This window comes from Limanda limanda, chromosome 5 (assembly GCF_963576545.1).
Source record: "Limanda limanda chromosome 5, fLimLim1.1, whole genome shotgun sequence".
Lineage (NCBI taxonomy): Eukaryota > Metazoa > Chordata > Actinopteri > Pleuronectiformes > Pleuronectidae > Limanda > Limanda limanda.
The window spans coordinates 15,680,737-15,803,386 of record NC_083640.1 but is presented as its reverse complement, the minus strand read 5'-3'; the positions used below and the strand labels follow the sequence as shown (position 1 = coordinate 15,803,386).

General features: G+C 41.9%; 5 protein-coding genes across 5 annotated transcripts; 2 read left to right on the top strand and 3 right to left on the bottom strand.

Annotated features, from left to right (window-relative positions):
* The first annotated feature begins 2,469 nt into the window (after window positions 1-2,469).
* On the top strand, window positions 2,470-18,055 carry LOC133002013 (guanine nucleotide-binding protein G(q) subunit alpha). Its single transcript, XM_061071742.1, has 7 exons — window positions 2,470-3,517; window positions 10,498-10,682; window positions 13,401-13,555; window positions 13,749-13,877; window positions 14,968-15,097; window positions 15,967-16,120; window positions 16,709-18,055. The coding sequence occupies exons 1-7, from the start codon at window positions 3,382-3,384 to the stop codon at window positions 16,897-16,899; spliced, it is 1,080 nt and encodes a 359-aa protein (XP_060927725.1). The 5' UTR covers window positions 2,470-3,381; the 3' UTR covers window positions 16,900-18,055.
* Window positions 18,056-21,502: 3,447 nt separating this feature from the next.
* On the top strand, window positions 21,503-29,030 carry gna14a (guanine nucleotide binding protein (G protein), alpha 14a). The gene is made up of 7 exons (XM_061071237.1): window positions 21,503-21,629; window positions 26,517-26,701; window positions 26,844-26,998; window positions 27,660-27,788; window positions 27,868-27,997; window positions 28,094-28,247; window positions 28,840-29,030. Exons 1-7 carry the CDS (start codon window positions 21,509-21,511, stop codon window positions 29,028-29,030), a joined length of 1,065 nt encoding a protein of 354 aa, XP_060927220.1. The 5' UTR covers window positions 21,503-21,508.
* A 1,101-nt stretch (window positions 29,031-30,131) lies between these two features.
* Window positions 30,132-70,278, bottom strand: vps13a (vacuolar protein sorting 13 homolog A). The gene is made up of 75 exons (XM_061072377.1): window positions 70,137-70,278; window positions 68,803-68,846; window positions 68,673-68,715; window positions 68,494-68,589; window positions 67,992-68,093; window positions 66,435-66,544; window positions 66,232-66,291; window positions 66,037-66,096; window positions 65,613-65,693; window positions 65,308-65,365; window positions 64,740-64,867; window positions 64,398-64,504; window positions 64,127-64,298; window positions 63,355-63,417; window positions 62,943-63,075; window positions 62,711-62,805; window positions 62,445-62,587; window positions 61,482-61,683; window positions 61,283-61,397; window positions 60,833-60,969; window positions 60,513-60,645; window positions 60,209-60,326; window positions 59,853-59,997; window positions 59,483-59,594; window positions 59,192-59,367; window positions 58,808-58,964; window positions 58,591-58,670; window positions 58,414-58,473; window positions 58,000-58,186; window positions 57,777-57,893; window positions 57,482-57,585; window positions 57,122-57,289; window positions 56,599-56,906; window positions 56,347-56,494; window positions 55,214-55,385; window positions 54,996-55,120; window positions 54,666-54,835; window positions 54,240-54,496; window positions 53,942-54,117; window positions 53,586-53,729; window positions 53,235-53,444; window positions 52,916-53,059; window positions 52,683-52,784; window positions 52,424-52,573; window positions 52,083-52,341; window positions 45,739-45,899; window positions 45,283-45,386; window positions 44,850-45,162; window positions 43,953-44,089; window positions 42,973-43,267; window positions 42,345-42,449; window positions 42,026-42,172; window positions 41,641-41,772; window positions 41,388-41,521; window positions 39,153-39,285; window positions 38,766-38,823; window positions 38,443-38,614; window positions 38,024-38,177; window positions 37,700-37,846; window positions 37,482-37,563; window positions 37,320-37,389; window positions 36,805-36,919; window positions 36,594-36,707; window positions 36,324-36,469; window positions 36,116-36,197; window positions 35,897-36,010; window positions 35,668-35,743; window positions 35,277-35,440; window positions 35,029-35,074; window positions 34,650-34,773; window positions 34,388-34,502; window positions 32,168-32,253; window positions 31,855-31,978; window positions 31,509-31,583; window positions 30,132-31,394 (listed from the first exon to the last, which is right to left on the bottom strand). Exons 1-75 carry the CDS (start codon window positions 70,234-70,236, stop codon window positions 31,344-31,346), a joined length of 9,747 nt encoding a protein of 3,248 aa, XP_060928360.1. The 5' UTR covers window positions 70,237-70,278; the 3' UTR covers window positions 30,132-31,343.
* Window positions 70,279-72,658: 2,380 nt separating this feature from the next.
* On the bottom strand, window positions 72,659-73,921 carry LOC133001316 (C2 calcium-dependent domain-containing protein 4C). The gene has a single exon (XM_061070862.1). It carries the CDS (start codon window positions 73,919-73,921, stop codon window positions 72,659-72,661), a length of 1,263 nt encoding a protein of 420 aa, XP_060926845.1.
* Window positions 73,922-84,039: 10,118 nt separating this feature from the next.
* Window positions 84,040-85,002, bottom strand: foxb2 (forkhead box B2). Its single transcript, XM_061072314.1, has one exon. The coding sequence runs from the start codon at window positions 85,000-85,002 to the stop codon at window positions 84,040-84,042; it is 963 nt and encodes a 320-aa protein (XP_060928297.1).
* Window positions 85,003-122,650: the final 37,648 nt, after the last annotated feature.

Here is a 122,650-nt window from a genome sequence, read left to right as displayed (position 1 = left end):
CCTCTCCCCTACCCACATTTTACCTGGCTCTGTACTAAATTGCCCACACTCATAAATAAAAGTCCCCTAAACATGCCTTTATATTAGTTTCCTGAGAAATATACAAGAATGTTGAAAAACACCCTGTTTCCCAATGTTAGAGAAAGTAAAAAACACAACGTTTTAGTGGGTTGTTCCTAGACTCATGGACTAACCCTCTACAAAATTACATGGAAATCCATTGAGAAGATTGTGTGTATTTCTGCCAGGAAACAAACAAACAGATGGAAACATTACATAAGGTAATAATTAAGTCACACATAGTTTTTTGAGAGGGACCATCTTCAAATCAGGGCCTCTAGATCCCTTACTGTCATCAGTAGATATTATGCATTAGTAAAACAAATCCCCACATTCTTAAAAGAAAAATCAGAAGCAATAAAATAACCACAATCCTGTTACTTTTGCTTTCTGTGGACCCTTGGGGGCTTTTATGTTCTTTTCTTTGGTCAAAATTTCAGTCTAAAATAAAGATGTTATACAGTACAAGAGCAGCACATTTAACAGGCATGATACATTTTTCCTGAGCCACCAACAAAATATAACATTATTAAAAATGTGCATGTTTTGCGTAGATGGGAAATAAAGTGTGATAGTTTTGTGATATGTTATTCGTTTAACCCTACACAAAGAAACATTTGGTCAGAGCAAGGGTCAAAGGGGGGAAACTCTACTTGAAACCAGATTAAACACCATCAATTGACAGGTTAACATGTTACCAACTTGTGGCTGTGTGTCTCTATAGAGAACTAATGAATTTGCCCTTCATCACAGGCACAGGTTGAATGGCTCCCCAAGCTACTAAACTGGGACGAGTCAGGCAGGTCCCTGGACAGCTAACATTAATTCTGCTGGAGCAATTTACAGTTTTTCTTTCGATGACACATTTTCATGCACTTCATCATAGCTCTGATTTATTAATTTATTTGCCTGTTTGGTAGCTCAGAAAAGATGAGACGAGACTTCACAGGCTGAATTTAAACAAACATATAAAATACAATTAAGCACAGATTCACTAGCATGTCCCCATTTAAACGGCCTAAGTGGACCACTTAGTTAGGTTTCAATCGACACTGCTCAATACCCAGTGATGTGACCTTGATTCTTTTTTTTTTGTTTGCAGCAAATAGATTAATTGAGTTTCGCTATGAGACTATCTGGGTGGGGTTTAAAGACACTGCCTTTGTACAGACAGAGGATTTGTGAGTTATGACATCCATAGAAAATAGTTTGAGACGACTTTCATGCTTCAGTTACTTTCAATGCTTCGGGAAAACTGTGAGTTTAGCAACTTCTTAATCCCTGAAAAAGGCCTGTTTTCTAAGAAATGTATATGATGATCCTTATTGTTTTAACCTTGGGATAGTTAATGCATCACTTAAGTTCATTTTGGGCTTTCACTGGACTTAAAACTTTTGATAAATGCTGCATTTGTAAAATATATTTGTTTTGACTCTCTTTTTATTCATGGGTGGTTAAGGAAAGCCAGGGGTTTTTGTTTGGGAAAGACAGCACAAAGCAAAAATCACTCATAATACTAATGGCACAGGAATGAACAGTGGGGATGATCATAATGGATCAACTGTGGACACGTGATCCAGCCTCTAAAATCCATCCACTTATCATTTCATCAGTCCACAAGTGTGTGGGCATGTTGTAAGATTAATTGTGACCAACAACTGATGTATAACTCTCCGGTTTGTTGAAGGCAAATGGCACAAATGATGAACATGCAACAATTACAATTTGACCCCGGATGGCGTACGGATGTGGGCCACTTCAGGGCAGTGATGCAGCACTTATGGCCTTTTTGGGGCCTACACAAAATGGATTGTGAGCCTGAAGTTGCCCACTTGTGAAAGAGCAAATGTGGCCAGAATATCCAAAACAAACAGGACTCTTTTTGGCAAAGTGTTGCTATGGCTCACTTAAGGCCCAGATCTGGCAAACAGAGCGGGCTTCATTCCATGCTGTATGTGATTAGTGGCATGTGGACCAGATCTGGGTCAAAACTATCTAGCCATTGATATGTATAAGATGTTTGTTAAATCGCTATCGATGAAATTCACACAGTGATAATTATTGATATTCTGTTATTGTCCCTGATAAAAACCTCAAAACAAGTTTGAACCCGCTCTATTCTGGCTGTATGAACACAGATCTGGTCTTTCCGGTGTGTTTACATGGGCAGAATCGAAAGTATGTGCAGTGTCATTTTTTAAATCACACCACAGCCACTGAAGCCAGTAGTCAGAATTCAAACAAATCCCACTGCCCACGCAGATACGAGTTCAGTCCATTCAGGCACATTTTCTATTCCACAGGTTGGGGCTGGAATACTTTGAGGCGTTTGCTTTGACGTGACACTCCCCCCACACCCACCCTGGTCGACGGGAGGCCGACGTCAGCCCCAGAGGAGTGGATGGCCCGTGTGATAAAAATACATGAAGAGAATTGAGGAAAAGGAGAAGATTGTCCGGAGAGAGAGAGAGAGAGAGAGAGAGCGAGAGAGAGAGAGAGTAAGCAGCAGCAGCAGCAGCACGGGGTCTCTGGATCTCCTTCCTCCCCCTGAACCGCGGACGTCAACGCCTCTCGTTGTTTGTTCAACATTCGTGGCGATGTGGGATCTGTTCCGCCGCCGTGTCGACAGGCTCCGGCAGAGAGAGATAACCGTTTAACAGCCTGCAGCGGATCGGAGTGAGAGTCCGCCATATTCTGCCTCACCACGCCCGGGAGTGGAGGGGACATGAGCGGACTGTTTTCTGGACGCGACCCCGCTCCTCCGCGACGGTAACTCGGACACAGCGCGGGGGGATCGTCGCCCCTGGAAGAGAAACATTACACCGACATTGTGGGACTTTGTTTTTTTAGGGAGCAGGTTCTGGTGCTGGTTCCCCTAACGAGATCCCACGGAGGATGCGTCTCACTGGGATCTGTTGATCATATCGAGAAGGAAAAGCAGATCACCACCAATTAAGATCCGACAGATATTCGGCTCACACCGCCCCTCGTCGGGAGGAGGAGGCCCCGGGAAGCGAATCTGGTGGAGTGGGTTTCGATCATAGCAATTCATCAAACATCATCTTTTTTTTTTTTAGCCCACAATCTGTGCTGGGACCGGGCTCCTTTACGAGTGATCGTCCTCGCGTCGTTCCATCAGACGCAGGCCTGTATGTGTGCACGTTCTCCGGCAGCATCCACAGGCCTCCTGGGTGTGTGTGTTTGTGTGTGTGTGTGTGTGTGTGTGTGTCTGTGTAAAGAGATCTGGATGAATCAGTGATCCAACAAGCGCAAAGGACGTGTTTCTAAAGAGCAGGGGGGGAAAGAGAAGGAGAGGAGAGGATGACCCTGGAGTCCATCATGGCGTGCTGCCTCAGCGAGGAGGCGAAGGAAGCACGGAGGATCAACGACGAGATCGAGAGGCAGCTCCGCCGGGACAAGAGGGACTCGCGTCGGGAGCTGAAGCTGTTGCTGCTCGGTAAGCTCCGCACGGAGGAACCACCCGGGGGAGGGGGGGGGGGAGAGAGAGCCCACATTCCTCCCGGGGAAAGAATGCCTTTTCACGGGCAGGGGTGGGGGTATACGGAGGGGGTTTCCCACCTGTGTGAAGTTTGGGAGTGGAGGGCTGGTGTGTTTTGAAGTGTGTGTGTTGTGTGTGTTGTGTGCGTGCGTGCGTGTGTGTGTGTGTGAACCACTTGCTTTGAATAACTGGTCAGTGTCGAGGTAAACAAATGCTGGTCAGTCCCTGGGCCTCCTCCCTTTACTTGTCCCCCCCCCCATGCTTCCACTGGCCTGACTCAGCCTGCTCGGGCCCATCCAGATGTTGTTCTCAGGAGTGGGTCATGTATTGACCGGGCCAAAGTCTAGTAACCCTGCTGTAGGTTAACCCTAGACTGATACTCTATATTTACTCTATAGCAGCACATCCTCAATTTTGCCCCCCCCCCCCCCCCCCCCAAGATAGAAAGTCACCCCCCCCCCCCCTCATATACGTCCCTTGGGATAATTAGACAGAGTCCCTTTTTTAAACACTTCGTCTTATGTGTGGTGTAAGTGTCTTAGAAAGATATTGAAAATATTCACTCCAAGTCAAAACAGACTACCTATATATCATTGTAACTGAGGTCCTCTCTACCACTTCCTTATTGGCAAAGTATATTTGCACAGTTTTTCCCTATGTTGCACAGTAAAGCATTCATTTTCATCGTAAAATAATTGCACACGATTGAGAATGACGACAAGTAATTGACGCCTTATTTAAAACCTGTGGAGAGCAGTTTTTAGAATGATCATGTCTACTGGTTAATGTAGTTTGTTTTCCGGATGCCACTCACAACGTCCGGACAAAGTATAAGTATTAGTCACGCTAGAGAAATATGAGGAAAACAACTCACCATCCCATTTTTAATTCGATTTCCACGGCCCATTAGATGTGATGACCGTGGTGGCGGTGGTGGTGGAGGAGGAGAGTGGGGCCAGAAACTGCTCCTCCGATCCAGTGGTCGCCTCAGTCACTTCCTTAGGAAATGCATAAAAGAGAAGGAGTCTGGAAACTTAACATATTTAGATCCCACTTTTGCCTTCTAAGGGAGGTTTAATGAGGAAGCCTTCCCCCCCTTTGCGCTAAATGTTGAAATGAATCCCCCTTAATAGGATTTGAAGGAGCTGACAGCCACCTCGCCTGTTAAATACGGACAAATAATCGCGTCGTTGTTGCCCCTTAATCTCTTCTAATACCCAACAGTTTGCTCGTTATGCTAACACAAACAGCCAGTGACCCAAAAAGTGAGTGATCCTGTGTAAGATTGTATTTCTCATGGGACATTATGTTGTTTTGATTCACTTATTCGTCAGCACTCTTGTGTCATACACAACAACCAACTAAACAGAACCAAATAATATATGGTTATCATTCACACTCAACGTTTATTTCTGTTTTGCAGCAGCAGCCTGTCAGTACAGGCTATTCCATTTCACAGTGGTTTGTTAGCATGTGTACAGTTAAGATTCAAGATTCAGTTATGGAATTGTAGTGAAGTTACAGTCAGATCTTTAGAGTGAAGAGTTTCCTTCTGTGTTAAATGCTGCACAGTGTTCATGACTAAAGGTTTTTGACAGAGGTATAGATGGTTGTCTACAGTGGGGTGGGTTTAATGGGAGGCATAGGGAGGTTGACTGGAGAATATATAGGATCATTATATACTCAGGGCTGTTAATTCACAGGGAAATTGTGTGTTTCTCTTTAGTGAGCCTGTTACACACCAACGGCACCACTCCCACTACTGGTGGTCGAGTGGACCAGAGGAAGTTGTGTGGGCTCTGTGTGGCTCCATTATGCACAGGTAGATCCTCCAGACATGTGAACATGTCTGGAGGAGACATGTTCACATGTCTCCTCCAGCAACATGTGAACATAAACTCATTCATTGAAAATTAAATCACTGTCATAATCCATTAGAACAGCTCCCACTTCGTTGTCCAGTTGGTAAGAAAAGCTGTGTCTTCATCCTCATTTACAACTTCAGATAAGAACTTAGTTTATGGCTGGTGTGGGTGTGGCCATGGAAAATTTACAATTCGACTGTTTGCTCTCTTTTTTCATACAAGATATAAAGGTGGTGTCTTGGTCATTGCTCAGTAATGAGATCCTGACGATGTGCTGCTGACAGCGTCGTCACTTTCTAACGCAGGTAGTTTCTGCTGCGGTCGGTGCTGCTGCTTGCAGTTCTCTGCAGGCGGATAGAACTCAACGGACACCTGACACCGGAGCTGTGAATGTTAGAGTGGCCTCCGGAATCAAACTGGACTCTGCTTATGAAATAGAAACTGTTAGCCCTTCCCACCAAATCCTTTTCAGATCAACCGCCAGTAGGCGAACTCAACTGTTATTGTTGTATAGTGTCGCAAAAAAACAAAACCATCTTTCATATAATTAGTTCCACTATTGGTTTTCTGTCTTTGACAAGTTTGAATGTCATTAAGGAAAAATAAAACAGGATGGAATAGAATCATGATGCAAGGTGGCAAGATTTAGGTTAGCAAGATGTTTTCTCAAAGTTGTATTCATCAGGAGGACATTTAACTGGGCCTCACTGAGGCCAAACCTGCTCTGGCAGAGCAATAGAGATACAGAGAAAGAAGAGCAGAGTTTGTTGTCTTTACACTTGAGTCCAGCTTCTGAACTGTGATGATTTGATGCCTCTTTGTCATATATGATAGTAAACTGAAGATATTGGGGGTTTAGACTGTTGGTTGGTCAAAAGAAGAAATAAATAACTGCCATGTGCAGGATATAGTAAAAATGAGGTATATGCTGCATATTTCATTCTGCGGACAGCCAAAAGGGTTAAACATTAATAATAATTATCAAGTTCGTCTTCATCTGCAAAATTCATTTAAAATTGTCCAATTACAAAAGTGGCACAGCCCAGCTCCAGTCCCCAAGAGACCATTGGACCTAGTTTATGATGCCTGTCCCCTTTAACTCACGCACACGCAAAACATCAGACAATCAGACTGACGGAAACTTTTTTCAACAACAATGATTTTTGCATTGCAACACATTTATTTTGCATTTTTAACACCAACATTTTTTACAAATCCTCTTTTGAAAACATTTGTGAAAGTGTTGATCTTTCCCGTCACTGTCGGCTGCTTTTATCAGTCGAATGAAAAGCTGAGAACTCTGTCAAGGCTACGACTGAACAAAGTCCACCTGAACCTTTAACAAGCACTCAACAAACACATGGTTGTAATTGTGAGAGGAAACACTGAAGGTGTCATATGATTCTTGTATGAATGCAGCCAAGTTAACACTGCAGCATAGACATGTTTTATTAGTTTATCACTTTAAGTAAGTGATTTAATTTCAACAATTTGCAAGCTATAATTCATTTAAATACAGATAATTCTTGACATAAACTCCTCAAATCGTGTCCATAACAGGCGGGGAGATGTAGATGGCATCTTTTTCATACTTTCCACTTTGCATCTAGTTTTCCTGAACGAGAATAACACACACAATGTAAATGCATGTAAATATTCAAACCGAATGCAGTATTTATTTGACTAAATTCATGACTCAGCCTTCTGCGCTGCCTTGAGATTTGCTGGTTCTGGCTGAAGGCTGCCTGTCAGTAACACTGAAAGATTTGACACCTACAGGACTGACTTTCCTGATGAAAGTGAGAAACGAAACCAGCTCCACAAACGTCATCAAACAGTTTCAGCTGCTCAGTAAAATACCATGTTCGGTTTCATTCTACAGAGTTCACTATCATTCATTTGAGTATGTCTAACATGGGTTAATCCTCGAGATTGCCGGGTTGGGCATCGGCGGGTACGCATATTTACAAACTCATCCCATAGTTCACCCAGATAGAACTAGAATTTTCTTTTTTTGGAAATCCCTCTCTCTTTGACACTTAAAGTAAGTAAAGTAAAAAACCTTTCGGTAAAAACTCGAAATCCAGATTTTAAGGCTGACAGCTCGAGGTGATCCCATTATAATCCCATAGTTCTCCCTTTAAAATCCGAACAAGGCCGAGTCAAACCCTTGTCAAATACTAGTAAGAAGCAGGGCTGTAAATTAACTAATGTTTCGACTGCACAGGCAACATATTGCAGTTCACCCTTAAGCCTTTGTAAAAGTGAATATGGTTGAATACAGCCCCATGTTAATACACTGTGGCACAGTTAATTCATTCTCCATTCTTCACTCATGCATTTTTCATAATGATGTTCAAGCATCACATCAGCATTTCTGCTTCCTCTTATCCCATTTGTTTTAAACAGCCGGCTGCAGGCGTCTCTGTGCAGATCTGACACTAATGCAGTGGTGCTTCAGGGGCTGTGGAGATGCCAAACTTCCAGGACTTCATGGATAAAGCTACCAAATCCTTTTGATTAAAATATGATGTATTGTCTGTTTGACCACTCTACATATGTGACAGTATAGGGTTTTAATATTTGGCTGCTCACTGTAAAGTTTCAAATGTTCAGACGTAGCACACCAGGAATTGAAAGCCCCACACTCTGACAGAGCAGCCTGTTTTCTTTTTTTTTCTCGACCCTCTTTGGTCAGATTTGGAATCCTGGGGCTTAGCTTCCAGAGAGGAAGCCAGACCAGACGTACCCCACATCAGATGTAATGTTGATGCAGTAACTTCAAACTCGGGTTAATCCAGGTTCACTGCCTGGGCTAGAAAAGTGACTAAGCAGCTTCTAATGGGCCTTTTGGGCCAATTTCTCTTTTTATACATACAGCTGTTGGTTGGTACAATGCTGTATAACCCCCTTGTTTTTCTATAACCTTAGTTAACCGGCAGTAGCTTTCAAATTACGGTTGTCATGTGAGTGAATGTGAATATTCACTCATTGATTCCAGTTTTGTAACATGAAACTAAACAGTAGCATCTCAGCCATAGTTTATCCTAAAAAACAACTTTAAATTAAAGGTTTCTCTGTCGGAGATTTATGTGAATTTTACCTCCCGATCCCCCTTTTTTTTAACCATCAGGTTTTCTCCAGTTTACTGTGTTTGAACAGCTATGAGGAGAAATAAATGTGCCACACAAGATCAGCCCAGATCCAAAACCCACAGGCACAGTTAATCTACATTTTTTCAGATTACTCACTGATCCAGTTTGTCTGTTCAAAAAATAGAATGCGTGTATTTTTAGGATGTCTGACTCGAGGCATTTTAGAACAATACTACTTTGTTATTGAGGTTAATGAAGTAGTTAATTATATTGGGACTCTGTGTGAATATAAAAATCTATTTCCACATTTTGATATATGTACGTGTGGGGGTGACACAAATCTTTTATACATTGTTGTTTCTGTTTCTGCCAAAAACAAACAAACAGCAATTGAAACAATAACCTCTGTGATGTTGGTGAAGACTACATGTATTCGGATGCTTCTGTGTACAGCATTTCCTCATGGCTTCTTGCTCTTCTAACAAAAATAATTGTCCAAGTTAGAGTTCAAGGATTAAGTGTTTGGCTCAAGAGCACTTCAAGGGTAATTGTGCTACTTCCGGTTTTGTCATTTCAACCCTCCCTGCTCATTTCAGGTTTCTGATCTGGCAGCCCCACAATAGAAAATCTGTTTCCCCTAGAGGTGATAGTGTTTCAGCACCAGTTTAGTCTGCAGCTTGGTTTTGCAAAGTGCACGGGCTGTGTTCTGAACCCACAGTCGAGAGGCTCTTTGGGCTAAAATAGAGTTTATTTTATACAGCGCTCTTATGGCTCCTATAACTTGCACTGGAATGCAGCCCACGCCTCCTGGTCTTTTAGACACAAAACGCACACACATACACAATCCTTTCTGCTAGAGTCTTTCAAGAGTTAGTGGTGAGGTACAGTTAAACCGTTCAGTCGCTCTGCCAAGATTCTCAATGAACCAAAGACAGAGTACAGCCCCAGCTATTAACACCCAAATAGTTCCTGTCATCACTGAGAGCAGAGAGATGTTGTTCTTGGTCGGCCACTCATGCTGAGACGAAAGTAGCCAGCACTTATTATCATGCGTGTGACTGATTCAGTGATCACGTGTTGTGAATGTGTCTGAGCGGAGAATCTCCCGCTGCGTGGTTCATGTGTGAAAGTCCAGCTTCAGAAAAAGTGTAGGGTTAGATGATATATCTGCATAAATGTGCCGGTTAAAAGACTCAATGCGGTTTTGCAAAAAGCGATTGATTCCTCTTCCGTCACTCAAGGGACTTCCACATGTACATTTACATTTTTTTTAATGTTTGTAGAACAACCAAAAACGTGTTTTCTGAGGTCATAGTGACATTAACCTGAATGAATCTAGTGAATGTTAATGCCAAAAGTGAAGAAATCCCCTCCACGCATTAGAATGGAACGGATTGACAACCTGAACACATTATTCATCAGGATCCGGCTGTCATCAGGGCAGAGGCATAATAAATGCTATTGTTGCTCTCTGTCTGCTGCTTGTGTGAATAGCCAAATGTTTGCTGATACATTAATGCATTTCATATCCTCATAATAACTATCAGATTCTTATGGGGAGTGTTGGAAATGTTCCAACGGCACATTCACTCTAATGCACAGTCGATTGCTCTATAGTGCAATTCAATCTGACTGGTTACACAGAGGAAGAGGAGGCATCGCTGACAAATAATAAAGACCATGTTCTGTTTCTGTGTCAGACTGACCAACTGTGGAACTAGATCTGTGAAGGACCATTAACGGCAGCGATACGAGCATGTTTGAAGATTTTTATGGCTGTCGTGTCGCTGCTCAACTCTTATTTGTCTTTTCTTGTATTGCCGCAGTTCCCTTGTTGGTCCATAAAGGTCAAGGAAAATGATAAATGACTAAATGTCCTTTTAAGGAGTGTGGCTCGCTGACAAAGGAGATCAAAGGTCTGTCTCACAAACCTACGAAATAAACTATGTTCCCTTTTCCTGTCTACTTCCTTCCTCAGGCACCGGGGAGAGTGGGAAGAGTACCTTCATCAAACAGATGAGGATTATCCACGGCACAGGTTACTCCGATGAGGACAAAAGAGGTTTTACCAAACTGGTGTATCAGAACATCTTCACGTCCATGCAGGCCATGATCCGAGCCTCAGAGACGCTCAAGGTCCCCTACAAATATGAGCACAACAAGGTAAATTACATCTGCGCTTTTTCAAATTCCCTCCAACTGAAGTGACAACTGTGGTGAAGGGTGATGAATAATTGGAGAAAAAGCGACGGAGAAGCTGCAAAGTGGTCACAGCATGCTTGTATATTTTTAGAGCGCTGTCTATCTCATTTGGAACAGCCATCCATAATCGTTTCCTGTCCTTTTCGGCACTTCCTGTGTCCTCAAAGTGCTCCAGCACTCCATCCCACTCTGTGTATTTGTCTTTGCCTGTGTGTTTCCCTGCACTCAAACCCATATATTCACAGAAATACATACATTCACACTCGCTCGTATTTGAGCTCACTTTCCCTAACTGTCACTAAGGAAGGAGTTACCCTCGTAGTCGCAGATTTGGGTGATGTCATGATGACCTCGTGGTTCGCTCCTTGTGCGAGTGACAAATGAAAAGAAGTGTTACGTCAATCGCCTCGGCAACGCTTTTTTATCAATCAGACCATTTCAGGTGACATCTGACTAGTGCTGCTGCAGCTCCTCCCATCCTGTCCTGTCAGAGAAGCTTTCACTCTGTAGAGTTTTGGGGAGGAACAGTTTGTAGATTTTTGTACCTGGAAGTCAGATCATAATGTTCACATGTTAGAAGACGCTCCATGATTGCATACCTCTGCCAAGGTATATCGATTGTACACTTTATTTCTTGAGAAAATTACGTAAATGTTGAAAGACGCTATTTTAAAGAAAGTTAAAAAAAATGTCTCCATCTGTTTATTCTGATCCATGTTCCTTTGAGCATTAGTGAGAAGGTGGAATTCTCCCTGTCAGCCCTGAGTTTATTAAAGACACAACTTAACAACATTAACCTTCATTAGGCATTAAATATAAAGAACTCGTCTTAATACTTGAGACACAGGCAGTTACAACTAAGAAGAGCCAAACCTCCAAGATCTGTTGAACGAAAACTCTGAGATTTAAAATGGCACACCAGCTTGGATTAATCTTACTCCTCTAATCTTGTTGCAGTGGATCATTGCAACGTTTGCTTTCGCTTCCCGTCCAACGTGTGTATGTCCACGTAGAATGAAACTGAATCTGCTGTCTCAGCCCAGCTATTTCACCATGGTTCGACCCATTCTAAACACAAGAAAAACCAAGAAGATTCCTTTGAAATATGCTTAGTAAAAATGTTACTGCAATCCTTTTTATTTATTTCCCGGTAGGGGTTTTCCTATCCTTACACGTCACTGCACACTAATGCCAGAAGGATCTGTTAGTCTATCTGCTTCAGATATGTGCGTGTACAGCAGCACTACTGACTACTTTGTACCCTTTGCTATCATATAAATGGGAAGTAGAGGTTTAAACAATGGACCTCACTAAGGAAGTGAAAATGAAACCTGTCTTTACAAAACCACTATCACAGGCTAGAAAGCTTATCAAGCCCTCCCAATAAACCCTGACACCATATCTGCCTTTATACCAGATACCTGTTTCACTGTTTTTCATTCTCAGATCTTTTGTCCCTTCATTCGTCCCCAGACCCAAACCATCACATTGTGTCCTTCATGTCTAAATCATGTTCAGACCACGTAATTGGTTCGGCAGACGCCTCATTCCTATGCAGCTCATGCAGTCCCTCAATACGTGGTCGACGCTGAGAATAGAAATGTTTTTGTCATTTTTTGATGTTGGGCTTTAAATCAAATGGGTTTCTTTTTCATATAGGTCATGTTAACTGCAGTTCTAACAGACTATGCAACTGTCCTGTGTAGTTTAATGAAAGCCTACTGGGTAAGAGGTATATAGGGGTTCTATAGATTATATCTGTCATGTATAATTAATTCTAATAAACCTTCATGCTGTTGTAACTGCTTTCCATTTTATAAAAGCCTGTCCACAGTGAATGGCCTGTAATCATCTGCTACTGTGCATGTGGGATCTGTTTCTAAATTAAATCTATAACTCACATTGAAAATCTAATTTAATCTAAATAAAAAAATGCATCATGCAGTGAGATGTTACAAAAGCCGATATAAATCTGACAGAGAAGAGTTGGTTACTTTGCAGAAATCATTTGGAGGAACGTGACAAACACTTAGTTCACACTCTGCATCGTGAGGAGTTCACACTACATGACAGAGGGCGACACACAACACCACCTTCCACCAACTCTGTGTGTCGGGCCTGTAGTTGTTGCTGATTCATTTATCTATTTGTCGGCTTCCAGACAGATAAGGTGATGGGATGACGAGCCTCTCAAAACGCTTCTTTTGAGGGTTCACACATGGTGAATGATGCAGGCGGATCGAGAGCAGAGTGGAAATCTGGCTTAAAATCGCGTAGTATGAAAGAGGCATTAGTGTCATAGATGAAATCAGGTCTGTTGAGCTTGTTCACCATGCTACCATCAAGAATGTCAGTGTGACATGTGAAACTGTGTCGACGTTCAGGCGCATGTCGGTCTATTGTCTTGGGACACCGGAAAGTTTTAATGAGACTGTGGGCCGTGAAAACTTTCCCCTTTTAAAAGGCCCGGCGGGATTTGAGCTTCAGATTTGAGGTCCGTGCTGAGCCTGGGGCACAAACACATTTCTGGATATAGAGTTACAGAATTAAGCCGTGATAATTAGGACTGTTCAACCTGCATTTGAATAGTTTCAAAGATCCAGAAACTGAAAATGTTTGAGGATTCTCCTGTTGTCGCAGTAAAAAACTGAACTTTTCCTCTGGGTGTTTCTCAACCAGGGTAACGCCAACATCGTGAGGGAGGTGGACGTAGAAAAGATCAACAGGCTGGAGAATCCTTACGTAGATGCAATCAAGAGCTTATGGAATGACCCGGGCATCCAGGAGTGTTATGATCGCAGGAGGGAATACCAGCTCTCAGACTCCACTAAGTAGTGAGTAGATATAACAGTGGATCCAGATGTCAACATCACTCTTCTGAGCGCTGTATGAATTGAACCCATGTTTATAAATGAGGGAAACTTAAAGCAAAACATGAAAGTAACAGCTAAAGAACAACTGAAGTTTTATTTCACAGGGTTCCTGATGACAAACAGTCGTCCTAAATCATTTTCTCTGCCTGTGTAGTTACCTGAACCAGTTGGACCGAATCGCAGTGCCATCCTATCTTCCCACTCAGCAGGACGTGCTGAGGGTTCGAGTCCCGACCACGGGCATCATCGAATACCCGTTTGACCTGCAGAGCGTCATATTCAGGTAAGATCTGATCGGATCTAAAATAAAATTGCACTGTTGTAGAACCTGCAGTTCAGTGAAGGTACAGAACATGTGAAAAAGTGAAATGTGAAAAGGAACTACCATTTATATCCTAATATAAGATAAAATATGAACAACATTCTTGAACTACAGCTGTTGATGGAAAGGAAAAAGTTTTTATATGGTCACACAACAGCTTGCCTGTGTAAGTAATTAAGTACAATCAGTCATTCGCAGATATTTTTATTTTGGGAGCTACAAATTTTATTTCAGTAGCTTTTGAAAAGGAAATGTTGTACTTCTCAGTCACCTGCATTCATCTTATGGTTGTTCTTACAAGTGACATCATGGATGAATATTTTATATGCAAAAAGTAGAGTAAGCCAATAGAAGATAAATAAAATATGATGCTTTGTTAAGGTCGGGTTTCCATCTGTAGAATTATGAAAGCGCTGCTTAATATTTAATGGAACCTTTTTTGGTTTTTAGGTGTAGCATCACTGCTTTTACTCATGTAACAGAGTATTTTTCTGATTTACACTCAAGTAGTAAAGTTATGTTTATAACAATGAGAAGTCCTCTAAACGTCTTCATCATAGCATGAAAAAAAGCTCCACAACGAACCTGCAGTTTTACTTATGAATATTCTACTGCAAATTCCCCTTCTCTCAATGGTCACTTATGACAAACACACGAGAATTTTCATATCGGAACCGATTTAAAAAATGTTGGAGATCAAAGACAACAGTCAGATTTCTCCGATGTTTAATAATTTAATCATAACGGGACACGAGACGAAGAGAATAACACGGCAGACTCGTCCCAGAAACCTGGGGCCTCACATATCAAGTCATCAAATCAGATTATTTGTTCGTACCTTCAACGTCCCCGTAACTGTCAGGAGGGACGAGTCTGCCGTGTTATTCTCTATTCTCTGATTATCAGACTAACTTCAAAGTCAGATTCAAATGATCAGCAGCGTCATCACGTTTGACTCACGTTTGGCTCCTCAGGATGTGCATAATATATCTGGTGATGCAACTTTTTATCAGTGCCTCTAACGACTGCCCTTCTCTCTCCCGGCTGACAGGATGGTGGATGTGGGAGGTCAGAGGTCGGAGAGAAGGAAGTGGATCCACTGCTTTGAGAACGTCACATCCATCATGTTCCTGGTGGCGCTCAGCGAGTACGACCAAGTTTTGGTGGAATCAGACAACGAGGTGATTTATTTATATATTTAAGACATGCAGACTGGGGTTCGGTGAATTGAAGACTCTAAATTGTCCGGTGTTGTGAGGGTAAACGGCCGTTTGTTGGCCCCGTGATGGCGATCTGTCCAGGATGTACCCTGCTTCTTGCCACACGTCAGCTGGGATTGGCTCCAGACCCCTAAAGGAGAAGGAGGTTCGGGTCATGGATGGATATTTCATGTGAAAGACGAGTTGCGTCCGAAGGAGAAGAGCGACCCCTGATGTAAAACGATGAAAATGAGATTCCCCTCCTGCCAGGAAGAGCCCCGCCCCTTGTTGCTTTGTAAATCATTTGTAAATGATCAGCCAGCTGTTTTGAATAGTGCCTCAGGCCACATCTCCTTGAGAGGATACAGCCCCAGTGTCGGTTTGTGTGTATTAATGAGCAGGTGTGTGCTCATATGTTTGTCGGTCTGGTTTTGTGTCCACTTGTTTCCCTTCATATGTTTCTGACCATCTGCGCCTCCTGTCTAAACTACCACACAGTGGTTTTTTGGGGAATGAAATACAGGAGAGTTTCACACTGCGGCGCTGGTGATGTGGTATCCAGAGCTTCCTTTAAAATGGTTGCTTTGTTCAATTAAACTCTGAAATCAAGTGCAAGGCAGAGATTAAACCCTTGAAGGCGACATGGCCGCCATTCTCTCTCATCCGTGCTGCTCTCCCTCTGGTGTGCTTAAACGTTTATTAGAAAAATCTGTACTTCATGACGGTGGTTTAATTCAATGATTAACTCCATCTCTCTCCTTCTCTCCGCTCTCTCTCTGTACGTTTTTCTCCTCGCTCTATCGCCCCTCCCTCCTCTCACACACACACATTCACACTCTCTCTCTCTGTAGAACCGGATGGAGGAGAGTAAAGCTCTGTTTAGGACAATAATCACGTACCCCTGGTTCCAGAACTCCTCCGTCATCCTGTTCCTCAACAAGAAGGACCTGCTGGAGGAGAAGATCATGTACTCTCATCTGGTCGACTACTTCCCAGAATATGATGGTGAGTGACGGCAGCACAGCGTCAAACCCAAACATCAACATTTGAACCAAGCACTGGGGACAGCTTTTTCTCGTTAAGCTGCAAGTTTACACACCAGGACGAAGGTGACCTGTTTGCACAGAGAATACCATTATTCACTACATGCCCCCAACAATATGTATCTTTATTTTGAGGCTGTGTGTTCATACCACCAGATTCAACCATTATGGTAAAAGTTCTCATTAATGATCATCAAGCTGAATCTGATCTGCGTCCAAATTTGATGTTCTATTTTGCGAAAGAGAATTTTATGCGCACAATTATTCTACTAAGTATTTTTCTGTCAGATAAATCGTCTCTAAAGCATTTATTATCAGCTTATTAACCAATTATTCAAAAGTGTAATTAATGTAACGATTTAAAATGTTATCAGGCTGATATCAAACATCTCTTCGGTGTGTTTTGAGATTTGAAACAACTAAAATCACGGTTAATTGCATGTGTGTAAGCCTTGAAATGTCTTGAATGGATTGTGGTCAAACTTCACGATAGGTGCTCATGGCGTTCTACAGCACGTGCATTGACGGAGCATCGTTTCCTCCTCCTCAGGTCCGCAGAGGGACGCCCCAGCAGGCCGCGAGTTCATCCTTAAGATGTTCGTGGACCTGAATCCAGACAGCGACAAGATCATCTACTCCCACTTCACCTGTGCCACTGACACGGAGAACATCCGCTTTGTCTTCGCCGCCGTCAAAGACACCATCCTGCAGCTCAACCTGAAGGAGTACAACCTGGTGTAGAGTGGGGGCCCTCAACACACACGGACTGATGCAATCTGTGAAAAGAGAAATCGCACACACACACACATTCTGAAAAAAGAAAATCCCAGAAAAAAAATCGAATGCATAATACTAATTTATTTGCCATACGTTGATCTCTTGGTCGCCAAGGGGTGAGCAAAGTAAATGTTCTCTTGCTATTTAGGGAGTTGATGAAATCTAGGGGAGGGAGGGGGTCGGTTTTGTGGAATAGTTGGGAGGGACTTGCTATCGAACATGTGCAGCAATGATCCTCGTTTTTTAGGCTTTTGCGCATTACGTTTTTTTCTTGTTGTTTTTTTGACTGAAAGAAAGGAACTACTTTGTTTCCTGGAGGTGTGGGGGGGGGGGGGTGTTGTCCGTCAGTCTGAGACGTCAGAACAGGAATACAATGTGCCCCCTCCCTCCTGCCTTTTTATAAACAAGAATAAAAAAAAAGCTTTTCATTCTTTTTCTTTTTTTTTTACCCTCCGTCCTTACCTGTGGATACGTTCTGAATCTCTCTCACAGGCGTTTACTTGTTGGCCCAACAGGAAGTGATGTAACGCATCTCCAATCGACAGCTTCCTTTCTCCTGCAAAGGATCCATGGGCAAGTGTGTTGATGAGTTTGGCATAAACTGTGATTTTTAAATTATTTCATATTGATTTGATATTGATTGACTTCAATCATCATTACTAATGTTATTATCATTATCAAATTGACCTTGGTACCAGGCGATGAGTTAGGGCAGGTGTTGCCACCGTGGAAGCACATTGACGTGTTGAGCGACGTTTCAGAGGCGTGAGGGAAACTGGCTTTAAAGATGCTTTGGAAGCTTTGGGCGACGAGGTGAGGAGGCACATGGAGACCTCCGCTCCGATGAACCAAGATGGCGACGGCCGCTTTACACGGACTGAAGGGAGCGGAGGAGGAGGGGATAATTTATAAGACATTGTTGTTAAATGATTATGTTCCACTGTGCCACATTAGTGCTTTTTTGTTATGCTAGTATGTTTATTTATTTGTCAATACCAAAACAACTCACGGCTCCACGTCGCACTGTTTACTACTTTTGATGGAAGGAAAAGTGTTGAGAAAAGGAGAGAGCAGGGCTGACCGACGAATTGATCAACTGATTCCTGCACACACACACACACACACACACACACACACACACACACACACACACACACACACACACACACACACACACACACACACACACACACAAGCAACCACAGCTTGGGCTTGAGGCAGCCTCCCTCCTGACCTGCAGACTTGTCCGGTCACATTTTAGGCGTGTCCTTATATCTGTCCAATCAAAGCCCTGCTGTCTGGACTGTTTTCGTACAATAGCAGTGGAGAACACATTTGGCTCATTCCCATGTCAAAGGGCAGAGTGTTGATATTCAGTTTGTACCAAAGTAAAGCCCTTCTCGTTTCTGATTTACCATTTCCTAATTCCCAAGTTACTTTGGAGTATTTTTTTGTAAGAATTCTATAGAACACAAGCCTGTAATTCACATTTATTGAGGCATAGTGCAATTATGAATGCTATAATCATTGTACATACATCCCTCTATATATATACATGGCAGCATCTTTGTTGGCTTTGTAATCATTACTTTATTTTGGCAGATTGAATGTGCAGTATTGAAAATATGTATCTATGTAATTGTATTGTATGTCTAATGGAAAATTCATTTTTTTGGAAGAAAAAAAGATGTTATTTACATGTTTGGTTTGGTTTCCTTTTTCAAAGAGGAGAATGTAAAACATACCAGTTTTCATTGTTCAATTTCAGAAGTGCAAAACGAGGATTATAATTCATTATATTATCCAACAACACATTAAGCTGGTTATCAACAGTAGCTGTTTTTGTTAAATTTCCATTTTATATGAAGAGACTTCAGATTGAATCCAACATACAGGGCTAATTTTAATTGTTTAGTGGCTTCAGGAACAGAGCACTTATAACATAGGTGTGATCCAATCACATTGATTTTCCTTTTAATCTTTTTATTTCTATTTTCTCTAAACTTGGTCCCGTAGCTCATCGAGTACTGATTAACTTTGAGATTTATTAGTCGACCCCCAAACAGTGTTATCGTGAGTCCTCAGCCCCACCACTTTCCTTTTTTAAGGCAAACATGTTTTATTTAACAAAAGCGATCGACCAGCCCGCCTTTGGAAAAGGGAAAGTGTTGCTTTGGCTCAGATTTGATAAAAATCTTTTTCAGAAAGATGTAATTATCTTGTTGTAATATGGAAACACCATCGCCCCTTACACCCCCTCTAATGAACCTATAGAGTATGTCAGGGTCATTGACCAGTGCACACAAACACTTAACATGATTAGGACGATTCATTTAATTTATTTATTTTTTTACTTCACATCCATCTCGTCTGCCAACACCTCATGAGGATGTATATTATTAGTTTAGACTTAGTGAGACAACAACAAAGGAGTAGACACAAGATAGTTCACCTGTAGATAAACGGCCTTATTGATTAAGCTGTGCCTCTGATGTTCAATGCAAGGTAGCTGCGTTTTTCACGAGAAGTGAAAGCTGATTTTGCAGATATTGTCCCATCATGCAGCTGGAGGGTTGTTTGGGGTCAGGTGGCCTCTCTGTGCTCGCAGTTTTGAAGCGTAGCTCATATAGCTAATTCCACATAATTACAGGACGTTATAAGAACATAGTGAGTGAACTGTAATCAGAACACATAATATTAGATTCACATCTTCACATCCATAATGCATTGATTGATTAAGCAGCCGTGCTCCTGCAGCCAGGTCGGAATGTGTTTTGCACAGTGTTACGACGAGTTCTCTAAATCTAACAGCAGCCACCTGCAGAGTGGAGTTTTTTTCCTGCCATATTTGGTTTTGGTTTGGCATCGAGCAGCCAAGTTGGCAGGGAACCAGCCCTCAGTCTGAGCCCCTGTTGTTTTTCAGATATTTCAGCTGGCTGGTGCTTTCACACTGATGGTTGGTTTAGGTGGACGACAGCCACTTGGACAAGTTAACCTCCAGTCAAACTGAAAGTGGAGTCGAAGCAAATGAAGATCTGACTTTAACCCCTCATCGACAGCAGGGCCTATCACAGGAGAAACTGCTGGACGAGCTCGAAACACATGCTCACTGAACCGCCTGTTCTTCTGCAACATGTGAGGTGAAGTTTCCCCTTAGAGGTTATTTTAATCCCCTTTAAGGACATTTGTGTTATTAACATGGAAAAAGACGTCATTCAAAAAACAAAACAGAGAAACAACAGAAAACCTATATGGAGATGTGAAAAAAGGAGTTTACTCCATGGTTGAAAACTCCTAACATTATGAATAAATCGTATGTGGTTATGAGATAAAACAACTTTTTATGGTACAGTAAATCAAGGCAGGAAAATGCACCATTGGTTTTACTTGAAGGATTCATGTACATGTGTTGAATGATCTGTGTAAGAGATCCCGGGACAGAAGGTACTGAGGAATCATTAGAGCCTCACTTGAAATGAGAGTTGAGGTATTTTATTCTTAAGCAGAGAAAATCTTCCGGTTGTTATGACATGAAAACAGCAGCCGACACATCCTCCCTGATCGAACATGTTCTGTATGTGTCGAGAAATGTGTTCAACACAGGACAAAAGAGTGGATAAACAGAAAACTGCACCGAGACTGCTTGTGGTTATTTTGTCACAGTTATACACAAACTCTTTAGTAAGTGTTAGTGTTAGTCGGTTGGGCCTTTACGGAGATGTGTGCTCTGCAGAGTGCTATTCTAAGGACTGGTTAAAGAACACGCATCCACATATACTGTTGGATGATTTGCTCGTTCATAAATTCTGCTGTTACTCCATGGAATTTGCTTCTGGTCTCTAGATGACTGAAAAGGGCAGAAGATGTTAAGTTGCACATGAGCCCAGGAAACAACCTCTATTCACTCACTCAAGTTTGGCCCTCACGACCCCTAGTGGCCGCCAAGAGTCACCGCAGTGTCAGAGGATGTGCCACACCGTGATGTCACTCTAAAATATGTGTGACGTGATGCTATGAAAACATAGAGAGATGAATAACTGACAACCATGTTACCGGTTCAGATACATGACACCTTTGGCTCCTTCTTATTTTTTACATTTGCGTAAATTTATATATTCTATTCATATTTGACCCCTGTATTCATCTTGTCCCTGTTGCATGGAGACAACACAGTGCACCGGCTGCTGATGTTCACTTCCCATTTGATCCCTGCTTCGATTTGCAACTGTTGCCACGCCCTAACGAGTCGCCTGAATAAAGTTCAACGAGTGACCTCCAGCTTCAGATCAACCGCAGCTCTGGTTCCTAAAAAGTATTTCTCCTCTACACGGATTCAACCACTGACCAGTCATTTAAAACCTTCAAAGTCACCTCCTCCTCCTCCAACTCTTCTTCACTCAACTCATCCTTTCATTGGGATTCGAGTGGGGGAAAAAAGAAGGAATTCATTTGAAAGATGATCTGCATCCTCTTCCTCGTCCTTCGTGAGGTGTGAGAGGGAAGAAGCAGCCTGTGTTCATTGTGAGAGCGGAGGATCATTGGAGAGCAGACAGGTCCGTGTCTAGGGGAAGTGATGGCTGGATGTTGTGCGTCGGCGGACAATAAGGAGAACCAGAGGATCAACGAGGAGATCGAGAAGCAGCTGCGCAGAGACAAGAAGGACTCGCGCCGGGAGCTGAAGCTGCTGCTGTTAGGTGAGCACCAGTCACACCAGCAAGAGTGGAGTGGAACTGGGTTTAGACACAGCTGCACACTGGATCTAATGGTCAGTGTCACACAAAACATATCCAAACGGAAGTAAGGGACACTAGGGATTTGGTCTAAATGAATGAAACTTGGTGCGTAAAGATTGTGCCATAATAGGATCTTGGGTTTTGAAAGGTAGTTTTTATGTCACAATCTTTACGCACCGATAGTTTCATCCCAAAGTAAGTGAGGGACACGGGTGAAATGAGGACGTGGTCTTGGGGATGAAACTTTTAGTGCGTAAAATTATCTTTCAAAGCTCTTGATTAAATAATAACTTATTCTGTTTTGATACTTGGGTTTACACCGTATAGTGGCAATTAGTAAAAAATGCTTTCGATTTGCTGTGACTGTTTCCTGACCACACCTGGACACACATCACGGCAGGTGCAGCAGCACCCAGCAGCATGGCGATTTCCTGTATTTTATTATAGGGAATGGAATGGCTACAATGCTCATACATGTCATGAATAGTGAGGACGCCCAAGTTTCATATCTAACTGTTCTTGACGTTTCCTTCCTCCTCATGCCTCACGTCTTGTCTCCGGATGTGGTGCACTGGCACTGGCTTCTTCCCACAAACATTCAGTGTGTGCGCTCTGCTGCGCTCCGTGGCCGTGCCATACATTTTACCCACCGAACATTTCATCCCTGAGCAAGATGTCTGCAGGGGTTTCTCGACCCCTGTTGTCATAATCTCCAACTTAATGTGAGTTTAGCCAGGACCACAAAAACTACTATAAAAAGCAAATTAGGAAAACTATGATAGTATTGATAGACAGGGTCATTAATCCTATTGAGTGATTGTATTTGTCCTTGTCCTTTGTTCTGGTGTGTGGTCTTTTTTAAATGTGAAGATTCGGAAGATATAGAAACTGCTCAGTTCCTTGAGCTCAATGACCTCCAGCAGGGTCAGGCGTTATATATATATATAAATATAAATATATAAAGTACTCTATATAGAATACATAGGAACATTGACCATCCAAAGCACCTCATTCTGGGTTCCGGCCCTTCTTGTATCAACATTTTTCACCAGTGGCGGAGGAAGAATACTTGTGTCAAGTAAAAGTTCCACATAAGTTTTCTACCAAAGTAAAAGTAAGTCAATACTTGCTTTTTAATTCACTTAAAGTATTTGAAGTAAAAGTACAAGCTGAGTGTAGCCTATTACCTAATGCAAAGGTCTATTACATCATTGTGATTGAGTCTTGGCCTCCTCTGAATCCATGTCAGGAGTTTCTTCACCAAAAGTTTTAATGTTACCTGCCTGCTCTGTTTGGATTACTGAACCCATCCCCCTCTCCTCATTGATTACTTTTAAAAACGAATGTAGCTTTGGGAACAACGAGCAGAGCACCTGAAAGAGGAAACTGAGTTTTTGCCACATGGCATCAAGAGAGCGTCTATCAGAGTTTCTGCCACACCCATTTAAATGTATGCGTTTGGGAGCACTTCAGTGAACTGAGTCACTGTCGAGGCCTCGGTCAGACAGAAGTAGCTGCTGCACGCACCTCATGCAAACATCATGCAAAACCATCCCTGAGCAGGACGCCAGCCGGAGCTTTTCCTCCGCCGCTCTCCAAGAGGGGGGTTTTCACAAAAGAGTACATCTGGTTCCTGCCCATGAATGCTAAAGCAACATTTACTTTAAATCCAATTTAATTTGTTCTGATAATTAATTTTCTTGCTGGCTGTAAAGTAGATTCTGGTAAAGTGTGATAAAATAAAGCAGGAGTAACAGGTTACCAGAAAGAAAAAAAAGGACTTGTACTTCTCAGCAGTAAATAAATGATCTCTGTCTTGAACTGAATAATATCTGGTTTCACTTTTTATGCTATTCTGTCTTTCCCATTCTTGTAAAGACGATACATCATGATAAAAGTGTTCATATGTAAAAAGAGGTTGTTAACGGCTGCTGTGTCCACCAGGAATTCAGAAAAAAAAGATGACTGTGTTCAAAACTCACTCACAAAGAATTAGAAAGTGTAACTTGAACAAAATTATAAACCTCCACGGGGATATTAGCAATAGTTCTGTTCACATAACACAGTGAATATCTTGAATCTTCCCCTCTAGTTACATGTAAGATAAGCAGGTCATCTTTTGAGCGTTCATTTAGGAGTCAGAGTGACTCAGAGCTCTCAGTGGATTTCATTATAATGGTCACAGTCAGACCCCCAGAGAGGAAGAGCTCTGTGCCTCAGTGGTTTAAGGACAACACGGACGTGTCAGCACTGATCTGGACCATCAGGTTTTCAAAGTGTGAGCTGGGCATCAGTGACTGGAAGTGAAGAAATATTACATTACTCACAGATCACAGCTTAAATACGTGTGATTCGGTTAAAGATGTAGTTCGGAGATACAGTAGTTTGGAGGGATTTAACCGTCTTTCTCTGATTAGGTAAGGAAACTAAGGGGGGGGGGGGTTCTGCTGAGTCTGCTGAGAGAACCACAGTTCCTGTTTATGTTTTGAAGAAAGAAATAATCTGAAACTGCTGAGAAACAGGCAGTATTAAACAAAATTAAGTCTATTTATAGTTTATTATTTTGAAACCACCTGATGCCTCTGCAGGAACTTGTATGACATGTTTGAAATATTTGTTAAACTGTCACAGAATAACATTTGTCTGCCAACGTGGATCACTGTAAACAGCTACACTGATATATTTGTACAGTGTAAATTATAATAATAATACAAATAATAATACTGTTTATACATGAAAATAATTTGTGTAGTTCTTATCTCAGAGATAAACACTCTGCATCAAGCAGCCGACATCACCTCATGACCTGACTCACACCCACACTAGGTGTGTGTGTGTGTGTGTGTGTGTGTGTGTGTGTGTGTGTGTGTGTGTGTGTGTGCGTGTGTGTGTGTGTGTGTGTGTGTGTGTGTGTGTGTGTGTGTGTGTGTGTGTGTGTGTGCGTGTGTGTGTGTGTGTGTGTGTGTGTGTCTGTGCGTGTATGTGTGGTGACATCTGTGGTCAGTACTCACCACACCTAGCAAAACAGTAAATCACCACATTGTTCGACTCAGACACACACGCACACTCAGATGTGCACAAAGACACAAATGTAGGCAAATAAACATTCATGTTCATATGCAAAATTCACCATTTATTCATTTGATAACATTACATATTTAGCTACAATATCTTATTCAGTGATTTATGGTTATGATAATATATTTACATGTACCCACCTGGGACAAATTCTGTCATATTATACGAAGCAGACAGTAATCTATAGGGTGGTTCACTGACAGAGCTATTAAGTTATCAGTTAATTACTTTGAGGATTAAGATGAACACTGAGTTTATTAGAGGCAAACTCTCTCTGAACAAGCAAAACATAGCAGACATGCATGATCACCCCCCCCCCCCCCCCCACCCACCCCATTTCCAAGAAACTTGACTTGTAAACAAGGTGCATTCAAATGCAGACGATTTGTCTAAGCCTTATTTACCAAGATGTAAAGATTCTTGAACTTCATGATGTCATGCAAAGCATCAAGGAAACCAGAAAACACACTCACTCACACACACACACACACACACACACACACACACACACACACACACACACACACACACACACACACACACACACACACACACACACACACACACACACACACACACACACACACACACACACACACACACACACACACACACACACTGGATTCATGGGTCATGTATGATAATGGCTTTAGAGAGAGGGAGAAATGATTATAAAACAGCCGTAGAACATGTGGCTCAGTGCATTTAGAATCAATGCATTTGGAATGGATAGTATTGTAGGGATTGTACAGAGTGTGGTATCTCCAATTTAACAATTCAGTCATGGTGTTCCACAAGGGTCAATCCTGGGTCCTTTGTTATTCTCCACGTATATGCTGCCCTAAGGTTATATTATCAGTAGCCCCAACACAGCACTTTAAACAACTCTCAGCATTATGCTATTTGGTGTTAAGACCACTTTTCCTAAAAGCTCCAGCTGAAGCTGAAACCATAGATATAAAACTGTTGTACTGTCAGTTACTGTGGTTGTGGTGGTCACTCCCAGCTCACTTATAGTAAAGCACTGGTTTATTTCAACATAACCAAGGAGGTGCTTCATATCTACAATACAACCAATTTGCTTTTAACGCCTTCAGTAATGTATTACCTATAATCTCCTTGTGTTCTCAACTTCTGGAACCAAATGTTTTCATCTCAGTTTGATTTAAGTTCAAATGCACGTGGAGAGGACGTCTCTCGCCTGCAGCACCCACACGTTCACAGATGTCCTTTTGGCAGTCAAATATAAATTCAAATCCTTCAGTTTGCCTGTTTATCTAACTAATCAGTGGTTGTTACAGCTTGTTTAGTATTTATTCCAACTTGACTCCAAGCAACGAGTTTCCCAGCGACAGATAGGAGACTTTTGTAGGGAAGCTGTCAGATCACAGTGTATGTTGAAGAGTGCTGGCATACGAATACATCTATTCAAGTACTTCACAATCTACACTTTTCTCCACAGCTTTGAGGTACTTGTACCGGAATATTTACATTGCTGGAGTAATTTAATGGAAATAAGCTACATCTTTATCCTGATACAGTACTTCAATATAGATTGCATGTGTATATTATACATAAAAAACCCATACATTCCAAAATTGAATCTCTTGTACTTCTCAGCAGTAAATAAATGATCTCAGTCTTGAACTGAATGATATCTGGTTTCACTCTTTATGCTCGTCTGTCTTTCCCATTCTTGAAAAGACGATAAATCATGATAAAAGTGCTCATATGTAAAAAGAGGTTATTAACGGTTGCTGTGTCCATCAGGTACTGGAGAGAGTGGAAAGAGCACCTTCATCAAACAGATGAGGATTATACACGGAGGAGGATTCACAGCTGAGGACAAGAAGAACTACATCAAACTGGTTTACCAGAACATCTACACGTCCATGCAGACGATGATCCGAGCCATGGAGACACTCCAAATACCCTTCGCTGATCCCCAGAACAAGGTAGGCCAACTCAAAAGCCCTGGTTTACTTTGGTTAATATTTGTCTTTCCTTTATATTTGATCCTTTGTCAAATTGGAATTTGGGGAAATCCACTGTATATTTGTCTTATTAGTCTCTGTGTCCGTCTGTGTGTGTTTACAGGGCCCTGCAAACTCCATCCTGGAGTTGGAGGTGGACAAGGTGGAGGATTTGGATGAAGCAATGGCGACGGCCATCAAGAATCTGTGGACCGATAAAGGAATACAGGATTGCTACGACCGCCGCAGAGAGTACCAGCTGTCAGACTCCACCAAATAGTGAGAGTTACACATTCAGTTAGTTATCTGATAACATCCACCCTGCTCTCTCCAGCTCTGCCACATGGTCATCACAGATTTGATAGAAACTAGACAAATCAACAGGGACACACACACTGTGTAATGCAAGCAATGCTTCAGCGTCACAGAACAAGGCCTAAAAATATTAATGACAGTCTCAATTAACATGATATGCTTCAAGTACAAGGTGTGAACACAAGAAAGAAGTAATGCAGAATAAATACATGCATTAAATAAGAAAAATGCATGGATACAAACACGAGGCACACGTCCAAGGTGAGACTGCCAGTGTGAAGAAAAGGGTTTTGAGTTGAGGCTGTAAGAAGAGTATTGCATAGTGTTGGGCCACAACTTTAAAAGCAGCATCACTTCAGTTGAACTACTGTTTGGACGGAGCTGGTCAGCGATGGAAGAAACTCAAAAGTTCCAATCCACAGTTCAGTAAATTGGAACTTATTAACTCCTAGACCTCAGCTAACCGGTTCCTGTGTTTGTTATAAATTAAGTCATGTTGCTTATATTCTCTTAAATTCGGTTAGAATATCTTCTGCCCAAACAGCCACAAAATCCAGAATATTCAATTTCTTTTTTTTCACTTCTTTTTTTCCTCCTCTACTTATTTTCTGCTCATGTTTTCCAGCTATCTCACCGACCTGGATCGAATCTCTCAGCCGTCCTACGTGCCCGACCTTCAGGACATCCTCAGAGTCCGAGTGCCGACCACAGGTATCATCGAATACCCGTTTGACATGGAGAACGTCATTTTCAGGTAAGACCCGACATAAAAACGTTGTCTTGTTTTACATTGGACCTGATTTGACGTGGATCTTTGGCTGTTGTCGTGGTAGGATGGTGGATGTGGGGGGTCAGAGGTCAGAGCGGAGAAAGTGGATCCACTGCTTTGAGAACGTCACCTCCATCATCTTCCTGGTGGCGCTCAGCGAGTACGACCAGGTCCTGGTGGAGTGTGACAACGAGGTGAGAGTTCACAGAGCGATCGTGCACCAGACTTCTGATTCTTTCGAATGTGTCGTCACTACCTGACTCTTTATGCTCTGAAATGTTTTCTTTCAGAACCGGATGGAGGAGAGCAAGGCCCTGTTCAAAACCATCATCACCTACCCATGGTTCCAGCGCTCCTCCATCATACTTTTCCTGAACAAGACTGACATCCTGAAGGAGAAGATCATTCACTCTCACTTATCCACTTACTTCCCTGAATTCACAGGTTCGTTAGGTCGCTTCTAAAATCATCCTGACGTGTTAGAATCTTGTTTAGTGCAAAATGATCTCTTTGGTTTCAGACACATTGATATCTAACTAAGGTTTGTGTGACACCCTTATTCAAATACCCTACATACGTATGTTATTGCCACGAAAAGCAGAGGCCAGTGGTTTCATGCACAGACCCAGTGATAAACTTGTGGTATATGTGGTACATCAAGTGTAAATGGTGATATATACCATGTTGAAAAACAGACCAGACACAAGGAGAAACAAGGACAAGCTGTAGCCGGTGGGTGATCTGTAGGTGCATGAGGGAGGATCCCAGTCAGATTCACCACCAGCAGCACTGGGAGAAATTCTACTGTTGTCCATCAAAACATCCATAAAGATGTTACTGTCTGGAGACACACTCTCCAGTAATACTCACACTGACTACTACTACTTGCCCAGAGGCAGTATTGGTTTCTCATTATAGTTTAAAATATCTAAAGAACAGGCTAGATCGTTTTCCTTTTCTTTATCTAATTACACAAATGATTTATATGTTGAATTTTCTAAAGCCACATTGAAATAACGTCGACCCTGAATTGCAGGACCTCAGCAGGATATTGGAGCAGCTCAAGATTTCATCCTGAAGATGTACCAAGAACAAAACCCGGACAAGGACAAGACTCTGTACCCTCACTTCACCTGCGCCACAGACACAGAAAACATCCGCTTCGTCTTCGTCGCCGTCAAAGACACCATCCTCAGACACAACCTGAAGGAGTTCAACCTGGTGTAAAGAGGAAGAGAAGGAGGAGGAGGAGCAGGAGGAGGAGCAGTAGGAGAGCAGCAGAGGAGACAAAGGGCTTCAGGAGGAAAGAGACATGACGAGAGGCTGAATAAGATTGAATTACATCAAAACAAAAGGATAACCTTTAAGAATGAAATAAGATTTTATTTTCATGTCCAAATCCAGCCAAAGAGAATAAGAACATGTTGTAACAGATATATCGGACCTTTACTGTATATCTGCTGTGATGTGTTTCCTGAAGAAGTGAGAATGTGAAAATTTGCGGAAAGTTAGATGACTTGTTACTTCATAGATTTAATTCCTGTTTATAGATAGTGTGTTTTAATTGATATTTAGTGAAAGAGTTAGTATAGTTCAGCCTTGGGATTTAAAGCAACACTATGCAGCTTTTTCGCCTCATAATAGCAGCTTCAAAATATGTTTGATGGTTCACTGATTTAGAAAAGGGAGAATGGTGACACTCACTCCCACTCCTCATCCTAAATGTCTGTTCCTGCTCTGAGTGAGACCGATTGTTGCAGCTTAAATGGTCAGAATCAGGCCCAACAAGTTCAAGAGAAATGCTGAAATGTTTAAGTTAAAAATAATTAAAAGTCTTCAACTTTTGAGAGTTTGTTGTATTTGTTACAGCAGGAGCTCTTGTGGTTTAGGAAGCCGAGAATCATGGGTAATAACAACTGTTCTGTTGTGCTTCCACTCAGCTCCAGTCGACAGAGTGATAGGTTTGTTTTTTCTCTTAGCAAGAGCACTTTCGGACATTGAGTCGAACAGAATGAATCATGTGTGGCTGCAGGAGGCGCTCTTGCTCAGTAGAAAATGACAGTGTTGCTAAAATATTGTGTAGAAATATTTTTTTCCTTACTCGCCTGTCTGTTCTTTGGCTTATTTACCCATGAAAGTCACTGAGCTGATCACGTTTGAAATGTAAATAGACAGAGTTGTGCTTTGAAAAAACTGTTTTGTCTCAGGAGAGATGGAAATTATATTTATGTAGCGTAATTAAAAACAAGCAATTATATTTATGTAATAAAGTGTGCAACTAACATGTTTGAGATTTTCAGAGTACATGAAATAAAAAGATAAAGAGCATTGAAATTCGAAACACGTACTTTATTATTTTTCTGGACAAAAGCAAGAAAAAGAGATAAGTCACTGCAGTGAACAGTTTTGATCCTCTGAAACATAAATAACAAAATTATTGGCAAGAGAAATATTTAGTCGTATTAAACTGCGATGCACCCGAAACCAAAAGCAAACCTTTAAAATATATGTCAGCGTAAACAGCAGCTGATAATAACTAGCATCCATTTCTTTTTAAATCCTCCACATAGTTGACATCGCATACGTGTGGTATAAAAACATAAGTCGTAAAATTACAATTTGCAATGCCATAAATCGGACTATTGTGTTAGGATGTTTATATACAGATAGAATATTATACGAGATCAATACACAGCAGCCTCATACATGTGAGTATAAAAATAGCATGCGTCTCTAAATCACACACGGAAGAGTCTTTATCTTGAGAAATGTATAAAAAAGGAGGAACAATATTGAGAAATGAAAAGAAAACACATTTTCATGATGCATATAAATTAGCTTCCCTCTTGAACAATCCAGTCAAATGAACAGTGCATATTAAATGTGCTACAACAATTATAGATTATTTGGCCTTCCCATGATTTGAGCTGTTTTCTAACGCTTGTCATCGGGCCCGGATCTAGAACTATGCAAGGGCAACTTTCCAATTGCCCACCTGATCTGAGCAGTCTAGATCCGGGCCTGCTTGTTATAGCAGTGTTACATTTCCACAGTGAAATGAAACCTGAAATATGTTCAGTCAAAGCAGATGAAATAAGTAACTAAGTGAGGATTTGAGTTTGGCAAGAAGGGCTATGGAGAACAGCAAATCCAAATGTCACCAGCAGACTGAACCAGGTAAACCCAAGACTCAAGCAGTAGTTTTAATGACATAATTAATTAGATATCCCTAGATGTGTGCGCAAAAGAACAAGTGCAAGAAGAGCGAAGAAAGTGATGCGTGTCTGTGGTGAATGAATGCTTTTCATTTGTAGCACTACCGTTGGCATGCACAGACCAACTACTCCCTCAGTCTCTCAAGCCCAACACACAACAACAGTCAACATACAGTGTGGTTTGTGTGTTTTTTTAGCACTGCTCACACATGGAGGTAAACAAAACGAGCATGCAGTTAAGAACCAAGGCACTGACACACACAGACCGCGTCCGTATACGTTTTCTTCCTTTTGATTTTCATGTTCTCGCTCCCCTCTCGATGATTCAGTAATGTGGTAAACTGTCTCGTGCGTCCTCCAGTTTGGTTAGAACCCACTGAAGTAAAACAATCAAAATCAGAATCAGAATCAAAGTTACCTTATAAGGAAAACTGGGATGCATCTTAAACACGAAAATAGGAGCATGTTATAGTTAAAATCATGAACTCACCGTGGCTATCTCAGGAGTTCTGAAGTTTATGATCTTCCCAAACTCTTTGGCATGGAAGACGGATTTTACTCTCTCCTGCAGAACAAAAAACAAGGAACCATCTGCTGAATTACTGTCGAACATCTGTGGCATTCAAGTGTTTACGGTGACCTTTGACCTCTGAAATCGAATCATCTCTGAGTCCAATGGAACATTTGTACCAAATTTAAAGAAATACCCTAAAGGTTGGGGAATGTCGGACAACCCAAAAAACAGGATATGTCCATCACCTGGATGTCGCTGGCACAGAGGCATGAAAACACTCCTCAGGGTAAAAAGCTTCTTATTTGGATTTAACTCTTTATACCTTGGCTTCAATGCGTAGTCGTCGGTCCTCTACTATCGTCGGGTCCTTGGTGAACTCTTCAAACAGATACTGCCATTCACAGGTCAGCTGACCAAATGTGCCTTTGGTCACAAAGAATATTCCCCTGCAGCAAAAATCACAAAGTTAAAATGGGATGAAAGATTAAGTATAATCTTAACTCCCATCACTGGTATGGATACTGATTTAACAACTTTTAATAAAGAGCACAAACATGATAAAATGTCCATTTTAGCAATAACATTTCAACAATAACACAGTGAAATGTTCTCTTCAGATGATGAATAAACCTCACCTCTTGGTGATCATGAGGAAATCACAATCATTGACCTTGGCATGAGCAAAGTATCTGTACTTGGCAAAACGTCCGTTCTCAATTTTCTGAAAGAAGACAGAAAGAGGATGAGAACACAACCCAGAAAGAAACTAAAATATGTCTATACCAAGTTGTACACGTCAACGTTCTTACTGGAAATAAGCGTAAGCTACTCATGATCCTCCGTGTAAAACTTAACTCGAATGGAAGTGAAAAATGTTGAGGGGTGGTGAGGAAAGATGGGATGAAACAAATGGAAGGTGGAGGTTTGTAAACATTTTATTAAGAACAAAAATGCAATGAAATGAAACAAATATTTTAAAGAGAAAACAGACATTTGAAAAAAATAATGATAATGAGGAAATAATGGACGACAAACAAACAATGACAAGGTTTCTTTTGTTGGAAATGATGAGGGGGGGAGGGGGTCTAAGGTAATGACAGAAAAAAATAAAGAAAACTACAAATATAAAATGAAACACACTTTGTATACTACTCAAAAGGCCTTTCTCTAGTTTAAATGTAACAAATGTAACTACACACTACAGCTTCTAGTCTATCTCCTCATCACTCTCATCCTCTGAGCCACTCCATTCAGGGAAGACCAATCTCATCTGTGGACACGACAAGAGAGAAGAGGCAGCGTCAGAGCAGAGGGAGACGCAGCCGGTTTCTATAAAGACTCGACTGGACTGTGAGGATCATCTCCACTGTCTCTCTGGCCCTGTGAGGATTGTTTCTACCGTTCGTCCTGAGAGACACGATCACAAGTGCCAATCGTGCGTGTGTGTTTGTGTGTTTGTGTGAGTGTGTCAGCGTTGATATTGTGGCCACAATAGTTTAGGTTTAGGTTTAGGTTTACAAGACCAGGAACACACAACTACGCACAAACTGTGGCTTTCACTGTGATTTGTAGTGGATCTGTTGTTATTTAGCGGTAGAAGAACAATGAGTTACTGGCACATTGAAAGAGACACACACGGTATGAAGCTGTTGACACAGATGAGTGACAAATAAGAGAGTAAAAGAAAAAAAGTAAAATGAGGAGAAACATGACAAATGAAGTGAGTCAGTTTTTGCAGAATCTCTCTGGTAGAGATTTCTCACAAAGGAGCAGTGAAGCTGTCGCTCCAAACTTTACGTTATGTAAATTAAATGTCTGGTTATTTACACCATGTTGTTCAGAGTAAAAGAGAGCAAACAGGGAGTAAATAGTGTTGTAATGTGTAAATAAAAAGCTACCAGGATAGCTCATCTCCAAATGGCTGTAGCACTTTAATTTGTCACATATCTGTAAATTTAAAGGCATAATCCTACACACAGAGTATCCATCTAAATACTAAAGCTCTGACCTGCCACTCGACTGCAGACACTTCAACCCACTCCATCCAGCAGGACTGTTAGACAATGTCAGCACAACAAAGTGACCCACAGCGTAAAGCTTGTCGTTTAAATGATAGCAGGATCAGAGCACTTCACTAAAATCGACAGGGAGACTCGTGGAACTGGCTTTGAAAGACACTCAAGTTAAAGTGTTGATCAACAACACGTTATTAATTCTTCCGTCTAAAACCTTGAGGACAGCACGTTCATCCAGATGAAGCTCAATAAGCAAAAACGATCGACAGAGGAAGACAGCGAGGTGGCACAGCACAGTAGATCTGCTCCAGTTAAATACACAACATGTTTCTACCTTTGAGTGAAAACACAAAATATCTCAGTAAACCTTGCTATGGAACTGAGTGAGTTATCACATTTCTCTCTACTTCCGCTTACTCGCATTAGTTTCAAATGTGTAATTTAACTTTTGTATAATACAAACACCCACAGGAGTGTATTAATAGCAGAAAGGAGAGCTGACTGGCTTTCTAGTGATGTTAACAGGACGATAAAAATCTCTTCAGCACGTAGAACACTTAAGGATAATTAAAAGAAAGCAGGCCGAAGGGAGGACGGTTTAAAAATAACGAAATTAAAAGCTGAACACAGAACTCCAGCAGCAAATTTGAACACGGTCACATATGGGTTGGTGTCCTTGTTGTCACAGAAATAATAAATATGAATACATAATAAATAATGATAAATTCAGCTGCACTGCAGCAAGTCCTAAAGTTAAATCTTAAAAAACAAACTAATGACCGACTCTTGTTGCCTGAGTCCGACAAAAGAGAGATGGGAATGAAGAGATTTCAATCTTACCTGGAGCATCTGACTGCCGAGGCCTTCCCTCTCCTTATATGGGCGTATGACACCATCTTCGTGGATGAAGCGAGGAGGACGCAGAGACTGAATGTCTTGTGAGGTCTCTGCCGCCCTAAAAACACGACAAGATGCAAAGATGTCACAAAGATCCTCATGCGTGCAATCAGACGACAGGGATGCATACATACATAGACACTGGTTCACTAAATCACACACACACACGTGGGAGTACACACTGCACACACAGAAGCAACCATACCTCTTGATCCCTTGAAACGTGCTGCTGGCCATGTCGATAATGCCTCCTGTGGGTCTGGCTACTGCGCCGACCAGACCTTTCCCAACACCTTTAAAGAAGCCGGCTGCACCCTCCTTCTGAGCTCCTGCACCACATCATCATCATCATCATCATCATCCTCCTCCTCCTCCTCCTCCTCCTCCTCCTCCTCCTCCTCCTCCTCCTCCTCCTCCTCCTCCTCCTCCTCCTCCTCCTCCTCCTCCTCCTCCTCCTCATCCTCATCCTCATGGAAATAACATGGATACTAGTAGTCGAAGAGCATTTATCTAATCTTCTATAATAATTGATAGCATGTGATTTCTTCATATTACGATAATCATTTTGTCAAAGGTCAACATACCTTTAATTGGTTTGGTAACGATTCCTGTGATCCCACTCAAAAACCCCTGAAATGAAAAAAATCAACTTTACCAAATAGTTTCAAATCACTTATTATGGCAAAATCCTCCATGGTCAGTTTCAGGCTAAATTACAGGATCGCTAATATAAATCATTTTAATTTCACAATTTCAGCAGCCAGTGTCAAAGGTGTGTCTTTTTCTGATATGCAATTCCTTTTTATGCAAATAATAAAAACATTGTACATACAGACACCAGTCCTTTTCCCCCCCGGGTCAGCCCTTCTCTCAGGCCACTGGGTTGTTTGTTCATAGCTTCTCGTCTCTTCTGCTGGTAGTCCTCATCCATCGTTATGGCGGCGACGCCCTTTGCCATTGCACCTGTTATCCTGGAGGCTGCCCCTGCTATACCCCCTGCACGGCAGATATGAATGGGTACAAGTTACTATACTGTATGAAATGGCTAGTTTGTTTAGCTGGAGAACTGTCACTATGTCTCACTTTATTCCATTTTACTGTATACAGTATGTAAGAATACATTATAATAGAATAGAACATATTCTACCCTTTTCTATATTCTATTTAATTGGATCATGTTTTATTGAACAGACATATCATATATAGATTAATTTGGTGCTTACCTACGGCTCCTCCCACCAGAGCCTTCACCCCAAGAGCCATTCCTTCAACAAACTCTTCTGGCCCCTGGATGGCTCCCTGGAAAACCCCAGACAAAACATTCAATAGGCTTTCAATAGCTTCTCACACACTTTAGATTCCTTTAGACTTGCTGAAGGTTTTATTATGATGTATAAATCCAACACTGATATAACATTTTACTGATGGTCCACTGTTGCATCACATTATTACCTGATAGGGCTCGTAGAAGAAGGCCTCCACTCCCTCTGACAGTCCTCTGATCAGTCCAAAGGGGTTTCCAAGCACATCCAGGCCCAGTACTAACACATACATCTGTTTAATAGCCTGAAATACAGCAAATAGAACCCTGCGAGTCAGCGCCTGGTTTGCTCAGTTTTTAAACTGTACAGCCTCAAGAAAAAAAACTTGCATGCGGTCCGTGTGTGTTACCTGCTTGGAATAATGCCTGATGACCTCCCACTGTAGCTGCTGAGTGGTGCAAAACTGGAAGGTCAACTCAAAGAAGGCCAGCCTGAAATAAATGACATACATCAGACGAGTAGCATCATACTCCACCCGCAGCGATCACACAAAAATAAACAAACACCACTGTGCACAATTCATGTGTTGTTTATTGGGCCTTCGGGTGTGTTCATACTTGAAGACCACATCTTGCACGTCGGTGAGCGTTGCTCCGATGCTCTTCAGCAGCAGGTTGAGGGACTGGACCGGGATTATTTCTGTATCTCTCTTCAACTTCATCCCGTCGTCTCCTCCTGTGCTCAGAGAGATACTCAGGTGCAGCTGCAAACACAAACACATCAGTTATCATGACTCTTATATACCCTGCACCCGCGTCTTAAAACTAGATTATTGTGGTGTTTTATCCATGCTTTCATTTGTTTTTCTTTTGAGAGAAGGCACATACCTTGATGGGGGAAATGTGGAAGTACTCGTAGAGGCTGATGGCAGAAGTGTCTGCAGCAGACACATTGTTCAGATCTGTCTTGATATACTCTATGTCCTTCTCAAACAGCTCCACCTGGAGGAATAAAACAAGAACAAATAAATAGGATCATGAATCTGAACCAAAGACCAAAGCAACAGTAACTCTGAGGGTGTGAATGTGTGTATCTGACCTCTTGTTGTAAGGTCATGGGGGCGGCGTCCTCCGGGGTGAACATGTCCAGGATGGCATACAGGAAGCCCAGATCGAGCTTCAGATCCATCTCTTGAATCAGCACCTTGAAATACCTTTGGTGAGCAGACATTTGAATCAGCACTTAGGAGCCAAACTGAGAAAACATTCAAGCTTTTCATATTTAATTAAAGGCTGAGTGTTTAGAATTAAGTGACATTAAGTGGTAAAGTTGCATGTTGCAGCTGAATTCCCCTCACGTCCCCCTCCCCTTCCAAACATGAAAGACAACCTGTGGTATTCTTCAGTTGTCATAGAAACTCAAAAGGTGTTTAGTTTGTCCAGTTTGGAAGACTGTGAAAAACATGGTGGCCTTTGTAGAGAGGACCAGACTTGTGATGTAAATATAAAGTATTTAAATACAAAGGGCCTATTCTCGGGTAAAGAAAACAACAATTCATGGGAAAAGTGCATCATGAGGAGGGATGAGAAAAGAATCAAGAAGTAAACTTTTACTTGATTCGAGAGATGTCCGAGTGTCCTGCTGTTCTGGTTACAATGCTGATATCAGTCAGAGGTTTGGGCTCTGTAAGAAAAAATAGAAATGAAATCACACTACAGACCAAAACACTGAAGCACATGTAAACCCAACTAAACATACAAGACGGATTAACAGACCTGCGTCCATGGTGACAGACTTCGGCAGCTTAACAGGGTAGAAAACGTAGGGGAAGATGGCTCCTGGCAGCTGATTCTGAATCTGTACGAGGAAAGGACGCACATGTAAAACGGTTGTATGGAAGGAATGAAGAGCAGGCAATGATATGGTTGATCTTAGTGGAGGTAACAAATAAATTTAAGGCAAAAAAAGGAAAAGAAAGTGTACTCGTCTTCACCTGTATGCGGTGGATTTGGACTCGGTAGGCACTCTGTCGTGGCGAGACGCTGTACTCCACCTTCACCCCGGGCAGGAAGTGCCTCCTGAGGGGAGCGTCACACGGCTGCAGCATCCGCATGTCCATGCCATTGGGAGTCAAGGACACCTGGAAGTTACAAACACCACAAACATTAACCATTAGGCTGCAATAAAATATTATTTTCATTATAAATTCAAACCTACACGGGTTACATTAAATTTGTTTCAGAAAATGTCCAAATTTAATCTGTTTGTTTACTACATCAACTCAGGTATATTTGATAAGGAGTATTTCGGGAGTAACCTGGAAGTTGTTTGGCAGGTCGACGATGGCATGGTCTACAGGAGCAGATTCAATGTAATCTTTGAACTTGTCCTCCAACATCTCAGCTTCTTTAGTGCTTAGAGTCTTCCAACGACTTTTTTTCTTTGGCTTCATCTCCCACACAACGTCAGAGCTACGATGAGAGACAAGAAAGAGCAAAAAATCATGCAAGTAGCCTACTATGTTTAAAAAGTTAGTATTATATTTGTTTACTACAGGTAATAAGTTGATATGATGGAATTCTACGGCAACAATCATTTCACACAACAGCCTCCCCTAATATCAGTAGTTCTTCAAATTATATGAGCTTTAATTAAAATTTTGTTATTCCTGTATACATTAAGATAAAACTTATATTCTGTATTTTGCACAAGCAGAATTCTGTACAAGTTCTGTACCTCGTGATCCCAATAAAGGAGATCTCCTGGCTGCTGCTGTTGTTGACCAGAGACACGCCCATGTTCTTCAGCGACAGGATGATCTCCTGTTCGGCCAGCTGCGCCTTCTCACTCTCACAGAGCAGCTTGAAGATGCGTCGTTCCTCCGTGAACAGCATAACACGCTGGAGACCTTTGGATCAACAACAATCACAAACCATACGGATTTAACACTTTATTTTTCTCAAAAGGAAAATCCTTGCCGTTATAAGATTGTGTGAAGCTAATTTACAGAATGCATGTATGAGGCCTGGGAATGTAATTTCAAGCTTCGTGTACTTTACCTTCATAGAAGGAGATCACAAACAGTTTCCCATCGTTGTTCATGTCCTCACGCAGATCCTACAGGAGCAAGAAAAACAGAATAAACAACACACTGTTTAAACAATCATCTCAGTTAATAACAGTTAAGTAATAATTAACTCAGTTAAGTTAATTTTCAGTGTTTGTTTACATCTGAAAGTGAGCTTGGCTTTTATTAGGCAAAGGATTAGCATTGGATCCGAAAATTGGATGCAAATACTTCAAATGAGTACAAAATGTTTCAACGCTAAAAGCTGACTGATTCCTGCAGACAGAGACCAGAGTAGCTCTAGTTTTGACCATGTACGATTTTTATACATCTTGAATGTAACTGCGGCACAAACATTCTTGTGGCTCAGGTATTGTACCTCCTCACTCTTCAGCTTCCCAGTGTAGGTGCCACACTTCCAGCAAAGCTCTCGGGACCCGGTAGGTTCGGCCCAGGTGTAGTGCACAGCTGTCCCAGGCTCCAGCTCCTCTGGTTCTGTCTTTTTCTGAGAGCTGCATTCACATGAAACCCACCCAGACACACATAGAATAAATTCCAGCACAGATGTTGTAAAAAAGTACTGTATTCCATAGATTTGAAATGGCAGACAGCAAATATTGAGAAACTGACAATGGGAATGATCAACAGTAAAACAGGTAGAACAGAGCCCAGCCACCGAGAATCTACCACCACAACAACCAACCAATCCAAAGTACCCGTCTGACAGAGCGCACAAACAAATTCCATGAACAGACGGAAGCATGAGAGAGTATTACAGCACAACGGCCAGACACCCCAAAGTCCCCAATACCTCTCCTGAGGAGATAAGGTCGGATTAAGCACCTTCGCAAGGTTTCTGAACTCTTCGGACGAGACAGTCCAGAAATGAGAGAATGAAATACATAACAAAGGAGGAAGCCGTAACCTAAAGATGGAGATGGAAAATCTGACAATAATAGTCCACACCACAGAACTACTGGAAGAGGCAGGAGTTGTAATTCCTGTTGCAGAATCCCATCCAGTCAGCAGCTTTCAAAACTAGTATGTCTACAAGAACACTTGATAAAGAGACTGAAGGAACAGAATAATAAATGAGTAAACGTCTAACCTGCTCCTTTTCTTCTACTCCAATGATACATAAACATTTTAGGTCAAAATAAAAAGTGTATAAACAGTAAAACAAATTTGAAAACATATAAAAATGCAATATTGACATCACAAAATAATGTGAGGCAGACACAATACTTATTTCTCATTGGCAAGGCGAGGAGCAGATTACACAAAACCCAATCAGAACAGAAGTAGTCTTCTTCTTCTAATCTTTACCTGCGCTCTAGTGACCACATTCTGCACTCAAGTGACTGTGATTAGCCTTTTAATAATAATAATTATAATAATAACTCCACTATGTATGTGCTACACCGAGTGTGCGCTCTGCTCTTGCTGTTGAGCAGCGTTGTTCATGCTACTCTTCCTTCTTCCACCTGGTGTCATCCTCGGCTTCATCACTCATTTTGAAAAAGCTCATCCATCGTTCTATATAACTTCATGTATTGTTGTGTATTCTAATGTCTTTACATTTACTCTACATTTGATAGATTCATTTCTTGCTGACTTTTATGGATTATCCTCTTTTTCTGATATGTAATTACTATCATTTTATCTAACTTTTTGCTTCCAGTAACAATCTGTTTCCGTCTTTAACCTATAATTACAAGTCTAAATCCTTCCAATTACAGTCTTAAATCATTCTGCAGCTTCAGAAAGTGCAACAGCAATAATTGGAAGATTTGTGCAACACTTCTAGTCTCTTTCTTTATCCTATCGTATTCCTATTTCCTGTCTTCCATCTCTTGAGTTCAGATTGCGTCAGAAGAGCTTTTCCCCCCCTTTCACTTTTTTCTACCTGTCCTCCTCCATTGAGAAGGAGAGATCTAGCAACTCGTCAGCCACCCAGTTGATTTCTGTCTCGTAGCTGCATAACCAACAACACACAAAGATTAATCTCCATCAGCAAGAACAAACACGGTTGGCTCTTAACTGAAAAGGCCGCTGCAACAAGAGAGAAGAGTAATTTTCAAATATGCAAAATATACCTCACTAAAATGGAACTTTTAAAATGCTGTTAACTTGAATTATATGAAAAGTAAACTTTATTTAGACACGACAACTGCAAAGAAATTAAAAATGAGCTGAAAACAAATACAAAATATTTCACAGAAACTGAATGAATGTCTGCAGCACAGTGAGCAAAACATCAGACTTCAAATTTTCATAGATTTTCTTTTCTTTTTCATCTTAAGGTGAGTATGACATATTGACAACACATATCAAAAGAAACCTGGACCACTTTGAAAGCACATTTACAGACAAAATGTCCACGGCAGAGACCTGGTAAAATGATGATATAAAGCAATAAGAAATGTTGAGCAAAGACTGTATTAGACTTACTTCAACCAAAGGCGATAGCAAACGTTCCCATGGTTTTTGTATCTATATAGCTTTACCAAACTAAAAATATATGTTATCAATCCGTCATGGTGTGCGCCCTAACTATTTATGACCCTTCTACTCTTTCTGCTCCTTGGGACTGTCCCCCTTGCTGTTCACTCACCTCTGATGAAACTGAAGAGTCTGGTCTGTGGTGTGGTTGATGATGAGGAAGGGGGCCGCGCCATCGTGATACTCCGAGAATCGGATTATGGCTGCGTGGTCTGATAGGTTCACATCAACAATGATCCCACCCATCTATAGAACAGGAAGCAACATTATACATTCACATTTTTTTGTTAAATAGTACATCCTGTAAAAAAAAATACATGATGCACACACGCACATTATCCCTGTGCACGTGTGTTTCTACTTACTGAGTTGTCCAGGTGCAGCAGGAGACAGTTCTCTGGTCGTGTGAAGTCAATCGTCCGAGGAGGCAATAAACAACCTTCTACTTTGATCTTCACCAGCTTGGTGTCGTTCTCCGGCCAGAAAGGAATGGCTGACTAAATGTAGCATAAAAAATTGTGTGTCATATATTTCACATATTTTTCTCAGATGTATATTTTTAGTTAAATTGTAATATTTAATATATGTGACAGGACCAAATGTCATGTTGTGGTAATAATTTTCTGCTGCCAGGATGAATTTATACTTTATCTCAGTCTAGTATAATTTACTGAGCTGTAAAACCTCTGGTAAGAAAAGAAAAAATACAGTTACAAGGTAAAACATGTAAATATTTGGTTTAGTTCTGACCTGCTCTGGTTGAGCCTCAGTCCAGTTGTCCTGCCCATCTTCACATACGAAGACGGTGTGCTTGGTCCTGTTGACCAGCATGTAGAAGGGCACAAAGCTCACGATGCGTGTGAGACTGAAACTGTTCGCTTCAATCTTCACACCAACCTGAGGTCAGACAAACAACACACAAATTCAACAGAGGACAATCGTGAGCTTCTTCAGCAACACATCATGTCGTAGTTACACACTAAAGTCCGACCAATGGCTCTTTAAGTTATGGAAAAGTTATTGCAAAAGAGTTTATCCTTGAATGTTGACGTCTTTGGGAAAATCTTACCAGGTAATCTTTGTATCTGCCTTTACATTTCACATCTCCATGGCTACCAACTGTATCCAGGGAGAAATCGTCAGACGCGTCGCTGTCTGAGATCATAAGGCGGATCTGAGGAATGAAAAGAATCACAGTCATGTATGGTCAAAAATTACATACGTATTCCACTGACTTCAAGTTTGCTTCAATCTAATATAACTAGAGCTGTCCTTGATTTGAGTATTTTTCTGACTGAATAATGATGCTTAGAAAAGAGAGATTTGCAAAACCCTGATAACAATATAAATCACTGAGCAAATCTGAGATGTGGGTCGTTATTCAAAGGTTAGAATTAGGCTAGACCTGGAGCCCCACCCCCATAAAAAGGCAATAAATAAGAAAAGAAATTCAAGAATCTGTGTTTTAAGGCGATTAATCAAAAAAGTGCAACTCCATGCACAACAGCAGCAGTTTTAAGTGTTTATCTGGGTCTTGTTAAAATATAAAACAAATACAAAGTTTGAAGATTAAGAAATCTAGGGCCAGTTTGACACCTTAAGCTAGAAAGTGTATTGAAAATGGGACCAATTATACATTAACCAAATGTATCCCTTTTAATAACTAAGACTTGAGGTAAAACATAATTTCTCTTTACCTTATTGTTTTTCAGGAAGTACCGAGGCTTGAATGAGAAGAGCAGGGGCATGTCGTAGTCCAGGGGGTGTTTACGGTGGATGTCATCAGCCTTGTACTGCAGTAACCTTCCCGTATTGTTCACCATCCAATACGGTGAGTGGATGGCAATCACTGTCTGTCCCAGGTCATATTTAACATGCACGGCTATGTCTAACTCCGCCCTCTTCTTCTCGCTCCCTTCACCATAATCATCGTCATCCTCTCGTAGCGACTGGAACACGATGAAGGTGATCTCCTCCTGGTCACTTTTGAGACTGTATAACAGGAAAGATTGCGTAGTTAGGAAATGTGTCGAAGATGGTAAACAAAGAAGGGTGATTTCATATCTATTCTCTGTATGAGGATGAAATAAAAACCCTATCTGGGAACTATGACCGCCTCCAGTAAAGTGTGTTAATTACGAGCAGGAGTTACATTTCAGTCAGGTCCACTTCCTACAAAATGTATTTGATTGCAATAATTGCGGTAAATGTAATTGCTCTGTGGCTCTGATCTGGAGCCTCGTCCATAGAACGTGGGGCAAGGAGAGCAGCAGCTGTACGACCCTAGGGCTGTCACTTTTTCTAAAAATCAAGCTGGAACAAATTTGACATGACACACAAGTCAGATGAGGATGATCACTTGACGTTGCTCCTCTTGTCTGTGGTGCCTCCTCTGCTGCCTCACTTGAGTGGAAAGCAAGCAGGTGAGCCCATAGGTTGCAGGGGGCGAAGTCGGCAAACAGCCTTATCCTGTTTGTCCCATTGCTGTCGACAGTAAAAAACCCTAAACACTTCCACAAGCTGCTTCTTAGATGCTTGGGTGTCATGAAACCAGTTGCTGTCAGCGGACGTACTTGATTGTGAGTGCCCTTGACGTCGTGACCTGCCTGAACTAACGCTTTGCTCAATTAATGATCAGAAAGTAAAATAGTCATCTGGAATGAGACTGAAGACAGACCTGTACTCAGAGGACCAATCCTGAGCAAAGTAGTTCAGCAGGCGGAGACTGAGTTTGGAGCGGTTGATGACGGCGGTGTGAAGCTGGGCAGAGTAGCCTGGGTCCAGAGTGGCTTCAGGAGCAGAATCGCCACTGTCCTGTTGAGCAGCCAGAGAGGGTAACTGAGTGCAACACTGAATCTGTGCTTTTTTTTATTTTAATATTAGATATTAATCTTTTTTTTTGACCACACACATTAACAACCACCATAATAATATGTATAATATACTGTCGACTCATCTACATAAACTGAGCACTGTTTGGACATTTAAACTTTTGCAAGTTTTAACTGTTTCATAAGCATAAGTGTTGACCATTTTTCAAAGTATGTCTTATTTCTAAACTACATTTCCATATGAGAGCTGCTCAGTAAGGCAGCTTTGACCAGGCATTTTAAAGATGCTACAGCAGATACTGAATGATCTAACAGCCATTATCTGACGGAGATCTTCTTAACAGCTCTGCTTTCACCACTTGTGTTGTTGAAAATATATGTTTGAAGATCAACACTAAGCAAATGTTGATGCTGTGAAATTGATTTAGTCGGGAATATGTTGCTGTAGGTCAGCCAGTAAAAGGATAACGATCCCAATTTCAAATTCATAACTTCCACTGGGATGAAATACTTACTCTTAACCAACTTGAATATAGCAAATTGACCAGTCTCTGACATTAGATTTATATACTGTTAATTAATTATAGTATAATAAACCACTGCCTGAACACGTTGGAGAACAGCACTTGAGTTGGTGCAACTTAGGCACAACAGAACTTATAAATACTTAACGACACATAGGGATGGTGTGGGTAAATAGGTCATTGTAAAGAACTTGAATGCAAATATCAGTCTGTTCCTACCAGCAGGTCGTAGGCAAGGGGATACGGCAGCAGGTTGTGCAGGAGGATGGAAGGCCACAGGTGGAGCACGAAGGGCACGTCGAAGTTCTCCCCGATACTACCTGTGTGTTTGAATGTCACAGCATCCTTTAATGGCACAATGTTGATCGTCATCACACCATCCTGGTTTCCACGCAGACGGCAGGTCTGCTGGATGCGTGACTCAGGCTGCTGGTTGCTGACATCCTCATAACTGAAGCCCTCTGAGCACTCATACTGCGCAACCTGATCTTCAGTGTCGTCCTCCGTTATCGGCTGAAGGCTCAGCTCGGACCTGAGGGGGGCAGCAAAGACTTAATATGAGTGGAGGAGGGTGTAGTAGAGGTACAAATATATATATATATATATGTGTGTGTGTCGGTGTTCAGGCTTGTTTATGTGTGTTTGCCCTCACCTATACGAGTCCAGAGGCACACAGAACTCTACAGTAGGCAGAGAAGTACCCAGACACGTTGATCCTTCAAACACTTTGAATGGTATCGTGAAATGATTGATAATCTGCAGGACAGGAAAGAAAATCACTTAAGAAATCCCACCTCATCTGTAATCCTTCTATATTTTAAAACACAAAGAAATGCATCTTGGGGCTACTGCTAATTTCCATTTCTTTTTAATTGAAACTGGAAGGAAGTAACAGTAATTTTGATAGACAGTGATTGCAGCCTCTTATAACCTTATAGGAACCGCTTGATAAACTGACCCGGGTGAATATTTAATAAGCAATATTCGCGGGAGACCCAATCACAGCCTTGAACAAAGAGGCTTCTTTAAACTATTTCAACCATCCAAATATTTACAAGATAAATAAAAAATAAATAATTAAATGGGTACAAGATAATGAGTAACGTACCAGGAAAGGCGAACGGATCTTTATATACTTGCTTCCCTCCACGGAGTAAATTTGACAGACCAGGAAACGAGTGACTCCAGAATCTCTGTGCATTACACTGTACATTCCTCTGCCCACTTTGATCAGGGGGATCACACTGGCTGAGGTGTGGCCCACTGGAGCTGGAGTAAGAAAAGAAAATAAGAGCAATTAGCACATACATTTTATTCGTTACATTAGATGAACATCAAGAAGAACTAGGGCTACGTTGTAGCACTAACGGGCCCGAGCACACGCGCGTTTCAAGTCTGTCGCGGTCGGGGAAGACACAGCGTTCAATGACCAAGCGCTCGTCTCCGCGTTGCATGCGTTTTTTGAACTGTGGCAAGGATAAACGCTTCACTTCCTGTAGCCAGCAGGTGGTGCTGTGATTTTAAGTCATGGTGTCTCTGTAGATGTCATCAGGTCGTGACTCTTGTCTTACATGTGTAGTTTGGACCTGATTGAACCAAATATGCCTGAGATACAGAAGCTTGTGTTTCGATGGCGTGTAATCAAAGTCTGTCGCCAGGCCACGGTCACACACTGTAACGTACATGTTAAATATACTATTTTTACCCTCAATTATGAACTAAAGTTATCTATCAACATTAATTGTCAAACATCTGTAAGTGTAGCTGAGTTTCCAACACATTAAAACTGTTTGAAAGAACTCCTATGACCTGTGAAAGAAAATGTGGTCCTTGGTCAATTCATGGTCTTATACTGCCATCTACTGTCTAAACATTGCCAGGTCAGCTTATTTGACTCAAATATGAGTCAATGTGTTTCCTTCAGACTTTGTTGAAAGCCACGATCACACGGTGTGATAAAAAAATTATCTTTTGATAACTTTACACTTTCAGATTGTTGTGATGGCACTCATTTAAATTTTAAGTTGATCTGATGAAAGGCCTACGACAAGTACATCAAAGTAAAAACGTGAAATATGGCCAAAATGGCCACTAAATCCAAAATGGCGGACTTCCTGTTGAGTTTTGCATAATGCACTGATATACTTTTTTGTGCGTCTGGTCACGATACACAACTGGGTATTTTTTTCGTGAGGATCGGTGAATGCTAAATGAGGGGCTTTTCTGTAGGTGGCGCTGTTGAGCTATTTTGCCACGCCCATTTCCAAATCCTCAAGAATACGTAAATTTTCACCGCCTCCTAATTTACTGCAAAGTTTAAAACATTTTTGAACACGTTAAAGCCCTCAAAAAGCCAATCACTTTGTATGAAGAAAAATAATAATAAAAATAATAATAATAATCTTTTCAATTTCAATAGGGCCTCCCACCGGAGGCGCTCGGGCCCTAACTAGGGCTACGTTGTAGCACTAACGGGCCCGAGCACACGCGCGTTTCAAGTCTGTTGCGGTCGGGGAAGAGACAGCGTTCAATGACCAAGCGGCCGTCTCCGCGTTGCATGGGTTTTTTGCACTGCGGCAAGGATAAACGCTTCACTTCCTGTAGCCAGCAGGTGGCGCTGTGATTTTAAGTCATGGTGTCTCTGTAGATGTCATCAGGTCGTGACCCTTGTCTTACATGTCTAGTTTGGTCTTGATTGAACCAAATATGCCTGAGATACAGGAGCTCGTGTTTTGATGGCGTGTAATCAAACTTTGACGCCTGGCCACGGTTACACGCTGTAACCTATAGTTGATGTTTTGATAACTTTAGTACTTCATCGTCTTGTGAAGACACTCATCTAAATTTTAAGTTGATCTGATGAAAGCTGTACGACAAGTATATTAAAGTAAATATGCAGAATATGGCCAAAATGGCCACCAAATCCAAAATGGCCGGCTTCCTGTTTACTCTAGCATATCTATCCAAGAGACTTATTTCTTTGTCATGAAAAGACACATGTCCCCGTCGATTTTCGTAGCTTTATGCCAATCGTAGTGCCGGGGCTGCCCTTTAGGGGGTGCTAGTCAGTTATATTGCCACGCCCATTCCTTAAACCCATCTGACAGCTTTCAGGGGGGGGCTGTTGACACACACATGTAGTTTGAGGGAGATTGAACCTTGAACACCGAAGTTATAGCAATTTCGTGTGTCATGGCGAATTGATGAACTTTGATGCCACGCCATTAATATGGCGTTTGACGAGAAGTCACAGTAATCTTATGTCTTCATTATCAATGTCTTGAGACCCATTTGACATAGTTTCACATGGTTGTGCAAAGGGGATGAGGAGAAATACTTCCAAGTGTGAGACGTACCAAAAACAAGACATTTCCTGCTGCCACTAGGGGGCGCTGTGATTTAAAGTCACGATTTCTGTGTTGATGTCTTCAGGTCGCGACTCTTATCTTATGTGTGTAGTTTGGACTTGATTGGACCAAATATGTCCGAGATACAGCCGCCCGTGTTTTGATGGCGTTTAATCAAACTTTGACGCCACGCCACGGTCACAGGCTCTGACGAAAAGTTGATTTTTTTGATAACTTTAGTATTCCATATTGTTGTGACGACACTCGTCTAAATTTTAAGTTGATCCGATGAAAGCTGTACGACAAGTACATCAAAGTAAAAACGTGGAATATCGCCAAAATGGCGACTAAATCCAAAATGGCGGGCTTCCTGTTGCTTTTTTCATAACGCACTGAGAGGCTTTTTTGTGCGTCTGGTCACGATACACAACTGGGTATTTTTTTTGTGAGGATCGGTGAATGCTAAATGAGGGGCTTATCCGTAGGTGGCGCTATTGAGCTATTTTGCCACGCCTATTTCCAAATCCTACAGAATATGGCCATTTTCACACATTTCTAACTTACTACAAAGTTTAGAAACTTTTTGAGCATGGGAAAGCCCTCAAAAAGCCAATTTAACTTGGCGGAGAATAATAATAATAATCTTATCAATTTCAATAGGGCCTCCCACCGGAGGTGCTCGGGCCCTAATAATAAATAATAATAATCTTTTCAATTTCAATAGGGCCTCCCACCGGAGGTGCTCGGGCCCTAATAATAATAATCATTTCAATTTCAATTGGGCCTCCCACCGGAGGTGCTCGGGCCCTAATAAGAATAATCTTTTCAATTTCAATAGGGCCTCCCACCGGAGGTGCTCGGGCCCTAATTAAAACTGTGTGAATGAATTCCTATGAAAGAAAATGTGGTCCTTGGTCAACACACTGTAACGTACATGTTAAATATACTATTTTTACCCTCAATCATGTACTAAAGTTATCTATCAACATTAATTGTCAAACATATGTAAGTGTAGCTGAGTTTCCAACACATTAAAACTGTTTGAAAGAACTCCTATGACCTGTGAAAGAAAATATGGTCCTTGGTCAATTCATGGTCTTATACTGCCATCTTGTGTCTAAACATTGCCAGTCCAGCTTATTTGACTCAAATATGAGTCAATGTGTTTCCTTCAGACTTTGTTGAACGCCACGATCACACGGTGTGATAAAAAAATTATCTTTTGATAACTTTACATTTGCAGATTGTTGTGATGGCACTCATCTAAATTTGAAGTTGATCCGATGAAAGCCCTTCGACAAGTACATCAAAGTAAAAACGTGAAATATGGCCAAAATGGCGACTAAATCCAAAATGGCGGGCTTCCTGTTGCTTTTTTCATAATGCTCCTTGAGGCTTTTTTGTATGATTAGTCACGATACACCTTTTCCCCGATTTTGGTGAAGATCGGCCATGGGGAAACCTAGGGGCTGCGTTCCAGTTGGCGCTGTGGAGCCATTTTGCCACGCCCGTTTCCAAATACTCCAGAATACGTAATTTTCCACCACATTCTAATTTACTGAAAAGTTTAGCAACTTTTTGAGCATGGGAAAGTCCTCAAAAAGCCCATTCATTTGGATGAATAATAATAATAATAATAATAATAATAATAATAATCATTTCAATTTCAATAGGGCCTCCCACCGGAGGTGCTCGGGCCCTAACTAGGGCTACGTTGTAGCACTTGCGGGCCCGAGCACCTGCACGTTGAAGCCTGTTGCAGTCGGGGGAGAGAGCGGTCGATGACCAAGCGCACGTCTCCGCGTTGGATGCGTTTTCCTCTCTGTGGCAAGGATAAAAGCTTCACTTCCTGTAGCCACCAGGGGGCGCTGTGATTTTAAGTCATGATTTCTGTGTAGATGTCATCAGGTCGCGACTCTTGTCTTATGTTTGGACTCAATTAGACAATAAACGCTTCACTTCCTGTAGCCACCAAGGGGCGCTGTGATTTTAAGTCATGATTTCTGTGTAGATGTCATCAGGTCGCAACTCTTGTCCTATGTGTCGAGTTTGGACTCAATTGGACAATAAAAGCTTCGCTTCCTGTAGCCACCAGGGGGCTCTGTGATTTAAAGTCATGATTTCTGTGTAGATGTCATCAGGCCGGGACTCTTGTCTTACATGTCTAGTTTGGACTCAATTGGACAATAAACGCTTCACTTCCTGTAGCCACCAGGGGGCGCTGTGATTCAAAGTCATGATTTCTGTGTAGATGTCATCAGGCTTGGACTCTAGTCTTACATGTCTAGTTTGGAGTTGATTGGACAATAAACGCTTCACTTCCTGTAGCCACCAGGGGGCGCTGTGATTTAAAGTCATGATTTCTGTGTAGATGTCATCCGGCTGGGACTCTAGTCTTACATGTCTAGTTTGGACTCAATTGGACAATATATGTCAGAGATACAGAACCTCGTGTTTTGATGGCGTTTAATCAAACTTCGACGCCACGGTCACACGGCCTTAAAACCATATGAAGATCTTCAGGGGGGGGGCTGTTGATACACACATGTAGTTTGAGTGAGATAGAACCATGAACACTGAAGTTACAGCATTTCGTGTTTCACGGCGAGTTGATGAACTTTGACGCAACGCCACGGTCACACGGTGTGACAAAAAAACAATCCCTAAATCATTTTTTATCTCCATCTTGTTGTGATGACACTCATCTGAATTTAAAGATGAACTGATTAAAGCCCTGGGACAAGTATGTCAAAGTAAAAATGTGGAATATGGTCAAAATGGCCACTAAATCCAAAATGGCGGACTTCCTGTTTGGTCTAACATATCGATCCAAGAGACTTATTTGTTTGTTATGAAAAGACACATGCCATAATCAATTTTTGTACATGTCAACCAATCGTAGTGCCAGGGCTGCCCTTTAGGGGGCGCTAGTCAGTTTTTTTGCCACGCTCATTTCTTAAAACCATATGAATATCTTAAGGGGGGGGATGTTAACACACACGTGTAGTTTGAGTGAGATGGAACCATGAACACGGAAGTTACAGCAATTTCGTGTGTCATGGCGAGTTGATGAACTTTGATGCCACGCCATTAGTATGGCGTTTGACGAAAAGTCACAGTAATCTTATATCTTCATTATCAATGTCTTGAGACCCATTTGATACAGTTTGACATGGTTGAGGTCAGTGGATGAGGAGAAATACATCCAAGTGTAAGACATGCAAAAAAACATACATTTCCTGATGCCACCAGGGGGCGCTGTGATATTAAGTCATGATTTCAGTGCAGATGTCATCAGGCCGGGTCTCTTGTCTTATGTGTCTAGTTTGGACTCGATTGGATTGTGTTTGTCCGAGATACAGAACCTCGTGTTTTTATGGCGTTTAATCAAACTTTGATGCCACGCCAAGGTCACACGGTGAGACGAAAAGTTGATTTTTTAAGTCAACTTTTTTCTCCATCTTGTTGTGATGACACTCATCTGAATTTGAAGTTGATCTGATGAAAGCCCTGGGACAAGTACATTAAAGTAAAAATCGCCAAAATGGCCAAAATGGCCACTAAATCCAAAATGGCGGGCTTCCTGTTGCGTTTTTCATAATACCCTTTGTGACTTTTTTTCATGATTAGTCACGATACACCTCTTGCCCGATTTTGGTGAAAATCGGTTATGTGGAAACCTAGGGGCTGGGTTCCAGGGGGCGCTGTTGAGCCATTTTGCCACGCCCATTTCCAAATACTCCAGAATACGTAAATTTTCACCACTTACTAATTTACTGCAAAGTTTGGTAAGAAGTTCAGCATGTTAAAGCTCTCAAAAAGCCAATTCACTTTAGTCACAATAATAATAATAATAATAAGAATAATCCTTACAATTTCAATAGGGCCTCTCACCATTCGGTGCTCGGGCCCTAAATAGAGAAGAGAGGGTTAAGTCAAATTGACAGCCCAGGTTTATTGGTTTAAGAGAGTATGATCTCCATTAACAGATTCTACATGAAAATTTGAAGAATTTGTAGGCAAATCTGGGGACTCGATAACAGAAACTAGTCACTAATCTAAAACTTTTCTAATTCAGTATACCGGTGTACAAAGTTTCACTTACTAGGTTGTATGAAATAGTCCTTTTCACTCAGGGAGGTCATGGCAGAGAACTGGTCACCGTCTGTTGTGGTTGAATAGTCCATCCCAAGTGTTTGCCCATCCTGCAGCTCCACTGTGCAGTCATCACCCTGCACGCCGATGGGGCGAAACATCTCACTGTGGCAGAGTGACACCGGCAGGCCCAGGCGGTTTTTTACCACAAACGGGGCTTCATCCTTCTGGAAGCACTCATCTGTCTGTTTGGCAGCTTCTGCAAATGCCTGAAGAAAGACAAGAATGTGAAAATTATGGATGGCCACGCTCACCCTTAAGATCTTCTGTCTAAATGAGCCCTGTTCTTACCATTCCCAGGTTGCTCAGCATTGCCAGTCCACACTTAGTGAGCGTGATGTTGAGTTGGTCTTTACTACTGATGGTGATGACTGTCTTATAGTCTGGAACATTGTAATCCACTTCATCTGAAAGTGTGTACTTCACTGGCTTCTTCTTCATCTGGTGGAAGGATAAGACAGAAACACTTAGTAACACTGTGTGTGTGTGTTTGTTTGTTTGTTTGTTTGTTTGTTTGTGCGTGCGTGCGTGTGCACACGTATCTCAGTACCTTCAGTTCAAGTCTCCATGATCTGAATCCATCTCTTGTCTCATCTTCTAAAGGCTCCAGTAGCGGTTCCCACACTCCCACCACTTCATTGAAATAGTGAATCTAAAGCAAAAAACAATATAATAATTAACATAAATATATATAAATCTAAGAAGCGGTGTATATTTCGGAGTGTAGGATCATGGTTGGAGTAAATTCTCTACTGTATACAGGTCTTTGTTTGTGTGTATTACCTCCATGTTAAGCGCGCTGTGCAGGTTAATGAGAGTGGACCAGTTGGTAACGTCTCCATTGAAGGATGACTTAGCCAGGAGCATGGGGATGGTGCGATGTCCCACGCCAGCTTCCAGAGTGAGACAGATGGATTCGATGGACACCTACAGGGATGGATAACCAATGAAATGACACACCCTATTCTGCTAAATCAAAATGAACCAAACTAAATAGGGATTGTGATATAAAAAGGGACCAACCTTAATAAACGAAAACTAAATTAATCTTAACTGACTGTCAGTGCAGTGTCATCTGTACAGCCGCAATGCACCTAAATACCTTTAATGACTCTCCCTGAGGTACCAGTGGGACCAGTGACCTTGTGTCTTCGTCCCCCTCCTCGTCTAGGAACCAGAGCTTGAGCTCCTTCCAGCCTCGTTTCACCCACAGGTCAACAGGAACAGGACTATCCAGCTCCACAGGGGCTTCCACTGTGGGAGTCAGTGCTGTCTGGATGGTAATTACTGTGTTGATGATGATGGGAGAGACCTGTGCAGATGGAAACATAATTAACCTTTAAGGCGATTTACATAGCTACATTTCTATGCCTATTTATATAAATTTGAAACAACATAAATGATACAACATAATCTCTCATTTCACTGATTTTAGTATTAATACAACACCTACCTTCAGTGTGAGAGCATTGATGGAGACCTCCATCACCTGAGGGCCAGTTGGAGACTGAGAACTATTATATAAAACTTGGCACGGGTGCAGAACTGTTGTCATATTGTTCACCCTCTTCTCAGCCTTGAAGGGACATGCCACCACCTACAATAACAACCAGAAACAAAGCTTTTTATACTGTAATATTGTTGCATGCAAGATCATATTTTAACTCTTTCAATAGTCAGTCAAAGCAAATAAAGTTGATTTGTAGAGCAATGTCTCAGAGACAATTCCTACTGCTTTGCAGAATGATAAAAACATAAAATACTGAATCTCTGTTTTTTTCCAAGCTAGATTCAAAGGACCATACAAACCTTGAGGTCCTTGATGATAGCAGTCATATTGGATCCCTCTGCACCACTTTTCATTACTAGTTCGCACTCCGTGGTCATGACCAGGGCGGGGCCGTCAGCACGCGTCAGGTCAGCCACAAACACAATCTCCGGGTTTCTCACCAGAACGTTCATCTCTGTCTTTGAGACCACGGCAGCTGACAGCGGCAGAGTGTCAGAATAGAAAGTCAGTTCAGGTTTTATGACATCAGTGTGCAACATTTATACATTTTTAAAACAGTTCACACCCCATTACGCTGAAACTATTAATGTAACTCACGTGTCTCTTTAGAAGTGACAGCAGGGTTAGTATTCTTTTTATCTCCTGCTCCAGAGCTCATCATGTGTTGGGGCACTTCAGCAAAACCCTGCTGGCTGGCCTTGAGAAAGATATCTGCCACAGTGAGCAGGAACTCCATGCTGGCACACAAGTACACGTCCTGCACCAACGTGTCCAATATGGTGCCTTCACGGCCTTGACGATAGTTCACCTCCACCATCATGTTCTGTTCTGCACCCGGACGCATCGCCATCATTCTGAGAGAGAATAGAGAAGTGCTGTTAGTGAAGAATAATCATCTCCTCTTACATTGTGTAGATCAGCGGAGCAACAGCACCCTCTGCTAAAAACACCAACCTTCCAAATATTACAATTCAAATTAAAAAATAAAAGCAAGTAAAGTAAAGCAAGGTGGATATTAAGTACCTTGAAGTAACCATCTTGATTTGGGGTCTCTTGTCATCAAGAAGGCAAGCAGCGAGACGGACTGAGGCTTTCATGGAGCTGTCAGAGAACATGTGAACGGAGGTAGAGATGGTGTCCAGGCTAAATTCTGCCAGCTTCAGCTCGTCATCGTGCGAGTCCAACAGCTGTAACTACAGAACGTCACAGAGTCTCGGAAAATGAAGGTGGTAAAGTCTCATTTCATACAACTGCTATCAGTTGTTCCTGCATTTCTGTGTGTCTTAGTGTGTGTGTGTGTGTGTGTGAGAGAGTGTGAGTGTGAGTCTGAGTGTGTGTGTGCTGTTGCATTACCTCATTCCCATTAGGGCTGAACACCACCAGTGTCATGGAGTCAAACTTGAAGTCTAACTTGAGTGTGCTCTTCAGCTTGCTGTTTTTCTGGGTCTCCACAACAGCGGCTGTCACCACCATGTTATCTGCAGTGAAGTTGCACAGAGAATAGGCTCAAAAATTTACAATAGTTTAATAATATTTCTAGACCAGTTTCACAATCCTGCACAACTCCTTACTGCCGGCTTGTCCAGTGGTGCCAGAGCACTGGGACCCTTTGTTGGATGTAGAATCGGAGAGGGTGTCAGTGGTGGGTGGAGAGATCGATGTTGGAACAGCATCTGACTTCTCTGACAGATTCTCACTCAGAGTCCTTAGGACCACGGTCATGTCATCCTGGCTGAGGATCAGCTGTTGGGAGAAGAACACAAAATAAGATACAAATACACTTGATTTAGTTTCTCACTGACAGCCTCTCCCTACTTTTGTGCCCAACTTTCTGAAAACAAATAGTCTATTACTGATAAAGCCCATCTGTGCATTACCATGGAGGTTATGTTTTCGCCTCAGTCTGTGGGTTTGTTTTGTTTGATTTTTTTTTTTTTTTTTTTGCATGATAACATAAAAATGACTGAACAGATTACCAAGAAATTTGGTGGAAAAATGAAATTTTGGCATGAATCCAGGTTAATTTCTTTTTCCAATTTCTTTAACATGCAGGTATTTTTTGTGACATCATCACCTGTTTCCCAGGAAATAATTTATGGTTCTTTATGAAAAAAAAAAACTTAAGGGATATGTAAGGGACGGATATCTACAGCCCCATTTCCACTGGTCAATAACCCCACCAACATCCACTGACATCTGGCTTCTGTCTGCAATTGGAATTGATTAATTGCATGCACTCCCAGGTCTAATTAATCTTTAGTACACACAGGCTTTAATCAACTCTGACTCCAAACAGCAGTGATGGAAAAGTACCACTCAGCTGAAAGAGATCCTTTTGAAAGACATGGGATGAGAGATCAACCTCAATTTTTGGTGTGTTCATGACATTGAACACTTTGCACCAGGGGAGAAGAAATTGAAAGGCAAACTCCTCTACTGGCAATTGGAAAGCAGTCAATCGCCTTTTCAGCATTGTGTACCCATGTTTAAGAAACCTGTGTAAATGCACTAATTTTGGTCGAAGTAAGGTACATGAAAGATTGAATTTAAGGTAAATGTCAGGCCTTGGTGGTGGAATTATTTAAATAAGGAGTTACCAAATAAACTTACACCAATCCAAAAAATGACATCAGATAAAAATATAACTTATAAACACCAGCACAGATGTGATAAACCCCTCATTCTACCATTTAGACCTACTTACACTCATGGGCTTTAGATGAGCAGTGATCCCTATGTCAGGTATGCTGTGGTACCAGTTGGATGAAAGATTTCTCTGGACTTCCAAGTCCATGTTGACTGGCATCAGCAGCTGAGTTTCTCCCTCAAACCCTTCATTTACGTATGTGGTCCTGGAGAAAAAACAATAACATAGCACAGTTGTTACAGAAATAATCAGGAGAATATCATATTACTGTAAATCCAACTCAAGTCCTAAAAATAACTTGACTCTGACCTGTACATCTTGAGATCAGTCAGCCTCACAGTCATTATATCCACGACAGGAGGGATATCAGCTTCACTTTTAAATGGCTGCTTGGAAAAACGGTTCTTGACAGACAGCAGACCAAGATCAGCTACGATGACATTGGTGGAAGAGGAGGACTGGGGGAGGAAGATGACAGGTGCATTGAAGTGGACGTTCAGAGCGATCCGAGTGCTTCGCTCTGCCAGCCCCTTCACACCCAATGCTGCCTTTCCTGCAGCCTGGGCCGTCACCTCAGCCAGGGCCTCTTTGGCCTCCTGGAAGTTATTGATGAATGTCTGGGACATGGAAAAAATGGAGGAGTTGAAGAATAGAAAACAGTGTGTAATAGATTCATTAACAGGGGTTGGGAGCAAGAAAAAGAAGGGGAAAAAAATGAATGTACGAATCATTCAGTCAGATATTGAAATCCAGTAGCATGATAATCCTTCACCTGTGATCTGAACATTCAAACAAACTGTTACATTTTTGGGGATTATGTTGTGATTCTTACCAATATGGAAGAGACAAACTTGTTGAGGAAGATGACCTGGATACATCCCACAGTCAGTGAAACAGAGAGGTCAACTTTAGACATGTCCAGATACGCATCACCTTCTGTCGCATCTGTGTAGTTCACCATGCGGAAGGAAAACACTTCCTCGTCTGCTATAGACACAGCCTAAGCCATGAGAGACAACATTTCAGAAAAAAACTGACAGTTATGTTGGTGCCAAAAACACAAGAAAATACAAAATATAAATATGGACTTTAGGCAAAAAATGTAAGAGGAGACCTGTATTTCATTAAGTTAATGGACTAATCTAGATTATGGTACACTCTGTTTTAAAATAAAGGCCACTTGTGATTGTACCTTTTTGTAAAAGGAATCTTTGTCACAGTCTAGGATCACAATGCTCTTCAGTTTGGCCAGAATCTCCATCTCCTCCTTCCTCATCAGAACCTCCGAAACCAGACCTGGATGATTGAGAACGTGAGACAATGAGTAAGCAGATCAGAGAGTTTGCATCATAGGACAACTTTAAATAAAAGTACTTTAGGAAAGCTGAAAAAAATTGTAAAAGTTTGAACACAGGCAAAATCGTGAAAGATACATTGGAGACAGTCTCAATTTAACATCTCATGCGTTATATCACACATTTACATACCCTCGATACTAATCTCCGAGATTCTGGTGTTCTGTCCTCTGATGAAAATTTTTAGACAGCGGAGATCAGCTTTGATATGAAGATTCACAACATCTGCAAACTTTGACTTCTTTGGAGCTGTGAAAAACAGAAAGAAAAGGTGAATAAATAGGGACAGGAAATGGATTTGAACAGATGACAAATAGCTTTTGAATGTGACATGTAATGACTCTCTAAAAGTTACTTTTTTTCTTGGCGACAGTAGCTTCCTCTTTCTTTTCTCCCTCCTTCTCTCCTTCTACCTCATCTTCCGCTGTGATGATTGGTAGCTCCTCCTTCTTCTCGGGCGGAGGCAGGAGGTTGTTGAGGAAGCTCATGGTATTGAGTAGAGCCTCAGTATGTAGATGTACATCAAGGGATGAAAACGTCCCCTGATGGGAAAGACAATGTTACAGTTACATTCTGTTTTTGTTTTTGTTAATTATTAAATGGTATAAAGAACATAAAGATAATTTTTCTTTCAGATATGGTATTTGCATTATGTTCCAGCATTTTCTGGTTAATCGTGAATCCAACATAAATATGTCCAACATTACTCAGAAAAGAATAACATAGACAAATCTAAGGGTAGTTACTGGTTATTTAACATTTCTCTCACCTTGATGAGCTGCTCTGTATTATTGTGTAGAGACTTGAACTCAGGACCAGTTTTGTCAGCCTAGATGAGACATGTCGATGAGGAAGCATCAGGAAAACAATCATTCAGGGTACTGACAAGATCTTCCCATAAATAAATCTATCTGAAATGTAATTCAATGTACAGTGTCACACGTACTTTGATATACTCCACTGTGAGCAGGTCCACCTCAGTGTTGTCCAGAGTGGTTATCAGCTGAACTTGCTCATCTTCAGAATCTACACAAGCAGGAAACACGTGAAAATATGACGAGAAACAACTGAAGCCAAGACTCTCTGGAATGTTCATTATTGCTTGTAAACACCAACATATATCAAATATATGAATAATGAACAACTTGTGCTGAACGCCTCACCCATATATTCAGGACACTTGAGGCAGATCTCTCGAAGGTATGTAATGGATGTCAAGTCAAAGGTGCACAGTTTCAGCTCAGTGCCCAGACCATCTATGTCCAAATGGAGCACCGTGACCTCCTGATCACCAGACAGGCGGCGCAACTGAATGGAGAACTAGAGGAATAAAGAGCACAAAGAGATAAAGTACGAGAATAAAGGAAAACTATATCGTAATTATGGAAATGAGAACAAATTAAAAAGGGTACAAGAGTACAAGAATAAAAATAAGTTACTTTTAAAGAGAATGAAATACCACAGATCGTTAACAACAAAGGAACTGAATCAAATAAAATGTGGATATGAAATCTTGGATATTAAAGAGTTAAAAAGACTCTCTGTACCTCACTAATATCAAACTTCAGAATGAAGTTTGTCATATTCTTCGGAGCTTCGTCCTTGAGCAGACCTTTTCCTTTGTTTAAGGCTGCATAGCGCAGCGGCATGGGATTGTCTGAGAAGAACGCTTTATCGCCAATGGGAGAGCTGGGAGCATCGTAGAACAAATCTTCCTCTGACCCTAAGAAGTGATAAACACAAACACACACACACACACACACAATGATCCATCTGTCATACTATATGTACACACCCAGACTGTTATCAGGTGTTAAGCCTCAAGATCTGTTTCTCACCCAAAGACGAGATGCTGATGGTTTCACATGACTCAAAGATGAGCGAGGAGCGCTGGTCAGCTAAGTTCAGAGGTCTTCTGGGAGTGAGTTTGGGTGTGTACAACGGCTTTGGCTAGGGAGGAAATAAAATCCAAACATGAGCGACACCAATAAACAACTTATTAACTCAATGAATGTATGAAAATCAGACAATGTTGTTATTAAAGTACTGTCTTCATCAGTTAATATTCATCCCTTTTTATTTCCACAGAGAACAACAAATTTTATTATATTCCTACATTTTGGCCAAAACATTTCGGTTTCGTTTAGTTATTCTATTTCGCTCATTTATCCCCACAATATGTACTTTGTTGTCATTTGCTGTTCTTGCCTTTGGTGTGCTGGGTGCACCAACGCTGCGTCCAGCAGGTCTGCTCTCAGGTAGTGGGATACTTTTAACCAGCTCCAGAACACTTCGCAGTTTATCATCAGAAATACAAAGAGACAGCAGAGGAAGCTCTCCAGACATCTTATACCTGGAACACATGAAAACACAGATGCACAAACAAACCTACAAACTTTCACTTTAAACTCAATTTTTTTCTCTGGCCATAATATTTACTATTCAAGATCCAATTAACTGGGGATACATATGTGTGTACGTCACTGTATACTCAGCTGACTATTGGAACTTGCAGTGCAGGTTTGCCGTATTTGATGTTTGCAAAGGAAAACAGACACACTTACTTTGCCATGCGGTAGTCTTTGACAACCATCGCCCTGCTGAAATCCATTGTTAGATCCACAGGTTCTAGGATGTGAAGCGGTGACCGTTTCTGCTTACGGGCCTTTTTCCAGTCCCCATCTATCAAACACAGATAAAGTTATACATTATATATTTATTCTACACAAAAAAAGCAACGTGTAACTGTCTTCTTTTCTTAGCTAAGACATATTAGAGCCAACACGACAACAAGAGTTAAATATTTTCTCTGTAGAAATTGTTTTGTGCTGTAAAAAGTATGATTAATATAAGCTCTGGTGTTTTTACCTGCTTTGCTATAAAGTAACTGCAGGCTACTAAGTTGTATGTCAAAGCTGTCGTATGCTCTGGACATGATGTCTTCAATGTTGCTGGAGCCCACGGACAGCTGAGGTAGATGCTCCTTGCTTTGACTCGACATCTGGAAAGACAACAACATTCAAGTTTTCACTGAACTCTAAAACAACAAATGAAGCCACTGAAAAAAAAAGCTTTTCTTTTCAGTGTCTCTTCTGGGAAACTAAAAATAAAATGTTTTATTTACTCCATAGTTGAAGTAAGGCCACTTTAGATTTTTTTTCAAAAATTTGCAGTTTTTATTTTCTGACCTTGAAATGACCAAGATCCAACAGCATGATGTTCTGGGTGCCGTTGTAAAAGCCTGTTTGTGGAATGATTACGTAGGAGGCCATCAAGTTCATATTCAGGTCGAGAATCTTCTGTGTTTCGATAACATACATGAGACCTACAAAAAAAAGGGGATTGAAATATTGAATCTAACATCAGCTTTGTTATCAATTACAGTATGTTTTTCAGTGTAATGTATTATCAATATAATAGAGCCTTGCTGAATACACTCAAAGTTAATTGTATGATTTAAAAAAAAAAAAAATCTCAAGAAACAATCAAAGTGAAGAAAATAAATAAGAAAATCACAATCCAAATAACTCATTGGCTGAGACATGCAGGGTGTGTTTAAGCACATGAAAGAATGACAAGAACCCAGTAAAAAAAGAAACGAAGGGACACTTTGCCCATCAGGTGTTTGTGCGACTGACCAGTGGATGTGCGATCTCTAAACTGCTCCAGTTTCATCAGGGTGGCGTTAGTGAGCTCATCCAGCTGCAGGTCGTCAGGAGGCATGAAGAACGCGGACATGCTGTTCACGGTTATCTGCACATGAGCAGAGAATGAATTGGATAGGTGCCTTGTGTTATCATGTTTATGAAAATGTGCACACTGACTGAAACCACTCACTGCATCATAGATTATTTCCAGGGGTTGTGATTCTACATGAAGCCGCTGGTCAGCTGTCTCATCCAGGGGGTTGGTTTCAAACAGGAAACAGAGAAGCGGGGTCCCTATTCCTGTTGCTGCCTTCCTTGATGAAAGGAGGGTTGGTGCAGGCCGGTTCATGGCTAGGCCAGTGACCTCAAACAAACTGAGCTGGGCTGAGATTCTGATTGAAACAAAACAAAACAAAAACAAACAGGGAAGATAACAACAAGTCAGTATCTCCCATGCCATGATTCTTAGGCGTTTTAAAACTGCATTTTAAAAACGAAAACGATCTCAGCCCATATCATGTGACCATCCTTGACACTGCGCAGGTGCGGTTCTGTGTAAAAAGGTATCAGATTGTCTAACATGCAGCCGGTTGCACACTTACAGCAAGACCAAGAAACAACAATGGTGAAATGTTAGAAGAAGGATCTCTTTTCTGGGACGAACCACAAGGTAGAACTGCAAGTGTTTTTAACATTTTGCATTCATTTCTGGTAATCCCGTATTGACTGATAAGAACCAATCAGGAAGTGAATGTGTGTAACTGCGCCACTGTTTACAAACAACTCAGTTTCTTTCTGTCCAACCAACAATGCTGCACCAGTCTCTTTTTAAGGCATTTGAGTAATGTGGAGGACAGGATATGTCTGTATATGTAACAACGTTAATGCATTTTAAAACTGAAACATATTTGTGTGAATGTAGAATGAGATATATATTAAATTAGGGCTGGGTTTTAAAAAAAAAAGATCAGATATCTATGGTCCACCGCTGCACAATGATCAGCTTCTGGGCAAAAGCAGCGGTTGATTCGTATGGTGCCGATATATATTTTTTTCAAATTAAATCATGTGTGTATGCACTGGAAATTAAACTCAAGTGTTTATACTGATAAAGCCATGGTAGACACAGACAAAAAAATAAGTTTTGACAAACTTGATGGCTTGTGCTCCAGATCTCTGTGCGAGTGTGGACTGGAGCTCTCCCACAGTCAGTCTGAGGATCTCATTTCTGTCCTTGTTGCTTTTGATGGACAAAGACAGCTTCTCCATGTGGAAGTTGACCTTCATGTCCTCAAACTATAAAAAATGACGACATGATACATAATCAAATCAAATCTGATCAATCTGGTCTCAGTAGTTGTTTAAAGCAAAAATGTACCATTAGTTGACAGATAATTGGCAGAGAGGGACGAGACTCACATTCTTTGGCAGGTTGGGATTAGTGGCAATCTCACTGTATCCAATGGCAGTGTAGAGTTTGGCTTTTTCAGCAGGAGTTAACAGCTCATCAAAACCTGAATGACAGGTTACATAGCATTAGCAAAAATTACAGGCTGTTACTGTGTTTCTGTAGTATGCGCTCTTGATCTGGTCCTGTGCATACTATCTTTAATGTACAGTATGTGTCTAAAATTCATTTTGTATATCCTACCTCCAGACTTGACATCTTTTGCTTGTGCATCAGCCTCTCCGCCCCAATTCCACATCCAGCCAAGCCAACCTTGAGACTCCTCCTCCTCCATCTTCAGCCCTGGACGGTAAATACGCAGGCCTAGTCTGCTTGCCTGAGGAAGAAGAACGAAAATAACAAAACAGAGTAAAAAAAAAACAGCCAGGAGATGTAACTTTCTACACTAACCACACATCTTGAGAGCATTGCACTGTGTATGATTTGTGTTATCTTAAATCCAGGGATGTATGGAAAAAAATCTACCAGTTTGTTTCTGTATTCTTGTAAATATTAATTTTGGGGATATAACTATGAGTTTATCTTAAACAATGGAGCTAAACATCAACTCTTAGTGAGTTTAGAAAGTGCAGATACCCTCTATAAGTGATCTTACCTCCATTTCCGCCTGCTGTCTGGCCAGCGTGATGTTAAAAATATCCAAGATTTTCTCAAGCTCCTGAGGACAGAGACAACGTAACATGATTAGAGCTTTTAGCAGCATCTTTCTGCTCTTTGCAGGAATCCATCAATTACGTAATGTCCACGATCAATCTCATCAGGAAAAGATAATGCATACAGAGCTGAGGAGAGACCGTGGAAAACCCATCATCTGAAATATTAAAGATGGCTTAAGATTTAATGGTGTATTTCTCTAAACTACAACATTCTTCCCCCAGGCAATCAATCCCTCTACAGGTTGGAGCACTGGATATGTACGTAAGTCGTGAGGAGGGAGAAAGACTAAATGTATTCCTGATAGATCCTGTGTAGGTAGTAACTTTATAATCAACTATGTGCATATCATATTACCTTAACAGTCCATGCAGGCAATAATGTACTGTAGTAGAGTGGGTATTTGTCAGGGTACAGTCGAGTAGAAACAACTAGCAGTAGTATCCCATCAAAAAGAATAAACAAACAGAGAGAAATGTTTTAACTCCATCTCTCCTGTCTAATTACTTTGGCTTCTGCAACTAACCACATCAAAATATATTAATAGGAAAATTCCAGATAATTTGATATATGGAAGCAATATATTAATAATAAGGCTCCAACCTCCAACCATGTGTCTTTGCACATTGTAACGACTATATCCGTCCCTTTCTAACTCTCAACGCCCCTTCAAATCGCCTTCATCAGCCCGGTTCACTTTAGCCTTGTCCCACCTCTAGTTGTTTGAGCAGCTCCTCGCTGGGTTTCTTGGTGGTGATCTTTGTCTTGTAGAGCTCTCTGTATCGTTTGACCATCTTTCGGTGACAGAGAATGTGCTGCCATGACCACATGCGAAGACGAGGCTTCACATCTACCTCCAGGACGCTTGTGATCACATACTTCCACCTACAAGGGAAGCATCATAAAAACTTAACAATGTCCAATAATAGCAAGAAATGGAGGAAAATTATCTTTTGAAATCAATATGTGGATGTGCTTTCTGACCATATGTGGGCGTTCTTGTAAACATCAAACTCAGGTCTGTACTTCCTGTACGGCAGGTTCCGGGACATCAGATCCACTGAGCCCAGTAACTCCAAGATGCTAATGTACTGGAAAGAGAGGTAGTCGACTATTACTCAGCCTCACAGTGAGTACTGACAGTGGTGCAGATATCATCGCTGAACAACTCATTCTTTCCCTCTTTGCACTTTTCAAATATGATTTAATTTCCCCCAGCTTATTCCTCTTTAACATAATTTCTCTTCCCCTCCCTTAAAAAAAACCATACATTTCAACCAGGCTCTTGCATGGACAATGTTATTCAAAATACACACAGGCACATACCTGTGATCTGTTGAGCTCAATGGCCACCTCACTGAGATTGACAATCAGGTCCAACTTAGGATAGGTGAAGTCCACGTCTGACCTGGGATTCATCCGTAGTTTAGCATCCGCTGAGATGGGACGAAAAACTGTGGACCAGCAACAAGAAATTTAATTTCTGTACCTGGTTGTGTGCTTTTATGAAACATTGGACCTGTATTTAAAATCAAAAGTATTTAAAAATTGTGGTTATGTTTTTCTGTTAGCAAGGTCAATCTTTAAGAATCTTTGAGCTTGAGCGCACCTCTGAAAGAAAATATGTTGAGATGCGCCGAAAATCTGGTAAAAATTGTTGGTGGTTATGATTCAAGCTGTGTGATTCACACTTTTTTTTGAGGCCATTTGTGTGCTGGAGCAAAATGTGAGATTATACCAGTTCATACATAGGCTAAAAATATTTGATTTAAATATAAATGTCAAGTTATATCTGGCTTTAGGCAGGTTTCATTAGGTTATTTTGACATTTTCTACGTAATCATGTTAACTCATAGAATAAAAATATGAATAAAGGAGACAGCAGGACACCTACTGAAGTCATGGCTGACAGGAGCATAGCTCTGGATTTCCATGCTGCGCTGGAGACATTGCTATAAAAAAAGGCATGAGAAGAGAAGTTTGCATTGACAGCGTGTGGAAGTAAACCCTCACAACACTACATTTCTAAATGTTGTACCCATTAGGGCTGCTCTTGAAAGACACTAAACCGTAGGATCGTTCTGTGTGCTCACAGTAATGAGGCTGTTTCTCAGTGTAGAGGGAATAGGACAGATAATGGCAGCATGAATCCAGGCTGGTGGAGACAAGGTGCAACACTGTAATGACAGGGTGACTCACCAAGGCCTCCTCTGCAGTGTGATTGGAGAAGAGCGTTGAGTTAACATTCCAGTAGGCAAACAAGCTGTCTAGTTGAATCAACTGAGAAGAAGGAAAACACAAAGCAATTAGAGCAGTGCAGCTGCTAACCATGGGGACAGAGCAGAGCTGGCACTGTACACTGATTTCTACTATTTGGACCATGGCCAAAAGATAGGTCAGGATGAAATATAATGAGTTCCCAGCACAAAAACATTTCACAGAACCAAACAGACTGGTTCAATTACCCAAAACGTTTTTTAATAAGTAAAGTAACTTTCTGTTGCCTGAAGGGACACACTAATCATAATCATAATACAATGACAAAGAAATAATGCAATATAAAACAGGTTATACTTGATAAAATACAAATGCAGCCAACATATTAAGTGGTTGAATTTCTTACCTTGAAGAAAAGCTTGGAATTCTCATCCAAAAGACTCGGAATCCAGTTCTCATCAGCCGTCTGTAACGTCAAACAAGCAGCAAGGCCTCAACAAGATAGCTTTACTTTTTAAATACCGTATGTAGAATCGTGATATTAATTCATGACTAATAGATGAATGCAATATAGCAAATTATGTGACATTGGAGACATTACCTGAAGGCTGAGGTTTTTAAGTGACACACCAAATGACAGAGGACAGTTTGGATTGGTGACCTGTGTATAAAAAAGTAACAGGAGAAATAAGAGCTAAGCCTGGTTTCCACTGTGCTTATTTTGCCATGATCGATACTGTCATTGAGCTTTGCTGTATATGCGAAGAACATACATCGCTAAGATAAGTCAGTTTGAATACTCACGTCATCCTCATACCGTACGTGGATGTTAGAGATCTTGACCGTCAGGTTTTTGATGACCTGAGTGACCATTTTTTCCACGAAGGTGTCCTGCTTCTCTAACATGGGGTTTTCTGTCAAACATAAACAAAGACGAAGACTATGAGTGCTGATATGGTTGTGACGTTTTCCTGAAGCTTTTTACTTTAGGAAACATTATTCGACCTCTTGCTCTTTGATAAAAAATGGAGCATTGTCTACAAATCATTCCCTTTACGTTATATGTTTTAATGTATTCCAACAGTTGGCCGTAACTCTACATGTTAAAGTTTATTGTTAACTTTCTTGTTAATCTTTGTATTCTTGATTGTTAACCTAACACACAATTCCACATAAGAAAGTATCAATTCTTAATTATAAATTCTGTGCTTTTTTCGACCAGTATTTGCCTTTCATACTTACACATTATACAAAAGCACATACACCTAGTGTATAAGTGACAACGATTATAATTTGTCATTAACTGAAAATATAAGCAGTTAATTCCATAACATTTGCATATTGGTTTCTGATGGACGAAACTATCTTGTTCTTGATTTGTTATGAACTATGCTAACCTTCCTTATTCTAAGTTAATAAGCAGTAAATTGATTTTGGCGTAATAGGAATACTGGTCCTGGTTAGATGTTCAGTGCATCCTTTGCATCCTGTGCAGCATGAATGTAGAAGCTACATGCAACAATGTTATTCAGTCTTTAAAAAACTAATTTGCATATATTCTTACCAAATTTGAATGAAGATAAATAATTAATATTAGTGCAGTTAATAGCATTAAAATGATAAATGGCTGTAGAAATGTTCCACTTTGTTACTATACTAGTAATGAAATATACGATGATAAAATTTAAAGACAGTACTGTAATGGACTGTATCGACATCTCAAAGCATTTAAGAGTACAAGCCACATTCATTCAATCACACACAAATTCAAACAGTACAACTATTTGCTTCTGCACATAATAATCACACCATGACAAACTGCCAGCACAGTCGTCACGGCCAATTCGGGACTAAAAAGTGGCTCTGAGGACAAACTACAGACCTTATGGTTGGTGGATGACCAGCTCTACCCACACTTGTCTTAGAATTAATCACACGGCTATAATAGATAGTAAGCGTTGCACTATCTATCTCGTCTTGCAGTCAGAGTTGCACTGGTCAGCGCATTTTGGCTCGGCAGTGTTAAACCACAGAAAATACTTAGTGTGAATGCAGTAGCTCCAAAAGCAACACAGGAACTCACAGCCAAACAAACCACAACCACATGTTAAAGAATCTCTGCTCCTGCTACTTTACTATGTTTACTCCATAAAACCACATCTTTTCTACGTTTTAGTCTCGGTCGCTTCACCTCTGGCGACCTAATCTGAACCAACAGTCACACCGTTCGATATGTCTCCCTTACAACTCAGCAGAATGTCTCTGAAACATTTTTAAAAGTTACTAGGAAGCCAAAAGTCCTGAATATTTGCTAGACTTAGATGTCAACACACACCCATAAAGTAAAAGCTGAACTCTGACCTTGCTCAGCAGCCTTCTGCTTTGTTTCCTCTATCCTGTTTAGCTCCCTCTGTTGAGCCTCCTGTAGCTGCTTCCCCTCCTTTTCTGCATCATACTTAATACCTGCAAAGAAAGGGATCAATAGAAGGGATTATTGAAACAATAAAACATACAGAGGATTTAGCTGGAGTTTCCTGTTTGTCCTGACAAGACAATAAGTGAGCGAGGGTAAGAGAGGATCTTTGACTACTGTACTACACACGCGTTGTGTCTACTTCATTTCTGTACTTGATAATAGAGTTACTATAAAGAATTGAAAGCTTTCTACTATAATACTCCCCTTTAAAATACAAATTTATTTGAATATGTTTTTAATTTTCAAACCCAAACCTTACCTATGTAAAATGACGAATTTAATCATTTTAACATTTCAGCAAATTACAGTAATGACCATCAACAGTAATATACACACTGTTATATCTGCTATGAGTACATAAGTTTACAAATATTTTGCATTTCTTACTTGCTGTGGGGACTATGAGCAGATAGACGCCATCCAGAGTGGCCTCCACTGACTGAGTGTAGAGGTTCTTCCATGGGATCTTAAGCTCCAGCCGTCCTATCAACACAAAGGCGAGATGAGAAAATGTTTTTCTGTACCACACTAAAGGCAACATACATGGGCTCTCACTACATTCTCACCTATATGACCGGCTCTCACTTTAAAAGGTATGTCAAGCTCGCTCTGGAACAAAAAAAGTAAATTACTGTCAAACAAAATCATTATGAACGCCAGAAAGACATGACGGATGACAGATTTTGTGCAACTTACCAAGGCATTCTCCTTTATTTCAAGATTTCTCAGAACAGCATCACCTGCGATGACAGGATAAGTGATTGTTACTATGTACTTTACGATAAGACAAACAGATTAGTGGAAACACAGTCCAATCTAAACAGAAGGTTTACACTCAGTGCAATGCAACACATATATTATTAAAGGCGTTCATGACATCAACATCATCACTTCAAGACCCAAGAGACTCAAATATTCAGTATGTATTTATATCACCACTTTATGAGTAGACAAGTGCAATATCTTATATCTCAGGGCTGGATGATATTGCCAAAAATCATGGGGCAATGATCATTGTCACATTATTACTTCTTCAAATCCTCCTGAGTAAAGGTTGTGGTTTTAAATTGTTCTTTACAGTTTACAAATCTGAATCAGATCATATTATCAGATTATGTGTTGTCCCTCCTCACTGTGCTTACACAATTTATAAGCAATATCAATTTCTAAGTAATAAAATAGCAGATATTCTTTCAAATTGAAACTGCAGAAGGATGAAGTATTTTTTAATACAGTGAATCAATAACTATTATAATAAATGCAAGTTAGAAGAAGCATTTCTGCACCTGTTGTTTGGACTTTTCTTTATGGGTAGGGTACGACTCCTACTCACATCGATATATAAACATTGAACATTTGTTATATTACTATTGTTGAATATGACATTGGGATAAATCCTGATATTGTTGTTACTGCCACGTCCTGCTTGTAATAAATGCAGCAGATATTAATCTGTGCTGAAAAACACTTAGTGATCGAGGTGGATGTTTTGCAAGTGGCTGCAGCTTCATGAATAGTGAGACCTCTCCTCATGTTGACCTAGTGCAGACCTGTCAGTCTCTCTCTCTCTCATGTTGACCTCGTGCAGACCTCTCTCTCTTTCTCTCTTTCTCTCTTACTCTCTCTTTCTCTTCCTCTTTCTCTCTCTCTGGTGGAGCTTGTGTAAACCACTCGGTGTTAAACAAGGTGGCGACTCATACCATAACTAGGCTCCATGACAGGGTGTGACCCCAAGTCGCTGGCTTATCTGAAGTGCACCGAGCAAACAAGCCAAAGAGCTAATGTCAGAAGATCGATGCTAAGGTCTGACATCAACAGCAATGCCCGATCGAACCATTCAGTAGAAATAACTTAGTCTCCGTCAGCTGAAGTGTGTGTGTGGACAGAGGAAGTGACACTGACAGCTGAGGGAGCCTCACACACACACACACACACTAACACATGCCTGCTGCTGGTGGCTAGCCGCTGTTAGCACTGGTTAGCCACCTGAGCTAGTCCTGTGACACACAGGTTCACACAGGGTCACTCACCCCCCCATATGCCGAGCTTGAGCTGCGAGCTGTCGAGGTTCACGACGTAGTCCCCCAGGAACCGGTTGAGGACGTCCACCACCACGCTTTCGAAGACCATTTTGGCGTCTGCTTCACCTTTCTGTCACCATGTTTACATTCTGACGACTCCGCCGCTTCAACGTCAGATTAGCACGTCCTGTGGTGGGCGGCGCTATGACGTCAGGCCGCACTTGGGATAGGATTATGGAAAAGGATTAGTTTATTTATTTATTTGTGGCTTGTTGTTTTTTTTACTCTTTATTTCCGATTTAAAAAAGGGAATTAAAACAACTTGATTGACCGAAGTGCTTCACAAAGGTACAGCAACACGCATTACATCAAAAGACCAATAGTGAAAATTAATAAGACAAAATAAAATAGAAAAAATAAAATAGAATAAAATAAAATAATACAAAATGTAATTAAATCTGCCAAAGAGAAGATGTGTGTTTTTAACAATGATTTAAAGTGTTTAATGGAAACAAAATGTGAGTGATCCCTCTCCCAGGATGGTCAGAATTGCAATATATGTCGTGTAGCAGAGCACAACAACTAATTAACAATATTTACATCATTCATGAGATAAAAAAAAAAGGTGACTTGTAATCTCTTAAGTCTGATAATAGAGGTATTGACAATAATGGTGGTACTAGGGCTGCAAACACTGTGCGGGCCGAGCACTTGCTAACTCGTGATCAGGGAGGGTGGTAAGGGACCGGGCGAAATGGCGGAGTGTTGCATGCGTTTTGTGCACTGCAGGTATAATTTAGGGGCGCTATTCAGCTATTTTGCCAGGCCCATTCCTTAAAAACCATAGATATATATAAAGACTAGATATCTCGCTCGACGGAGCCGGACGTCACCACATGGCGGCCATCTTGTTGCGGGAGGCTCTCTCACCCATAACATTGTGTTGGTAGTTGTAAATAACCATAACTTGCTCAATTTTCAACCGATTTTGAAACGGTCTGGTTTGTTATAAACGTCAGAGATGTAGTTATGACACTGCATAAATTATTTTTTTTTTTTTTTTAGAAAATAACAAAATTATTCACAAGTACACAGTGTCATATCTGCCATGTGGTGACGTTCGTCTCCGTTGGCCGGCAACGCGGCCGAGATATCTAGTGTTCATATCTGTGTTAAAAAGAACTGGGAAATGGCCAAATGGCCACTAATTCCAAAATGGCCGACTTCCTGTTGCTTTTTTTCATAATTCTTCTAGAAACTCTTGTGTGTGTCTGGTCATGAAACAAGTATGTTTCAAATTTCGTGAAGATCGGGGAAAATTAAGACAGGTTTTTTTTTTCACGGGCCGCTATTGAGCAATTTTGCCAATATGTCACTTCCTGTATCCTTCAAGGGGCACTGGACCACGCCCACTAATAACACATTACGGTCCATGCCACCAAGTGTAGGCCACAACGTGAAGATTTTATGTAAATCTAATTAAAGTTGTAAAGATGCTTACCTCCTTTTGGCAGAAGTTTTTGCTATCACTTTAATAACGTAGAGACTAATAGATCTGTCCACGTCAAAAACACTTCCTTGTTTCTCTTGAGATCGTATAAATCTTTCACCTTTGCTAAAATCAAAGACATCAACGGAATCTATGACCACTGACACTACGACATTAAAGCAAACTGACCACAAGGAATTCTTTGCTTAATGAATCCTTTGAAGTCTCCCTTTATATAAATAGCCTGGAAGGAGTTAAATGGTAAGTCATAAACAAGTGTATTCTTTCAGCTTTCACCTCAATGTTTACACAGTTTGAGGAAATGTCACACTCACTGATTTGAAGTTGATCTGATGAAAGGAGTACGATTTCGTGGCAGGTGTCAAAACGCCAAAAATCAAGCCAAATTTAATTTTCAATCCAAATTGACCTATTTCCTGTTCGATGTGGCAAAAAGTGACAAGAAGATTTGTTGTGCATCAAGGCATGATACACGTGTCTTAATTTAATTGATTTTGAACTCCGAAGCCAGTTAAGTTTGATTATGCTTGTATGTGATGGCCAAAAGGATGAAGTATTGTTTTTTTAAATTAGAAAAAGAACCATAGTCAGTCAGCATGAACCAAAAATGTTATTTGAACACAATAAGAAAGCTTCGACAAACCTTAGTGGCAGTTTAATTAATTAATTAATTACAAAAACATCACAGGGTACAGAAGAAGACAATACTTCATTATACATTGATATGTGATATAAATATTATTTGTTTAATATTAATAATTATAGTTTTGGTCATTTGAGTGCAGGAAACAAACACCAGCTGACTTTTTTACACAAGGTGAAAAATGTTGAGTACAAATGACAATTTGACATGCAGTGTTACATCTCCCTCTTCGACCCTTTTCTTTAGCACGAATAGCAATAATTATATTAAGACAAAGTGTTGCTATGCTACATGTCACAACCCTGTTTTCCCGTTAAATTAAACCATTACACATTTATGTTTATGGAAGTATCACATTTTTCGTGAAAAGGTAAATGTCTATTCTTGCACCAATTTATTAAGGTGAAGTAACTGAGACAAAGGTTTGGTGATGACTCCGATCACTGTCCCCCTCCTCAGTGTTCCAGCTCCAGGTTTATCCAGCACTTTCAATCTCAGCTGCAGTTCCAGCAGATCCTCTTGACTCAGCTCTGTGAAGAAGAAATCCTCATTAAACACAAGGTCGCGGCAGTTCCTGATGGTGGCGCTCTTCTGCTGCTGCAGCTTCCCTGGTGTCAGACACAGACTCACTGCACAGTTCAGGGTTTGCCGACCAGAGTCGTCCTGCACGCCCTCCACAGACACCACACGAACTCTGACTGTGGAGAGGGATGACAGCGTGTTGGTGGAGAATGTGGTGCTCTCGGCAGAGAGGCGCACTTTACCACGGCCCTGCAGAGGCAGGACGTGCTCCCGCTGAAGCCTCTCCTGACACTGCAGAACCTCCAGTGGGAAGAGGACAGGTGGGGCGAGGGTGAGCGAGCGTCCCACTGAGCTGGGACGGCTACTGGGAAAAGTTTGCACACTTAAAAAAACCCTCTTCATCCTCCCTTTCTCCTCCCTGTTGTCATGTAACAGAGGACAGGATGTTGCTGTTTTAAGACCGCCACTGCCTGATGGGATGTAGAAGGAGGATTTGGGACTGTAAGGGGAACTGAGGGGCGAGGAATCACTGGAAGAAGGTGTTTCACTCTCTGTGCTTCCTGTATCTGACAGGCTCCTGTTTGAAAACACAGGGAAAAACCCAGATAAAGTTTTCTTGGGCAGGTTTGTCTCCTTTGCCATGTTGGGTGCTGCAATGGGAGCTCTTCTTTTGAGCACGTAATCAGGCAAATTTGAGTGGAACAAAGATTCTTTTCTCCGAGTGTTGGGGCTCTCATACATCCCAGCCAGCCCATACCCATCTGCAGAGAATGGCAAAGGTTTCTTTGTTGCCTTCCAAGCCACTAATGCGTCACCAATCTTTGTTTTGGCCTCGTTGGTCTTTACATTTGTTTTGTTGGAACAAGTGCTGCTCTTGGCTATGTGGTTGCGTCTCTGCAGGCGAGGTGGGGCCGTCTCAGCTTCAATCAGGGGCTTCCTCCTGCAGAGCCGCGGAGGCAGACAGAACTCTGGGATCTTGTCGGGCGTGAGGATGTTGTTGTGCAGATTATGAGAGAAGCTGATTTTAGAAGAGACATCCTCCTCACTCTTTCCCATGTAACGACTGACCTCTAGAGGAATGCTCTCCACGCTCTCCCTGATCTTCTCAAGGACCCACATTGTCTTCTGATGATTTTCAATGTGAGTGTAAAATCCAAACGTTCTTGCCCTTTAATCAAAAAGAATAAAACACATTATATAGGCAAATTAGACGAATAAAGATTAGTATAGAATAACAAATGTGTCACCATACTAGTTTTTGTCTGGATTAAGATATGTCAAATATTCTCCTCTCACCTGTTGGGTCTCGATGTGTCCGTCACTGAGGAAGGACCTGAGAGATTGACAGATTTTAAAGGTGAATGCTGGGCTCTGCATCACTGGTCTGGCGCCCCCGCCTGCGTCACAAAACAGACTCTACACACACGTACAACAACAACACACACACACGATAGACACAGTCTGTCATGTGGGGAAAGGGATGCACTGATTTAGTCGTGCTTAAAGAGTTTGACTTTAAATACAAATTAAATGTAAAACATGTTCAAAAACAACGTTGATACTACATCAAATGCATTTGATATGTGAGGTAACATATTTAAGAGATCTTGAGAGTTTGAATTCATAATTCATGAAGTTACCTCAGGATCCGGTCTCAACCTCAACCACACTTATACTCACCTGTCACACCTTCAACATAGGCCTTAAACTTTCCCTCTCCTTTATCCGTTTACCCGTCTACCTCATCCCTACCTCCTCATCCTTACCCTCATCCTTTCGTCCTCCTTCCGTCATCATTCTTCCTCATTTCCTCATCCCTTTATCCTTTTGCCCTCATCCCTCCATCCTCCTTCCCTAATTCCTGCACCCTCTTCCCTTCTTAGTCTTTCCCTCATCCCTGTACCCTCATCTCTTTATCATCCTCCCTTCCTTATCCCTACCCACATTGCTTCATCTGCCTTCCCTCTTTATCCTCCTTCCCTCTTCATCCTCCTTCACTCATCCCCTCCAACATCTCTTCATCCTATGTTCCCTCCTTCTCTATTCCTTCTTGTTCAGTTTACTGCATACCTCTCGTAGGAGTCTCCCTCCACACAGTGCAACCAGCCTATCAGACACATATTCACCTCAACCCCTTCTTTCATTGTCTATTAATTTTTCCTCAACATCCAATAAATCAACCTCCCTTTAAACCTTTAAGTGAAATGTAGTCAGTGTGTGGTCCTTGTTCTTTGAAAGCACTGTAAGATGTACAACCCTGCCAAAGTCTGAATTACTTTGTGTCAAAGCCCAACTGAAACTTCTGATTAAACCACATGACGTAACATTTGATTTATTTGTTGTTGTGGTTATGATGCCATACGTCAAATCTGCTTTTAATAGGGCTGACCTCTAGTTCAAAGATAGGAGCACCCCAGGCCTGCAGACACCACCCACCACCTCAAAGACCCATTGACCTTAAAACAGCAGGAAGTCCGGACACACAACTGACATGACGTGTCCAGTATGTGTTCTTATCTGGGTCAAACCATGGTATGGCTTTCTTCTCCTAGGTTAATGAGAAAAATTTGAATAAAATTCATTCTCATAACGAGTCTCTTATAATAAGAATCACATTCATTCAGTGGTTTTTGTGCTAACTGAGCTGGAGTCAAGATCATGTTCATGTTTTTGTTGGGACTCTCCATGCTCCTCTGTATATTTACATCCATGAGATAGTGTCACTTCTATCTAAGAATACCTGACTTCCAAAGTTGTTGTCTAAACCACATCATGTAACGAAACTACAATTGTTTCATATCATCAAACATTGGCATTTTTGTACATTTTTGTACTTTTCAATGTTGTGAATTACTCTACCACAAGAGGGCGTACATGCAGCACTGTTACCATTGCTCAGCCTCAACCTCCATTTGTCTTGGTCCAAACATTAATGGGACAAAATTTGTATTTTGTGAAGTTTTACGAGGATTATAACAACCATAGAAATGACAAGAAAAGAAATTAGTTGGTTTAATTTGTGTAAAGTCTGCTTATATACACAGAAACACACACTCACACTCAACATCTGCCTTGTGATTCATTAAAATCAACCTCTGTTATTGTTCTAATTAAACATCAAGAAAGTCTGAAAACAACAGCCGTGTGTGTGTGTGTGTGTGTGTGTGTGTGTGAACAAGAAGACACTGAGAGTACATTTGGGAGGAGTCAGGGGCCTCTGGAGCGCCCAGGGGTCAGGAGGCTTTTTGTGGTAGTGGAGATTGACTTTATTACGCCAATAAAAAGCCGGAGTGCTCTCAGTAATGGAGAGATAAATGATCGGGAGTCAGAGGAGGACCTTGCCTTTAACCGCTGTCACAGCAGCAATTAGCGCTAACGAGAGAACAGCGCATTGTTGCCAAATGTTCCGCAGCCGTCAAGTGCATTAGTGTTAAAATCGTTTGGTTAGGCAGTGCCACAGTTTTAAAATAAGAATTCATGACTCTTTTTTTGTGGGCTTCATTTTATTAATTTATTGTGTTGAATAATATGTTATCTAATCAACTAAAATGCTTTAAAGGTCTTGTCTTACCTACACCCTTTCTGTTTTGCTTAATGTAACTTAAGTCTTTGATCGTACTCAAACTCAAAAGTCAGCTATAGAGTGACTCTGTTATTCTTGCTAAAGAGCTACTGCACCGTATATAAGATATGCTCTGAACTTCATTCTGCCAAATCTATCCAGTGTGGCTGTCTGTGAGAATGCAAATGTCCAAGTCAGCAGCTCTCCTACTAGTCCCCCAGTAAAAACTCTGGACAATGTCCGAAAGAGCCCATGAGAGAAATAAACAGGATAATGTCGTGAGGATTCACCGAGAGCAAGTGGGCACATTTCCTACAAATGCCGGATGCAAAACTGAAACCCCCCAAAAGAACACAATTGTCTCTTGATGAACACAATGTGTCATACACATGTGCACACATACACCTGCCTCCTTCCCAGACACCTCACCTGAACACTCCAGAGATTTGAACGTATCTCTCCAGGAAAATCTCTTGTGAATGTCCGCACCCAATTGTCTGGACATTCTCCAGAGGTCCTGTCTGAAAACGACTACATGCAGCAAACCCCCTCCCCAGTGCCTAGCCGAAAACTACTTTAAAGGCCTTGCATGAAAACGTTTATTAAGTCTGAACCGTATTCCCTCAGTGTTACTACACAAGCTTACAGGCTTCTGAGAACAAGCAGCTCTTGATTATCGGCTCAGATTTTGACCAATAAGGACTCAAAGCAAAGAAAATTGAAAATAACCCAAACATAATGATGGATGTCTCTCTCTCTCTCTCTCTCTCTCTCTCTCTCTCTCTCTCTCTCTCTCTCTCTCTCTCTCTCTCTCTCTCTCAATACTCTCTCATATTAAGTGTGTTTTTGAGCCGGAATCTAAATTATATGACCGTTCTTAGATTAAATACATCAATGATGTTGATCAAAAAGACTTATAAAGGACACACTACTACCTGCATTTTTATTCCAGCATACTTTGTGTGAAATAAAATCACTATGCCCTGACTCTTTCTCTGATCTTGTGGGATGTTATAATTTGAAAGGCTATTTCAATGGTGATGGCTTGACTGGAGCAGAAACATGGATTCTGATTCAGTTAATTTGCTCAGTGGAGTAGGAAAAAGACTTCGGATGCCTGATGATCAGAAATTAAACAAATCTGTTTTTGTTGAGCCTTATTTTTTTCTTCTAGTGTCAAAGGATGCACCAGTTTCATACTTTATGTTTTTGCGATTTGCGTATCTCCCGATGATATCTTTAATAATAATTGTGCAAGTTGATGTTGACGGTGGTGCAGTGGTTAACACTGTCGGCTCACATATAGAAGGTTCTTGGTTTGAATCCTGGGTCTTTCTATGTGGACACATTAAAAAGGCCTAAATTAATTAGGTAAGATAAAAGACGTTTTTTAAAGCCGATGACAGACATTGGCTTGTTGATATGAGAAAAATTCCATTTTATTGGCTTGATTTGAACATGTGTCCAAGAACCAAACAAGTCTAGATTCAGGGCAGCTATAACAAGCCAAATCTTTGTTAAAAGACTTCCTCTGTAACTCTGCCAATTGTTATGTTTTGACATTGTGCAACGAGATTTAAAATCTCAAGTGCAAACTTGCGGCAGGGAGAGAGCTGATGATACACTTTGCTAATTTCCACTTCACTTTAATCTCTATCATTGAGGCGGCAAATGAGCCTATATAGGCAGCAATTCTCTCACAAAGCACTTAACCTCTTGTGAAATTGCTGAAGTTTTTTGGCCGGAGCAACTTCTTTGTCTGAACTCCTCGGAGAAAGTGAGAAAGCGGGGAAGTCGGAGAGGAGAAACAGTGGGAAGGAGGCCAGCATGGCTGAACCGCTGACCTGCTTTGAGTTGATAATAAAATGTGATAATGGCTAATAAGGTGTAATAATTTGGGCCAATAAAGATGGATGGCAGATTGAAGATGGTGCGAGTTGCGTCAGAGGACCTTACTTCGAGGACGGAGCAGAGACAATACACTTCAGCTCTTGTGGGGGCAGATAAAGTTTGACCTCAGATCAGTGAATCATTGTTTAATTATTAAGAAGGAAGAGGAAGACAGAGAGAGGGGCAGAGACTGGATGAGAGAGATGAACCAAGGAAAGGAGGTAAAAAGGGGTTTTGGTTTAGAGGTGGAAACAAACATGAACAAGTGTCAGACAGGTTCAGGTGAGTTTCATTTAAAGATGGAGGAGTGAAAGAGGACGTGGAGTGATAGAGAGTGAGAGGAGGAAGAAGTGAAATGGTAGAAAGGGATTGGGGAACATTATAGAGACAAGAGAGAAGAGTTATGGCAACGTGCAGGGGTCCGGAGTGACCTGTCGTTACAGGACTCTCTCCCCTGACAGCTTCTCTCTGTCTCCAGGCCTGATGCCAATATGCTAATCCTCCTCAGATGGCCTTTTCATTGGCTGATGCTGACTCCTGCTGACATGTGCCAGATGACTGTCCCCTCGTCCTACTATTAAAGACCACCGTGATGAACAGGGCGAGGCGACCATTACCAAGATAAGAGCAGATGTAGGCATATGCCGGCTGCCTGCTCGCAGTGAATCACATCTGTACATACTGTTAAAATAAAAGAACATGTACCACGACCGAACCACAGGAGGTAGGATTGTCCTGAATACAGTTTTGGTTCTTTAAAGCATATAAGGTGTTTTTTCATTACAAAAAAGTGGATAAGTAATTTTCCATAACTGGATAAATCTGGCTGTGGACACAGAAAAGGCTAATTGCCCTGCTGTTTTTTTTATCCTAACTGATGTGCCCTTGAGCAAGGCACCCCCCCAGACTAGTCCAGTGGAGCTGATCAGTAGCCAACAGGTCAAAACTGTGCAGCTTCCATGTTAAATGCAAGAACTAGCACTGCTCTCACTGACACATCCCCAAATTAAGGTTAGGAAATAAATCGAAATAAATTGTCTAATTGATGATATATGCACTGAATTAAATTCCATTCATTCATTATCTAAACCATTTATCCTTTGAGGGTCACAGGGGGAGTTGAAGCCAATCCCAGCTGACATTGGACTGGAGACGGGGTACGTCCTGGACAGGTCGCCAGTCCATCACAAGGCCCAAGTCAAATTGGTTTTCAGAGAATTATCATTACGTGTGCTGGAGGAACTTAAATTTCAAAATGAGACTATTTGAATATAAGTTTATTCATCATTCTGTTTGATGAAAGCAGGAATGGAATTTCTTGAGAGTAAGAAATTAGTCAAATTAACCTTGAGCTTTCTGACCCTAATCACTTTGGTAGGGTCAGGGACAGATTGTGGTTTGGGTCAAATGCTGTTTAACGGCACAGAAAGGCCTTACGTGATGTCCAATGTCCTGATGTGCTGGTAAAACTTTGGGGTTAGTGTCCTTGAACACTTCTCTCCTGTTACTTGTGCTGCTTCAGGTTTTGCCAATTAAGCTTAGATCACATTATAAAATGAAAACAAAGTCATATTATACTGACGTCATCTGAAATGCATGACATGGACGAGGGACATACTGGTGTTTCACCTGCACACACATGTTTTCATTTGACAATTGGAAAGTGTAAAGTTTAAATCTGATTTGTATTTCTATGAATATGCATATATCAGTTAATTGATCGCAAATAACCAATAAAGCGACTATAATTATTCGATTGGCACACTCCAGCCTCCGTACAATAAATCCTCTCACAGCAGCACAACATGTATCTACACCTATAAATTAGTTTTCCTTAAATAATATGACATGTCTGTTTTGAGGTTCTTGTGTTTGTTTTCTCATGTGTTTCTTTCTTTCTTCTTTTTCTTTCATGTTCATTTCTCATGGTCGGAGTTAAAGTAAAAGTGTTATTTCCAGCAGTCCTGTTTATCTTAATGCTCTGAATCTGCACATGATGAAACAAGTCAATGCATTTTAACTTTCAATAACGATGAATGTATGACGTTAATTTTGGTGAAATTGTTCCAACACAGTTAATAGTTTTGATGATATGTAGTTTTAGGCCTCCATGAATTATTAAAATGGCGCCGCTTATATTTCTAATCGCCACTGAAGCTGTGTGACTGAACAAGGAATCCTTGTGTGGCAATTAAAGGTTTAAATACATTTTTTAACAAGTTTCTGTTATCTGACGCCAACGGTTCTTTGAATAAAAGACTCCTCTCTGGAACAAAGAATAATATTTAAGGTTGTTCATGTTTGTGTGTGTGTGTGAATGTGTGTGTATGCCAGGGGAAACTACAGATCAGATCAATGAATTAAGCTGCTCATTATGATGGCCGCTCTTGCTGGTCATTAAGAAAAACGCATGTAGAATTTGCCACCCTGGCCCCTATGAAGTGTGGGTAATTACCACTAATGTATCATCATCTATTCAGGAGCGCAGCGTTTCGTTTTTGAGGGCTGACAGTGAAACACCTCTGACCTAAATGTTTTATTCATTATTAAGAGTCCTAGAATTCATTTTAAACTCATATTTCACATGATGATGTTTTCCATGAACAATGAGATCTCTCATATTCGAGTCCTGCTCTCTTGTGTCAGTGGAAGCAGCTTTTTTTAATATGTTCTATATTATATTTGTATTATATTATATTTGTAATGTTCAAATGAAATATAATCACATCCACGTCCATCCTCCCAATGAACAAGTATATGCGCTGGGTTAATAAAACCAACTTACAAACAGAATTGTCTTTTGACAGTAACCGGATTTTTATAGGCTGCTTGAGTCGACAGCAAAGTTGCAAAAATATTCCTTAATTTTTTTTCCAAAGGTTTTTCAAATCTTCTAATATTTCAGAATTTTTTATTCAAGCTGCTGTTTTGATTATGATGAGTCTTGTTGCATTAACCTATTTTAACTCAACGTTAAACTTATCATTTCAAGAAAGAAATCAGAAATCAAAGCTTAGACAACTGAGCTTTAAAACAATAGAAAACGTGAAGTATTTTTTGCATATGTATTTGGGAGTATTTCATTTTGAATGAAGATGTTTTATATCAGGATAGAGATTTGATGACACCTGACTCTCTCTGCCATATTGTTAATGATTGATTTTGTCTGAAAGTGAAAACAAAACCATGTGTTCAGAATAAACTGAGAAATTTGATTTTAATCACAAATAATTCTTAAAAATATTTTGCGATTACTTTTATGTTTCATATTTTTGTAAAAGAAAAACTACCTCAAGTACAGGTATTTCTCTGAACACTTAGTAGAAAGGTTTTGCTGTTTGCCTTTTGTTTCTTATCACATAAAATGACACACCACAGAAACACACAACCACTTACAACTGCAGTGTAAAGGATGTGATCAAACACTGTCATGGCTCCTGTGTACCAACATGTCAAAAAAATGAAGTCTGCTAAGAGGAAGTAAGATTTATAGTTCTGTTTTCAAACTGGCTCCGGAGACTTGTACTGCAAAATAATTTAACATACGCTTTTAAATGCTTTGACACAACCAGCACAGCGCCTGCCCTTATAAAAATAAACTACATGTACCTCTGATTACCCTGAGCATATAACACATGAGCACATTAGGAGACATCATGTTATATTATGATTCCAGAGGCATCTAACCCCTATGTTGTGAAGAAAGAGGATCATGGAGGGTAATAATGGTTGCATTATTACTCCTCTTATTGTGTCTTAATTAGTGGCATTTAATTATACACTAATGCAGTGAGGGCTATTAAAGACATTGGGGCCTGCTGATTGGGGAATTAAAACAGCCCACACACACACACACCCACCCACCCACACACACCTCTGCAGACACACACTTTTCACACAGACACTTATGTTGTGCCCTAGAAATTTCTGTTCCTCTTAACTAGGAATCACAGACACCCTGCAGATCAAGTGTGCGTGAGTGAAAGTGTGTGTGTGTGTGTGTGTGTGTGTGTGTGTGTGTGTGTGTAAATTATAGAGATAACCTTTGGAAATTCAGGTAGAAGACAGAAAATTCAGAGAGAACCAGCAATAAATTCAACTTAAAAAAGAGAGAATGATGAGGATATAGTAAACAGAATAAGACAATATACTCATTTAATTCTTCCCTCTAACGCCTCTCCTCCTCTGATGCATCTCAATTATTTGTTCAGAGGCTGGTGTGACAATAGTGTCAGCTGTGTGAGCCTTTGGGATGCTAAACAGGGGACGGCAGGTTGAATATAAGTCATTCTCAGTGGGCTGAACCTGGTGCTTTGTGCTGCCGGAGAGGAGAAGCATCAAAGCTACGTTTTAATGCAGCAAACAAAAGAGCAAAACTTGATCCGACCTCCCCGTCCTCTTTTGAAGTTGTGAAGCTGCGGCCCTGAATGTTGGTCGCTCATATCCATCTTATGAAGACCATATACACCTGTCCTGTATGGACACATGCCTCGGCACATAGGCTACACCCATTCCACATGTGAGTGATTTGGTGATGCCCATCACTTGTGTGCTCATGAGGAAGGTTTGTGGAAGGAAACAAGATGGTTTTAATCTAAACATATCTCTGAGTAGTTAGTTTTTTTAAAGATTTATACAAATTGTGTTTTACTTTATGTTTATTTTGATTTAAAAAAAAAATCACATTGGAATGATGAACATATAAGTGAGAAAGTGTAACTGCTACGCCACCTTCTTGCAATTGTTTAATACTCAGTGGACCTTTCCTTTCAGGAGCAGTTCTTAAATCTTGAATCAGTCCTAAAGGATCAAATGACTTTAATTTCATTATGTAATAATTCATTTAAAAAATAGCGTAATTATTATAAAATTACAAGTGACAAGCTTGACAAGGTTAAATGAAATGTGAATCTGCAGCCTCGGAAAAAAGCTGGTGAACAAATGGAAATAAACTTTGTCATGAGAGCAATGATATGTACGCTACACTAACCTGTGCTTTTTGCCACCACAATATTTAAAAACAATGTGTAGATAGGTGAAGTAAAAATTGGCCAACACACTAAAATCAGCATTATTATAAAAGTCGGAGAACATTTGAAATCTAATTATTTATTTCCTCTGATATTTACCTGATCTCAGGACAGTTTAATATAAAACAATGTATCAAATTTCCCCTTCATCTGTGGTTTGCAAACAGTGAGAAAGATGTGGACATTTAATTTGGGTAAAACATTTAAATAAATAACACCAAGGAAAATTCGGTTTGAAGTTCTTTATAAATATCTTCAGATAAATAGTGTTATAATACAAGCATAACATTTTCAATGCACTGATAAGTAACACACAAAAAGTGCAACAGGCCTAATTAAAAAAAACACGAAGGCCTATATGTCTTTAGTCAAAAGGCCTGTTATTGATTAAAATAAATAGAATAAGAGCAACAAAAAAAATCAACAGAGTTGTTGGTTTGCATTCAGAAAGAATTTTAGATGTTTGTCTCCTAAATCAAATCTCTCTTTGGGTTTAGCGTATACTAATCTGATTGTATTTATCAGAGCCACATTACAATATGTGGTAAATGCCCTCACAAATTGTGCAAATAAATTATGATTTCAATCAACATGGGTCTACTGAAAAATTCATCACACAGTACAATGTTAACCTTAGTTTTTTACAACTCTCCTACAGCTGCTCTTCACCACTCAGATGTCTGGCTTCTCTTCTTTTTACGCAGCAACAATGTCCACCTTGTTTGCGCTACTTGTCAAAAATGAATTTTACCCGGTTAGGACAGCAGGAGAGCCGGGTGTAAGTGGTTGCCTTTCCCCTCCAGCAGATCGCTCTTCTCCATCGCTGAGGCCGGCGAGCAGAGCTGTGCCGGGCCGGACTGCAGCCCGGTCAAGCCCGGCACGGGACCCAGGGACGGGGTGGGTTTGATTGGCACGGGCACGGCGGGCATGGTTGGCCCGGTGGCGTTGTGGTACAGGCCCTTCGCTGACACGCTGAAGGGCGCGTACTCGGATGAATTGGGCATGGACACGCCACCCATGGACTCTGACAGCATCCCGACGTGCGGCCACATGGAGTTCACCACGCTGCTGAGCTGCGGGGGCACCGGGTAACCCAGGTGGTGCATGACGGAGGTGAGAGGGAGCCCGCTGGCCATCACACCTTTGTAGTCCCGTCCGATTATGTTCTCGATGGCGAACGGGTGTTTAAACCCGCCGGGCTGTGCGCAGGCGATGCCCCCGTAACCCTGGAAGTGAGGCAGCCGACCCACGGTGCCCGCTGGCCCGGGTGAGTGCTCGTGGTGGCCGGACGCTGCGCCCAGCTTGCCGCCCGGGTGGTGGTGGTGGTGGTGGTGGAAGTAGTGCATCATCGGGGAGCTCTTGCAGGCCATGTGCTCGGCGCGCAGCACCTTGAAGCGCTTCCGTCTCCGCAGAAAGCTGCCGTTCTCGAACATGTCCCCGCAGTCCGGGTGCAGAGCCCAGAAGCTGCCCTTCCCGGGCTGGTCAGGCCGCCGAGGGATCTTGATGAAGCAGTCGTTGAACGAGAGGTTGTGTCGCAGGGAGTTCTGCCACCTCTGGGTGTTCTCTCGGTAATAAGGAAACCGGTCCATGATGAACTTATAAATGTCACTCAGGGGCAGCATCTTCTCGGTTGAGTTCTGGATAGCCATGGCTGTCAGTGATATGTAGGAGTAAGGGGGCTTCTGGTCACTGTATGAGTTCTTCCCAGGACGGGGCATGACTAATCACTGGTATAAGTGTAAAATATGAAAGAAAACAGTATTTTAAGTGATATTTTGAATGTTATATTTACGGAGCTGACTCGACAGTCTGCATATCAGTCGCCATCGGATGGATCTGCTCCAAAGTTCTGAGCCATCCGATCAGAAACTGGTAAATCGTCCTACAGGTGCCTACCTGCGTTATATCGATTAACACAGAGTTGCCCAAAGGCCCGTCGCTGTAGTAAGATCCTTGAGATGCTCCTTCATCCGAAGCAAGAGGACTTCTGAGGGACTCTTCGCCAAATTAAGCTCCTGGCGTTGTGCGTTAAAGTCAGTCTCTTTGCGTAAAAGTTGAGAGTGGTCTTCTGAGTTGCCCCTGGTTCCGCGGTGGTTGAGAGATGTGAGGGGCCACCAGCTTGCTGTGCTGTGCTGTCTGTGTGTGGTGTGGTGTGTGGTGCTCCTCTCCTCGTGTGTGATGCTCCCACTCGCCGAGCGCCGTTTTTGTAAGACCCCCGCAGGTGGCAGGCTGTATTATCTATTATCCAGACACTTAGGGGACACGTCAGGGGGAGAGCATAGGGCTGCTTGTGTGTGTCTGTGTGTGTGTGAGAGAGAGAGCGCGAGAGAGAGAGAGAAGGGGTGAAGAAATGAATAAAAATGAGGGGTGGGTGGTGCGATCAGTCGAGACGTGCGTTTTTTTCTCTTGTTCCCCTTTTCAAAGGTTTTAAACCGCTAAACTGTTTGAGGAGACAATTCTTTTAAATGCCCCCAGGGCTAAATCCCCAGTGACTTAACTCCACCTGACCCTGACCTTTGACCTTAGCTGTCAAAAAGTTTGATTGGTCTTTCATGTGTTGAATGCTCTTGTTGCTTTGCACATAATAAAACATTTCCGAAAACCGATCCTCCTCAGTTTTACTCTGCAAATATGTTCACGTATCCCTGGAATGCAGGCGGCAGCTGAATGTGCATGTGGATGCCATCTTGCCTCATACTGCACCCGAGGTAAATAAATAGCAAAGCGTTGAATACGTAAATACAACCTCTTTGTTAAATGTGCTGGACTGCACTTTCAGACTTTGCAAACAATAAATCATGTCTTCCTTTGCGCACAATCATCAGTGCGCAACTCCTCTGCTCCTCAATTAGCCTCCACCAGCGAGTGTGTAGTGTGTGTGCGTGTGTGTGTGTGTGTGTGAGAGAGAGAGAGAGAGGGAGGGAGAGAGAGAGAGAGATGGGGGCGCTGTTGTTGATTAATTGCTGTGAGGGGAGTCCGGCGGCTGTCTGTCTGTTCAAACACTCTCCGGTGAATCCTACAAGGATGTAAACAAACTTCATCCCCTGCTCCGGATTGTGTTCAGCGGAGAACAACACAAGCTGCTCCCCGTCCCGCGCACGCTCCTCTCGGCCCATGCAGGTGTCACCACGGGCTCCTTGACGGCTTCTGTCTTCCCCGGTTGCCCCCACGGGCCCCCGAATACATTACAATAATTAAGTCTTCCGTGATTTAGCCTCCTAGGAGAGGAGTCCAACAATGTAATTAAGGGCAAGCGCACTGTATTAGTTATGAATATTCAAACCTGTGTCAATTAATTAGCCGGCGGATCTCTCGTGTTATGTCTCAGTCCTTCGAAGCCACTCAAAGGGTCAACTGTGTCGACGGTGAGCATATTTTAAAGACATCATGCAATTAGTAGGAAAATCACTTTTTTTTTTAGTGCCACTTCACTTGACGGTTGAGTCTGAGCACTCACCTCCTCACTGGTGAATAAAGGCAGTTGTTTTTTGTTTTTCTTTGCCTAATTGTTTTCCCTGAGCCTGAAAAACTAGTTTTGAAACTCTGAGGCCCACAGAGGCCAACGTGGGTAAAATGCATCCTCTTTAAACGCCCGGGAAAGATCAATATTAAATCTGTTTTCACAGAGGGGACCGTTAAATAGACACCGTGGCTGATCTGCATAACAAAATTAATTAGGTAGTCTACGGCAGTGTGCGCCTGCACCCAACTCCTGGACAAATAACTAGTTGTAAAGCGCACCTTCTGGGCATACGGAACATATGCTGGAATTATCCTTAATTGACTAATTACATAAATTACTCATTAAGTTTACAGCACATCAATTATAAAAGATGTATCAATTAATTTTGCATAAATTACAAGCGGCACGCTGCACGAAGAGGGCGGCGGAGGGAATGAGGGTCGCCAGAAGGGGGTCTGCTCCAAGGTGAAGCCTGTGTTTGTGTGTGTGTGTGTCTGACTGACGGTCGTCTGTTTGTTTCCTGTCTCTAATAATTATTTGTTCAGCTTAGAGGCAAAGATATTCTTTCTCTGGCTGCCACTCGCAAAGGGAAAGTGTGGGGGTAATGGCAATTACACTAATAATAATAATCTTAAAGACCTCTCTCCAAGTCATAAGGGGCGCATCGTCGCGGAGAGAGTCATTAAAATCAATTAGCGATGCCTATATTGTTTTCAATGGGAAATTAAACCAGTGTAGGAGTGTGGTGCAGACGCTGTCAGCCTTACTTGTGTAATGGGGAATTATTTAGAGGCAAAATAGGACAGATATTTCAGTTTACCCCATAAAAGAGCGAGTGTGTGTGCCTGTTGCCATCTAGAGTTATATCTGGCAAACATGCATGCAAAGCTTTCAGTCATTCTTACCAAACTTCTGACCAGTTTCTATTTGTGTGCATATTAAAGTTTTAATCTACTAGAGCATTTAAAATCATCTGACAAGATTTATTAATTTCCTGAATTAAATTCTAACGTCAAAGTATTTAAGAGAGAGAGAGAGAGAGAGTAAGAGATAGAGAGAGATAGAGAGGGAAGGTGGGCCCACCCTCCCTTAACCTGTTGATACACTATACACAATGTTTGGGTGGAGAAATATCATGAAATATATACTCCATCCATCCATTATCAATACCACTTGGGTATCAGAACCAGTGCCAGATGACCTTGGCTGAAAGGTGGAGTCCACCTTAAACAGGTCTGTAATTTTCATCATAGGTACACCTCAACTATACAAAATGAGAAAAAATCCAGAAAATCACATTGTCTGATTTTTAAAGAATTTATTTGCAAATTATGGTGGAAAATAAGTATTTGGTCAATAACAAAAGTTCATCTAAATACTTTGTTATATACCCTTTGTTGGCAATGACAGAGGTCAAACTTTTTCTTTAAAGGCTCCAGTATGAGGGACGCACGGAGACCAGAGAGTCTTTTTGATTTTTGCTTCTCCGACGACTGTACGTTTGAAAACAATTCACCGCCAAACCCATAGGTGGCGCAACAAAAGACAAGTCCACGTGTGTTTGTTTACCTCTGTCGGCTTGTCCCCACACACTGAACCATGGCAACTAACAGAACTAAATAAAGTGACACCCAGCGGGTCAAAATGCTGATGTTATCGTTTCTTAGCGCAGCGGTTCTCCGGTCTTGTTTCTGAACTGCGTTGCTGATTCCACAGCTTGAATCTGCTTGAGGCTACACGGAGCTAGCTAGCTTCCCCCCAGCTAGCTCCACCCAGCTTCCACACACAGTCAGCAGGGACTCCCGACACTAACTACTACCCATTGTTTGCTTCTAACCTGACGGTATTATATAAACAGTGTCATGATAGCAGTGGAATTAAAGTCGTGACAGCGGGTTTTTGCACTGTTACCACCGCAGTTAGCATGGTTGCTAGCCCGCTAGCGCCGTTTTGAAAGCTCATTATAACTGTATGTGACCGTGCACACATGCCGTCAGTGCTCTAACGAGCCACCGTCAGACGGACAACTCTGCTGGCTTAACACAAACGTCACATTAATCGTAGAATCGTAGTTGTGTTTGGGTTAGTTGTGAAGCAGGAAGTTTGAGGTCCGGAAATGTGAAATCCGGAAATGACGTCGTGCGGGAATGACGTCGTAGGGAAATGATGTCGTTCGCGGACCAATCACAGCCAAGGGCTGTCCGTGGGGTCTCTGAAATAAACACGGACAGTTAGAAAAATCAGAGGTGCACGAAAAGCTGTCCGAGGCGCTCGGAGAGGGCGTTCCACGGCGGATAGGGCGGTCTTATCTGTCCGTTTTGCAGTATGAGTCTTCACAAGCTTTTCACACACTGTTGCTGGTATTTTGGCCCATTCCTCCATGCAGATCTCCTCTAGAGCAGTGATGTTTTGGGACAGTCGCTGGGCAACACGGACTTTCAACTCCCTCCACAGATTTTCTATGGGGTTGAGATCTGGAGACTGGCTAGGCCACTCCAGGACCTTGAAATGCTTCTTACGAAGCCACTCCTTGCCCGGGCGGTGTGTTTGGGATCATTGTTATGCTGAAAGACCCAGCCACGTTTCATCTTCGATGCCCTTGCTGATGGAAGGAGGTTTTCACTCAAAATCTCACGATACATGGCCCCATTCATTCTTTCCTTTACACGGATCAGTCGTCCTGGTCCCCTTGCAGAAAAACAGCGCCAAGGCATGATGTTTCCACCCCCATGCTTCACAGTAGGTATGGTGTTCTTTGGATGCAACTTGGCATTCTTTCTCCTCCAAACACGACGAGTTGAGTGTTTACCAAAAAGTTCTATTTTGGTTTCATCTGACCATATGACATTCTCCCAATCCTCTTCTGGATCATCCAAATGCTCTCTAGCAAACTTCAGACGGGCCTGGACTGGCTTAAGCAGGGGGGCACGTCTGGCACTGCAGGATTTGAGTCACTGTAGGATAGTGTGTTACTGATGGTAGCCTTTGTTACTTTGGTCCCAGCTCTCTGCAGGTCATTCACTAGGTCCCCCCGTGTGGTTCTGGGATTTTTGTTCACAGTTCTTGTGATCATTTTGACCCCACGGGTTGAGATCTTGCGTGGGGCCCCAGATCGAGGGAGAGTATCAGTGGTCTTGTATGTCTTCCATTTTCTAATAATTGCTCCCACAGTTGATTTCTTCACACCAAGCTGCTTACCTATTGCCGATTCAGTCTTCCCAGCCTGGTGCAGGTCTACAATTTTGTTTCTGGTGTCCTTTGACAGCTCTTTGGTCTTGGCCATAGTGGAGTTTGGAGTGTGACTGTTTGAGGTTGTGGACAGGTGTCTTTTATACTGATAACGAGTTCAAACAGGTGCCATTAATACAGGTAACGAGTGGAGGACAGAGGAGCCACTTGAAGAAGAAGTTACAGGTCTGTGAGAGCCAGAAATCGTGCTTGTTTGTAGGTGACCAAATACTTATTTTACCGAGGAATTTACCAATTAATTCATTAAAAATCCTACAATGTGATTTCCTGGATTCTTTTTTAGTGGGAGAACTTGCACAGTTGGTGGCTGACTAAATACTTTTTTGCCCCACTGTATATCACAGGCATATATACAGAGAAAGAGGTTCAGCGCATCCCATGGTTCAAGGTGGAGACCCCCCCCTCTCTCTCTCTCTCTCTCTCTCTCTCTGTTACACTCATTGCCTTTCCTATCTCTACTGACACTTTCAAAAAATTAATAAAAAAATATGATCAAAAAAGAACAGCCCCTACCACACACACCCTTTCCCACCCAAAAAACTAAAGATGAAATCATGGATGGGGGTTTTCATCTTGACTGGAAGTCATATTGATTTTGTCTCGATAGACTCCAGGCCATTTGGCAGTGACAATGCACTAACTCAGCTTCCATTAAGACCTGACTAGCACTGTCTTCACCACAAATGTGAAACCACAACATCTCTTTTAGACGTGCTCATGTTGCATACTGCAGTAAAGTTAAGGCCGGCGCATGCTTCTGCGTTGTCAGGGGCCCGCAGGCACGCAGCTGTAACGCAGGACTCGTTCTCATTCATGGTTCTCCAACCGTTGCGCGTGTTGCCATGCAATTCCCCGCCAGAACACTAGGCGCAGTAATGTTTTTTGTCGAAGTCGGCTCTTCTTCGTGTGTTGCACGAAGAAGAGCGATTTATTTACATCGCCACGGCGGCTCCGCAGAGCCTTTTTCTGGCGGAAAAATCCGCCGGTTAGTGACGGGTTATACTAGTGGTCATAGTGTCGGATCTCTTCTGCCAAGTGCTCTTCTATCTGGTCCATATTCGTTCTTCTAAATCTTCCGTGGTTTCCGGGCATGAACCGGAAATGCGACTCCGGAAATTATGTAGTCAGCAGACCAATCACAGCCCTCGCGGCCGGGTGACGCTTGCAGGGCTTTGCCGTCTAGTTAGAAAAATTGGCCGACGCACGTAAGGATGTAGGAAGGGCCGTGAGGGGCCCGGAAGGGCTCTTGCGTCTCCGTTCCCGTGAAAACGCAGAAACATGCGCCGGCCTTTATACTGCACTAGGGCTGCCGCGATTCGTCGACGTCATCGATTACGTTGACGCGGAAAATGCGTCAACGCCAATAAAATGCGTCGACGCATTTTTTAAAAAATTTTATGAATTTAACTTTTCGATTTCTAAAAGATTTAATTTCAATTCATTATAACAAATGTTCTTCTTTCAATATCACTTCGTAATTGCTGCGTGCATGACGTCAGTCGTTTTCGGCACCAGTCAACGCTGAACGCACCTGTTCTAAAAAATCATGGCGGAGGCAGCAGAGCCCGACTTGGTTCCGAAAAGTTTCCAAAGACCCAAGGCTTCAAAAGTATGGGAGTACTTCACCGTATCACCAAACGATAGGGTGGTTTGTAAACTGTGCAAACTTTCGATGGCATACCACAAAAGCACCAGCGCTATGCACGAGCACTTGAAGAGAAAACACACAGGCGCTATTCTGGAAGATGGACCGCCAGAAAAGACAAAACCACCGTAAGTAGACTTTCACCGATGTCATTGGCCGATGTTTGTACGTTTGTATTTGAGGTTAAACCGCTGGGCACATGCCGCGGCTGGAGGAGCGGTCGCCCCGGCGCCCTCCCCTCCGCGCAGCCGGAGGCTCGGTGTGCGGCCCGCCTCGTGTTTTTTTTTGGGGGGGGTCCTCGTCCACGGCGCCTCACGGCGTCGCTGGTGCGGGGGCTTCCTTTCTCTTGGAACGCGGGGCGGTGTCCGTCGCAGGTGCGCAAGGCGGGCCCTGGACGCGTGTCGGGTCCTTCTCGCGGTCACCTCAGCCCTCAGCTACGGCACCCGCTGGAGGAACCCTCCGTTCGCGGGGGGGGCCTCCGGGTTTTGAATAATTGTGATCAATAAAATTATAGGTGTAATTAAAAGGATCATAGCGAATATTACTGTCTTCATTATTGCATGTTAAATAATTATTATTTATATGATTATATTTATAATTATGATATATCTGTTTTTCTCCTCTTTCTCTCAGTATGAGGCAAAGCCACGTGAACGAATTCCTGCAAAAGAAGGACTGCTCACCACAATTTGCAGCAGCTCTTACTGATAGTGTCCTCAACATGATCATCAAAGACATGAGACCCCTGTCAATGGTGGAAGATGAGGGTTTCCGTGCTATGGTGAAAACATTCCAACCAGGCTACGTTCTCCCTAAGTGTTGAGTGAGCAATGCCATGTTATATAGCACAGGTAATGATGTCACGGAGCATGTTGTGCCTGCGTGCACTTGTAACCTGTTGCGCATGCGCTTAATAAACGGTCTCGTGTTCCCAGACCAAGAAAGAAGAAGGTGCTCTGATTTTTCCTCCCGTGATAATTAGTTAACCAATCTGGTGACTGCAAACGGATAGACCGCTGCAGAGATGTCCACCGCAACAGGTTATGGGCCCAGTCAAACAGGCCAGAGGTGGTTCAGACTTTTATTCGACGGTGATGAGAAAAGTTATGAACTCTGGGAGACGAGGTTCCTCGCGCACATGGAGTTGCGTCACCTCAGAGAAGTTATCCTGGAGGACCCGCGGATAGATGAGGATGACGACAATGCTCTCGCCGAAGATGAGACGAAGAACGGTGAGGCATATGCAGAGCTGGTGCAATGTCTGGACAACAAGAGCTTATCGCTGGTGATGAGGGACGCGAGACGTGACGGGAGAAAAGCACTGAATATTCTCCGCGAGCACTATGCGGGAAAGGATAAACCCCGTGTGGTGAGTTTATATTGTGAACTTTCCTCGCTCCAGAAGGCCAGCAATGAAACTGTCACGGACTATATTATTCGAGCAGAGACAATATTCACGTCATTGAGAAGAGCAGACGAGCAAATAAGTGACGGGCTTCAGATAGCTATGGTGGTAAAGGGGCTACCTGAATCATACAAGCCATTCGTCGTGCACATCACCCAGACAAATGACACTGTAACGTTCGGCGAGTTTAAAACAAAACTGCGGAGTTACGAGAGTACTGAAAAATATGGGAAGAGTGACGTGAATGTTGAAGATGACAACGTGATGAGGATGAGCGGAGCAACGAGGTCACGAGGACGAGGAAGAGGAAAGAAAATGGACCTGGCTGATGTCGAGTGTTACACGTGCGGCAAAAAGGGACACATGGCCAGGACATGTCCTGACGAATACCAGGTGAGAAGAGAGGAACGAAGATGGGACGCGCCACAGCGAGGAAGGGGACGCGGCCGGGGACGAGGCCGTGACCATGTGAAGAAAGCTGATGGAGAGGCAGAGCCCACATCTTTCTGTTTCTTCAGGATGAGTGACTGTCCCACACAAAGAGGAAACAAGAAGGGTCTCATGGTCGACTGCGGAGCGACAACACACATGATCAACGACGCCACGAAGTTCATAACAGTTGACAAGAGCTTCAGACCCGAGGACCACATGATCGAGCTTGCTGACGGATCCAAGGTGAGCGGGATGGCGAGGATGAGGGGAGACGCCGAAGTTTACTTGCTGGACAGCGAGGGACGACAAGTGAAAACGAGGCTAAAGCAAGCACTCTACATCCCCTCGTTTCCACAAAACATCTTTTCAGTCAAAGCAGCAACAGCCAACGGAGCTGAGGTCCGCTTCAAGGACGGTAATGACTGGCTGGTCCACAAGGAAGGTACTAAGTTTAAAATGGATGTGTATGGTAGGTTGTATTACCTTAGCACAGTGGAGAATGAAAATGTTGATGAAGTGTATGGTTGTCATGACATTCAAACGTGGCATAGGATACTAGGTCATTGCAATTTTGAGGATGTTGCAAAATTAGAAAAGGTGGTTGAAGGGATGTCTATTAAAGGGAAACATGACAAGTCCAATCAAAACTGTGAAATATGCACACAGGGAAAGTTTACACAAAGCAGAAACAGACAGGCAGACGCTAAAGCTACAACCGTATTAGAGCTAGTACACACAGACCTATGCGGTCCTATAGATCCAGCAGATAAAGACGGATACAGATATGCGATAGCATTTACTGATGATTACAGTGGGATGATTTTTCCATATTTTATTAAAGCAAAGAGTGACACGACAAAAGCTACAGAAAAATTCATAGCAGATGTAGCTCCATATGGAAAAATAAAGTGCATAAGATCTGATAACGGCACAGAGTTTACCGGGCAGGAGTTCCAGTGTTTACTTAGGAGTAAAGGGATAAGGCATGAGAAGAGTGCACCCTACTCACCCCATCAGAATGGAACTGCCGAAAGAGGTTGGAGAACATTATTTGAGATGTCTCGATGCATGCTATTGGAGAGTAACCTCCCAAAGAAATTGTGGACGTATGCTGTACAGACAGCAGCTCAAATCCGCAACAGGTGCTTCAGTAAGCGGCTAGAGCAGACACCTTACTGTGTTTTCACAGGAAAAACACCTAACCTATCCAACATGAAAATATTTGGCTCTGAATGCTACGTATATAAGCAGGATAAGAAAAAGCTGGACTCTAGATGCGAAAAGGCGATCCTTGTAGGCTATGACAAATATAGTCCAGCATATAACGTGTACTATCCTGAGACAGGAAAAGTCCTAAAACATAGGCTGGTGAAATTCATCACCAAAGGTAGCGCAGAGAGCCAGACTCAGACAGATTGTGACATGGGGAATGACACTGAGAGTCATGAAGATACACCACAGCAGATAGTCAACCAGGGTCAGGGACAGCCTAAGGAAAGTAAAGAGTCCAATGTTGAGGAGACTGATGAGGCAGGTCCGACCCAGACAGATAGTACTCAGAAAGAAGAGGGAGAAAGGAGATATCCTACGAGACAGAGAAAGGCTCCAGACTACTTAAAGGGGTACCAGTGTAAAGCTGATTGTAAAAATGACGAATGTGAAAATGTAGATTATTTCTACAGAGTGGCTTATGATGTACCTAAAACACTTAAAGAGGCAATGGACTCTAAGAAGTCAAAAATGTGGGCTGACGCGATGAAAGATGAGATGAACTCTTTGACAGAGAATGACACTTTCACTCTGACCCTACTGCCAAGAGGCAAACAAGCAGTGGGAGGTCGCTGGGTATATGCAGTGAAAGAGAGCCCAGATGGATCTGAGACTTGTAAAGCCAGATATGTCGCAAAGGGGTATGGTCAAGTGGAAGGGATCGACTATAAAGAGACTTTTTCACCGACAGCCAACATGACCTCTGTACAAGCATTAATGCAGGTGGCTGTACAGGAGGATCTCACCCTACATCAAATGGATGTGAAAACTGCTTACCTCCATGCTCCAATGGACTGTGAGGTATTTATGGAGCAACCGGAAGGTTTTGAAATCAAGTCAAACACAGGGGAACACTTAGTGTGTAAACTCAACAAGTCATTGTATGGTTTAAAACAGTCCGGACGTAACTGGAACAAGTTACTCCATGATCATCTTACAGGGAATGGTTTTGTGCAAAATGATGCTGATCATTGTGTCTACAGCAGAAAATCTGAGAATGAGAAAGTGATTCTGTTAGTATGGGTAGATGACTTAATCATAGCAGCGAGTAACAACACCTTACTCAGTGATGTAAAAGAAATGTTGAAGAGAAGGTTTAAGATGAAAGATATGGGTCCACTTAAACACTTCCTGGGTATCGATTTCAGACAGAGTGAGGGAGAGATCAAAATGACTCAAAAGAGACACATAGAGAAGATATTAACCAAATTTGGAATGTCTGAATGCAAACCCAGATCCACCCCATGTGAGCAAAAGTTAAACTTTGACAGTGAGGGTGAGGTTATTGATTCAACAGGATATAGAGAGATAATAGGTAGCTTGATATACATTATGACATGTACCAGACCTGACCTGAGCTGGGTTGTTAGCAAACTATCTCAATACCTAGCAGAACCAAAGCAACAGCATTGGGCTACAGCAAAACACCTACTGAGGTATTTAAAGGGTACTATAGATCAAGAACTACACTACCAGAAATGTGAAGAAAGCCCACTACAGCTGGAGGGATATAGTGATGCTGATTGGGCAGCCGACAGGGATGATAGGAGGAGCACAAGTGGATACTGTTTCAGCTTAACTGAGAATGGTCCAGTTATATCGTGGAAGAGTAGGAAGCAGCCAACAGTGGCATTATCCACCTGTGAAGCTGAGTATATGGCACTAGCAGCTACTACTCAAGAGAGCATGTACCTTGTACAACTACTTAGAGGAATAGATAGTAGCCAGCATGTACCAGTAAAGATATATGAGGACAACCAGGGGGCGATAGCTTTATCTAAGAACCCAGTATGCAGACAGAGAAGCAAACACATAGATATAAAGTATCACTTTGTACGGTCTGCACACGCAGAAGGGAAGATATCTATAGAATACTGTCCTACTGCAAACATGGTTGCTGATGTCTTTACCAAGCCAGTGACAAAGGCTAAGTTTGAAAGTTTCAAGGGGTATTTGTTTGGAATGTAAATGTGAACTGGCAGATGAAAAAGTTTTGAAGTTTTTAGAACACTGTCAGTATACCAAATGTTTTATTTTGGAGTTATGTATTTTTGGTTTTTTTTTACCACTATAGAGAGAGCTATACACATGTCTTTGAGTGGGAGTGTTGAGTGAGCAATGCCATGTTATATAGCACAGGTAATGATGTCACGGAGCATGTTGTGCCTGCGTGCACTTGTAACCTGTTGCGCATGCGCTTAATAAACGGTCTCGTGTTCCCAGACCAAGAAAGAAGAAGGTGCTCTGATTTTTCCTCCCGTGATAATTAGTTAACCAATCTGGTGACTGCAAACGGATAGACCGCTGCAGAGATGTCCACCGCAACACTAAGAGAACATGCTTCACAAACATGATGGAGACGAAATATGAGCATGAATTCCTGAGAGTCAAACTTGCCCTCTCCTCATCCAGATCCATGGTCAGTTTAACCACAGATGCATGGACCAGTATTGCCACAGAAGCATACTTGGGCATAACCTGCCATTTTATTAACAATGACTGGGAGCTTGTAAGCTATAGTTTGACTACTATGCCACTTGAAGAGCGAAACACTGCAATGAATATTGTATCCTGGATTGAAACAGCAATTGAGAAGTTTGGAATTCCTGCAAATAGAATCAAGGCTGTGGTGCATGACAATGCAGCTAATGTAGTAGCAGCCATCAAGTTGTTAGAAGAGAAGCATGGGATATCTTCAATCCGCTGTGCTGGCCACACATTACAGCTAGTGGTAAATCAAGCATTGAAGAATCCACAAATTAACAAAGCAATTGGAGCTGCAAGGTGCTTGGTGGAACATTTTAAAAAGAGTGAATTGTCCAGCTCAAAGCTGAAAATAAAACAAAAACAACTTGGCAAACCTGAACACAAACTGATTCAAGATGTTACTGTTAGATGGAACAGCTCTTACTATATGATCAGCCGCCTTCTAGAGCAGAGGTGGCCTGTTACAGCAACTCTGTCAGACCCAGATGTTACTAAAAGAGCAAAGCATTTCCTTGACCTCAAAGCTGAACAGTGGAGCCTGCTGGAGGAGCTAGAACAAGCTCTCAAGCCATTTGAGTGTGCTACTGTTTATCTTAGTGGGGGGTCATATGTGACCCTCTCCTCTCTACCTGCACTCATTAAAGGACTGATGAAGTCCACACAGAATGCAGCCTTTGACAACACCCATGTGCAGGCATTTCAGGCTGCTGCAGCAAATGAAATCTCAAAGAGGTGGGAGGTTGAGATGGCCTACAAAGATGCTGCTACAAACACCAGTGTAATTGCAGCTGCCCTGGATCCCAGGTTTTGCAGACTGAAATTCCTGTCCCCAGATGAAAGCCTGAAACTGCAGGTGAAAGTGCAAGCCCTTGCAATAGAAGCAAAGAGGAGAATGATAGAGAGTCAGCAACAGCAGCATACCACAGAGGCCCAAACATCAGCAGGTGTTACAGAGAAGAGGTCTGTGTCATTGCTGGACACATTGCTTGGGTCGGACTCAGAAGAAACCTCCAGCCAGAATAACAGTGAGGACGAGGCAGATGTCATCAGTCATTCAGTGAGAGAAGAGATTCTCAAGTATTTTGGGGAACAGCCTCCGCCTAAAAGTACAGATCCTCTGCAGTGGTGGAAAGCAAATGAGGCAAGGTTTCCCTCTCTGGCTGTTCTGGCAAAGACTTATTTGTGTGTACCTGCCACATCAACACCTTCCGAGCGTCTCTTCTCCGCAGCTGGAAACATAGTTTCCAAGAAAAGAGCTAGCCTGAGTCCAGAGCATGTGGACATGCTGACATTCCTACACTATAACACAAATGTCTAACTGAGGTTTGCGTCGGATTTTGAGCTGGACACCATTGTTTATTATACTTTAAACATGTTGCACTTTATTTAATATGCAGATGTAACTTTTTTATTTTGATAAGGGGTTAAACTTTGATATCTTTTTGAGTTGCACTGCTGACTTAACTTATAAGCCCTCTTTTTTATTTATTTTTATCACGTTGGAGTTACTAGTTTACAGTTTTGCACTTTAATATTTGAGCCTTTGTTTACATTTTGTTTTGTGCTGCATTATATGATGACATAAAGTTTGTTGTTGTCAAAATAAAGTTAACTGAAATGAAATGGTCAATTTGATTTTTTTGGAGGAAAATTAGTCGTTTCGATTAATCGACTAATCGATAAAATAGTCGTCAGATTCATCGCTAGAAAAATAGTCGTTAGTGGCAGCCCTATACTGCACCAGGCATGGTGATGACTATGGTGCCTACTCTGGTGTTGTGTGTGCCAGTGTTTAAAGTTTGCATTTTGTCCTTTTGAGATCACTTAGCACCATCTACGCTGATGCTGTGATTAACATCCCACTTCTGTGTGTGTATAGGGCCACTATATTGGGCCCCAAAGGTTCAATAGTGTTTTTTTATAAATGAATTAACTGTTACTGTTATCCAATATGTCACTGTGTACTGTTGAAGACCATGAGTCAAAATTAAATGAGATTACTTTATACTGTATTTATTTGGCACGGAGCCGATGAATGAAGTGTATCAGTGTGTGTTTGTGAACTAAATGATGCATGGCACAGAGAGAGAGAGAGAGAGAGAGAGAGAGAGAGAGAGAGAGAGAGAAAGAGAGTGAGAGAGAGAGAGAGAGAGAGAGAGAGAGAGAGAGAGAGAGAGAGAGAGAGAGAGAGAGAGAGAGAGAGACTCATATACAAAGATGTGTCCAATGGCACCCTGACCCAGTGATAAATGCCTTATCCATTTTAAATATTAAAGTTTCAGGGCTGGCAACACTCCATTGTGTGTGTGTGTGTGTGTGTGTGTGTGTGCTGTTGCCTCTTCTCCAGCATAAACACTGACCTTGTTAGGACCAGTGGATTTCATGGGGACCAAAGCTCAGTCCTAGTGACATAATTTCTGAGCTCCTGTTAAGGTTTGGTGTAAGATGTACATGTGTGTGTGTGTGTGTGTGTTTGTGTGTGTGTGTGTGTGTGTGTGTGTGTGTGTGTGTGTGTGTGTGTGTTTGTGTGGGTGCGTTTGTGTGTTTGTGTGTTTGTAGAGAGAGAGAGAGAAATTGAGATTCTATCTTTGGGTGTTCTCTGTTTTGTGTGGTTGTTAATCACACGGTCATCTTTCAGGTTAATGAAAGTGCATCCTGTCACACACACACACACACACACACACACACACACGACATGTACACACACGCACACGCACACACACATACACACACGCACGCACATACACACACACACGCACGCACACACGCACAGTGAACATTGATTCTGGCCCTGGTTTGGATCATATTGCAGTAGAATCGGGGAGAACAATTGAAAAACTGCGGCAACTGAACGGTGCAGAAATCGATACCAGTCAATGGGAGGGTGCAGCCTGGGCTGCTGGAGCTGGAACCAGTCACTGTACACACTGGTTATTGTCATTGGTGAACGGTGAGGCTGTGCAACCTGCAGGAGAGCAGGTGTGTGTGTGTGTGTGTGTGTGTGTGTGTGTGTGTGTGTGTGTGTGTGTGTGTGTGTGTGTGTGTGTGTGTGTGTGTGTGTGTGTGTGTGTGTGTGTGTACGGTCATGTGCATATAGACAGGGGGTGGGGGGGGGCTTGGAGGGTGGAGTGTGGGGGCATCCATACCGCAGGGAGCGCGCCCCCGCCGGTCGGATCTCCTCTTCTTCCTGTCGACACACCCACTGCTGGGTGGGTGCTGGTGTGGGCTCACCCCGGAGAGGAGGAGGAGGAGGAGGAGGAGGAGGAGGAGGAGGAGGAGGAGGAGGAGGAGGAGGAGGAGGAGGAGGAGGAAGAGGAGGAAGAGGAGGACCGACGGCACACGCAGCAGTGGAGAGTGGTGCAGTGCGAGCGCAGCGGGGGACTCGGGAGCCGAGAGAAAACACACACATACACGCACGCACACACACACGCACACACACACACACACCAGCGGCCTGAGCTCCATGGAGGGATCTGCAGCGGCAGCGTAGCGACGCAGCGGGCCGTCATGGAGGAGTATCTGCGGAGGCTCCACAGCCGACTGGGGGTGAGTGTGACAGTGGCTGGAATGAATGACGCTGCTGCTGCTGCTGCTGCTGCCACAGGCTGCGGTCCTGTTGCTGCAAAAACACAGAAGAAGCTGTGCACGTCCCGTCCCCCCCCCCCCCCCTGCCAAAGCACCTGTAGATTATGAGGAGTCTGGGTGAAGACAGGAGCAGGAAGGCGTGTTCGACCCCTGAAAACACGAGCTTCTTGTGTTTCGAGGAACATCACAGGGTGAATTTGAATGAGGGAGAAGGGGGGGGGGGGGGCGTGACATCAACAAGTTTATCCAGGGGCTGTCCTTCCTCCCCTGGTATCTGGTTTCCTCTGCAGTCACACGCATTAGATCCAGGGTTGAATATCTGTTCACACGCATTAAAAAACACCCTCATGCAAATACTGAATGACTGTGAAACCTCGGTGCAGCTGCAGGGCTCACACTGTGTGTTTGTGTGTGATATGTTGTTGAACCGTATTCTTCTGTATTGTGTACAGACAACCTGCCTGCAGTGACACATTTGCACAGACCCTTTAGCCTTGAGGCCATGTGGCCCCTCAATCTGCTCTCTGTGCATGTGGTTATTAGCTGTAGTGCATGGAACTTGGCGCTAATGCACTTCATGGGTCTTTGTGTTTATTTGACCTTATGTTTTCACCCCCTCTCCGTTTGTTGGTTGGTTTGTATGTTTGAAAGCGAGATTACACGATAGCAGCTAAATGGATTTCAGCAAAACTTGGCGGAAGAGAAGAACCCATTTTCAGACACGACCTGCGGATAAAGTCGAGAGAATTGGGCCCGGACTTTACCCAGAGTTTGCTTTTCACACATGCACAACACAACAGGACGTTTTCGCAATCACAAAAGCAACAAATCCGCAGCATTATTCAGGCGAGAGGTGAGGCAGCAGACAGAGACAAGAACTGACGTATCAATTCCACTGCAGAGATCACGTGATTTTCTCTCTCTCTTGACATATTCGTCGGTCTTTTGTACATGTATGATATTTTTTTCCCTATTATTTTCTTCATTTTTGCTTGTTATTATCAACCCCCCCACTTGATCACATGAATCCAGCTGCTGTGTTCACACATCAGATTCTCCCGACTTTCTGCAGACTTTATACTAGAGGACAAGTTTAACAAGGGTTGAAACTCTGTTCACACAAATAAAAAATCATCATGAAACTATATAGATCAAATGACTGTGCAACCACTGTGCAGCTGTAGGGCTCACATGCTTAGATATCTGGTTATTTTACATCCCTGGATTGTCTTTGTGTCACCTGCCAGGAGTGAAACATTACCACAGGCCTTTTTATAATAGGCAGCCTTACACTTAAACCTTGAGGCTATGTGGTCCTTTAAACTGCTCTTTGTGCAGCTGCTTGTTTAAATGGCATAGTTGTATTATTAGCTGTAGTGCATGGACCGTCTGTAAAAAGCGTTGAGCTGTAAACACATCCTCACTCCCACAAAGATTATTTGTGATGATCCAGTTTCCAGCTGATGTCGGCACTCGTGCACTTCCGGCATTTTTTGCATTTACCTCATTCATCATTCATCACCATTTTTTTACCTAATGTTTTCACTTCTGTCTATTTGTCGGTTGGTTTGTTTGATTGTTTGTTTGTTAGCAGGATTACACATAACAACTGAATGGATTTCAGAAGGTTGAGGTATGAGGGTCAGGGAAAGACCCAATAAAGGCACTTACTACCCCATGAAGACACACCCACTTCAATTTCACTTGAGTAGCAGTTCTGGAGCTTTCGATCATATCACATAGTCTTTCATCAGCAGATGGAGTTTGCAAGTTGTCGGAATTGCGGATATTTCTTTGTAACTTTAAAACCTGAGTGTCTTCGTCATTCTCAACCCTGTGTCTGACAAAACAATGGGACTATAAGGTTTTCTAAAGTCATAATCATCATTGAGAAACCAGACCCACTTCAAAGTCCATTTACTAGCTCTTCTGGAGCTTTAAATCATATCACATGTTCTTTATTGGCTTATAAAAGCTGTACGTTCAGACACCTTCTGTGCATATATTGTCCGACCTGTGTCTGAACATGTCGAAGTCCAATGTTTACCACTCCTTGTCATAAAAAACATATGGGTGATGGTTTATGGTCGAAAAAAATAAGAAAAACATGCTTCTGGATATGCAAAATTCTAAGATACGCCTGAAGAAAAGAATGTAAAGAAGTTTTGTATATATAACCTATATACTATTACTCAGAATACACGCTTGTATTTGCTTTACTCCTTGCTACAGTTTTCAAAATGTCCAGTTAATGTATGCAAACAGGTGTCCGTCAGCACATCCACAGATCAGAGCACAGCAGGGAAGCTGAGTGATAAGGACGACAACTGATGAGTGTCACCGAGGTTACAGATTAACACACGTCACGATTATCAACCATTTCACGCACACGCACACGGATCCACTTTATCTTTCTCTCCCAGCTCTCCTTTAAAAAACTTTGATGACTCGCTCTTTTGCTGGCCACTCTCTGTCATGTTCCCGCTCTCTGACTCTCTACTCTGTGGATGGCCCCGGTCCAGAACACCCATACTCATAATTGTCCCGGCTCTTAGTGCTTACTGGACCTGTCTGTCTTTCTCTCTCGCTTTCTTTTTGTCTGTATATCTCACGATCCTCCACTCTCACATCATTTGGCATCGCGCTGAGCCAGTGTGCTGAGTAGACTTTTCAGCATCTGTCCTTCTCTGTCGACACACACACACACACACACACACACACACACACACACACACACACACACACACACACACACACACACATTTTAGGACTACTTTTTAGGACTACTTTGCTTTTGGCATTGTGTTTTGTACCTAAATGTAATCATCTCTGACTTTATGTGTGTCTAGAATGTGCTAACATCCACCCTTTAAATGTTTTCAACATCACAAAATTATTGATACATAAAACAAACTTCTCGATAAAAAGAAGGTTCCACGTTGGCTTCACTTTCAAGTTTTTCCAGGATTAAAAGGAAGGTTGGCTTGAAAAGTGCAATAACTAAAAACTAATTTATTAGCTTGAATTAACCGCAGACTGTGAATAAAGATTGGACGCTACGTCTCCTCAGCCGAAAGTCTGTCTAGAGGTGATCCTGGGATGGAGCTTCAGTGTTGACTTCCCACAGATACATGTGCTTAGCCAATCACAGATGGTCACAGCTGTCAATCCTGATGTTTCCCCCCTTTTCAAAAGGCTTTTTAAAAACCAAACTTACCAGAAAAATTAACATGATCAGTGTTTAATTCAGGAAAACACTATCTTCTGCAGTATGCATTGTTTGTTTCTCCGATAGTTGCAGTCATCACTGATGTAAACGTTTAATACAAGGAGCATTTACTGAAAGCTTGAAAGCTGGTAGGGCTGCATCATTCATCAGATAGTAAATCGTCATCTTGGTTCACACCGATGTGTGATTTCTAATTCCAATTCAAAAAAGGACAGATAAAAAAAAAAAAAACATGGAATCAACAAGACCCCGAGAGAGAGAGAGAGAGAGAGCACTCCGATTGAAGGATATCAGATGCCCATCACACACACCACACACCAATGTTCTCCTCTGCAGGAGAACAGGCACTCAGTGGCTTTTTCTCCTGCTAATGCATCACATCCTTTTCTCTGGCCAGTATTGATTTATTCTCCCTTCCCATGGACCCAGCTGCAGACCTCCTTCCCCTCTCCCTCTGTCTGTCACCCTCCTTCCACGTCCTTGCATCACATCTTCAGTTTCTCTCATCTGACATCTTCCTCCTTTCTTCTCTCCATCACATTATTTCACCCGCTTAGCCTCCTTTTATTTCCCCTGCTCTCCTTCCTCCACCTTTTGTACGTCTGATTTATCAATCTGCGGCCCATGCGCTCTGTATTTCAGCACCTTCTTCTGAAGCGTATATTCTAACTCCCTCCTTCCTCCAATCTCATTTACTTTCTCATCCTCGCTCTAATCAACGGCCTCCAGTCTCGCTCCTCCCCTCACTCTCAATAATTTGTTCTCTCACTTCTTCTCCCCTCATTTGCTTTATCTGTGTGGCCTGTTGGTGAGGCCCGATGAACCGAAACAAGACAGACGTCAATTTGTTCTACTGTACATAATGACAGGTATTTTGTTCATCTAATGTTTGCATTCAGCTCCCGTTCATTTTACAACCCACTCGAAGTTGATATTTCAACAGAGTTGTTGAGCATTAGCCACGCTTTCAGGTTGATATTCTATGTTAGAAAATAGTGAAAAAAAACATTTCTTGAATGCTTTAACTTGATGACTACACATTCACACTGCTGCCGATCATTCTCTGACGCAAACTGTACTTTACCTCCTACAAGGAGGTTATGTTTTCACCACTGTTTGTTTGTTTGCTGGTTGGTTGGTTGGTTTGTATGTTTGTTTGAACACCTGAACGGATTTCCACTTATTATATTATTTCTTCAATGTTGCTCTTGTTTAACGTTTTCTCCATTTTCTCAGGCAATAAATGCCTTGATCTTGATGAAGCTATCAACACATGTTTTGCATTGTGAATGCAATATCTCAAGAACACCAACAGGATCTCTCACATTTGGTACAAACTATAACTTGGACTCACAGATAAACATATTAGAATTTGATGGTCAAAACACATTTTCTGTCTTGTGAACACAGCATTTTGGGAACGCCTTGCGAGAATTTCTTCAAATTTGGCACGGATGTTCAGTTGGACTTGTGAGGATCTAATTACATTTTGTTGGTTAAAAGGTCAAATATCAAGGCCATGGTGGCCTCATAGAACATGTTTTTGGCCTCTTGAAAATGAAAGGTCTTCTTCAAATATTGACCAGCTGTCAATTGGACTCAAAGATGAACTAATTAGATGTCAGTGGTCAAAGGTAAAAGGCAAACAACCACAGAGCGTTAATTCTAGTTTTGTACAATAAAGATGGGATGTCATTAAAAAAACTGAGTGTCTGCTATTTAATCAGTCACTCAATCATTATGACCTTGATATCAGAGTTATTTTACAATGGCCACAAAGCCAGCGCATCCTGTGTTAGCCAAGGTCAGAAAACGCTCAGAGGAAGGATAACTAAGCTTGTGACCTGAAGTTTGATGCTTTGTTTCCAGCTGCAAGAATCTTACCAAGCAGCATAAATAGTTTTCCTCCCCTCCACCGCTCCGTGCTCTCCCATCAGAGCATCCTACAAGTCCATTAAGATGAGCTACAGATAGACATGATATTTATTGTCTCCACATTTCTCTTCTTGATTAATGGTGCAGGCTGCAGGGCAGGCTTGTGGTGAGTCAGCAAATCTGTTTTAGATGAAACAGATTGACACACACACACACACACACACACACACACACACACACACACACACACACACACAAAGAGCAGGCTCTCGATGGTGGTTGGTGATTTTGTTCCAAATTACCATCAGTCATTGCACTTTCTACTTTTACCATAAGTGCAATTTATGATACCAATGCTTGAATCAGAGATGGTTTCATTAGATAATGATAAGCCATAATAAAATGTAGTACCACGAGTCGCAGTCAACAAATAAAGCAGCAAACTTAATTTTCTGCCTTTTTCACCCAGAGATGAATGTTTAATCTCTGTAATGGAGCCATCATTAATGTCCACTTAACATAAATGAGGATTGTTTGCCTGCACTGTTTAGTAGAATTAATGAAACTCATCACTTCTCTGATAAAGCATGTTACTCTGAGCTAACGCTGAAGTTTCTCTGGCTAATGTAAACCACGCATTGTGCCTTTTGCATTGTGCAAATGGAGCTTTATATCTCTGCTAAAGCTTGCTGCACTATGATTTTATTATTTAGGTGTTCATTTCAAACTGCTGCAGTCCTCTAACACAGTCCCACTGGCTCGATGAGGTCCGGCTGATACAGTTACATCACTATCACATCAAACAACAGTCCCTCGCTGGATGTTGGAAAACAAACAGATCAAGTGTCACTGAATCCTGTCTCGCCAAGAACCTTTAGAAATGAAAAGGCCATTGAGCCGCAGACACACTTGCCCTGTTTCTCATGTTTGTGTTTGTTTCCAGGCAGGTGCATCAGAGGGTCCCGTCCATGCTGTCTTAGGTGGGCCGAGGCCAGATGTTGACACTGTGGCCGCAACACTGTGCTTAGCCCTGCACCTCAGCCAGGTATCGTGGACTGTGCAGTAATTTTCTGATTAAAAAACAAGTGATGACCAAACTTTTATTTACAGGCTTTAAAGTATTTAAAATTAAATGGCAGAGCCCCTCGCTGTCAGTTGTATCTAATGTTTATGTTTATATGCACTTGGTAATTAAACCAACTTTTTTATCGAGAATGTATTTGTCAGCTCTCAATTCAAAAACTTCCATCATTAGTGTCATAATTATTTTGAGTAAAATACAATCGCAATTTCTTTATTATTTAAAATTTTTCAATTTTTTTTTCATTGATTGCACCATAAACAGTGAAGTGGCAGTATGGTCTCAATAATGCACCAAACAAAATTATTTAAACAAATTTGATATGTAATTCAATTTTATTTATAAACCACGTTTAAAGCAAACAGCGAAATAGCATTAAGTGAAATACAGTATACAGTTAACAAAGATATTTTCCCAATAGTGGTATTTTAGAAAGATTTATCCACCACAACATCGTTTTTCATGATTATTACTGTCTTTGTAATCTCATGAATGAATCTGGTTTCATGTACTCTGTGTGTTTGTGTAATCAAGAAGGAACCGTCAGGCAGACTGTGTGTGCCTGTGTTGTGCGGCCGGCGGTGTAATGCTGCGCTGCCCGAGGACACAGTGGAGTATCTGCAGAGGGTGAACATTTGTGAGAGTTTGCTGCTGTGGAGAGACGATGTAGACCTGGTGACGCTTCATTACACCGGAAAACTCTCACTCACTCTGCTGAGAGATGGCCTTCTAGATAGGTAAACACACACACACACACACATGCATTTTACAAACATATCTAGACACGGTGGATTCTGGCTGAGAAGACTGTATTTATGTATAAGTATGTGTAGAGTATCTTTGGGTGTGTATTTCAGGCCTGCGTGTGTTCATCCCTCATGACCTGAAGGGGGGTTGAATTAATGCAAATGCATCACAATCATCGCTTTTCCCCCTGCAGCCATCCATAACACCTGCACCCCCCCCTTGTCTTCTCACCCTCGCAGCTCTGAGTACCTCGCCCTGGAGTCCGACATCCTGCGTGTGGTCCATCACGACGGGCAGCAGGACACAGGGGATGATGGGGCATCGTTCGCGGTGACGACGGTCGCCAGGGAGATTCGTCAAGAGGCAGCGGAGCACATCAGAGCTGCGCTGGGGAAGACTCTCGGAGGTGAGGGAGGCGAAGGCGGGCCCCCTCCAAGGAGGGCGGGGGGGTAATGGGGCGATGAAGGAGGACACACACAAATCCCCTGACATGACTCGCTTAACACTCACCAGGAGAGATGGAGAAAGAGAGAGATAAGGGGTGGTGGATGTGAGTAAGGCAGAAAGACGCACAGAGTCACATAATGGGAGTCTTTTTTATTTTAGTTCGTTTATTTTCTAATCAAATAAGAAAAATTCTAAAATAAATCAGTAAATGTTTGAAAGGGATGGAATGGAAACCATTAACAGAGAAAACATTACTGTTACTGCTTGCTATACTGTAAGTATGATAGGTAAAACTGTGTGTGTACTCCAGTTGTCGGTAATAGGCAGCTGTGTAAAGGTTGGTCAGAGACGTGACTGATCTCTGTTCAATAACTCTCTACTGCTTTTCCTCGCAAAGGGGATTAAGTTGGACGGAGTGAGAGGAGATAAGGAGCTAAGCAATGTGCAGAGACAGAAAGTGAAAGATTATTAGAGCAGGAGAATGATGTACCGTGCGTGGTCCAGTTCTCATAGTTCCATGGGAGATTTGTTTGGACAGTGCATTTTCAGGTTCATTGAGTCCTGAAGCGGTTGGAAGCTAAATTGTTACTATATTTCTGTTTCCTGCTCCTCGTAGGCTCCGTCCAGTGGAAAGTAGTGATTTAAACTGTGTCAAGTTGTGCTGCTCATTTAGTTCATTCGGTTTTATGGCTGTATTTTGTGTTTTCATTTTCTTTATAATTGATGTATTTTAATTTACAATACATCTATGGATAATTTGGGAAATATCAAGCTTCAATTATATTTCTTTGCCATAGATTGCCAATACATGCACCAATTTATCTGTGTTGGAAATGTTTTACTCCCTAATATCGGTTTCGGCCCTCAAAAAACATATCAATGTAATGCTTTACATTTTCTACCGTTTTCTTGAGAAATAAGAGAGGAGGGCGTCAATTTATATAATTATTTATAGATTACTGCTCAGCAAAAAAGTTACTCAGTAAATTAATGACTTTTATTTATCAGCTCCTGAAAAGTAAAGGTAGCTGGGCTCAGTAAAAACAAAACCAATTAGAGTCCCTAGAGATTTATCTGAAACAATAAATAATGAGACTAAACTGATTACTTACTACACCAGAAGTTCAGGATAGTAATTTCTAAAAGGCACAAATTCATCAAAAACTCTCTATTCATTTAATTGCCAAGTTGTACTTATAATTGATACAATTGCTGGATACACTGATATGTGTTCATGTGTCTACACAGAGGCGCTGCGGCTGCAAAATGAAACTCTGCAGATCAAACATGGCCGTCACTCACCACAGCTGGAGGAGCTCTGGAGATCCTTGGAGCAGCCGAGTGACGTCGCCGCAGCTCAGTCGGGTGAGGCGAAGCTACGACCTGCGTATTTGCATACGTTGAGAAGTTCGGCTTGAATTGAAGGCAGTCGGGTTTACATGTAGCGGAGATAGTTGGGATCACTTTTAATAAGGAACTGATGCAAGTTAATAGGGATGTTAATGATTCTGCAGATCGACCTCATCATACTGTCGTGCAGTTATGCTGTAAAGTAAATAACAGACATGACAGCAGCAGGAGAAGCATAGACTCTAATGGACCTTTAATAGCAGACATTCTGTGATAGCAGACACTAAACTGGGCGGTATTAAAACTTAGCTGTAGTCTCTCTAGCATCACCATGGATTTAGTTGCTTGGAGCTCTGGTCAATTTAAAGGCCACATCACCAAACTATAGAAACATTGTCAATATCACCCAAAAATAAAAAGTGTCTCATCAAGTGCAACAAAGCTATGAGGAGAAGATCTAATTAGCAAGTGAAAACACTGTGGGTGTGTAGCAGACACATTTACCTCAAATAATGTCTCTCAACCATGATTGGTCAAAGTTAAGCATAACCCTTGCAGTATTATGTTTTGCTCAGTGGCACTGAATCAAAGCATCGCAACATCCTTTCTACTAACTCTCACTTCTGGAGAGAGGGTAATTCATAGTTGTGTCTTTTTCTCTCTGTCGTGAAATTGTCGTGTACCCTTTTTTGTGTGTGTGTTTTATATAACTGTAAGTTTGTCTGTGTGTACTGATTGGATGTAGACTTGGAGCAGCTGTTGACTACAGAGCTGAAGGAGTTTTCTGATGGAGAGATGACCATAGCACTGACTTCACTCACTACAGATCAGGAGGTGAGATTTCTATTATGAATGATAAAATAAGGTTAAAGGTCCTGATTTTGTTTGGTTCCGGTTCAATTATAAACACATGTATGTCCATAACATATTTATTTAGCAGAAATCATCAAATCAACATACCAGTGAAATAAAAACAACAAAAAAACAACATGAGAAAGTGAGTTCAACAGTGTAATCTGTGTAGTAATCTACCAACTACTTCCAAACCCTTCTGTCTGTCTGTCTGTCTTTCCACAATCTCGCAAACTGTTCCTCTTATAAACTTCACACTTGGCATGTGAACTGTAAACTGTCCAGGAAGGGGCAGTGCTGATTTTGGTAAAACTGCAGGTCAAAATCTCTGCCGGATCAACTCGATAATTTAACTATTTCTATTTCACCATATTGGACTGAGACACAGACACACAGCACACAGGTGCTGATCTCTGTCATGGCAACAATATTCATATAATTAATTTCCTAATTGGCAATTTGTCTTCAAAGTAAAAGCACACCGTTCGTTTTGTTGCTCTAATGATTTATATTAGAGCTGAATTAGATCTTTTAATTATGAAAAGGTGAACTTGGGTCTTAAAGATTGTGTTGATTGCTTAACAAACCTCGGACATTGTTGACATGCAATGTATGAAAAATAACAACAGTTAAAAAAAACATAAAAAAGCAAATTCCGTGTAATGTTTATTGCAGCTAAACCACGTAAGTTTAATACAAAGTTTTCTTATTTTACTCTGCACCATAGCCTTAATAAAAAGCTTTAAAAACAATGTCCAGCACACAAACAATAAAAAAAGTGAGTTATTGTAGAACGGTTGAAAGACGACTCACTAATGACAACAAATAATTCTCGGGGCTTTGACACAGGCTGAACAAACAGCCCATCCCTAACAGGCTGGTTTAGAACAGACACGAGTTAAATGTAATTTGGACCCAGTGGTGCCGGGCAAAGCAACTCCTATAATGTTCAAATTAACTTATCTGAAGCTGATGTTGATGAATCATGTTAAATGGGTCAGAGTTTCAGGTTTAAAGACCCATTTGATGTCAGTTCCATTAAAAGACAATTTACAGCCTCATTAAATAGGGTTAAATGTATTTTATGAGAAATTTCTAACCACATGACTTCAATTAAAAATACGAATGTATATAAATCCTACACTTGACGTATAAAGATAAGTGCGCTTAGAAATATTAGTTAATTAATACACTTAATACCTCAATTAATGGTCTCATTAGCCAGATTGTTTTTTTAAAATATATATCATGCTAATTATATTGAAGTATTATTCAGTGCACTTCCTTCTGTTAATTTTTTTGAAGTAGCTGATGAAAACTTTCAAAGTCTTTTGAAAGAGAAATTCTTTTTTCAGTTACTTTTGATGCCTTTCGTGCTCTGGAACCGTCACACCTGAGCTGTGTGATTGTGTAGAAGTGTTCTTATGCAAGTACAGGAGCCCCTCTGATGTTGTGATGTTCTGCATTTGGATGAGATGCAGATGGAGACCTGAGAGCCTCAAACACAACCAGGTATCCTCCCCACTGATATCCTGAGTTCCAACACACACACACACACACACACACACACACACACACACACACACACAAATGTACGCAAATGTTCACACACGTTTGTGCTTTTGGGAAATGTTTGAGTTAACTTCACTATCTTACTTTCTATGACTTCCTCTTGTTCTTCCTCTTCACATTCGTGATGGCTCTCTCACTCTCTCTCTCAGACACACACACACACACACAGAGGGTGCTTAAAGCCTTTAAGCCTACCCCTTGCTTTTCTCCCTGCTGCAACTTCTAATGTGACCCCTCCCCACATGCACAAAATCCCCCCCCCTCTCCCCAAAAAAAAAGAAAGAGAGAAAACACAAGAAAATGAAAAAAATAACATTTATTATTTCTTTTATATCTCCCTCTCACTTCGAGAGCCCATTTTTCTTTGCGGCTGCCTAGTGTGCAGTATTAGGCTATGTGTAAAATAAATGATGTCTGTAGCCGTGGGGGTATGGCTCTGCCTCCCCCAGAAAACTACCTAACGTCCAAGGAACATTAAACACCCAGATCCTCGTTTAGCGAATAAATAACCATTCATTTGAATGGCTTTGTCTGTGTGTGCGCGCCGGACTTTCTGTGCATATTTTACCAGCGCTGAGCCGACATGCTGCGTATCGAGAGAGAGAGAGACAGAGAGACAGAGACTAAGAGAGAGAGAGAGAGAGAGAGAACAAGAGAGGGCCCATTAGAGACTTAATATAGAATAAATGGCCAGGGGCCTGTGTGTCGCCAGCGGACCCTCCAACTCCACAGCGTCATGGTGGGTTACTAATGACCTGAGATCGGGCTCCAAAATGAACTCCTTATATGCATGTCATTTGCAGTGTGTATATATTTATATATTATTTTTTAATTGTGTTTGAAAAGAGAGTAAAACGGTATCAGAGTACCATTCATTGAGGGAGCTTAGGGAAGTTCTGCCTTAAATGATTCTTTTCCAGAAAACTAAATAAATTAGATTCAATTAGCCTTTAATGGTTTATGTGTAATGTGTTTGTCAAAGTGTGTGTGTTTTGTGTGTGTGGGGTGGCAGTTAAAGAGGACGGAGTTACATTTTGGGGTGAAATAATTCTGGCTTTGACTGTCTAGTTAGCAGAAGAAAAAGCTTCAGAGTGTGCGTGGTGTAATGATATGGACATATCGTATAGACTGACTAATGCATTTTCGTGTATTGTATAAACATACATTAGTCAGTCTGTGTGCTCCCCTATTATGTCAGAGAGAAGTGAAAATGAATGGAGTTTCATTGTTTGAAACTCACAGGGCCTGTCGGGATGCGTCGGTGTATCACTTGTTTATGTGTGTGCCGCATCTGAAGCCGGGAAAGCAAATCAGTTCCTCAAACTGCAATTCCAAGTTTGGATAAAGTTGTCTGTGACGCTCTTTGCAATTCTGAATAATTAAAATATTATAATAAATAGTAATATATATTAATAATGTGTATTAAAAAATAATACAAAAAAATTAACACTTTTCAGAATAAGAGATGGAAGCAGTGAGCAACATCTCCCTCATACAACCTTGTCAGCTTTATTGCATACTGTAAATATTGTTTAATTTAGTTTGCAAATTTGCATAAAAAATAGCTACGATCATTTACCTACTAATTCCGTCTGTCTGTCTGCAGCTGGAACTGGTATCTCGACAACCAATCATCTTATCGGTTTCACACTTGGCATGTGTATTGTCAATTGCCAGAGGAAGTGCAGGGCCTGTTTTTGTCTCTGTTATAACACTGTAGTAAAGATTAAGTATTCAGCCATGTATATATTATTATGTTGGGGTTTTTTTTCGGGGAGCTGTGCAGTGCTCACAGAAACACAACATTTCCAATGCATTGTTAGCAGCACTTTGTTGGCTGTCATCACAGAAGTCAATAGGGGTCAGCTGCCTTGCTCAAGGGCACACAGACATCACGCAGCGTCACCTGTAGCTGGGAGAAACTCGACAACTAAAAGCTCAGTCGATGTAAGATCAGATAGGTAGGTTGGGCTTTGGGTTTTTCTTGGTGACATACAAGGTCTGGTGTAACACTAACACGCAGCTCAAATCAATAAATGCACAAACACACTAAATGTCAGTGAGGGTGTGTTTGTGTATCGGAGGTTTTCATGGCTCAGTAATTAGCGCTGGCAGATGAAGCTTTGGTCGGATGAGGGGTTGTCATGCTGTGGGGTTGATGAACTGTGGGAAGGACAGGAGCCTGCAGACACACACACACACACACACACACACACACACACACACTATTACAATACATAATTTGTTTTAGAGTTCTTTGTTTCTGCTCTCTAGACAGTAGTAATCATAAAGGTGGAAAAGCATTTGAAGTTTTCTATTTGGTTTAAACTCTGATATGAGCACACACTTATCTTGGTTTTTCTCTCTGTGGGAAACAATTTTGTTGATTTTTTTTCATACATGTTACCAATATTTTGGATTTTGTTGGTTGTGATTTGTTTTCTTTGATAACCTTGTGTGCTTCTGATGTAGAATGGTTTGTCTAATTCTATATGTGCACACGTGTGCTTGTCCATCTCTGCGCCTGAGGTTTGCTTTAGGTTTCCACGTCGGCGAGGTTGATTGCCTCAAATGCGTTGTTTGTTCACAGTCCTCCGGCTCTTTCTGTTTGTTTATGCGGGGCCAGTTTAGCCGTACACCACTTGCACAAATAATTATGGTCGCTAATGAAGGGGCCCGCAGCCACAGCACTCTCTAAATGCCTTTCTGATGAGAGGCACTAGGAGACAGCAGGTGCAGGGTGGGCCTCCCAGGGACTAAGATTGAAGACCAGGGAGCCAGGGTGCCCCGCCCCTCCACCCCTCTATCTTTCTGTCCCTCCCTGACTTCCTGGTTCTCTCGTTCATGCAGTGATTTCCTTTTTTGAAATATATTTATACTGTAGCCACATCAAACTGAGAGATGATTCAAATATTCCTCCTTATAAATCTGCATACATAAACACATGCTGATGGTTCGTCGTTACTCTGTTCGCTGTTGTTTTTGTTAGCGGGGCACAAAGAAACATATCTCTTGTCTGGAAGTTGACATATTTTGTCATCAATTTGTTTTGGGCTTCAATACACATTTTAGAATTCACTGTACACACACAAATGTGGCATTTAAACAAGTTAAGAAAACCACTGCACAGGAAAGTCATCACTCTGTATCTTTACTAACTTTGCGCTGATGGTTCCTCCTCATCATCATCTCTTCAGAAACATTCATTGTTTCTCTTCCTTCATTTTCATCCTCCCCCTGTGGCTTCCTCTGGCTTTGAGGGCAAACAAACCAACAAAACAAAACATTTATAGACTCAGCGCTCGCATCTTGGCCCCCAAATCCCTGCACTTAGAGCTGAGTGAATGAAGCATGCCAAGAAGGCCCATATGAGAGAGACAGACAGAAAGACATTTGAGCTTCTTTCTCTACAAACTTTTACACCCCGCCCTCCCCTTTTCCTTCCAAAACTTCATAAGCAGTGTGTGTGTGTGTGTGTGTCTGTGCGTGCTCCTGAGAGTAGAGCTGTTGGTTTGTGGGCAAATGCATGTGTGTGTGTTGTATATGCTATATATTGCACATGTGTGCGTGTGCGTGCACATTGGCATGCGTGTGTTTGAGCTGGGTGGTGTCAGCTCGCTCCTTGCCACCCCATTTGCTGTAGCTGTACCGCTGTGATCACAGACAGATGTATAAATCAAACCTCGCTTGATGGATTCATCAGGGTGGTGAAACGATCGCCTGAGAAGAACTCGCAACTCTCTTAGCGTTCTGTGTTCTGACGAAAAGGGTATGCAAAGAGCCTAAATGGATGAACGCTTGATTAATTCTTTGCCGGAGATGTTGGCGACAGCAGGAAATGTGTTTTTGCTTTGACTGTGTTTGCACGGGAATTTGCGCGCGCGGGGCGTGAGTTATGAGGCCTGAGTTTTGTACCTAAGGCTATTGTGCATAATGATGGCAGGTTGGGAGAACTGCAAGCAGCCGCTAAAGACTTGCTACCTGTGGAGCAAAGACAACCAAAGAGAGAGAGGGAGGGTGTGTGTGAGAGTGTGTATGTGTGTGTGTGTGTAGAGATTGGAGCCGAGTGGGAGAAAGATGAAAAGTGAGGCAAACAGGTGATGGAGAAACAAGATACGACAGAAAAAGGACAAACTGTAAAATGCAAACTGGGACTGAAGAGACATTAATTCCATTCATGAGGTGACACCAGACATTGGATCAACTGACTTTGATCATTCTTGATCACGGGTTAATTTTATCAAGATATACAGCAGTATTGTTTATCTGTAGTCACATCTTGAAGTAGTAAAAAACTGAATCTTCTTTGCAATGAAAAGGCTAAAAAATCACTTTGACTAAGGTTTAATGAGAAACAAAATTTCTAAGGGGTAGGGCCGTCATATTATCAGACCTCAAAAACTACAAAGTTCCTTGATCAAAAAGAAAAAGTTTTTTACTGACAATATCACCATCTACTTTTTTTTTCCTTTAGTCATAGACCTACTGGATTTTTTCTGTCTTTGTGTTGTGAAGCAAATTTTTTTGGTTTTCATAATGTTTTAAATATTTCCTACATTTGGTTTTTGTAGCTTTTTCTCTTATTGTTTGATGGAAACTCAGAACACTTGTAAGAGATTTGATTTGGATCTTATACTCTTTTTTTGACAATAAAAAATGATTCAATGAAATGAAATACAGTTTATTAAGGATACAAATTCTGCATCGTTAAAATGTTGCTTCCTTCAAATGTGACTTCATACTTTCTACTAACTCAATGTGGCATTTCTCCACTGAAAACAGTCATACTGCTCAATAATCTTGGCTTTTTTGATTTTCTGTACCTCATATGTACGTTAATGACAAAACATGCCAAAATTGATCTTGTATAAGAGTTAATAGAAAGTAAGCAAAGCAACTCTGTTTATGTCTAAAGAAAGCTCAGGATATGAGATGCAGGTTTTCCGCAACCAGATACGAAGGCTCTTGGAAACAGTTAGCAAGTGGATTTTTATAGCTAACATGTTGGCAATTTATAAGAAGAGGCAATCTGTTTATCTGGAGGTGGCAGAGAGAGGGAGGAAGAGGAGGGGCAGGCAATATGAGTAGTAATTTTCTCAGTTAAGAGCCAAATGGCAGACAGACTGTCGCCCTGCGTGTTATCGCGGAGATTTGCACTCTGCTTGTTTTCTGACAATGTTTGTGTGTGTGTGTGTGTGTGTGTGCATACTGAATGCACGCAGCTGGGTGGTAGCTTCAGAGTATTTGCATCATTTTAACATTTCTGTTTAAATTATACTGTAAATCTTGAAGACTTTATTGCCTTACCAGAACTCGTATGAGTACATACAGATTGTACTATAGACGGATGGTGGGTTATTGTGTGTATCTTCGTGTGTTAAGGCTTCATGCGCTTTTGCTCATGCGTTAAGTGAGTGAATATGTGTGTTTTAACGAATCTTGGGAGGCTTCATTGCACTCATCAGGATATCAGTGTTGAGAAATGGCGGTGTCGGAGAAGTTGGCAGTTGTGTGTGTGTGTGTGAGGATTGATGAGCCCGTATATGACAGCAGCCATATTGTGGGGAGAGAGAAAAGGATGGAGGGGTGGTGGGAGGAACAGGAGGAGGAGTATTGTAGCCCCCTCATCCTCACAGGTTAATATTGACACAGCCTGGGCAGATACATGCCTGAAGTGCTCATCAATCATTTTCAGTGGACCCACACAAACACACTCACACACACATGGGCTCAAGCAGAGAGAAGGACCACACACACTGTACAACACAGAAAAAAGAAGATACGCACATTCAGTTGTCAAGTAGATCATTGGACTTTTTGAATTCTGAAAATGATGTTTTCACATGTTCTCACACACAACTTCCCACTGATTGTTTTACCATAACTGTTTTTTTAAAAGTTCGACTTAAATAAGCACACGAACATTGTTGGGAACTTCCCAAAGCAAACAGTTGTACAACAGATTTAGATTAATCAAGCAAATATGTTTTCAAACTTTATGCATAACCCTGCATTGCAAATTATGGCTGCCATAATTTTGCGGTTAATCATTTCAGAGAGAAAGAAAAAAACAAGTTCCCTTGACAAACAAAACAATTAATTAATGCAACTTTCCATCCATCAATCACCGTGAGTGTCGGTGAATTACCATAATCTGTGCATGGTGGCTGTTTTAAGAGCAAACAGTTAATTTTCAGACAATAAATCACAAAGTGTCTCTCTACCCCTCTGTGCGTTCTGACAGCTTCGTCTCTCATTGCTACTGATGAAGGCTGACTTCAACCACTTCAGCTTCACTGGAAAAAAATTCAATCATATGCGCAATAAAAGGCGGGGGTCCAACAAAGTTTCTCGTACAGCTGTAATCGAAGCGTTACAAAACGTTTAGTAGACTATTGTAGTAAATCTAATTGCTTTATTAAAATGTTTTTATTAATGAATTAAGTTTTAAAAAATTTGCAAATCACAGGATCCGTTTTACTAATTTCAGATGTCGACCCCCCTCCTCATTTTTCCTTCTTTCTGTTTTGCTGTTTTTCTTTTCTCTCCTCCAGCACTGGCCCAGTTATGTGGGGGGGCTGAAATCCTTCAGTCAGCGCCATGGCCTCGACAGTCTGGTGGTTCTCCTGTCCAGCAATGATACAGTTCATCATCTCTGCCAGCAGGTGGCTGTCTACTCAAACGACACAGATATCCTAAACCAGGTAAATCAGCCTTGAGTTAACAGTGACACACAAGACAAGCTTTGGAAGAGCCAGTTCTTTTTCAGTGTTGTGGTTACTGGTCATTAATTAAAGAAATGTCTATTTTCAACGGTTTATTTTTTGGTTTCTTTGTAAATCCTTACTTAATATATTCCATCATTAGGGCCCGAGCACCGAAAGGTGAGAGGCCCTATTGAAATTGTAATTTGTTTTGTAATTTAATTTTTAATCTCAAAAAGTGTATGAGAATGTAATCCAAGGTTGTATGGACTGGGGGGTCAACCGTAACCCCTTCAAGTGGCCAACTGTTGTGCATCTTACTGGATTTTGACAACCATCATGGCGGGATGGCACGTTGTGATGAAAGGGTGGAAAACACCAGGGACTCATTCATTTAAGGACTGGTTTGATAGACGGGACATATACATTGAAAAATGGGGGAAATGTACTGTTTGCCTACGTTCAGATTATGGGTAATGACACATGTGGATGGTTAATAGCACACAGCAGCGTATCTCATCCTCACTTGCCCCATGAAATGTTGGCTACTACTTGGAACATTTGACATGATACTGGAACTAAGACACGCAGGTCCTTTTTTGTTTTTCTTTTGGGATTTAGTATAATTTTGTTATTAAAATGATTTACTTTATTTGAGTTATTTAAATTTGTTGTTTGTTATTTTGATATGTTGATAATTATGGAAACAATTCTGAAATAGTTTTTTGAGCAATGAATCATCATTTATAGTATACACTGTAAAAAAAAGAAGAAATAATTTGTGCATGAAAGATGAAATGGCTCTCATTGCAGATCTGCTGTGAGTTGGAAGACTCCTCCAGCTGGTCTCTTTCTGGTGAACTGGAGGCTCTGGAGAATCTCCAGGTTTACCACATCCCTATAAACACCTCCTCGTCCCCTGGTACTCCTCCTCTGCTGGAGGAGGAAATCCAAAGCATCCTCAAGGACTTTGTGGACCGACGCAGCTCTGTATTAGCTTGCCACCCCAGCAGTCGGACATCTTCCACGGAGGGAGTAGCAGGCAGTGTGGAATTCTCCCAGGGATCATCTGGTATCAATGACATGGATGCCTCTGATATAGAGAGGGCAGAGGGAGGCAGTGCAGATGTGGTGGCAATAGCAAGGTATTAAATGCATTCCTTTTTTTTTACCTATAAAACAAGCAATTTGAGATCAATTATTATTTATGATGATTTTGGGCAAAAATTGGCCCAATGCAATAACAGCCTTGTTTCATCTCTGCATATAGGGTGATGACAGATGGTGAGGAGGACACAGGAGGTGTAGGAGTCAGTGCTTGTGGTGAGCTAGTGAGCCCTGACAGCGGTTTGACCACCCTCCGCAGCAGCCGCTCCTCCAAAGAGAGTTCAGTGTTCCTTAGTGACGACAGTCCAGTCGGTGAGGTTATAGCAGGAGGTGGTCCAGCAGCTGGGCCAGGAGGACTGCTCCTGAGAAACCCCTCTCCCCTGGGGTTGTTGTCTCTCTCCCCTCCTGTCCCACTTGAGAGGAGGAAGCAGCGCTCTGGCAAAAATAAGACTGACAACTTTGACCTCTTTAGCTTTGACCCACTACACAGCAGTGACCCCTCTTTGTCAGCAGGAGGGGAACTGTCAAATTCTGAAGTAAGAGAAGATGGGGGGTTAAAAGGGCTAGCAGGGAGCTCCAACTTATCTGAACTTGAAGAACTGAGTTTCCTGGATTTCTCTAGTGATAGTAGAAATTCTTCAATTGACCACCATGGTAAAATCCATGGGAATGAGATGATTGACACTGTGGTTCCTCCAACCCCAGTCAACAGCCTGGCTGGTAGCTGCCCACCCAACAGTTGCGCGATCAGGTTCTTCCCAGATGTAGCTGAAAGGATCAATGGCCTACAGCGAAAGGACAGTATGTCATCGTCCTTGTCAGAGACCTGGGATGAACTTTGCTTTGACACACAAGGAGCACTGTCGTCAAGTGATAATAATGCCACGACTAGGACCAAGGAATACGAGAGCCCACCGAATATTGTAGAGGACGTTGGACTCAAAGAGTCGTTCGCTGAAAGAGAAAGCAAGGAGGAAATCTTAAAGAATCCCCACCAGAGGCCAAAGAGCCTTCAACCTCAGCTTAGTCTGGTCAGTGGGCAGACCGACTCAAATGAGAACTGGAACACAGATGCTGTACTGAAGAAACTGTGGAACCCTGTTACCTTGGCTGATCTGCAATTGACACCACCAGAGGAGGAGGGAACTGGAAAATGGAAAGCTGGTTTTATTGGAGCGAAAGAAAAAACAACTTCTGTGTCAAGAAAGAGAGCAATCCTAAATACTTTAACACCAGACACATCTAAAGAAGAGGATGAAGGAGTCCAAGGTAAAAAGGACGACAGCAAGATGGAGCTGCTAGACTTCTGGACTTACTCCGCTCAAAAGGGATTTCTTAAATCTGATAGTGGAACCACCACGTCTTACCCCGAATCACTAGATATGTGGAATATGACAATCCGGGATGACAGTCTATCACCTCTCACAACCCCTGACAACCTGTCTGAAAACTCTGGTTCTTTCTGTGGGGTGAACCGTAGTGTTGTGGGTGGTTCATCCACGGAAAGTCCACCAGGAGTCTGTGATGGTGGAATGGAGATGTGGAACACCACCATACAGGAAGACAGCTCTTCCACTGTAACAAGCCCCGAAGGACCTGACAATGGAAAGGAACTCATGGGATCACCAGATGCCAGTGATTCTCCAGAGACTCGTGCAGGCAAAGAGTCAGAAGAAGAAAAAGCTATAGAGGTGGGGAACGATACGAGGAAAGTAATTAGTCATACACTTGAGGAACTGGAGTGGAGAGGTCATGAACACAATGTGAGAATAGTAATAGAAGCTGCAGAGAGTATAGTACAGGGTGAAGAAACTGGGGGGGGTAAAATGCAGAACTTGGGATCTGAACATTCAGACAGGGAAATTTCCCCACATCCAGACACAAACATGTGGGACTTACCTGTTCCTGGCATGGTAAACTCCACCTCAGAATATGACAATGTTGGAGCTGGTCAGTGGAGCCGGACATCCTCTCCTGAGACCTATGCTAGCCCCGTAGTGGACATGATACAGCTTGAGGGGCAGTCTAGCCCTTTTATAGCAGTGACAAATCTTATTCAGATAGACGAGACACACGATCAATCCAAGAAGGCTATTACTCTAGGAAAAATAGCAGTGATTTCAAATAAAGAACAGCCAGTTAGCCGTGTGTTCTTATTTGAGGGAACTAGTGGGGGAAGTTCAATTGAGAGTGAATATGACAACAAAGCAAAAGGAGGATCAGTAGAGGCTGATTTGTCAGAGCAACCCAGTGATTATTCCCCCTTTTTTTTGGTGGACTATTCGTCTGCCACTCAGCAAAATTCCGCCAATTATTGTTCAAGCCGAGGAGAAGCTGCTGAGACTCAAATCCAGACTGACCAATCACTGTCCTCAAGCTATGTGAATTGGGATAGCTCAGAATCGGCTTCACTATCAAATGCTCGGTCAATCACAGGGGATCCCGATGAAGATGGGACTGCCACTGAAATCCAAAGGGAGCCCAACAAAGAGAACAATGGAGATGTGGAAAGCAAAATTATTAGCTCCAGCTCCAGTGGGAAGAGAGACACATTGAAATGTAGCCCTGACAGCCTTCACTCAGGTAGTCGAGACGAAGCCAGGTCCAATTCAGACGGAGATTCATCCTCAGGCCTAGAAATGGAATACATCGTTGTGTCAGGCACAGTAAAAGAAGCAGAGAGAGAGTGGCATGACAGGCCCAAGCAGGAAGACAAGCAAACCAAAGGAACAGGGAAGTTCATGGAGACATTTAGCACGCTTTTCCATGCTGCCACAGTGCTGCAAACCCAGGTCCAAGGTCGACATAGGGAGCATCAGGAGACAGAACAAAGAAAGCAAAGTCAAAGCGCAGATATGGAGCAAATT

Excerpts from the sequence above, each read along its gene's own strand:
- LOC133002013 (XM_061071742.1), top strand. The coding sequence starts at position 3,382 with ATGACCCTGGAGTCCATCATGGCGTGCTGCCTCAGCGAGGAGGCGAAG. Across the intron at positions 13,878-14,967 it reads CTGCAGAGCGTCATATTCAG|GATGGTGGATGTGGGAGGTC; the intron begins GTAAGATCTGAT and ends CCCGGCTGACAG. Across the intron at positions 15,098-15,966 it reads TGGTGGAATCAGACAACGAG|AACCGGATGGAGGAGAGTAA; the intron begins GTGATTTATTTA and ends CTCTCTCTGTAG.
- gna14a (XM_061071237.1), top strand. The coding sequence starts at position 21,509 with ATGGCTGGATGTTGTGCGTCGGCGGACAATAAGGAGAACCAGAGGATC. Across the intron at positions 26,702-26,843 it reads TCGCTGATCCCCAGAACAAG|GGCCCTGCAAACTCCATCCT; the intron begins GTAGGCCAACTC and ends GTGTGTTTACAG. Across the intron at positions 28,248-28,839 it reads TTACTTCCCTGAATTCACAG|GACCTCAGCAGGATATTGGA; the intron begins GTTCGTTAGGTC and ends CCTGAATTGCAG.
- vps13a (XM_061072377.1), bottom strand. The coding sequence starts at position 70,236 with ATGGTCTTCGAAAGCGTGGTGGTGGACGTCCTCAACCGGTTCCTGGGG. Across the intron at positions 54,497-54,665 it reads ATCAAGATGGTTACTTCAAG|AATGATGGCGATGCGTCCGG; the intron begins GTACTTAATATC and ends ATTCTCTCTCAG. Across the intron at positions 35,075-35,276 it reads GGGGAAAAGGACTGGTGTCT|GGGTTTTTGAGTGGGATCAC; the intron begins GTATGTACAATG and ends TTTTCATTTCAG.
- LOC133001316 (XM_061070862.1), bottom strand. The coding sequence starts at position 73,921 with ATGTGGGTCCTTGAGAAGATCAGGGAGAGCGTGGAGAGCATTCCTCTA.
- foxb2 (XM_061072314.1), bottom strand. The coding sequence starts at position 85,002 with ATGCCCCGTCCTGGGAAGAACTCATACAGTGACCAGAAGCCCCCTTAC.